The sequence below is a fragment of the Copidosoma floridanum genome, unplaced genomic scaffold (genome assembly GCF_036245765.1).
Source record: "Copidosoma floridanum isolate Cflo_tuat_1 unplaced genomic scaffold, Cflo_Japanese_pri ptg000006l, whole genome shotgun sequence".
Classification (NCBI taxonomy): Eukaryota; Metazoa; Arthropoda; class Insecta; order Hymenoptera; family Encyrtidae; genus Copidosoma; species Copidosoma floridanum.
Window position 1 is genome coordinate 28,677,004 of NW_028321883.1, and position 134,558 is coordinate 28,811,561.

The following is a 134,558-nucleotide window of genomic DNA, read 5'->3' on the forward strand; positions in this document are numbered from 1 at the left end:
TCACTTGCCAACTAGGTATACCAAGTATAAAATGAACAAAGGGTAAAGAAAAAGGTGGGTAAATAAAACAAAAGAGAGTGAATCCTGGGCATTGGGATGCGATCGGATCTAATGTGTATACAGCAAGAGTAGTCATTCGCACGCCAGGTAGTTCCTAGTTCCGATGATGCCACTCCTATACAGCTTTACCCACCGCTCGCTGGCTCTGCACGCACTTTTTCTTCTCCTCCTCTTCTCTCACTTCTTAACTCGACTCCCTTTTGCTCGGCCAAGCTCGAAACGCGCTCTACGTGAGCCAGCACGCCAAGTCGCTACCACCGCCTCTACTTACACGCTCCCTGCATGTGTCTCTCTTCTCTCTCTTTTTTTTTTTTTTTTTTTTCCACCTCCCCGTATTTTCTCTTTCTCTCATGGTCACTTCCGTCATAACAACAACAACAACAACAACAATCTTGATGATGATAAAAAAATATATAGGGTATAAGGAGCCAAATGAAACGAGCTAACAGTGCAGAAAAGAAAGAAAAAAATAGCAAGCTCTAGCATTTGTGCGTGCGTGGTTCTTTTATTTCTTTTTTAATTTTTTAATTTTCTTTTTTTTTTTCTTCCATGCTTCGTACTTACTCGGCGCATCACAGACATAACACGTGCTCTCTGGCTTTTCCCTCCCTCGTCCCTTACTCTTCCTACACCAATCAACCTAATTCCTAACTTGTAAAACACACACAAGCTATATCACAGAGGGATCGAGAGAGAGAATCCTCTAACGAGGTTATCCCTTGTTAGGCATCGAACCCTTTTCGCCTGGTACATATATATATATATATATATATATATGCATGTGGGTGTATGTCAGTCTGTTGTTGGCAAAAAGCACTCCATTCCTCACTCATCCCTGTCGTCGTCATAGTGTACATATCTGACGGCACATAGTAGCACCGGCTGACTCGATGTCCCATTGTCTGGGATTTCCGCTGACGTTAGAGAATCAGCAGTCGAAGTGGATCGATACACCATAGGTATACATGCACACCGCCATTGTATTGTCCGGCTCTGACAACACAAATTTGGCCTCATGCAGCTAGCCCAGCCTCTCTCTCTCTCTCTCCTTGTATCGCTTCATCGTCCATACCGTCATGCATGGGCACCCTCTCTGTTGCTCTCCCTCCGTTAGCTGGGATTTTAGCGAGTGAGCATCGAGAGTCGACTAATTGGGCCTCAACTTTTTAATCGGCGGCAATCACGCGACCGCGAGAAAGACCAATTACCCGGTTTGTGTGAGCAGTACCCGTGCCACTCAAAATTGCTTCGATGTACCTGTAAAGATAATACAAATTGGGTGTGCCGTGGCAGTAAATGCTGTTGGAATGGCAAATAATGTGGGTAATGATATATAAGTGTACGGCTAACCTATCGATTTCCCAACTACAATGGTGGTAAAAAAAAACAAAAAAAAAAAAAAAAAACAAGAGTTTAAGAACTGAAAGTTTAAGTATGCATAGAACAATCATCATCCAGAGACGGGCATTTTTTTGGTAAACGGTGCATTTTGGTATTTTATGCCGCAGAATGGATTTTTTGTAAATTTTCATGAAAAATTGACACAAAACCTCCTCCTTTATAGAAAAGCAATAAAAAAAGCTAACCTACTGTGAGCGCAAAGTGTTTTGCGATAATGACATCAGTCCGTTTCCAGATAAAGTTCCTTTGTAGGTAAAATCATTGTAATTTTGTCCTTCAACCTTGTCTCTTGCATTACTTGTTATCCCTTTAATCGTTTCTCTGTTCGGTTTTCCTCAATCCGGGCATATTTCGTACACCATTGTTTCTGTCACTCCAAAGTTTTTTTACTTAATCGTTGGAAGCAAAAAAAAAAAAAAAAAAAAAAATTCAACACCTCTACCTTCTTTTCCCGTATGATATTTGTGACGTAAGCCATTGTCAACGCGGTAATTCTGTGAAAGGGCAGAGCACACACTCATTGTGACGAGAGGAAAAAAAAGTATATCGATTAAACGGACAATATTGAAACATTGATCAACTTTGCCACGCCTCGGGCTCAATCTCAGCCTCGATTCTTTTATCTCTCTATTGCATTTCAATCGAAACGGTGCTTCGCTCGCACCAAGTTTCGACGCGTCGGCGGAATTTCTTTTCTCCTCCCTTCTTCGAGACAACACAGACGCCACTACAAGCCAATTGAGATAGAGAGAGAGAGAGAGAGAGAGGGAAAGCAACTCCCCTGTTTCAAGGGAGCATGAGAAAGAACGACGGCGAGAGATATGCGACGCGTGTGCCCCGTGACTTTGCTTTTTGCGCTTATCTCTCTTTCCCTGCCAAGTCGCCGCCAAGTCGTGTACCGCAAGAAAATTGCGTGAATAAGTTTTGTTGGTGCTCCCCGGGGATATGCGAGGAGAATACTCGCGAGCAAGCCGAGAAGGACAAGAGTTACGCCGCAGCATCAACGGCAATCTCGTCGTAAGCATTTCAAGAGATACAGGCTTCAACAATTACATATATATTATACGGTGCACCCTTCAAATTAAAAAGGAGAGGAAACCTCTCACCCTCGCCCCTTTATTTACAAAAGCTAACGATGTATCATCATTATTCCAATAATAACAACGAATAAATACCTTGGCAGGGGCCTAAAGAAGGGTATAGATGCAGGCTAAACCTTGGTGCGTTTATAAATATATTATTTACTCCATAATTATATTGGGTGAAAATATGTCTGGTCCAGAGTGCAGCCAGGCAAAAATTATTCGTATATTTATTATGCAATATATCCGTCCATTCGACGACGACTTAACAATTAGAGACTCTCAGGTGCAGATATAGCGTGTAATTGTACCCACTATCCGTGCGTAAATGTACTTATGTATGGGCGAGAGGGGACGAGTAAAGCCAAAGACTATCTATAGATACCACTGCTTACCTATGCCCTGTAGATGATATACATGTGTCAACGTGTGCTCGCTACTCACCGGTTATTAATACGCGTACATTCATCACCATTCACCCCTGCCCCTTTACCTACAATACCACGTCCTCCATTCAATACATATATACAGACACACACTCGTCACCGCGTACTCGCATCACCTCACGTGAGCATATAAACCTACATCACGTATGTACGTCGCTATATGCTTACATGATGTACACCCGTGGATAGCTCGACATACACTTTTTGTATTATAATGCACAACATAAATATACATGTATATACGTGTGCAGTAGTATAGACGAGGTAGGTATAGGATAAGGAAGAGGAGAAGCGACCATCCGGAAAAAGGAGGAAGCACAGGCGTGAGTATCTGCAGAGGCGCTTGGTGAAAATAAGGCGACGAATATATATATATATACCTACCATCTGTGGGGTCTCAGGTGCGTGAAATTGCATATTAAAATGGCCCCCTGACCTTGCCTGCGGGGCATGTACAATATACGTGTGTCCCATCTATTTTGGTGTAAAAGCGTGGTTCGAAGCTGTCATCCCTTTTTATTGTAAAGATGGAACCTTCAACGGAGGGGCCTTATACTTGTACATTTCGATCAAATGGCAAAAAGCTTAACCATCGTGAAGGTGATCCAAAATACATTTGACCAGCAGGCATAGCGTTTTTTCAGGCAGCTCATCAAGTAGGGTTTCAAAAGATCCTAGTTGACACTAAACTCGCGCCGCACCCGAATCACGGACAAATACAGAAAATTCGATGGATCGATCGTGCACCATCGATCCTTCCATACGCGCGGCAGTAAATAAAATGGAACCTCTCGGTGCGAGTATTTTCGAGTGCAGCAGCCGAGTGGTGGTGGTGGCGGTATCGTAAATTCGTGAAAAACGAGGCGCAGACAGCGAAATAAGTAAAGCTCGGTCTTACTTTCGGTCGACTTGTGAGTTTCCGCGCGACCCCGCACCACAACAGCCAACCATTTTCTCCTCCGTTCCCCGCACTTTGTCCTCCGATCGAACCGCGCGCAGAGGCGATAAGCCCCCTCTTTCGCGCTGCCGCAGAGCTTTTTCTCCTCTGTCCACGGCGTGCGTCTTTGCTTTGTTTTGGTGAAATGTACACCTACTTTTATTTAGCTGCACTGATAATTCTCCATCGTTAAGACAACCTCAGCTGCAGCACATTGTGCGTGGATGTACACAGATCTATAATAGATATAACAACATTTGTACATACGTACAGTTTAACATCAAAAAAAATGGTCAAACAATAATTATAAAAAAAAAGTTTGGCTCACGTCGCGTACGTATATAACTAATTATTATTGTTATCGTTGAAAATATTGTTGAGGTCTAGCAAGTGCACGCGCATGCGGAACGTGTTAATCTCCTGCTAGGGGGTATGCGCTTCCATCAACAGAGCCATTACTTATACTTTTTACAGAGGGATGAGGAGGAGGAGGGTCATGAACCCTGTTTGTAAGTCGGCGGAAGGGAAAAAAAAAAAAAGCGCACACCTGCAAGCACGTTACAAGGTATACTTTACACGAGAGATGATAACATCGCTGCTGCTTCGAGAAGCCCCCGTCTCTCGTCGTCCACGTAATACCGCGTAATACCTTACGATGTATCCATACAGGCGCAAGTGGTGCGCAACATATAGGTATATATAAATAGCATAGGCGCAAAAGCGTACCCACAACAGGCAGCAAAATATAAAGACAGCCACGGCAGTGCAGGGCTTGTACGTGCACATATATATATATAATCATGTTATGTATATATAATATTGGTGCTAGCTATATGTAGGACTACGAGCGCCAAAGGTTTAGCCATACTGTTGTTGTTTGTTGTTGATCCCTCGCTCTCGACAGATCCACCAAGCCAATAGTGTACATCTGAACTATCGACCCATAAAGTTTCGGGTAAGCGAGATAGGGTGGCTATACCAGGCATCATAAGTTGAGTGATTTTTATACATCGATCATAACTTATTCGACACACTTGTTTCGAGGAACAAAACCATCACAATACCACGACTCGCATCCAAATGTATATATACTTGGGTGTGTAATATATATATACATATACACAATACAGACAACAATAGTTTCTTACGAAAGGGAATTTACGTATGGCGAGTTACAGGTGTACTTATACCTACTATGCAGACAAGACGCGCGAGTAAGTGCTCATATGTACGAGGGGGTGTGAAGTAAGGGAGAAATAAGTCACGCGCTCACTGCAGCCCGAGCGAAGCGGGAGTCGCTGTTTTTCTTCTTTATTTCTTTTTTCCTTTCTTTTTCATTTTAAGCTTGTTGCGCCTGAAAAATGGCAAGCTGGTGCGCCCAAAAAAAATCTTGCTCTCCATTATAGCGTGAAGAGAGAGAGAGAGAGAGCGTCATTTTTTCACGTTAAACTATTTCCACTATCCACTTATTTCTTTCTTATTTATTTTGAAATAGGTGTCACTGCAGGTGCACCTCGTTTACCATACATCCTCCCTCTTTTTCTGTCCTAGCCAATGATCCATGGCACAATAGTTATATACACGGCATACCTCTTACTTGTTTCATTTCATTTTTCGCAAACGATACATTAGTATACGATACACAAGTACTTGGTGCTTGTGCGAGAATTTTCACGCGGGCGTCATGAATAAATTTCACAAATTGCACTCCATCTTCGCAGGCGTGAAAAATTCCGTACACATTAGACTGTACATAACTATGTATACACCTATCTAATGAATGTGCTCCCCCACGAACATGGTAACATACTTAAACATACGAGTTGTCGAGTATACCAGGTATTACGTAAGTAATCATAATATTGTATTACATCATGATATTATATCCGTGCGAATGAAGGGTGGCCACCTGAATGGGCCGAGTAGGTACACGATGCTGATGCAAGTAACCATCACCACTCGCGTATTCAAACGTTCGGCCACATCTGCTGCACATACGTATACATGTGATGGACATAGGGTGGATTTTGGTCGGTAGAAGCAACCGCATATACCTACAGTCTGTATAAGCCATAAACAGCAAACGAACGAGCCACAACATAGCCCCTGCGAAAGCTACGCGCAGCTGAAATCAGGTCACACGTAGCACCGCTCGGACGCGTAAAAACGCTCTCCTTCTCTCATCTGCTCTTCCTTTTTGGCTGATGCAGGTATATCATATACATATATGCTGCGAGAAACAAACACCGTAAAGCGTATACCTATGTATAGGCCACATGAATTTTAAATGGGGCCCGGCATCGGTAGGTATAGCCACTCGTTAATGAACAAACCACGACAATTGATACAGACCAAAGAGAGCCGGCCAGCCGAACGAGACCGCGAACATTGCACCATCACGGCCATGCCACGCGATCATTGTTGTTATTGCGCATATGTATAGGTACGTGCCCACGGGTCGAAAATCAATAAGAGTCGCAAGCTGGGGGCGAGCGGGTAGTGCAAAAGGTCATGTAATTTCCACTCTCGCCAAATCACGTCCCAATACCTACCGCGCCGCCAGCAGTACACCTACCTCTTTGCAATTTTTATTCACGTATATTATATGCTTCCGCCAATATTCATCGTCACTAGAGAACGTTATTTAATCGAGTACTACAAAGGTGAAAACACTTTTTTTCCCTCTCTTTTCTTTTTTTTTTTTTTTTTTTTTTTTTTTTTTCATTTCCCACAAAGACAATCGATTGTGCTCGATTAGACGAATATTGCATTTGGACTTTCGAGTACTGTGTTTGAATATTATTTCGATGATTTGATACTTCTTTTTTTTCTTTTGTATAGGTAAGTGCCTACATGCGTTGTTATATGTATATTGTATGCGACGTATGTTATAGCCAAGCCGCTGTTAAATTATTACTCGCAAATAGGACTTTGGTCCGTCAATCACCTAATTATTCACGTACCTCGATTGAAATTCAAATCAACGTTGCAAGCCCTTCTTTATTTCATGCGCGTTCATATACGTATGCACCAGTAGGTACGCGAGCTCGGTATTTTTGGAGCGGTTTTCTTCGTTTGCGTTAAACGGGAACGGTCTGGTCAGAAGCTCTTTTAAGGAAATTAGTTCGGGCTGGTTGCTTTGGTAATCAAATTAGAGTGCAAACACCAGTACTCTTACTTTGAACTGGTTGATCAAAAATTTAAGGCAACGGGGCCTCTAATGGCGCGGTTTGGCACCCAAAAGGCTCTCCTCGCTGCGATTCGGCTTAAAAAATTCATTCACTAGATACTTAATTATCATACAATTGGAAGGGAGAAAAAAAAATTGGCTTCTTACCACGTACGTTTATCGTAACAAGCGTCTGCATCGGTCGAAACAATGAAGACAAACAATATACTTTATTATTAAACAGGTAACTCAATTACCTACTGCCAGACTTTATCAGCATCAAATATAAATGATGCTTACCATAACGCATTGCGAAGACGCGGTGGCAATAACAACTGTTTTTCATGTATCATATGAAAATTATATACAGTGAAAAGTACAAGCAGAAATTTCTGACGGTACACCCAAAGCGTATAAGTTTGCCTCATTAAGCGTGGAGATATTATCTACAAGAATAAAACGTACCGATATAAATTAAATTTATTAATAAAATGCACCTACTTGCAACGAAATACAAAAATTATGTTACGACGCACATCAGGAGCATACACCCACAAGAGGGCTAGTCCAGAAGTATTCGCATCGGGTGCATCTTCTTCTTGGCTTGTCTAGCCATTGTAATAAGTTTTCGTTGTACTTAATTACATTCCACGTACTACCAAGCTTTTTACCCACCGGGCATCACCTCTATCTTATCCGATCGCTGCAATCTCGAGATGATTTAACGCAAACGAGGTCTTTGCACGAGCTCTCTCTCTCTCTCATTTTGGGTCTGGGTTTGTGGCAATACAACTGCTACACGATATAAATGAGAGCTGCTACATTGGAAAATATAATTAGTATCAAAAATTTCTGGCTTGAGCTCCATTGAGCGCTTCGTATTTTTGTGTTTTATTATTATTATTATTATTATTATTATTATTATTATTATTTTTTTTTTTTTTCCTCTTCAACACTTGTACCCGAGCCTATACCGGTACCTCATGTCTTACGCGCAAGATAAGGTGCACGTGTAATGATTTCCAATATATTCCCTTTGTTGGAGCGTAGTAAAAAGAAGGGGGGGGGACACGTGAAAATAAAGTATTTGCGTGTAGGTAAAGTGAATTTCGGTGTTTTCTCGAAACTAAATAGCACTACTTTAAAATCCATTACCGAGTTACGGAGGATGGGGGATCCCTCGCTTCAAGTAAATAAAAATAGGTACAGAGTCTCGCAACTGGGTCGCTGTTGCCTGCAAGGTCAACCCCCGCGCGCGCAACCGTGTATATACTATAGCCATATGCACCGGAAAGGTACCCGATAGGCACATTATTTTTCACCTCGTTCCCTTTGGAGTTTTCTTTACTCGAGGAGTTCGCAAACAAAGGAGCGCGACGCCTGGTAAATACATCAGCTCGGAGATGAGGGGAACACCCATGTGCTGACCTAAAGTAACATATATATTTACTGCAGCGAGAGAGCCAATGCAGGGAGGTCGGAACGAGCCAGTGTCCATGCAATCGGGTGGCCGGAGTATGTGCATTGTATTTATGCAGGGGTATACCTCCAAGTATACCTGTGCAGTCGACTTTGGGTTAAAAAAATCAAGTGGCCCGAGTGAATGTACCCACCCTATATATAGAGGCTGATGCTCTTTGGCGAATCATATACGTTATGCGGAAAGGCCAAGCGGCTGGTTGACGAGAGTCGCGGAGATTGGGCCGAGGCCAACTTAAATTGTCGAAAGAAAAAGAAGAAGAAGAAGAATACAGTTGCGTTGTCCGCAGCGAGCTGGCCGTATTTATTTATTTTTTTTTTTTTCTCTTTGTACCGTACTCGGGACTCGTGTATGTGCATGAGCTTATGCATCAGGAGAGCGGGGCAAAGAGATAAAGGGACATCCACTGCTCTCCACGAGCTCTGTAATGAGATGTAGATTGCCGACAAAATGTCAAATACCAAGCCTCTTCCGTGCATGGCACAATGTTCTTCAGCCGTGCCATCCTGCTCTCGCGGGAGATGCTGCTGGATTTAATTTCAACGGATTCAACGAGATTCCTCCAGCAGCGGGGCTACTCCTGTCTTTTTCTACTAGTGCCCCAGGCCCTTTTTAGATTATGTATACCTAATTGAAATCGAATTAATGAATTCTCGAGTTGTTTTTTTTTTTTTTTTCGTTCAACAATGAAACTCATTTTGTGTTTTTCAATCGTACTTTATGCGTACACTGATTGCTAAACCAGTGCAAGTGCACTTGAGTACAAAAATACATACTATATTGAGCTTAATTTCCCTCCCTCTCGTCACTCATTCGCTATTCATTAATCACGAGAATCGATTTCCCGTACTCGCTTCGATACATTGCACACACACACACACACACACACACACACACACACACACACACACAATATAATTATAGGTAATACTCGGCGTGTGTGCAAGTAATACGTGAAGGCCACAAAGTAACCTACGTATCGCTCTACACCAAGCAAATTCAATACACAATCCGTTGAAATTTTTACATGAAGAGGTTCGCTGTAGAAGTTTAGAGTACAGACAGAGAAAAAAGAAATTCCATCACTTGGTTTCCAACTGGAATCTTCATTTTAATGTGGCACGTTTCAGCCAAATACGAACGAAAGACATTGTAGAGAAAAATGTCTAATATATTTAGTAAAGCCATTTTGTGCTGAATATCGAATTATGAGCAGAAAATTTATGATAATGATATTTATTATTGTTATAATTAATATTGTTATAAAGACATTCAGAGGAATCAATTATCTGCAAGATAAAAATTGGGTCGGCTTCTCAAAGGTAGGGGAAAAAGGAAAGGAAAAAGAGCACCACGTAATGCGCTTGGCTTCGAAAGCAAACTCTCCGCAGGAAATTGCTCGATTCCCCGGCGTAGCCGAGAAAACGGGGGCTGTTCAATTAGCGCCGACATTTGCAACTCGAGGCAGGCGATTTCAATCATAAGCTTGCGCCAGTATATAGGTAGATCGGAGGTATCCCAACACCACAATAATGTAATACACCTGCGTAAAATTTGAAGATTCGCAAACCAAGGTAGAACCCAATAGGCTTTGCTGCTGCTGCTACTGAATCGGTCGATACCGTACAGATAATAGAGCAGTGGCCCTTCTGAAAAAAAGAGAAAACATACCCCACCCGTCTTTGTAGTTTGTAGGAAAGTAAGGCCTTAGGTTGCGTTGAAAAGCTGCTTTCGCAGTGAATCCACTGAGCACCTCAAGTAGTAGTTACAGGTACCTGTAATATTCATTGAGCCATCATTTAACTCACGAAGTGATACTACTATATATATGTATACATATATGTACTCATCAAACGTTTTACTCTTTTTCTGCAAATTTTTAATTACTGCAACCTTTCTTTTGTTTTGCAGTGTAAAGTGCAACGTGAAGAGAAATAGATAAATAAACTTACATATATATATATATACTATCAATTGATATCATTGGTGATCATCCAAAGTAATGTATCATCTTATCATCGGTTTGTAGTCAACTGTAGAAAAAAATACTCGAGTAAGCCGCTTATACATCATCTACAGAATAGAGCAATCGGAAGAATAATATCGAAAAGCAGTGGATTGAAAATCAATTGCCTCGGAAGTCAATGTATAATTATACACCTATTGTGCCATTAGGCGTAATGGGCCAACTCTATTTTCTGGCAATTTAAGGAGATAAGGGAAGCAAACAGGGCGTGGGGGGGGTAGAGAGAAAGAGAAAGGGGGTGGGCAAAGGCAGATTGACAAAACAAAGAGTCCTACTCTCGAAAGGTCTGCGGCCGGGGATACAAGGGACCAAAGAGCCACTACCTACTCGACTCGAGGCTCTATTTACGTTGGGCACTTGAGCTCTCGAGGACGGACGAGGGGCCAGTGCTCGTATACTCAACAGGGGCGTTTGAGAAAAGAAGCTCGCGGTAATCCCGTGAATTGATTTGGTTGCGGCGGTAGGTCGCTCATCGAGCGGTCGAAAGACCATTGTGTTGGCGCATGGCGCATCGCCCTCGTTCGTCGATTATTTACACACACCTCTCGATCGACAGATTTGGACAGGAAATAATCATGCCATTGCTCCGAAAAGCAGAAGCTCGTGGCAGCTAAATTATAACTAAATTACGCGGTGCATGTTATAGTTTTCCAAGTCCGTGGTGACACTCTCGTATTTTTTTTTTTTTTTTTTGCTCACTACTTATAATCGACTTTCCTCTATTAAGTGGAGTCAACCTTTTGCAGGGAAAACTTTGATGAATCAACATTATTTAGACGGACACACAACGTTTTTCTTAAAAATTGAAAAAACACAGACTGTGAAATATTTGTTTAACGCCCACAACGGCGATTGTCTCGTGCATTTAAATTCAGCAGTACCGTAAATTGCACACGTGCGAGAGATGGGCATATAGGTAAAATACGTGAAATGTCAGTGTCGCGACAGCGAATGCGGGAAAACGTCGCCGCAAAGCAGACCAAAAGTGGGCGGGCGTCACAGGGCGATTGGCTGCAAGGGCAAACAAAACATGGGGGCGCGCGCGTGTACGGTGACACACATACTTCATTCGGCCCGAGTCTTTGCGCGATGATTGCTCCCTGGTGCGCGCTCGGGATTGTCCATTAAAGTTTCGAACAAGTTCGAGCGAGCTTAACTTTGCCCCTCTTTTGCCCGCAGAGACGAGAGGTACGTAGGTATAGGTAGGTGTGTGGGGTAAGTATCTTCACTCGGCGGCAGCAAGCTGCTACTTACTTCCGCCTTCTCCTCCCCAACAACTACTTCTTCTTCCATCGTCTTATCCTCGCGGCTCTTTCTTCCGGATTTTATCTTCTTCTCTCTGCTGCTCCCCGAAGTTGGGCATTTCTTTCTTTGATTGTTTATTTTTCGGGGCCAACTCGGAATGCCCACTTGGGACTGGTGCGACGCTGTTTTCGCGTGACAATTGCCATTTAATTTTCAGAGTTGCACGTTTTTCACGAAAAATGATCCGATCGGATCAAACACCTCAAACTGACTTTCTCGTGCCGAAACGCACCCCTGGCCAGCTCTACGAGACCCAATAAAACGACAATTACTACACCACTGTATACCTATAGCTGTAGTAGCAATCGATTGGGTACTGCAGGTGCAAGTTTTTCACGAAAAATCCTCAACCTCCCTTTCAATGTTCCTCTCCCAGTATAAAATCAGTATAGACCCTGCAGTCGTAGGAGCGCCACGCTAAAACTCCGAGAGGCGACAGAATCGAGGGGGGATGGACCATGGGGTTGGGCGGGGCATTCCATGTCTGAGTAACGTTACACCTTGGAGCCCGGGGCTCCGGCGCTTCGTACCTCGTGGTGGGTGCCCCGACACGGACGAGCGACGAGAGACAGGACTCCATTTGCGGTTTAGCATAATGGTAACCCGAGGAGAAAGAGCCTCGTGCATGGCGCCCGGGGCCCAGCGGCGGCTCTCTCAACTTGTCCTCTTTTATTTTTCAGCTGAACCCACTTTCGCCGCCGTATTTTTTTTTTTTTTTTTTTTTTTACTTCTCAGACACGCGTATAAATATGTACACGCATATATACATATGTACGCGTGTAGTCCCCTACGGCGTATACTATAAATGTATAGGTGCTATCTTCTTGACGGTTCCAAAGTTGAAAACGCTGTTTCGGCGTGCGAATGTACTCCCCCCCATTTTTTTCAGCTAGGGGGTGTTTCTTGCCACCTCTTTCATCGTCTCAGGATCAAAGTTTTCACGTGCGCTCTGCTTTGGGGAAGAATCGATAAAAGCAGGGGGCTCTCGGTTACTTTTTTTTTTTGTTCTCCTTGTGTATGAATTTATTGTTAAAGTGTTAATTCGAGAGGAGTCAAGTTACCACTATCGCGTCCATCGTGCGATTGCAAAACTAAACACTTATTTGCCACACCGGGGATGAAGCGCCTCCGAACCTCGTCATTTTTACCACGGCGTTGAGGGGCAATTGGTTTTCTAGAGACCGAGTATAAGAACCGAGAAATGAGCGCTCCTCGCAGTAGACTTTCTCTTGTCGCGGCCGTTATAATATGCCTTTGCAATCAACTAGGTCTTACAGCCTCGTTAACATTTCACTCATTCTTCTTAGCACCGGAGCATCGTCTCGGTGTACAGGCGAGATAGTCGAATTAGGGCCTACCTGGGGTGGATCCCCGGATTAACGGAGGAGCCAACCATAGGAGGGCCTCGGGTGATGAAATACGCGGGACAAGAGAGAAGTGAGCCGGTGAGTGAAACGATTGAAAGCCATAGAAGGGTGTACTTTGAGATGAATATTTTCTTGCTGGCTGCACGAACGTCGGGAATGGTGTAAATTTTTTTTTTTTTTTTTTTTTTTTTTTTTTTTTTTCTTTTTTTTTTTTTAACATGGAAATTCCCCACAGGCTGCGCTGTACCCGATCGCTTTGGTTTTTAATGAGCTTATTTCTAAATGGTTCACCTGTTCATTCAGTATCGCCTCTCAATTTCATGGGCGCAGTCGCTAGCTTAAAAATTACAGGCTAAGCCAATAAGTTGGAAAATTGAAGGATTTCCTTTAAAGGCTTTGTAGTGAATATGGGTAATCATTAGGAATTCTCATGTTCTCATTTCTCTTTTTTTGCATTATTTATTTTTTAACAGCACATGATGTTCATTTACATTAAATTAAAAAAATTATCATCATCATCATCAATAAATACATATTGTCACGATTGTCTGTTGCAGGTAGATGCTGGTGATGAGGGGCGTCAGCTAGAAGAACCTTCGAGCCGTGTAGCGGAGGGACAGGAGGAGTGTCCGTAACAACGTGTGGAGGACGGAAAAATGCCGTCCGCCGGGATCGCCAGTCCGTCGGTGGTGTTGCTGCTACTGCTGATTCTAGCTGTAGTTGGTGGCAGTCGCGCTTTCAGCTCTCGCTCCCCAGGTAATTGACAACTTTTTTTTTTTTCTGTCCTCAAACCAAATATATATATATCAAATAATACATATATACACAGGTAGAATAATCCGCTCGAGGCATGTCGAGGACTTGCCTTACTTTGCAAAATAATATTCTATTTTTTAATATTTTTTTTTTCCTATGCCTGCTTTACTTTCTCCCCGTCTGATCAGCGACTGTTGAGATAAGACTGCCATGTTGCGATCGATGATGTTAAGTAGCCGTGTGTACAGGTAGCGTTTTTTACTGTAATAATGTCTTTCGGCAAGAAAACTGGGATCAGTTGGAAGAGCGCCTCAAAACACCTGCAACATTACCACTGAGGGTAGGGAGATAAAAAATTAAACCATGCCGAAAAAAAGTGTGGAGTTATCATGAAAAAATTTTTACTGTTCCTCCAATGTTGTGGTGTCAATTGAATTTGGTGTAAGTAATCCCACGAGCCATCAGGAGAGTTTGTCTCACAAATAAAATGATATAAAGCACTGGCAAAGAAAGGGATTCCTCTGACCGAAGCCCAGAACGTGGCTACTCCATGACGGAGCCCTACCTACAAGTAAACAAAATTAATCTTCCGCGGTAGTTCTATGCAATAACGTAACATAAAAATATTAAGCTTGGTCGCGGAGCAAATGAGAGCACGTACTTACCTATACCTATCTGATAGAACTTTAATGTCGAGCTCGCGTGACAGAGAGCAATGTGCTCGAGTGTGACTGACTTGACCCCTTGCACGTACCCACGTGTATGTATATATATATATATACACATATGTATCCATGCCTACTACACCAGCGCGCAAGTGGGTGTTTTTGCGAAGGGGATGAGACGCGGCCGTGGCGGTGATATGCATGGTACTTATCGCTACCGCGTGTCAAATTCATTGTTTGGAGTCTTGCGCACAACAGTCCTCGTGTACCTACGTACTTGAATCGGCTCAACAGATGCCCCGCGGCAGCTTTTGATCGGCGGAAGCCTCTGGCGATTCTTATTGAAGAAGACTAAGCATCGGGTTCGGGAGCTCCTCTCTTTGCAGCTCTTGCCTGTTTCAACCGTCATAAAAAGTCACTGTAAAACACAGAACGAGAACCCAAAGTTGTTCTTATTCCTCGTTTCATAGTAAAACATGACCATATAGTTATATATACGTACAAGTTAATACAATGAGATAATTATAAACATAATGATAATAAACCATGTGATATTTTTTTGGTGGCAATATCAATACTTCAACTATCTTAAGCTTGTTATTTGTCTCATTCTCTCAACATAATGGGTGGTACCATCAAATTGTATATATATATGTATGACTATATTTATATAGTATGTGTGTACGTGTATGATAGACAAATCGCTGCCCACAAGAACATTATGCATTCATATAATATGTGTCTGAGTGTATACGTGTAAGTTAAAATTTTTTCGTTTAATACGCACATCCTCTTATTTCTTTGTGCACCGGCTTACACGAACATCTTTTGTTCGAGATTTATATCAATTTAAATTCTTTCTTTCAAAGCTCTTTTAAATGGATGCGTCATTTTGAGTCATTAAATTCTATCGCCGTAGACATTGTGCGATAAAAAAAATAATACACTTGTCATCATTTTTATGAAACTAATAATAATAATTTTACTAAGTTTTTTTTTTTCGCACAAATTAAAAACATCAACAGCAATAATAAACCTGATTTTCCATTACACATTAAAATAGCAAAAATATCCTGAGAGAGTCATATTACGCGATTATAACATAACTTACTTATCGTGCTCAGGTGCAGGTACTTGAAAGGATTTCCAGCTCTCAATTCGAACATTCTAAAGTTAGAGAGCATCTAATAATACCAGTGTATAAAAAAAAGATTATTAAGTAAACTTTATCGTCCGCCTTGAGGGAATTCTTACGGAGCAATCTAATATGGCTCGTTTTATAAGAAATTTGCTTTCTTACCTAACAAAACTGCAACCTATTGCTAGAATAAATATAACACCTATACTATATTTGTATACTCGTTGTGGAGGCATACAGCAGATCTACATCTTGATGCTAAAAGAATGAAGTTTCAAAACGTGTTCTCTACATTTCGAGTTCCCTGTATTTCCTGCAAATACAAAGTATTGTTTGAAATGGGATGAAGACAAAAGAAACTTTGAGAAAAAATTAAAAGGAAATCGACGAAAAATATCGAACGGAAAATAATGGTTTGAGAAAGAAAATAACGAGAGGGAGGAGAAATGCACTTGTGACGAGACAGATGCTGGGATAACAGATAAAGTCAGTGTAAATAAAAGAAGATGCGGCTCTCGGTACAGTGTGGTATCTACTGATAATCACAAACAAGTAATTCTCGATATCGATGTTGGCGAGGGCAAAAAAAAAAGATCCTTCGCTTGTGGATGTGCTTCCCAAGTAAACTATTGGAAAAGCAGTGTTTGTAGAAACGAGTTACTTTTTGTCTTTCTTTCTTTCTTTCTTTCTTTGTTCAGCTAAACGGTGTAAGGAACCTAGTGATGACATTATTCAACTATTGGTTGAGAATAATAATCAGTTTTAAAAATTCCTCTCATGAATAAATTGAGATTTACGCTGTACCGAAACAGAGTACTAAAGTTAACTGGCAAAGAAGAAAAAACCACTTGAAATGTTTATTCAACGAATGCTATGGTTCGATTTCGAAGCAGAGCTCGGGGTAGGGTGTTTTTCTTGAAATTTTATAATTTTAGCTCTGCATTTTTATTTTTATCAGCAAAATAAACTCAATGTATTATTTTTGCTCCACCAGTAAGAATCACGCTTAATTAGCACGACGAAAACACTCCGAGATGGCATATTTTTCTCAGACACTGTACGTGAATTTATTATTATTTTTTTTTTTTAATGAAAATCTCAACCTGTTTGTCCATGATTAGTGGTACGCCAGAGATTTTCGACTAGCTTAGTTTTCATCTCAAGCAAATTGCCCAATGCTCAAGAAAAAAACCAATAACTTCTTTGGGTCCTATCAATTAGCAGATTGTCAATAGTTTGGTTACAGGCGAAGACGGAACATGAAAAGCACAGGACAGCTGTAAGTGATAAGTAAAAAGAATTATATTTATTATTCACAGTAATCAGAAGTTATGGTGAGAGCTATCATCGGGATCATTCGAAGTCGAGGTCACCCGGTACAGGTACACCAGGTGCAAGGAGAACAAAGGGTCGACTTCCTTCTCCTTCACTCGAGCCCCTTCTGGTATCTAACCAGCAAGAGCAGACAAACGCGAGTTGCGCATAGTTAGCGCTGGCGCGGTGGTTGCAGTTAGCCCGGGCATTCCCATGAGCGACGGATGTAATTAATCTGTTTTTCTTTCCCAATGTTTGGAGGTCCAGGTACCACCACCACCACCGCGACCACCACCGCTGCAGCACCAAAATAATATTGCTAACGTTATAGGTGCTCATTGAACTCTGTTCGCCAGAAGCTTGCTCGTGAAAGCACCGCGAGTCCATTCCTTTAATTTAGCCCATGGCCGCACGGTTTGCACCCCGACACGATGTGAATTATTGTTGGACGTGGCTGCAAGCACGACGTATATATACAGATCATATCCGTTAAGTTTAACTTGCTCGAGCTTATTGTTTTTCAACGCGCCCAACCAACGACTAATCTTGGCGTCGAAGATGCAGCAAAAAAAAGTGTTCCTCGAGATTAATCGAGTACTTCTTTTCTCGACGGGTCGGGAGGCTTTCCAAAAATGTGGGCCAACGCCACACAGAAATAGACACCCGACAGATTCGAGCCAATAAGCCAGTCTCCCCGCGCGCATCCTTAAAAGAGGCGTTCATACGTATATACCGAATGATGGGCAGTATACTTATTATGTACCTACGTGTGTTTAGGTATATACAATAAAGTCTCGAATAAACCTGCGAGAACATAAATTTATATATATTATATAGTTACGTGCGTACTCTGCGGGTGTTTCTAAAATGAGCAGTGCCGAGGTCGAAAACGGGGGATACGTTGCGGTAGGGGAGGGCGAGAAGAGGGGAAAAAGAAATGGAAAGTTAATCCGAAAGGATTAGGCAACTTTTAGCGTCATAAGGCTGGAATTAAAAGTTAAAAATATTCATCCTCCGGGATTAAAAGCAGGCCGACGTTCGTTGTCGGGAAAAACAAAGCAGTAGCAGCTGCCAACTGATGTACACGTATATATGTATAAATGCGATGAGCTCATCAATTATCGAGACTATTTTTACAATAACGAATCGTCTGGATTAAATTAAATTTCGGTGACGTGCATGCGTTTTGTACAATTGTACACCTATGCACGTTGTATGACTCTGAAATGGGTTTTTCTATAATTAGTACAACATCAATATTGAAATGACGGTGATTAGTTTATTGGTCCCGTTGAATTGTACCGCGACGAGTATACTTATTCGGGATGTAATTTTCAACAAAGCATTTCAATTCGATGAGATTTTTCGTTTCAATTGTTATTTTTAACAAAGATTAGAGCAGTGAGGGGCCATTTTTTCCGCTGCAATTAAAGGGAAATCGGTGAAAGGTACTCCCAAAGAGCACTGGTTTCCAAAGAGTGGAGAGAGAGGGGGGGGGGTCGAAGTAGTTGCGAGTCAAATTCCGTTTGCGGAATGACGGTCGAATGGAAAGCTTTGCCCGTCGGGTCCGTGACTGTATATATACGTGGCCTCTACGGTCGGGGGAGCCGAACGGAGAGACAAATGGTCTCGCATACTTAGCGAGTACTTGACTGTAACAAACTGCAGTCCCGATGGCTCGCCTCCCCCGAAGCAGAGGCCCGCCCCGACTATAGCTGTCCCGCTTCTACCCTCACTCTCTCTCTCTCTCATGCTTTTCGCGAAAAATAGGACGTCCAAGGAGCAGAGAGAAAAGAAAGAAATGGAGTAGATGCTGGTTGGAATTTGGACCTTCTCCGGAAAGGAGATTTAAATCCACTGGAACGAAGAGGTTGCGACTCGTGCGTATACAATTTGAGGAACGAATTCGAATAGTGTTGGTAGCGTTTTCATGATGATTTATCGTGATGACTCCATAAAGAGGAGGGTAGGCATCTAATCGAGAAAAAGTTTCGGTCCGTCTAATTCACTACGTGTTGGAGGCGCGTCAACTGTACTATAGGTAAAACTCTTTGTGTCTCCCTCCCTCCTACACACACGTATAGAGACGACGTTTTGATCTGTAGAATATACATTTTACCTGGAAAGAGAATGACGCGATATACCCACTTGCGAGGGCACCTTGAATACTTTAATTAATAAAATTTTTCATTCGCGATGAAAAGACCAACGTGTAGGTACCTATAGCTCGTCGGAGCTTTTTTTCCCCTGTAAGTGAATTAAAAAGCCGAGGAAAAACTTTGGCCGGCTCGTAATGAAAGAGACTCGGCGTTATGAGGAATCCGGCTCTGCAGAGTTTTTGCAGCGGGGCAAACAGGGCAAAGAAGAAGAAGAAGAAGAAGAAGAAGAGGAGGGGCAGAGGAACGAGAAAAAGGGAGGGAAGAAACGTAAGCGCGAACTCGGGGAAAATATTTTAAAGAGCTCCTCCGCGGTGGCGCGAGCACTTGTTATTTCGCTCCGTCACGGTTATTTTGTTTGTTTTTCCCTCTCGTTCGGTTTCCGCTCTCGCCGGGGAGGATTAGGGGCCTAACTAATCACCTCAGCAGCGGTGGCGGCTTCGACGGCGCGAGGGGGCCGCTAATTTTTCTTCCGCCCAAACTCGGCACAGTGGCGCGTGATAAGTTCGACGGCGGCGAGCGACGACGAGAGGGGGCGGGCCGCCGACTCCGAGGCAGAATTCGCTGAGCTGTTTGAGGAATCGAGGATGGGATTGCGGGGAGACGAAAACAAATTAGAGCGCTGGCTGGAGTGGTTCCATTTCGTCACGTACTTGCATTTTCAATTTTTCACGCGTAGGTGAACGATGGAGGAACACAATAGTCATCATCCTTACGCGTGCCCCTTTAAATTGGAAAACGCAGATTTTCCTCTACGGCTGCTCATGTTCATGGTTCATGGCCTTAGACGACGTTTTAGGGGTGTGAAAAACACGAGTGGAGCTTACACACAAATATTCCCATACTATTTTTGGCCGGCCAGGCGAAAAGGATTATTACAGGACGCAGCGTATCCCTGTCGCTCGGTGGAAGGGGGGGGGGGAGAGAAAAAGCACGCCCGCGAGCAACTTTCCCTCGAGGCACCAGAGCTGTAGCGCATAGCGCGGCAGTACAAAGAGGAGAAGAAGAAAGTGGCGCTGGAGAACAAGTGAAAGGAAAAAAAGGAGGAGGAGAAGAAAACGTGCAGTCGATGCAAGTGATTCGAGTCGAGGTCGAGTCCGACGATGTTTCGCTTTCAAGGAAGCAAAGAAGCAGGGGATTGGTGTGTTCTCTCGCCCTTCTCGTGTAATGTGGCGTAGCACCTGCATGCTAACTCGATATTTATTATACTGCACGCGTTGTACAACCTCACTAGCTCCTCAACTTTCCTCAATTGTTTTTGTTGAAGATAAAATCACCGCGTACTTAAATTTGTATAAACGTATCCATCTCCATCTCGTTCAACGAATCAATTGATCGAAACTTAACTTCTGTTTAAGTAGTTAGAAGCAACATTACGAACGATACTTTGTGTAGTTTCTTGCGGTGCTCATGATAATAAAAAGTGCGAGGACAAAAAAATATACTTCTATTTGGATCCTCGGTTGGCCTTTTACTTACAGTTGCGAGAGTTGCCGTTGCTTCAATTGAATAATTAGCAACTTTAATCAATTTTCCGCAGCTGCAGAGACAGCTCTTGCTCTCCCATTTACACGAAAAAGTAAAAGCGCATGCAGTTGTTGGCAATTGGCCAAAAAGAGAGGCACTAATTTCCCCCGTCCCAGAACCACGTTGGGGAGTAATAAAAACTGCTACTGTGTTAAGAGGGGGAAGGATTCGTAGCTCATAGGCAAGTAAGTACGTACCCATATGTTATATACATAGGTATTAGATGCCTCCGTCTTTTTCACTGTGGAGCGATGAAAACACCAAATTCCCCCTCTCTCTCTCGAGTCACCTTTTTTTCTCTCAATGCGAATCTTTGGCGCTGTATCTCACGACATGGTAGTTACCTATACTGCACAAAAAATATACGGGAGTGAAACACCGTGGAAAAAAGTTGCTGGAAAAACGTCGGAACAGTGCCATGTCGTCGTGCAACGAGAGGTGGATAACGACACGACACGACGCGACCGACGGGAGCGTTTTGTCTGTGCACTTGACCCAGATCCCGCGTGCAAACGCGCAAAAGCTCCTCGTTGTGCAGACGATGATCCGTATGTACCTACACATGTGTAAATATACACGTAGCGATGAATAGCGCAAATCTCTTTAAAAGAGAAAAATCAAGTGACACCACCGCCACTGCTAGCTACCACCGCTGTCGCGGTTACCCGTACGATCTGATTTTTCCGTACAGGTGCCTTTGCTGCTAGTTCTCCGATGTCTTGCTTGACGCGAGCCAATTGATCCGGAGTTTGCGGATACATGTGCCCAAATATCCACGTGCACGAGCGCTTGAAAAGCTGCTGTTGGACCGTTCCTGAACCAACCCTGATTTGTGCATGATTATGAATACGCGTAGACCGTGTGACTTTGCGCGCTAGAACAATTTAACAAGTACATCGTCATCACTATAATTCTATGGACATAATACATGAACAACGGTCCATCGATGTAACCAACAGCGATGGCCGGGACAAACTCGATTTTTACGAGCAAGCATGCTTCCGTTGTAAGTTTAGCTCGGTTTAGCTGATGATTATTGAACAAAAGGAAAATAGGAAAAGCGTTGCCTGTCAAGGACCGTTTATAATACCTGCAGAATCGATTAACATTGCAATTTGTAGCTGCCACTTCGGTAGTATACATAATATTGCTATATATGAGCGAGAGTGGCCGAGGCAAAGGCAGCTGTACGAGTGCACTAATAGTACACCGTAAGGAGTTACGTGCTAAATAAGCTACCGGTGTATATTGTTATTGTTATCATTATAATGTTACTACGTTAGGTACCTGCAGTAGAAGCCGGCAAAGCCGAAATTTCTCGATGGAAGCCAAACAAGGGAAACAGCTTCAACCAATCAACGCTGCTGTGCTCCTGCACGGGTCATTATATGTGAATATAATATGTATTACGTAGGTATACATATATATATAATGTATGTGTACGGAAATTATAGAGGTGGGCCTGTGCCAGGGGTTGTGTATAGGAGACACGTCACCTCAGGGAAGAAACAATAGCACGTACTGCACGAGTTCCAAGCGGAGTCTCGCGTCTCAGCTCCGCTAACGTCCGTGAAAATTATACGCGCCCTCATCCCGAGTCCCTTTCGCCCCACCTTTCGAGAGAGTAAGTACCTACCCCTACAGGCGTAACATATACATATACATATATATTATATACAACAGTATATATACTTACACTACTTGCTTACCCTAGGCGTATACGTTTACCTAAACCTTGAATCACCACCTGCACCACACGTTGTACGAGGCGAGAGCGACACCTTCGTCAAGTTAACCCTCACATTTACAATACCTATATACACACCCATGGCACCTATACATTATTTTGACACAGTGCACGCACACGGAGAGCTAAGCCGGCGCCACCCACGACCGCTGCCTGATCCTCCTTGGCGCGTATCCTCGCTCGATATTCCTAACACGGCTCGCCCCTTTGCGCGGAAGGGTAGTGCACATATTATACGTATATATTGTATAGGTGTACCTTGATACACAAGCCTGGGCCACGAGGTGGAGCGCGTAAGTACAAACACCACCTTGGTCCGGTCAGAGAACGACGAGAGAGGCATGCACATATATACATATATGTGTATATATTATGCACCAAATACGCATGTATATATATACTGTAGAGCGCGCGGTGGCTCGGTCGACTAGGTCGTGGATTGGCACGCGGGAGACCGTGGTTCAATTCCCGGCCAGTGCCACTTTTTCGGGCAAGTGTACCTCTGTGATTTTTCACCACGCAATGCTCCTCGAGGAGGGTTTATAGAGGCGACCTTCTCGCAGCAAAAATTGCCTAATTTCCCTCAGTAATGGGGGGCCTCCCATCCCTTTCCCAAGTGCCAAGTGCCCATAGTAGTGCCCTTACTAAAGGAGCCGGACGTAGAGCACTATAATATAAAAAAAAAAAAATTTATATGTACTGTAGGGTACATTACAATTATGCGGAGATACGTTTTTGGCTCTGCCTGCATATCAGCTGCATGCTTTCTTTTCGACCTCTCTGGCCCTCATCTGTTGGTCTCGATATATTACCGTGTATGTGTATTATTCCGGTTCATCCCCCCTTTGCCAACCAACTCCAGCTGCTCGTCAAACACACGAGAGCCAAGGGTTTAACATCATCCGTCAAATCCATCATCAATTCGGTACCAGTGGAGGTGGTGGACGTGCATACATACACATACAGTTGTACATGTATGTGGTGGCACTGGTACTCGCGTAGGTATATAGAATTATTTGGTGGGCCATTAACGCAACATCATCATCATAGCAAGCATAGTGAGACGACCCATACAATATTATATATACCACTCATGGGTTTTCCGAAGCACATGGCACTAATGAGCCCGCGCGTCGCTCGTATACCTACTCAGCTCTCAAAACTGTTATTCTCGTTATTTATTTTTTCCTATTTTTTCAGTCTCGTATTCCCGCCCGTCTCGCCGACACCCTTTATCGTTGTAAACCTCGTCGATTCATCCTTGTCAAACTGTACCAAATGCCAACTGATATATTCCGCGAGCCCACCGATGGCTGCACAGCTCAACTAATCAGATGACACTTTTTTTCTCTCATCGCATAATGTACACGGAGCTTTTCAGTCGCAAAATTTTTCGAGTCATCGTGATGGATCGATCAGATTTTTGTGGCCAAATCCGGGCAATAACAGCCAAAAGGGTAAAACTCGGAGGCATCAATTTTACGCCGTATTACTTTTCATTACCAAAAGAGCGATGCCTCGTTTTCCTCCTCCTCTTCATGGATAGATAGATACATGGTCGTGAAAGCCCATCGATCTTGGGTACGGGAAGGAAAGCCGATCCAGTCCTCTGGGGTATCACGAAGCTTGCCCCGAACGGCAGATTGATATTCGTCGTCCGAGGAAAAGACTTATTTAACTATTAAGTAGTTGGTAAGTGACACGCTCAAAGTGTTAAGTATATGCCTGCTGGTTAAATATTTTCACTCCGACTGTTGGAATAATGAGACCGCGAGACAACTACTGATGAGTTATCCGTCTCCATGCGTATATAACCCTTGTATTTGACGAGTTCCGCCCATGTGCGGATGAAAAAAAAAAAAAAAAAAAACCTTTATCGTCAAAGAAATATCGTACACGGTTAATGTAAAAAGCCGAGAGGGAGCATGAGAAACAGACGGACGCTCGCCATCGGCTGATGGCAACGGAGGAGGAGTCTCCAGGAGATCATCACCTTCTCTGTCACGGTGGCCCCTGCGCTCAGCTATTATTAGCCCTAATAGACCATATGTTATCTCGGAGCGCGTGCTCGCGACACGCTTGGCTGGCTGGCTGAATCCGTGACACCCACCCTCCTTCTCTCTCCCTGCGTCTGTGGCATTTTTCGTTTTTTCGTCTCCTCTCGCTAGATATATTATCTATTAGTCGCCGTCGTAAGTGGCAGCAGTGCTATGCATTATATCGATATACTACGCGAGCGAGCGAACAAATGCGTGTCCCACGTGAGTCACGAAGCAAGGATCGAGTATGGATACGTGTCCAGAGCCTCTCGCTATGTAGAGAACAGATAATCACAACGCGATGTACCTACATATATATTTTTTGTCATCAATTTACTGGACTGATGGATCGTTAGTTGCAGTAGAGACAGATAAAAGTAAAAATCACTCAAAGTCACATCAAATAAAAAGTCATTTTTAAACGTGAAACAGCACAAGTGCAGTGAAAAAATACAAAAAAATGAAAAGGAGTTTGTAGTAAGAAGGAGCGACGGCTAAAAATGAAAAAGCAGCTAACGAGAGGATGGCAGAGGAAGCCGAGATTCGAAACTCTTTGAGCTTGTGTAGGTCGGAAACGCAGAGCGCAAAAAAAGTGACACTCGCGTAAAAAACATGAAAAACGAGAGGATGCTCTAGATGTGGAAAAAAAAAACTTTAGAAACGTAGAAACATGGCCCGCTCGAGCATTGTAGAGGAGCGAGAGCAAAAAATGTTTTTGAAATTAATTCCAGCGGATCGATCGACGAAGTAAATACCCCCGGCGCAACTTGATTTGTTTCTCGTTATTAACATACACAGTGGGGATAAAAAAGAAAAATCCTCGATATGTACAGGCACGCGGGCAAGGGGGGGGGGGGGGAAGGTAGGTAGTATTTACGTCGAAAACGAAATCTCTAATTTACAGCCCAATAAAATGCAGAGTGAGAGGTCGAGGGTGGGGGACAAGGTGCGCGTGCTGCGCTGGCAATTGAATTTGTAAGCGCAATTGCGTAGTTTAGCTTAAAACAGTCGAGAATTGCGATTAAAGAGGAGGCACGGGAGGAAAGAGGGGTACGAGAGGCACGATCGTAAAAAAATAATGAGGCCTGGCTCCTGTGCCCCCCCCCCCCTCTTTCCCTGCGGACGATTTAGACAAAAATGTCTTGGCTTTAAAAGTTAAACCTGACCTTTTGATCTGCAACAACAATATTGCACCTAGGAGTTGTTCTTCTTTAAAATTGAGTACGGTAACTCGTTTTGTTATTTTGTTATTGTTATTATTTTTTTTTTTGTGGAATAAACAAAGTTACAAAAAAAAAACGATTAAATTAAAAAAAAGTTTGTGCTTTCCAGGGACATGTCGAGTGGAAAAAACATTATTTCAGTACTCACAGTCAGCACTAAATTATTCGGTGAAAAAGATCTCACGCATGTATACCATTTTTCCACATAGCGACAAAAGAGAGAGAGAGGAAAAGTCTCAATTACCCAAAAGTCATTTACACAACTCGCGAGCCCGTCGTCACGTATACCCTGCGTCCACACACCCCCGTCGTGTCGCAGTGTAGTCGCTGTAACGATAACGCAATATAAGCAGCGGCAGTTTAACAGCAAAATTTCGCAGGGCCCGTGTTCAGCACACATTATTGTTGTTATCATCATCATCATTATTATTGTTTTAAAGCGATTCATGTATACCAATAACCCGCCCATACAAGGTACCTGTGCACGCCTACGTACACGCCATTCTTGGGTAGCTGGCCGACCAACTATGTATACAAACCTACTCGTTGGTTCCCTGATTTTACACTGACCGCAAAAACGCTAATGCAAATAATAATAATAATAATAATAATAATAATAATAATAATAATAATAACAATAATAATAAAGCATACATATATATGTACATACCCGTGTGCATACGACATGACCAGCTCGTGGCAAGCCCCGCGGACAAGCTCCATAATAAGCATTAATTCACGTGATGCGTGCTCGGTGAGCCCTCCCTTGGCGAATCGCACGCGTATATATACCTATAAATGTACCAACCTACCCTAAATTAATATACCTATGTATTAATTACGGATGCATGGTAAAATGTGTAAAGTGCAAAATTGGCTGCAACTGCGCCCCACCAGCGGGTCCCCCTCCTCGGAAAAAGAGGACCGAGGGAGAGGGGCAATTTTACTTCTCGTCGTGCACTTGCAGCTCGTTAGCTCGAGGCAGATTATATAACGAACCACCTCGTAAATCTCGCTGTTGATAATCATCGCCCACCACCCCTCCCCTCCCCCTAGCGCTCCTCATCAATCTGACTTTTCTTTGATTCCGGTTGGCGGCCACGCATCGGATCTGCCGGGGCTTAATCGTTTTGTGTGTGACGGTTATCCACTACTATACAAGGATATTGAAATCTAGCGCAGACGTTGCGTCGCTCGTTTTTCACTTGGCTCTTGCGCCTTTTCTCTCTCTCTCGCTTCTTTTCTATTTTCATGCGCCCGCGCTATAAAGAAATGGACCGAGGCGTCGACAAGATCGAGTGCCTACCTCTTGAAATTAACTCATCTGACCTCACTTCTCTCACGCGGGATCCGTCATTTCCATGAACATGCATTGCAAACAACAACAATAATAATGATAATAATAATGATAATAGTAATAATATAGGATTCTGTAGTGGTGCTGGTGAAACGCTCGAGAGACCAGCACTTGGGCTGCCCCAAAAACAGTACGGCTGATTGCACTCGATTCGCTCCATCCATCCATCTATTTCCCTCTCCACCCCTCGTTGTGCTGTGCATCTTTATCGCGGTACAGCCCAGCCACAGGCGTGTTCGGACCGCTCGTGGATTACATTTTATTAGAGGCCGTACTTACGTGCCAGCGAGCGATAAATAATCAGATTAATGAAAAATATCCACTGAGCGGGCGTGCAAGGCTTATACACATATATATGGATGCGTATACGTCGAGGAGCAACTATACGGTAGGTATAAAAGCTGTACAAGCTATGTCTAATCGTACCTATATATGCACACACTCGCTCGCGCGGATGTCGGAGGAAATGGAGAAACTAAGAGCACACATGTGTTCGCAGCTGTAGGGATGGGGGCGTCCGGACCGATCGTCGTCCTCGTCGTCGGCGTCGTTGGTGGTGGTGGGGAGTTATAGGTGAGCACTTGTGCAGCCGCGGCTGGATTAATGCGCCCCGGCGAGCTCCGATGAAATTTCAAGGGGCGATGGATTTACGAGACGCAGAACAAGAAGGGGAGCCCTGCAGAAGCGAGGGAGGACGATGTAAAAAATTCGTATCGGACTAAAAGATTTGGCCGGGGATTACGAGGATAGGCTGCTGTTTCTTTTTTTTTTTTTTTTTTTTTTCTCCCCAACCCGTCACTCGAATAAGCTTTTCCTTGATCCCTTTTTGTTTTAAATCTTGGTGCATTTGCGGTAGTGTTACTTGCAACGTTTTTGTACTGCCTCAAATATCCGAAGCCCGCTCTGAAGAAGCTCATTTTTCCCCGACAGGTATTTCCAGTAAATTGGAAGATTCGATTCAAAGTATGCAACGGATTTACACGAGTCGAGGGATTATCATAAGTATTTGGCCATGTTTTTGTGGCAAAGCGATCGATGCCAGCAGCAACAAAGGAAGAGCCGAGTTTGAAAGGGCAGAGTGTGACGTGCGACTTAATTGGAAAGAGCCGAGAGCTGGTCCATCTCCCTGCACTACGTTTAATTGTCTCCTCCTCCTCCTCCTATGGATGTATATATTTTCAACTACATGTGGATACAGAGTGTCCCTTTCCCTCGAACGCCACGCGCTTGTTTGTTTACTCCGAGTTGAAAGAGGATAGGAGGGGAGTAGACGAGACGTTAAATTCAACGTCTCACCGCTTGATAAAAGAGCTGTTTTTGGTTGATTTTTTAACGAGCTCGACTCCACTTTTTTTTTGTTTTTGCGCAGAATAGCGTGCGTAATGGGACTATTATGCGCGACGCGTAAATCCGTCACTCCGAACAGTGCAGCGGTGCATAACAATATTGTGCACCTGCAAGTGCTGTCAGGCAATCTGGCATTTTCCATTCGCCCACTGAGTCTGTCTCGTCTTCTATTTGCACTAGTTTTTTTTTTGTTTTTGTTTTTTTTCTCGTGTAAAACATAATGAATCGCGGAAAACGTTAATTACAGTTAGATTTTTCGTCCATTAGAGTTTTGAGAGACGTACTTGTTTCTTCAATTTCCCCCCCACCTCCCTTGGAATTAGTTTTACGCTGCTTCGTGACTCGAACTTGCGTGTGGTGGACTCTCACGAAATCGTGCGACCTATTTCAGAACCTTAAATTCACCGAAACGAAAAAAAAAAAAAAAAAATCATAAAGCAGCACGAACGAGAAACAAGTACTAAAGTAAGAGAGCTCGTCGAATTAATGGCAGCAGACAGGTATATTTGATACCGCACGTACGTCCACCAAGTATTGATTTTCAGTTCGGAGGGATTTGAGAAAAAAAAAAAAAAAAAATTTGGTAAGGCGACGCGAAAGTCTGTAGGTATATATCTATACCTACAACACACACGCGTACATGTATATATGTAGGAAAAAGCGGAGAAATAATATATTTTTTGCGGTAAATAATCTAAAGAACTGGGAAGTTTTAAAGTTGTCGATAAGCGGATGGAGGTCCCAAAGTTTAAAAAGTTTTAAACTTTTATGCGAACAGATCGACGTTTATGTATACTTCCCCTTCTTCGGCTTCTTCTTTGCTATCCCCTTACGCTCTTCATCTCATTATCTCGAGGACTCGAAATTCACTTTTTCAAAATAAAATTCATCGCCAAGATCCGCTCTGTCAACTTTTTGCAAACTTGGAAAATTAAATATCATCAAGCCTCGGTACCCTTTCCGACTCACTTCTATTATACCTATAACTTGCATCATGTTGTATGATAGTGTTAATTCCAATGAAATAAACGAAAATATAATTAGCCAAATGGACGCTTGAATGGAATGACGAGCAAAGCCATGATGTGCGATCGACGACGAGCGCAGGTGAAACTATCCCACTCTTGTGCTCGTATAAGTTATAGTGGGTGCAAAATAAAAAAATATCAGGCACACTCGTGCCGCAACTTTTCCTTCATGCACTCAAAAGAGGGAATGCAGGGAGAGGGAGTGTTGGTGTATGTGTATAAAACCAATGTTATTTATTTTCTCCGACACTGCGCGTTGGGAGGTATAGGGAGCAGTATTTCCGTAGCTACATCCATCGTGGCCGGGTGCGTTCGCTGCTGGACGCCAGCAGTTTTTCCGGCTCTAGGGGGGTGAAAGGCCGGGTTTGGGGGTGGGAGGGGGGGTATGGCAGAGGCGAGAAACGTACATCTCCGCAAGTACGTATACATGTAGGTACAGGGGCAGCGGCGGAACTGGTTGGAGGTATAGGGAAATAAAATATTGGAATTCGTTTGGCCATTTATCGCTTTTTTTTCTCTCTCTCTCCCCGAGCACCTCTTACTCCCGGCTCGCACTTGATTCATCTTTCCTGCTTTGCAGCGGGTTCCACGGGTATGGGTACACCTACCTACCTACCTACCTACAGCGAGACCTACAGTCCGCATGGATATTGATACTGCAATATTTTCAACATCGCGCAGGAGTTTTTCGATACCCGAAAGGGTCGGCCAGATCAATATTGGATAAAAGCGAGCAAACGCCGTGACGAGCGCTTACCTATCCTATATATCACAAACGGTAAAGGTATTGGCTGATCCGGAACCAGAGACATCGTCACAATGCAGTTAGTCCGCGCAGTCACTCACCAGCGTGGCAATGGGCAAAAATCGGCAAAAATCTGCTAGGACATCAACAGAAGGAGAAAGTGAGGGAGATAGCAGATGTGCAAACGAAAGATCATGCATATAATATCATGCCTAGAGCCACCGCACAAGTATACCGGCCCTGCAAATTTGTCGATGCTGAAGTGCACAACCGTATACATAGTACACATGGTAATATACGTACATGTAATATTATGGCCTCGTGTGCAGTTATGCCATAGGTACCAATATATTTATACATGGCAAGTGGTGGTAGTACCATATATATTGTATACAGACATAGTGTCAGTTATGCCCGTGCTCGCGTTGGCGTAGATCGATCGAGCCCTTGGGAGAATATTGCGGCGCACGTCGACGATGTGACGATGAGTATCGCATGACACGCGCGCCCTCCTACCCCCGACAGCTCCCAACTCCCTGGGGAAGAAAGGAGGAGGTTAAAACTCTTTAAAAGCTCCTAAAAGCCTTTTAACGTAGCTCCTTGAAAACTTCGTTAGAGGCGGACGCTGTAACTGCTACTGTACGCTATACACTTTGCTCCTTCTCCGGCGACTCCCTTCTCTTTTTTCCGAATCCCCATACTGGACGAGCTCTCTCATTGACTCGCGTTTACCGTACACTTGCCATTTCAGCCGAGCTACGGATTTTCGCACTCCTGCGTGCTTCCGTGTAAATCCTTTCGGTGCCTTTTTTTCTCTTCACTCTTGGCCGTTATCAATTTGCGTATGATTTTAATCCCTTTTTCGAAAAACACTTTTTTTTTCATTGTTTTTTCTTGACTTACGAGTACGGCATGACGATAACAATCAATGTCTTTGCAGCAGCAAAATATTCCTAAGCGATTCATTTTTTACTCAATCGATTACTCGAATTTCGTACTTAACGGATTGTTATGCGTAAAGTATAGTAGCTAATTGTTTAAAATTTATAGCATCAATAATTAATCACGCACTCTTGAGGTCAACACACATATATTTTTGCATAAACAATAAGCTGAGTTTACAATTTTATCGATATTTTGTAGGTCGACAGACACACGACATTATATTATTACTTCAATTGTGAGCGTCAATTGTTTGCACGTGTATTTATTACGTATGGGTGAAATGTGATGGCGTCAAAGCCATTCGAACCGAGTCAATTTAATATAACTATAAAGGTGTCAGCAATCGTAAGCAATTTAATTGCACGAAATGGCAAAGGTAACACGGCAATTTTTTATTTTGCGGGAAAGCTCTACCAAAAAAAAGCAGTAAAATAAAAAGAATATCACTGTCGTCAATGCTGACCCCATTGATTGGTTAATCACGTTATGAGCGGCGCTCGTCGCGGCTTTTCAATAATTCAGAGCAATAAACTGACAGCTACAGATGATGCTGATTGTGCAGCTGATGCTTTCACTAATTATAGTGATGGCGATAATAGTAATAATAATAGTAACGTAGATGGCTCTAACGAAGGGTAGGCACTTTTGTCGGGGCATCAATTATTCAGGAGATGTTCTAGGGCAACTCTCGCTCCTGTTGCTGTTGTCCCTGTCATTGGCCTGTCATGTCGGCCTTTTTTTTCATTCACCCCGTCTCTCTATTTTTTGACACATTACTTAGATTTTCCATAAGTTTGCTGCGAGACTTGATCGGAAATAAGCGACACCTTAAATTTATTGCGAGAGAAACGGTAGCTTGAATAATTTGTGAAAAATTAAAAAACAAAGTGGCGTGCAACATGACATGATACACCGAGGGCAGGATGAATTGTCTTAAGAATTACTCTTGTTGGATCCCAAGTACGAAAAAGAGCACCAACTACGGGAGTAATTAAACCTGCAAGAATAAAAAAGGAAAAAATAACGAGTAAAACAAAAACTTTGTTCCTTCCACGGGGCGAAGCACGTATAAATAAATATAACATAATTTCATGCTCAAAGGAGGAAGTCACTGCTGCCCGAGGAGAAATCATGTCCCAGAGCAATTGATAAGTAATCCCGCGGTCTCTTTGTCTCTTTCCATGTAGGTATTATCCACACGTATAGGTATAACGGACTGGGCTTTGTATTGAATTGAAATAATCCGAAACGTGACAATCAAAAGAGTAATTTTTCTCACCGTCCCAATATACATTGATATAGCTAACTCTTAGCTCAAGGTTCAAAGGCTTTTGACGCGATACGTTGGCCTGATGGCCGTACATATTATATGGTGATACTAAAAAATGTATGTAAGCCTTAAAAGCACAAACGACGGCTAACACGGTTGTTAGGTGATGTACTTATCAATATTCATCTGTCATTGTATATATATATATACTTAAAGCTGTTCTAGCTCCTCGTACTCACCAACAGGTTTTCACAACCATCGATCGCGTTAACGATTCATCAGTTCAAATTTTCTTTCAAAAAAGCAAAACAAAAACACTCGCGCTCGCCCACACTTACCCGTGGCCCCCGACCCACTCGTCTGCTGTTGAGCTAAAGCGTGCACTTTGCTATCTCCCGCGCGTATGCAAAGCGGCTTTGGCCCTGATGGCGAGCGTCGATTCGTCATTAAGCGATAGGCGCAGCTACAGAGAGCGACTTGGCTCTCTCTCTCTCTCTACCTATCCTTCTTTCCACTTTATAGATATACATGTATCAACACGTACACATACGGCTCGTGCGAGGTTGTACCCAGACCTTAAGCGCAGAATGACGAGCCGGTCGAAAGCTTTTCGCCCGGATTGTGGTTTCGGGCTTGTTTCTCACCCCTTCCCCCCTCTCGTGCCGCCTTCTCTGGGGACTCCGATCGGGTGAGGCTGTGTCCCTCTGCTCGGACGTGGGTGCCTATATACGGGCACTTGCATCGAGCGTATAAGGGGGGTCTTACAGGTAACGCAAGTGGCATTTATTTGTTCGTGCGTGTCAAAGTAAAAGTTTGCAGCTGGATCCACGGGGTGCCGTTTCATTTGGTAATCATTGGGCCAGAAGAGTTTTGCGTGCGTTTTAAGTATTTCCAACGTAGTCGCAAAAGTTACAACACTCGTGCTCTGCTCGTTTCATCAAATAAATTCATTCACGAGCAGAACATCTCGGAATTGGCGAGTATATGTAGTGGAGTCAGGTTTTATCAGAGCAAGAGAGAGAGAGATAATCCATACCGGAGCGTCGTACTTCCATCGATGAATCGAAAACAGCAAAGCTTTTTTATTGTTAGTAACTATAGGTGATCCAAAGCATCAAATGCCAAAACTTTTCGGGAAAAATTAGTCAAAAGTTGTCACGTCGGAGGTTCTTCCCGCTCGTATCAACTCAAGCCTGTGGCTATAGGCAGTGGCGTAGGTGCATGATCCATGGCACGCGCACGATGTTTTCACGGGTTGGCGCGTCTGCCGGCCAAGATATATGGGCAGCGGAAGCGGTGGCAATGCTCCTAACCCCATATAAATCAAAAAGGAGGCTTCGACACCTACCTACTCTTTGGAAAATGGGTCAACGGTCGGGGCGTAGTTGTCTTCCGTTCAAACTCGAGCGAATGAGGAAAAGGAACAAAAGCCTCGCCCCTTTTCTCACACGCGCGCATTCGCTCTCTCGTGGGACTTTCTGGGACTCCTCGCCACGGACACATACATGTGGATACATAGACGAATGACTCGTGATTGGAGTGACGCAGCCAGCAGGGAATTCCCAAAAACGAAGACGACCCGCGGGACGACAGTGGTAGGGAGTGGCGAAATTTTCTACCGTCGCCGTCCCTATCGTCATTTACTTTTTTTACACATACCCACATGCGAAATAAATAATACATAGGTACCCGTAGTATTGTACGAAGCCAAGAAAGCAAATACTCGGAGTGAAAACACTAAAGCCGCCAGCACTCCCGTCGTCCCTATGCACCGAGAGTGAAGACTCTTGCCACTGCTGTCCCCGAAGAGTAGAGGTGATGTGCGCTAATCGCAAAGTGACAAGTGATATCTGAAACCATTTAACGACCTAAACGGAGACATTAGACTTTTTTTTTTTTTCGGTGGATAAGCGTGTTACGTATAAATCCGATCCAATAAACGCTTGTTGACAGTTCTTTACGTGCACGTTAAGCCGAATATTTCATGACCGCTTATTTTTAGCAGCGTCAATGTATTTACAATAAATATAAACGAATATTCAATTGCTTCAAGTAGACAAATCACGTAGTATCAGAAAAATAATTTTTTTTTTTCAGTGATCACAGAATATCGTTCTTTTTGCGATATCTGCGTTATTTACGGAGATATAGCGATTTTAAGATTTGGATCATTTTTAGTTCAAAATTTATGAATTTAGAGGACGGCCAGTATTTTCTTGGGCTCCATGTGGTGTAATCAGCTATCCTGAATAATATTCAACATAAATATAAACGAATCTTCAATTGCTTAAAGTAGATAAATCACGAAGCTTTAGAAAAAAAATTTCTTTTTTTTTTAGTGATCACAGAATATCGTTCTTTTCGCGATATCTGCGTTATTTACGGAGATATAGCGATTTTAAGATTTAGATCATTTTTAGTTCAAAAATTATGAATTTAGAGGACGGCCAGTATTTTTTAGGACTCTGTGTGGTGTAATTAGCCTACCTAAATAAAATTTAACATAAATATGAACGAGTATTGTATCGCTTTGCAAATATAAAACATGTGGCTCCAAAAAAAAAAATTTTTTTTTTTCAGTGATTACAGAATATCGTCCTTTTTTCGATATCTGCGTTATTTACGGAGATATAGCGATTTTAAGATTTGGATCATTTTTAGTTCAAAAATTATGAATTTAGAGGACGGCCAGTATTTTCTTGGGCTCCATGTGGTGTAATCAGCTATCCTGAATAATATTTAACATAAATATAAACGAATATTCAATTGCTAAAAGTAGATAAATCACGAAGCTTTAGAAAAAAAATTTCTTTTTTTTTTAGTGATCACAGAATATCGTTCTTTTCGCGATATCTGCGTTATTTACGGAGATATAGCGATTTTAAGATTTGGATAATTTTCAGTTCAAAAATTATAAATTCTGATGACGGACAGTATTTTTTAGGACTCTGTGTGGTGTAATTAGCTTCCCTAAATAAAATTTAACATAAATATGAACGAGTATTGTATCGCTTTGCAAATATAAAACATGTGGCTCCAAAAAAAAAAATTTTTTTTTTTCAGTGATTACAGAATATCGTCCTTTTTTCGATATCTGCGTTATTTACGGAGATATAGCGATTTTAAGATTTGGATCATTTTTAGTTCAAAAATTATCAATTCTGATGACGGACAGTATTTTTTAGGACTCTGTGTGGTGTAATTAGCTTCTCTAAATAAAATTTAACATAAATATGAACGAGTATTGTATCGCTTTGCAAGGATAAAACATGTGGCTCCAAAAAAAAAATTCTTTTTTTTTCAATGATTACAGAATATCGTTCTTTTCGCGATATCTGCGTTATTTACGGAGATATAGCGATTTTAAGATTTGGATAATTTTCAGTTCAAAAATTATAAATTCTGATGACGGACAGTATTTTTTAGGACTCTGTGTGGTGTAATTAGCTTCCCTAAATAAAATTTAACATAAATATGAACGAGTATTGTATCGCTTTGCAAATATAAAACATGTGGCTCCAAAAAAAAAAATTTTTTTTTTTCAGTGATTACAGAATATCGTTCTTTTTGCGATATCTGCGTTATTTACGGAGATATAGCGATTTTAAGATTTGGATAATTTTCAGTTCAAAAGTTCTGAATTTAGAGGACGGCCAGTATTTTTCAGGACTTTGTTAGGTGTAATAAGCTATCCTACATAGAATTTAACTTAAATATCAACGAATATTGTATCGATATTGTAAAAAAGACAAATCATGTGGTTTTAGAAAAAAATTTTTTTTTTTTTTTCAGTGATCACAGAATATCGTTCTTTTTGCGATATCTGCGTTATTTACGGAGATATAGCGATTTTAAGATTTGGATGATTTTTAGTTCAAAAATTATCAATTCTGATGACGGACAGTATTTTTTAGGACTCTGTGTGGTGTAATTAGCTTCTCTAAATAAAATTTAACATAAATATGAACGAGTATTGTATCGCTTTGCAAGGATAAAACATGTGGCTCCAAAAAAAAAATTTTTTTTTTTTCAATGATTACAGAATATCGTTCTTTTTGCGATATCTGCGTTATTTACGGAGATATAGCGATTTTAAGATTTGGATCATTTTCAGTTCAAAAGTTCTGAATTGAGAGGACGGCCAGTATTTTTCAGGACTTTGTTAGGTGTAATAAGCTATCCTACATAGAATTTAACTTAAATATCAACGAATATTGTATCGATATTGTAAAAAAGACAAATCATGTGGTTTTAGAAAAAAATTTTTTTTTTTTTTTCAGTGATCACAGAATATCGTTCTTTTTGCGATATCTGCGTTATTTACGGAGATATAGCGATTTTAAGATTTGGATGATTTTTAGTTCAAAAATTATCAATTCTGATGACGGACAGTATTTTTTAGGACTCTGTGTGGTGTAATTAGCTTCTCTCAATAAAATTTAACATAAATATGAACGAGTATTGTATCGCTTTGCAAGGATAAAACATGTGGCTCCAAAAAAAAAATTTTTTTTTTTTCAATGATTACAGAATATCGTTCTTTTTGCGATATCTGCGTTATTTACGGAGATATAGCGATTTTAGGATTTGGATCATTTTTAGTTTAAAAATTATAAATTCTGATGACGGCCAGTATTTTTTAGGACTCTGTGTGGTGTAATTAGCCTACCTAAATAAAACTTAACATAAATATGAACGAGTATTGTATTGCTTTAGAAGGATAAATCATGTGGCTTAATAAAAAAAAATTTATATATTTTCAGTGATCACAGAATATCGCTCTTTTTGCGATATCTGCGTTATTTACGGAGATATAGCGATTTTAAGATTTGGATCATTTTTAGTTCAAAAATTATGAATTTAGAGGACGGCCAGTATTTTCTTGGGCTCCATGTGGTGTAATCAGCTATCCTGAATAATATTTAACATAAATATAAACGAATATTCAATTGCTAAAAGTAGATAAATCACGAAGCTTCAGAAAAAAAAATTTCTTTTTTTTTCAGTGATCACGAAATATCGTTCTTTTCGCGATATCTGCGTTATTTACGGAGATATAGCGATTTTAAGATTTGGATAATTTTCAGTTCAAAAGTTCTGAATTTAGAGGACGGCCAGTATTTTTCAGGACTTTGTTAGGTGTAATAAGCTATCCTACATAGAATTTAACTGAAATATCAACGAATATTGTATCGATATTGTAAAAAAGACAAATCATGTGGTTTTAGAAAAAAATTTTTTTTTTTTTTTCAGTGATCACAGAATATCGTTCTTTTTGCGATATCTGCGTTATTTACGGAGATATAGCGATTTTAAGATTTGGATCATTTTTAGTTCAATAATTATAAATTCTGATAACGGACAGTATTTTTTAGGACTCTGTGTGGTGTAATTAGCTTCCCTAAATAAAATTTAACATAAATATGAAAGAGTATTGTATCGCTTTGCAAGGATAAAACATGTGGCTCCAAAAAAAAATTTTTTTTTTTAAGTGATTACAGATTATTGTTGTTTTTGCGATATTTGCGTTATTTACGGAGATATAGCGATTTTTAGATTTGAATAATTTTCAGTTTAAAAATTAACAATTTAGAGGACGGCCAGTATTTTCTCGGGCTCCATGTGGTGTAATCCGCTGACCTGAATAATATTTAAAATGAATATAAACGAATATTCGATTGCTTTAAGAAGATAAATCACGTAGTTTCAGAAAAAATTTTTTTTTTTTTTTCAGTGATCACGAAATATCGTTCTTTTCGCGATATCTGCGTTATTTACAGAGATATAGCGACTTTTAGATTTCGATAATTTTCAGTTCAAAAGTTCTGAATTTAGAGGACGGCCAGTATTTTTCAGGACTCTGTTAGGTGTAATAAGCTATCCTACATAGAATTTAACTTAAATATCAACGAATATTGTATCGATATTGTAAAAAAGACAAATCATGTGGTTTTAGAAAAAAAAAATTTTTTTTTTTCAGTGATCACAGAATATCGTTTTTTTTGCGATATCTGCGTTATTTACGGAGATATAGCGATTTTAAGATTTGGATGATTTTTAGTTCAAAAATTATCAATTCTGATGACGGCCAATATTTTTTAGGACTCCGTGTGGTGTAATGAGCTGTCCTAAATAAAATTTGACATAAATATGAACAAATCTTGCAGTCTGAACACATAGTAGCCTGAACTGATGGTATATATTTAATTTAAAAAATCTTTTATTTTTCTGATCCATCACCACTTGTATTAATCTTATGTTAAGTAACTTTTAATAATCTGACTTGTGCTCGAAAATAAAACTCTGATGTAACAATAGTAGTATGAATAAACGACAGCTCTATACTTAACCGTAATCGTCTCGCTACGTGGCCGTAACTATGCTTCCGTGGACAGAGAATCAGAGGATGGCGAAAGAAGTAGGCAAGTAACAGCAGTCAGATTGTTCAAAGTAAAAAATTTCATCAAGAAAGAGAGCTTAAAAAACAATTGGCTCTACATTTGGGGGAATCGGAGGACGGCATGACTAATTTCGATGGGACTGTGCACTTTGTGAGAGTTAATTGTCGTCATCGTGCAAATGGAGATTGAGATGAAAAGCGAGTTTGATGAATAGTAGAGGAAATAATTATAGAAGACGGTCACAGGCTACTGCCTACTAGCGAATTACTCGGGCGAGTTTGTAATTAAGAAAGATGCTTTCGCTTGATGTAATGATGCGCTACGAAAGTGCATGGGTTCGTCCTTCATCACCTAAAGCTTGGCACACGCACACACATGCGTACACCTACTGCATTATCATACGCTAATAACATATTTGAAGGCTTTATTGCTCCGAATAAATGTTATTCTCATTCTCTCGTAGTCATGAAATCTGTACGGTTAGGGGAGGTGATAACAAAAAGGTTACGCTCGACTTATTTTAAAAGGAGTTTTGGTAAATTGTTTGAAAAATGAGGGAAAGATGTAACGTGCATGGCACGCCCTGTAAATGGATATTTTTAATGTGTCGTACCTATTATCGCTACAGCTATCGGCTGCATTGAACGAGTAACAAAACAAGCAGTTCATGTGTTTTTTTGCTCTCGCAATTCCTTCGCTGCAAATTTTTACTGTAAGAGGAGAATTAGAGTGCTCGTACACTTGATGATTCAATGTAGGTGTAGGTGGCGATGAATAATTTAGGTTTGAAGTTTAAGGACATTATCAGTCAGTCAAAAAAATACACTTTACAAGTTTCAATTCTACCAAGGGCTTTAAACTTTTGGAAATAATTCACGCAAGGAAAAAGTTTTAAGAATTCAAAATTTACATAGGGTCTGGTCGGCGTGTACCTATACTTATGAGATCAATAAGAGTTTTTAGTTTTGCTAGGCTCTTGCTGTAAATGTTTTCATCTCGTTAAATATGATTAACTCGGTTATTTTTAAAGCATATTTTTCTCAACACACATTAATAAACAAATAATTTTGTAACGTTACGTGGTAATATGTTATATACATCACGTGTTTCTGTACTTACGGGAATTCTTAGGGGGATATTAGTTGAAGTGGGGTATCTACACCTCACCTGTAACAGAAACAAACAAAAAAATGCCGTTATTAGTAAATAAGTATGAAAACATATAATTAGTAATAGTAAAAAATAATGCGACTAATAGTCACGCAACATTGTATCTGCATCTTTGACTATAACTTAATCATTTTTAAATTTTGAAAAAATTTCAGATCCCCAAATGTGACTTGCAATTAAATTCACCTGTGGTGGACACTTGGGTAGATTATACAATAGGTATCGTGTGATCCAACTGCGTAGCATCAGATCTGTGCCGGGCACGTATGTACAGCTGAAGTCCAGCTTTCACACCAACTGTGTACGCGTGTAGCGGCAAAATTAGTCGTCTCAGCGCGCGACCCGAATTCCGACAATAAACAATCCTGGTATTTATGTACGTGAGCCGCACCACGGAGCTAATTGTAGCACACACACCCGCGCGCGCGCGCGCGCGTATTTATGTGTATGCAAATCCAGTCGCGTGAGCGCGCATACGTGCAATTATCGTTATTTCCTTCAATCCTAGGAGGAGTGTGGGGGAGGTAAGCATCTTTTTCGGGCTTTGGGTTAATCTAGCCGCGCGCTTTAATTACGCGACTCCCCCCCACTACTACAATTACTGCTCCGCTAGCCGAAGAACGAGGACCCCTCCCTCTCCTTTTTCCACCCCGGGAGCAGTGGGTGCAACTCTGGCGTCGTCGTCGTCATTGCCGTTGTAGTCGCGCTAAGCGGTAGCTGCTGTCTACTCGTTCTCCCGCAGCAGTTCCCTCCTCTTCCAGAGACCTTCTTCTTTCGCTCCTGTAGCTTGTACGACCGCGATTCTATCTGCTCTGTCGCCGTATAATTAGCTTTCTTGCGGTCGCTTCCTCCTACCCCGCACCCCCCCCCAACCACCATCCACCACTTTTTTTCCACCTCCCCCCCTTTGCTCCTGATCTTTTTCCCTTGTTCTCTTCACTTCTTTTCTCCCAGTTCCATTTTTATTGTTACTCGGTACTGCTTTTATTGTAGTTGTTGTTGTGGTATTTTCCTTTTTGTTGTATCCTCTTTTCTCGTACCGGTAGAGTCGTACCCATACAGTGGTAAACCGTGAAATGCGGCACGAGTGTTCGTCTCGTTGTCGAAAGTAGCATTGAGCCCGTTGCCCAGGGATTTAAATTGCAGACTCGCTGCTCCCCGCGCGCTAAGAGTATCGACCCGACCACTGGGCCGTACGTGAAACTCTCGCTGGTGCATACACATTTTTATTTTTTTTTTTCTCTCTTTCTCCCCTGTATAGTTTTCTTCTCTCCCCCTCCCCCTCCCAACGCCAACATTCGAGGTATTGCTAACGAAACGGGGTATCCGCCCGTATTTCGATGCAACGGACCTGTGCCCTGTACCATCGCCGAGTGGAAGTAGATATATGGTATACATACATCCGCAGAACGCACGGGGTCGGATGGGGGAGAAAAAAACAAAGGACAAAAATGACTGGTTGTTTCATTTCCTACCCGAGAGCCGGAGGGGAGTGATGACGAACAACCTTAGCTGTACCCACCTCTAGAGCGATATATCATGCCCTGCACCGTGAACGAACATCCGAATCAAAATCAGACGTCAAACAGCATCTGCAAAAGAGTTTGCCTCTATTTGAAAATCACACGGCTTAGTCGAGGATGATCTTGGATCATTTTCTTCACTGACCCGCGCGCAATACGCGGTATCTCTTCGGGTTCGATTAATCAAAGGGATAGCCCAAGGGTTGCGGTTACGTGTCGGAGGCGTGGGGGAGGAAGAAAAGCCAGCGGTCGCATCGAAATGCAAATAAACCATAACGGCTCCTCGGAGATGGCGAAGCGCTTCACATAATAAATATTCATTCGCACGCGCTCTTTTCGAGAAATTTTTTTTTTGTCGAGCCCCGTGGGCCCGGAGGGTACGGCAAAAGGTGACTGGTTGCCTGCCCGGGAAAATTGCGCTCTCTCTCTCCCCGGGGGGGGGGATGCGCACCCACTATGAGTTGTGGCTCGGGCGGGACTCGTGGGACCAACTCTGCCAGGCTGCAACGCCGATCGGACAGCTTTGTCATTGAATTTATTATTTACACCGCCATCAGCGATTATACCTACACTCGTTGTCACTTGACAATGGCATGGTCATTGCAAAGTATGATCATTTACGATGACCTATGTGTGTGTATGTATATATATGATTGAAAAAAAATAAACTACTTTTTTCGTTTTTATTTTCACGAGGAGCAATTTCAGCCATGGAATCTGAAAATGTGTTTGCCAACGAAAAATTTTCATGAGTCCCATTTGCTCCAACTAACAAAATAATTAATTTCCAGCGGCTGTAATAATTGTAAGAACGTGTAGATACAAATTTTCACGTTTTCAATACGAATTTAATCTCCGAAAGGAAACACGTGACTCTTGCATATACATATTACTCTGTTTTCCCTGCGTACCTGTTCGTGGCTCCACTTCTTTAAAATAAAAATTCGCCAGTGGACGCCGGGCAGTACCTATACCTACCGACTGGAACTTGGGGATGAATTAATTTCGCGCTCGAGTCTCGAATCCATCCAGAACTTTTGACGAAGCGCTTCCCTTATTAATTTCATGCGGGGCAAAATTAAGGGGGAGGAGAACACGAGAAGCACTGCAGCTAGCTTCACGAGTTTGCGACGAGATTATCGGTGAATTTCGAAATACAGTGGTCGATAACAAAAAGCCATCTCGTTACGCGAAAGTGCTGCAAGGGCGAGTTCGACTACTCGGATAAATACAATCCCAAGAAAGTTGAGGGCAGTTCCAGCGGCGGCTTAGGGAATGATGGGGAGGTACGGCAGACGACATCAGCCAAAGCAAAGCTTGGCCCGTGGAGTCACTTCCCCCTCGTCCGCCTCATTATCATACACAGTACACGAAACAACTGGAAAACGCAGAAAATCCCATAATTGCAGTAGCGCACAAACGCAATCTTGTTACCTTGTATGGTTCATACATATTTTATGCCGTTCGGACATGAAAAATTTTTCCACATAGAAAAAAAAAACAAACATTTTATTTACCACTGACAGCGCAAGGGTGCATTGGGTAAAATTAGCTTTTTCACATAACTGTTGAAAAAAATGATTTGATGTAGAATTAAAAAAAGTTTTTAATTGTTGCGTATTAATATGAGGACATTCAATTTAATAGTGATCCTACAATGCATGGATCCAAGTATAGAATGATGTACACATTGTCTTTCAGAGCAATTGCGAGGACGTTAATCAAGACGTTGGCGACAGAGCTGATGAAAGAGCAGAGACATCGGAATGCCCGGACAAACCTAGATCGAAAAAAAGGAAATAGAAGCGAAACAAGAAAATCCAGCCCTGAGAGAAAAAAAAAAAAAAAAAAAAAAACAAGGGGCGTCTTGGGGCAGCAAGGAGAAGCAGCGAGAAGAGAAAAACCTTGGTATTCCGGCTTCGGGGAGCCGTACACGAAAGGAAAACGCGTGCCTCGCCCGCATGTACCAATACGTATATACGTACAGGCAGAGAGAGAGAGAGACCAGCCCTCTCCCTTTGTCATTCTTTCACCGCCCGACCCTTTTATTTTTTCCACCTCGGACAACTTGCTGTCTTTCTCTTCTTGAATCTATCCGAGGAGAGAAGCCCAAGGGAGGAGGGCAATCGCAAAGATGCTACAAAAAATCTGCGGGGCTGATGAGGGGCCTTTTTTATTCATCTCCACCGTCCCCTCGTTGCTGTTGTTGGTACCGGGCATCGTCCCAATGCTCTTGTGATTTCTCAATGATGCATCAATAATCACAGTAAACGTATATTATAACTAGATAGTGAGCGAGTACATGTAATAATGGATAGATCTCGAGAGCAGAGAGCCAGCTCTGTAAGCCCGAAAAGCTGGGTCGAAGAATCGAAGTAGGTTTCTCCTTCCCTTTGCTTTTAAAAAGCACCTTTCCCCGCGTATGGTTTGGGACATTGGGAATTCATCGTCGGCAATATTGTAGCGCGTGATCCCGACGAGCGCGGAGAGAAAGGAGACGGTCGATAAAAGAAGTATCACGCGAAGGAAAGTCAAAGAAGGGTAGGATAGACGGGAAAGGAAAAAAGTGAAGAGTTTGCACGCAACTTTTGGGAGAGCCGGGGGCAATGTGGAGCGAGCGAGGTCCGCGGAAGCGGATTAGGCTAACCCGAAATGAGATTACGTCGAGTCCTAAGCTGACTTTTACATTCCACTCGATTGGTTTCGGAAGCGCGCGGGACTGACTAGTGCGAGGGGAGAAAAGAGCTACACCGGTGACTGCACCGCTGTCGAAGAGAAAGACGAAAAAGTATAAGAAGTCGAAGGAGCCCTTGTCCGCAGATTTTGCAGGGAACTTTGCAGACCGATCCATACGCTCTTTCCTCGTGCTTTTCGGCGGTGACCGGGGCCCCTCTCGTGAGGAGAGGGGGGGGGGGAGATCCCGGAGGTAAACGGAAAGTTTTAGATCGAGGAGGCTAGATTATCCGGAGATAGACGGACCTTGGTTTGTGCTGCATAAGTGTATTTTGACGGTAAAAAGAAGAGGTTTTTTTCAGCTCACCTGAAAACTTTAACTTTGATATCATTACCTCAACCGCCACCGCAATTGCCATATGGACACATGTCATGTACACATTTTTCAACTTAATTTATTTGCAGAAATTTAATCAACGCGAATTTACCGTGTGGGTTAGTAGATATACTGAACCAATTATTTGAGCCGAAGTTTGGGATGGCAGTATGGCGTGGTATAAATAGCTAAAAATATAATTATACGTGTGCCGACCTGTACGTAAAATAAAAAAATAAAAAATACAAGAAAGTTTGTTCAAATCGAAAGGAATCTACCTACTTTAATAAAAAAGGCTCAACTGTATGACAAGGAAATCGAAAAATGCCTATGAATGGAAATACCGTACACGCTATACAGAGACGCGTAAACTTACATTCATTGATCATCATCATCACGGGCGCGTCTCTTTGTACAGGCACCTCATTACCGATCGAAATGGCTCCTCTGCGATCCCATCAGTACTGGCACGTAATGGTGTAGGTGTGGGTATAGTACGGATACGTCTCGTTATTGAAACGGGCGAAAGCGCGATCAATTATCGCGGCCTCTGTACAAACGCAGCTGGTTCATTCGATGAGGATCGACGGGCGATGCGCGGTTTAATAAGGATACAAATTATATATATGTATATGCTTTGCAGAGCGACAGAGACACCGGATGGAGGATTGCTTTTGAGCTTGACTGGCAGTGCTTGATTATTATCATTGGCTTTACAGTTTACACTGGCAGTGCTTTTTCAGCGAAATTCGAGGTAGACGGGTAATCGATGCCCCCCGCGTATTTGAGATTTCCAATATCATCGACAACTTGGGTTAAAAGATTTTTTTTTTTTTTTTTTCGTGTAAGTAGGTACCGGCTCTGCGTGCTCGCTCAACACAACCATTCGGCATAGATTGAAGAAGTTACGAAATTAAAGCTACCTTCCCATCTTCTTGTAGCGCCATTAAAAAAAAAAAATAGTCTCGTTTTTCCATCCCAATTCAATCATAATTTTAAAAAAGTTCACAATTCTGTCCGGGCGTCGATGAGTATAATCAGACTCGAAATTAGAAAATTTGGGATCTCTGAAAATACACAGCGGACATTGTTCATACGCGTATAATCAGGACCATCCCAAACTCATCGGGAAGAGAAAAAAAAATGTTAAAACTCCAGGAAAGTGCAATTTTCCCGCAAAGATAGGTACTTCCCCAGTCCTGGCTCGAGCTCTTTTTTAACAGTACCTCCCTGTTTTACCTTACGGCAGGAGGGGGGGGGAGAGAGAAGGGATTCCCTGTGGCAGCGCTAATGCGTACGCGGGGTGCTGTAAAACCATCGCCGACCAAATGGATCCACCCATTTGTCCGAAACGAGAAATACTTACGTCTCCGATCGTACCTACTCTCTTTCCACAGCTCTGTTGTAAGTTAAGTTAGGTTTGGTTGGTTACACCGAGCATAGTCGCACGCAAAGGTGACTTTTCCCAATGCGAGTCTACCAAAAGTTTATTGCCTGCAATTCGATCCCTCCATCTCTTTTCTTCCTTTCTGTTTAGCACTCCGTCCCTCGTGTCTTTTTTACCACTCGCACGGGATAGAAATAGTTGTAAAAATAGTCCCAGGCAATGAGTCGTCTTGAAAATCCTTCACATTTCCAAAAGATGATTCAAGTGCATGATTTTTTGATTGCTTCCTAAAACTGAGCCACCGCGGCGTTTTTTCCCACCAGGGGTCTGTATATTGGTGGGCATGGTCTTTTATAATTTTTTTTTTCAGAAAACTACGAAAATTCCTTGGAAAATTCACATCTCGTTCCGATCAATGGAGTTTTTGGGCTTGCAGCTGTCTTTTCATTCACCCGGATTGACTACTCTGCACTAGTACTTTTTATTCATCGTGAAATGTGTTTTGAAATGAAAAAAAAGCTGATGTCCCTCGTTTCCACCCGGTAAGCTTACCTTCTCGGACACTGCACGGATTCAAAAACTCAAACTTGAAAGCCTTTACCTTGCCCGCGACCTAAGCTCTTCGTAAAAAGGGGGGGGGAGCATCAGGTAGCGCAGTTGTCCCCGCTTCTCCCACGCGTGGGAGGGAAAGACAATGAAAGTTCTTTTCTCTGTCTCTCATGAGTAATTCATCCGCGCGAGCGCGAAATCGCGGTCACCTTTGAGCCGAGAGAGAAGAGGTAAGTGGGGGGGTCGGGGGGAAGGATATCCTAGCGGCGGGAATCAGCGTGAAATCCGTTCAAGTCTCCGCTGTCGCGGGAGGAGACGCTGCACTATTCATGAACTCTTTGCACTCGCGTCTCCTGATTTATTCCACTTGAGCGCTAGCGAGAGAAATCCAACAACAATACCCTCCCACGTGGTAGAGTACAGCTTTTAAAAAATGCACACCACCGAACGGAGCTGCCCACTCAACCTGTAGTTTTCTGGAAAAATTAAGTTAGTCCCGCGTACTTTGAAAAAAATCAACGCAGCATCTGTCGTATACCTGTAGGGTGGATGAATCGTTGAATGAAAAAAAAAAAAAAAATTATCGGGTATGGACATTACGTTGAAAAAGTGTGGGAGGGGGGAAAGATATATTGTATTATCCATCTACCTGGTGGTGAAAAGTTTTCGTGGAAAATAATATATTTCACGAATTTATCCTCAGACAACTGGAAGGGGTGAATTTTGCGTCCGTTACCGGTGGAAAAAACTTTTGTCGCATGTATAAAACTTGCCTGCGTCCGACGTATATAGAGGCCTCGGGTGGCAATGCGAGCAGACTCAACTCGTACGAGCAGTCAAAGGCGAGAAAAGAAAAAAACGAAAAAAGAAAAGCTTGCTCGAAAGTTTTTGGGCGATAGCAATAGCAGCTCTGCCACACAAGACTTTATACAATAATGCACAGAGGGGCGAGAATAAAGAGATACTATTCGGAAAACAAGCTCAAAACGTGAGCTGACTTCTCATGCTGTGCTGCCGTATTTATTATACAGCCTCCCCCGTCCACTCGCGCACATACGTGTATACGGGTATACAGGTGACAATTACTCAATAGAATGTACTTTTACCTAAAGTGCTCACTGGACGGGAGGGGGTGGGAGAGGCGCGACAATAATCGCAGGGAAAGTTATTCACCCCTAGATCGAATCATCAATTTGTAGTACTCGAGAAGGGCGTGAGAGATTACAGAGCTATCTAATGCCGCGCGTGATTGCGAGTGCACATGTACGCATCAGGAAGCGGTAGAGTCTGCACATGTATACAATGTATATGCATTCGCATCGGAACACGATCCTGATGTAGACAACTTGCTGATATTCTCTGCGGTGAGTGGCGAGTACCGAGAGGCCTGCAGTGGCGGGGTCTCACTGCCTGACCGATTTGATTCAAGGGGCATCGTTTGAGACAAGTGCAATTGGCTCAATCTGTGGCTACGACTGGCGACGCTTTGTAATATCGTCGAACCCTTCCACGGAGCCAATCACAATCACATCACAGTAGCAAAATTATCACATTACGCGTACCAGTTGGAACGTACTACATTTAAATGCGTATTTTGAATACTTTTTTTTTTTTAATTGGGCGGATATATGCCTATTGGTGAGTGTACATATTATACTTGTAACAGAGCCCCTTATTTTTTTTTTCTCAAAATTATACAAATTATTATTGACCATTGAATTGTGTAGTTGAGTAGTGTTTCTTGAATATCATTCGAACAAGGAGAGACAACGTTCAAGGGATTCAAAAGTATACTTAAAGTAGAAAAAATAAAAATGAAGGTTTACTTAAGAAAAATAACCATTTGACGTGGCAAAATTCTTTAAAGTGCAAGTAAATCCCGATTTTCATAAATAAAATGACCGAAATGTCGGGTATACATGAAAATCACCGACGACTACATTTTTGCGTGCATTGGTGTATATATACATACATGTCGTACATTAGAATTTTTTTTACAATTGTTATTATTATTATTCAACCTGATGAACACGAGCGGCTGTAGAAAAAAAAAGAAAGTTACGAGGCAAATAATTTCTACGATAGTTATTAATCTTTTTCTGTTAAATTTTTCTCGTCCTCCTATCATTAAGCAAGTCGCATATTTTTACGATTGGTGAAACTTATTGTTTGTATTATACGAAATATTTTTCTGATGAAAGCAAGATGCTGCTATTTCAAGGAAACGATGACAATGAGTTGTTGCCCTGCGGATACCCATTTCACAGGGAGATTATATATATATATATAGGTAACAGCCATGGGATGAATCTCCAAGTCCAACGCGGGCAGATTGTAACGTGGTATCGTTGCAAAGGCAGTAAAGGCACTAATAGCAAAGAAAAAGAGAGCTGCGAGCTGAAACGCTGCTTGATCGTAATTACAGGTAACATTCCTCCTCTGTAGCGGCATCGGAGCAGTAGCTATCCATCTTTCTTCCTCGTTCAGGTGCGCTGCATCCTCATCTCACCCCTTGGCGAGGGAATCCGATATCGGGCTCTGTTGCCGGCTACTTTTAGCCGCTCATCTCAGGGACAGAGTGCCGTATCGTGGCACCTGTTGGGATCCATCCATATCTATATTTAATACCTACGCGATTTATATATATATATATATATATATATATATGGAGCTAGGTGTCGGATTATTATTATTATTATTTCCTCCACGGTCAGATAGCTTTGTGCGGCTCTCTTTTGAGCACCCAATCAATTAAGTATGCCACTCAGGAGAGAGTAAAAAAAGAAAAAAAATCCGCATACCCATGTATACACAGACGGAAGCGTGCAATTCGCTTGCGGGTTCTCTGGAAAAATGAAGAGAAAGAAGAACAGTTCTCGCGCACGTACCTACTCGAGAGGATAAAAGAAAAAAAAAGAAAAAAAAAAGTCCCGCCATTGCATGCATGATTCTATATGGATAGGTATATGAAATCAATATAGGTAGTACGTATATATAGATATATTTTATTCTCGTGCATCTATTACCCTGCACTATTGCACGGATCGATGCAGGGAAAAGGCAAATTTTAGATGATACCCATATAGCTGTTGAGTAAAGTTTGCAGTGGAAGCTCCATCAATCTTTGAATATGGTTGAAAGTACATTTTTTAACAAAATTAGAGTGACAACCACAAAAAATTAAGTGTTTTGTATGCGAAAAAATCAGAAGATCATTGCGACGATAGCAAACTCTTAGATACAAGTTGACGAAAAAAAAAGAGAGAGAGAAAAAAAGTTTGAGTTAGAGGAGCGAAACGTACGTCATGTTTATTGGTAGTGGTAGTTTACGTTCAGGTCCAGGTGACAGCTAAAGGATATACAGAGGAGGGATAAACATCTCCCAGGGGAGCTCCCCGGCAGTTTTACGCCCCATTTCAGTCCGTAACGTCGTTGTCATCATCGATGGGGCTTGAAAGTCGGTGCGAGGCTGTTCAGCCGTCCAGCAGACGATACTAATCGCCACCTAGACTCTGCTACTTTAGCTTTTCCTCCCTCTCCGCGACGGACGAGTGTAGCTGTTTATTTATTTTTTTTTTTTTCTCTCCATGTCATTTGCTGTGAACCGATGAAAAATGTACACACCGTCGAGTCGTATGGAGCTAAAAAATCATTCACGTAGAAAAATCGACGTGTTATTCCACCATCGGAATAAGTAAGAGTCGAGTAAGAGGTAAAATGAATGACATGTACCTATTCGCAACGAATACAATTAAATACAAGGCGATACGGTGTCGTTTGGTCGGAGAAGAAAAATAATACAAACGGATGCCTCCTGGATCTGGGAGCTCGATTCTATTAACGACGGGTGATGGCCAAATTATTGGAAATACATGTCCAAACGACAGAGTTTTTCATTCACGTGGAGTAACCGAACGCCAACTCCGACACGCGTGACAGGATTCAGAGAGAGAGAAAAAAAAAAAAAAAAAAAAAAAGTAATGCCCCATTTTCATTCAACTCCTATGTAATATATATATATATATATATATACATATGATACACGGGACCGAGTGTCAGTCACGGGTTGACACCTGGATTTGTATGTACTTATGCATTTTCTCTCGGTACAGTCAATAGCTCCGACGACTCGGTGTTTTTCCGTTCAGCTGGCGAGTACGAAATGTATAGGTACCTTGTGGCGCCGCGCACACATCGCGAAACAAATTACCCACATCTGTGACTATGCGAACTCTACTCTTTTATTTCCATCTCGCGTTTGATATGGTTAATCCACAACTGGCTCTCTGTCTGCTCGCGCGGTATCGACAGGCTTTGAAAAACATTTTCAATGAAACACGCCCAGCTAAATATTCCTCTGTTTTCCCGGTGGCGTGTGGGCGCCCGATTTATTCAATCAACCGTAACGTATCAAACCACTGTTGTATATATACATAACTTTGAAACAACCGCAGAGAGAGAGAGAGAGATAAATGTCACGGGCGCTCATCAATAACGGCAATAATTCTCGCTCGGAGCATGACCATCGTGCCACCCGGCAGAGCTAAAAGCAACTTTCGATAAATTACAGATCGAGGAGGAAGGGGGGGGGGGCGCCGCTCGAGAAAAGTCACATGGAATTCGACTTAGAGGATCGTTTGTCAGCAAAAAGATTGGCCGGCAATCATCCAGCATCCAAAAGCTTCTGCTCAACAGCTTTCCACGACTCTAGGCGTGCTCGCCAAAAGCTCCGTAAGCTTCATTTTTTTTTCCTCGTCTCGGAGGCAAGATTTTTCACCGATGGCTATCGCTGCCCGTGTGTCCTTCGAGTCCAACTATGGACCGTACGCCGGAGTTTTTGCGAGCAGTCCCCATCGCTCCTCCGTCCTCCGAGTAAGTGTGACTCTAATCGTGCATCATCCGTCGATCCTATGCTCTCTCACGATTGATCTTCGTTTGAAAATGTTTCTCCTGCTCTCTGGAACATCAAGGACATGCAACTAGATTTTCGACTATTACGAGCTGGTAAGTAATGCATGGTAATGATATTTTCATCGCCGCACAACATGTACCTACAATTCTTTTCTTGCCCTGCCTCCCTTTCCGCAAAAAAAGAATCATAAGAAGAGCGAATCATTGAATCTTGAAAATTTTTGCCAGTCAGCATTAACTTTTGCTTGTTTGCTTTGCGGCCATCCATAAGGAGTCGGCATGAAAAAAAGTGGTCGCACATAAATTTTCGAGCTGAAAGGATATTCTTGCCCATTCACCTACTCCGTTATCTCTGCTCTGCTCTCTCTTTTTCCCTGCGCTCGCTATTTATCTGTTTCTCGACTTTTCCATCTGTCCGACTGCGTCGGCTTCCTTCCTCCTCGCCGGCTTTCTTTTTACACTCGCCCCTTCCGACAAACAGTTCGAGGTTTCCAATGGCAGCCTCCTCCGAGTGTTTTACAAAAACTCCCGGGATTCGTATCTGCGGGTACGGGCAACTACGGGTGGGCACTCTCAACTCGGTGCTCCCGGAAATTGCTGAGATTTTCTTGAGTGGCGTGCCGGAAATGTCCCAGCAAGTGCAGCGGAGCTCCCAAAAAGGCGGCGTACCTAATCGCCGAGTTGAAAATGTTTTCATCGACAAAAATGAAAGATACCGAGTGACCCAACTCCCGCAAAAAATGAACATCAAGTAATGATAAGACCAAAAAAAGGTGAGCGATGTCTCAGGCGCCAGCCACCGCGTGAAATTCAACTTAATGAAAGCAAACGTCTCCATCTGCCGGGCCACCATATATCATTTCGGCACCCAACCGGATATGTGTGCTCTCGACTCCACGGAGGGAAGATATGATATAAATGTATACCTGAGTAGGTGTGCGTCAATACTCGCGGTAATTCAGTTTTTTGATTTATTCACTCGAGAGGCCCCGGGACTCCACAAGCACAATCGAATTACGTATCTCTGCGAGTTTTCCAGGGAAGGGGTTGGAAGGGGGGGGGTGGGGGAGGGAGAGAAATCGCTGCGTGCCAAAGCGAGGAGGAGGAAGATAGGGAGCGAGCCAAGCGAGCGAAAACTCGGGAGTAAGCGACTTTTTTTCACACAACCACCGAGCAGCCACGCGCGCTGCCAGCGAAAACATTTGGCGCGACTTATGCACCGAGTTTTTGAGAAGAACAACAACTAACAATCTTCGAGCTCCACTGTGTCGGACAACCGGACGAATTATTTCCGGCGATGTAACGTGGAAGTGTAAAAAAAAAAAAAAAAACGGAATCGATGAAAAAATTGAGCCCTGGAAGTTTGCGAAGCGAGCAAGGCTCCCTATATACATACACTTGGTTCTAAATCAAGAGGTACAGCGGAAATAGGTGATGGGTATGGGTACTATATGTATGGTATATATATGTCATGTACCTGTAGGCGAGCTGCTGAGCCGCTGGCGCAGCGATATTAGCTTTCGGCTGGAACTTTCAGCCTCTCGACGTAACGAGGCGTGTGCATGCGCCAGCAGCAGCAGAGAACTGACAGCTGTCAGCGAGTCTAGGGCAAATTGCGGTGGAGGAACACGAAGAGAGCCGGTGCAGCTACCGTTCGCGCATCGACTGTCAAAGTGTCCCGTCTGGGTACACTACACTATACTACCTATACACGTGCACGCTCGCAACACCTCTTCCCGTTCCCTTTTTCCATACCTGCTGTGCTTTTGTAAATCCTCCATCCCACCGAGTATATGTATATATAATATACGTGCGCCCGTGTGGGTAAGCATATTTCTGGACCTTTTTTGTTTTCCCTTTGTTTTTCCTCAGAGTTCTTTTGACTGTGTGCTTTTTCTTTGTCAGAGGGTTGTTTGAGCGTGATTCTGGGCCCCCGAATCACAAACGTAAGTACATCAGCGCTTCGTGTGCTTTCATGCTTGGCCTCGATGTCTGCGCCCATCGATTTGGGTTTCTCTTTCTATTTTTTAAGCGCGACAAATGCACACCTCCAGTGTTATTTCCTCCTTTTCCCTGGTCTGCACACCAACGCGAAAAAACGCGAAAAAACGAGTCAGGCACCGGAGTCCCGTAAATGTTTTTAAACTCGATTTTTCTTCAAAATGTCTATATTATAGTTCACGACTGCACTCTACCTTACGGTTATTACAATACGAAATGGCTACACAACCGTACTGTATTCAAATAATCTCAGGATCAGGTGCACTTCTTCAAGCTACCATCTTACCCATTAGTCAGTAATAACTTGAAAATATTTTTCACCAAAACGTACGTGGGATACAATAAAATTATTACACGTATGGGTACGGAAGAAAAAAATAATATAATAAATGACATTATTTTGTGAATAAGGCAGCATGTAAAAATCAATATCCTTAAAAAGTAAATTCATGCGATCTCAAAATAATAAAAATTGTTAATATTAGGCGCACAGTGAGTATACCCTTGTACTATATTGCGCTCGTGTAGATAAAAACAGCAATCGGATGCAGATGTAGCGGGAACGTTCGGACTCAAGCATACAGGCATGAATTGTAATACGGGGGAAGGTGTAGGAAGGAAAGGGTAAACGATTCGAAATTGCTGCAGCTACAATTTCCAAGAGAGTAGTATCAGGGTGAATGTAGTTTGATTGCCGGAGAAGTTCGAGGCAGCTTCATTGAAGTAAAGTGGCGTATTCCTATTCAATGTAATGCTCCTTATGAATGTACATGTGCTCCGCTGATGACTCGATACTGCGATACTGTATAGCTATAAAACGCGTGTAACAAAATAACGAGTACGAATTAACACCCAACGGGTGAAAATTTTGTTTTCCCCCTCTCACATACTGTGTATCATAGGTACGATGGTACTACTATTTTCTTTAGGCAAAAATCAGTAGTAGGTAGATAATAATATACGTGGGCTCGTAAAAGTACATTTTAATTATGAAAACAAACTCATGTGCTTTTAATACGAGCTACCACTCGTATTATCATTGTCATTTGTTCAATCCGGTATGGGGTTTCCGCTCAAAAGCCATACAAATTTTTGGTAATGCATATATAAATATACTGTCGGGAATTTTTTTTCTTTCGTACCGCAACTACACAGAGATTGGTATTCACTGGACAAACAGAAATAAAAATCGTTAACAAAAAGGCTCAGATCTTTCAAAATGCAGGACAGAGAAGCATACAAACACTGCTGTACAATGATAAGTGTACGTTATCATTCCAAAACTCATTTATAGAAGCACAAAATCAATAACCATGCGATGTACTTGTGTATATATGAATTTCTCTTGGTAATGTCTATTACTTCCTCGGCTGCAGCAATAATGCCTTCTACACCCACACGGTATGTACGCACAAAAATATACAGGTAATCGGATGATCCGGCCCGACATGGGTACACGCGGGGTTTACCGAAATTCGATTGCACTTTGATGTGTATAACAATGCGCGATAGCGTCGGATGAGATTACCGTGGAACGCGCACGATACTTTCTCGATTCGTTTGCTCCAGGAAGGAAGAGGAGGCGTGGGGGTAGGCAAGGCTAAGTAGTTCTCCGCGTATGCAAGAATCTAATCGGTCCTCTCGCGGAATCTCGCAATAACGTGGGCTGTGTGCGCGTAACGTACACTTTCCGCTGTTATCCGTCGCGAGAAGACAAGGGGCGAAGGAGGAGACGGGAGAAATCAAATCCCAAAGACGAATGGATGCGCCCCCGACAATGTGATTCGCATTAGACGTCGCTCCGCCCCGACGACGACACGGCTTAGCTCTTAACGCTCATTTCATTATACATTTAACTCGATTCGGTATGTACCTACGTACTTACGTGCACATGTATTGTATCCATCTATATACCATACATACAGATGTATACTCGGTTCGACGCAACTATATACCTATACGTGTGCGCGTTAGTGCACGAGCGCTGATTATAGAGTACCTAAAATGAGAAAAACGAGGCTCGGGAGTCGGACGGTCTTTCGGGTCCTCTAGCTACGTGATGGTTACACTGTTTCACGGGGCAAAGGAAAACTAATCAAATGTGCCCGGTTACTCTGGTATATGCACATGTATACCCACTGTCGAGAACTACAGACCTATACACTGGTTTTACGAAAACGCAACGAGGTAAGCTGTTAATAATTCATACACCTACAACAAAGTTGTTCAACCTCTGAATTTGCTGTCCCTCGGCTGAAAAATCCCAAATTCAACATGCAGCTGTACTTGTAACACCAACCAAATGTGCATTATACTTTGACTCGAGAGTGCAGTGATTGTTTGAAAAAAAAAAAAAAAAAAAAAAAAAAAAAAAAAAAAACAGCCAACCTGCCGTAAGTTATACGTATCCATACATGTATATGTGCGTTCTGCATGGATACGGAAAACAATTGAAATTTCACTCGAAGCGTATATTGCGCGTTTATATAGGTACCCTATCTATATATATGTACTTGGCTTTGGATGAATCGGAATTTCGCGTACCAGTGAGTCCCCGGCGGCCTTTTATTTCGAGTGTGTCTGTAGTACATACACGTGAACCACTACCTACCCACGTATACAATAATATCACTGCACCAGTGTGCGCTTGGAATTCGAATGCCATTGGTATTATATAGGTATGTATATGTACACGTATAGGTAGTGGTACGCGTGTATGTACCGAGAGTAATCTCTTTTGACGTTATATAGCAATATAGCCGACGGGATATCGAAAATGACCGAAAGTATCGAAAGTACGAGGTGTACCTACATTGGCGCGTTATGTACAACAGGTGGGTGGTGGATAGGTTTTACGTTTTTCGTTTATCGCACCGTCGGCCCTGCCGAATATTTCGTGCGAAAACTCGGAAAGCATCACGCGAATTTCCGAGCAATCCCCCGCGCTCTGCAGCAATTTACCCGTGACTCCTCGACGCGTTCCATCGGCTCGACTCCGGAGGGAGAACGGGGAAAAAAACGCGCGAAATCCCACAGCCGCGAAATTGTTTTGCCGTGTCGTGGTGTACGATATCATCCGGATTCGCGATATAAAGTCAGCAGCCCCGAGACCACACAAACGCGTATTGGTAATATATATTGTAACAATTCTCCTGGTAATACCTATACATACACAACCTACCGTTCACCCACGTATAGTCATAACTATACTGCTCGATCCAATGCACCATCTCAACGAGAGAGTTGATTTGCTTTGAGATTATGGTATAAAAGAGAAAAAAAAATCACATTCTCTTATGAGGATAAAAAAATATATATATATCAGATGTTTGTCGGTCGGAGTTTTAACGGAGCGATATCATGTGGATTTTAATAATAAAAGTCTGTTTGCCCCAATAAAGTGCGAAATTGGATGAAAAAAGAGACGTTCAAGTTATTCAAATCAAACGTAATAAACGCCACGTGGCCCATGACGAACTTCATCGTGGACCTATAAATCGGAGGGACGGGGGTGTGGTGAAAGAGCAGAAGCGGAGCTTAGAGCGATGGCTGAGGAAGCTCGAGCGCGTTATTACTGCGAGCCCCGGTGTGACAGTGAAAAATGGCACGTGGTCCCGTCTCTGTTGGTACAAGGTAGTGTATATATATATATAATACTACTACTACGTACCACCCGAGCGATCATCGTGTATACCTAGCGTCTTAATCAAGAAATTTTGGCGTCACTTGGACTGACTTTGCTGCTGCGAGGGTACGGGCTGCTGAATTACGGGAGTTTTGCGGCAGTCGCCTACTCATACCCTATACGCCCTCCCGCCTGCCTACTTGTCTGCTGTCGAAAAGAATATAAGTAACTTTTATGCAGAAACAGAGCCAAATGAAAGGAAAGGCGAAGGACCTCCCCTTTCGAAAGCGCTCGTTTTCTCTCTCTTGGGTTTTTTCGAGCTCGAGGGTGACGCTTTTGGGAATCAAAAAATCTGCCATCAGAAATTAACCAGATATCAGTAAACTGCACAAATACTGACAACGAAATTTCACTCCCGTGACGTTGAAACAATTTCGACCTTATAGCAATACCTTGTACATAGCACGGAAAAGTGATCGATAGGTAATAAGCCCGAATGCTTACGGTTGTTGCTGGTTTTTTTTTTTTTTTTGTTTCTGGATAATATTGTAGCGATAAAAAAAAAAAAAAAGAAAAAGAAAAAAAAAACTATAGATAAAGGCGTAAAAACGTGGACGATAACACGGAGAACAAACAAGAGTTAAGGGGGGGAGGTCGAAGTTTTACACCCCTGTATAATAGGAACGAGAGCCAACCGGGCAGCAGCAGAATAACGTTCCTTAAATTTGCCCGAGTTTACGAGGTAGGTAGGTAGGTAGGTAGGTAGGTAGGTAAGGCTGCAAGCCAGTATAAGTACAGGGTGTATATGCTATACGAATGTACGTGGAGCTACCATTCAGCCTGCACATTCACCCCCGCCCCCTCCCTCCATCTCGACGGGCTATCTCTCTGGCTTGCTACCCGCTGAACTTAATTGCACGCGCCTTTCTTTTTTTTCTCCCGCGTGCAGCCTCTGCTCCAACGGCGGGAGAGGAGGTGGCCCCTGCGCGAGGGACTTTACGGCTAGAGGCTGGGCGATGATAACTGGCGTCGAGGCGCGGAAAACTTGCTTCCCCCCCCCCGTCCTCCGCTCTTTAGTTTTCCCGGCTCTTTCTTTCTTTCTTTGCTTCTTCTGTCCTTTTTATTTACTGGAAGAGTTTGGACGGAACGCCCGAGCGAATAAAAATATTTTTTGAAACTCTGACAGAAATTTATGGGTACCCACCTTGTCCGCCTTGTCCTCGTCGTCAATAAACAAACTTTGTTCCCCTCCCTTTTTCCCCGTCTCCTTCTTCTTTCGGCTCACGTCCCTTCGTTTCCGATTCGCAGATTTCCGCGGAACTGCTCATTTAGAATTGAAAATACGTACTGGGTCCAATCGAGTTTACCTCCACGCGTTTGCGGTGGAAACTTTCCGAGTATAAGAGTAAAAAAGTTGGTTCTCACACGACCTGTGTTCAGAAAATTGAAAAAAAACTCTTTCCTCAACAAAACAAAAAAAGTATTTTACTAAGCAGTTGTGGATATTAAATACACGATTCCAGACACGTGACTCAATAAATTCATGCTGCTGGTGGATGAAAAAAAAAAAAAAAAAAAAAAAAAAAAGAGAGAGAGAAAAAGAAGGAGGCGACGCACGAAGAGCACGGGCAATCAAAATAATTACCCGAAATTTGTGAACATCATAAATCCATTGTAATTAACGTTGTACCCTTTAAAAAAGGCATTGCACGTGCGCGCCGTAGCAGTAGAGCGCAAAAAGTAATTCCCGCGCTTCGCCCTTTGTGCGCTGGTTTTAAAAGCTCGTATAGTTCCTCTTCCCTTTTCCTCCACCTCAGCTCCAACCCCGCATTTATTTATCTCTCTCTCTGCTCCGCGATTTCCAGCAGGCGGACGTGTAGTAAGTACGTTTTATGCCCAACTCGGCAATGTGCTGCCGAAACTCTCGCACCTCCCTCCTTGTAATTCCTGCCGGCAGCTTAACGAATTGACCCCCCCCCCTTGCTGGGGCACTATAGTGTCTCACTCGAAACGCCCGCCTAAAAAAGCGAAAAGCTCACGCCTCCGCGGATCACTCAATTACTTCCTCAAGTCGTCGCAACTATTGCTAGTTTTACTCATGGTTGGTCAAAGTATGTTTTTTTTTTTTTTTTTCAAACGAGTCGACGAGTAACATATCCATGGTATAACAAAGATCACCAACACTCATGTTGATGTATGTGCACGCGCGAGGGCGTGCGCGGGTCACCCAATACTTAAGGGCATCTATATACCCATAGAGTCGCTGTAAAAGTTACGACGAGAGATGCAGAGAGCAAGAGAAATAGCTAGAAAAAGAGACGTGGAGCTTGGCCCTTACACAGAGGAATTGCCGAGGGCGATTTGCAAAACGAAACACCAAAACAGTATAGGTACGCGGTATTGATTTTGTGCTCCCTCTACCTCCCTCCGCAGCCGGCGGACCAAATGCTGCCTAGTTCCCTTCCTCCCGTCCCTTTTCCTCGGAAATAATGCCCCTGAGGTCGGAGCTATAGGGTTGGCTCTGTACACGTGTATTAGTTCTGCCCTGTTGGCCATGCACAAATTGCCAATGAGACTTTTAGCTGACGAAAAATTGCAACTCATCGACTCTGCGATAACAAAAAAAATTAAAAAATAAATACTCAGTTTGGGTAGAGAAGGATGTTTCAATCCCTCGTTTCGGTGCGAAGTGTATACAATATGCCATTAACTTTAATATCGCAAACTAGGTAACTGTGCACGGAAAACGTTTATTTGTTATTTAACACTCTTAAAAAATGCAAAGACATTTTCATTGGCATACGTACCGAAAATGGAGGGCAATCGAGCCCAGGTCTTTTAATCCTTTTGTCTATTTCCTTCGGACGGTAAGCGTGATTGGAATTGGACTCATTGGAAACTTTTTCTTTCTTTGAAAGTAAGGTAAATGGTGTCTATTACTCATGAAATTTTGAGAATGCAAATGGAGATACGGAATTGACAAAAATTTATGGGGAAAGACAGCCCTCGATGAGAATTCATAAAATGAACTCGCCCGAGTGGACAATAATACAATTTACAATTTTCATCTCCTACTACCAGCGAGGTATTATTTTTCTTCGATTTCGTAAATAAAACACGCTGCTATGCGGACGAAAAAGTTTAATTAAAAAACAACCAAAGCCAATGAAAATTCCTCGGTGCGCACGAACACACAGGGCGATACCAAAAGGTCAGACGGCGAGCCAATATTGAGGACAGATGTTTCGCATCGCATGCAGGACTTGATAAATAAACAATGTGATACGTAGAGTTGTATTTTTGATGAAAATAATAATTATGATTTTGCAAAGAAATATATATTATATACATACTCGAACCCATTAATCTATAGATAATGGTCTCCCGTTAATCATAATAAAATATTTATGAGTTTCGATTTCTCTGACAAGTTTATTCGTGTACTCCTCATGAATGCTTAATCCATCGCTGTTCGATGTTTAATGTTTCAGAATGTTCGTTTCCATCGCGATGGGAGGGCACGTGGTTTCAAAGCGGCGTCCGCCAATCGATTCTCATATCAAAGAACATCCTCTCCAGCAAAGGAACCTGCCTCCACAACGAGGGCGACAAGTTTCTCCTGGTCGACGAGTAAGTACTACTCAAGTATATTATCATCTATATAATATGTATCTCATTTACGGACCTCGTGCCAAACCCACGCTCAAATGATAACAGCCGGCCAAGCTTTTAACATTAAATAGTACAAACGTAATGGCTATATATTAACCTTTTTTTTTCCCGTAACTCAAGTGCACGCACATTACAAAAAACTCGTTGATTTTCTCCATCAAAATGCAATACGGAAATAATACAAAAATGTATGGTTTATCGTATAAACACGTCACGTGCCATGCAGCGGCATGCACCACTTGGTCCATAAGTTGCAGTTACCTCCTCGAACACGTCAGCCTCGACGCTGCATCCACACCTTATCTCTGAAACTTTGATCCCCCGCGGCTATAACAACGTGCAGCAAGTCATCAGAAGCCTCGGAGCGGCATTAGCAGCAGCAACGTATGAGTCTCGCCGCTATATGCTGTTGCGCTGTTCTTCGTTTCCCCATAAGGCAGGGCGAGCAATGATCGCCGACACGTGCGCTTATATACCTAATATCAGTGTGTAGGTCTGAGGCACGGGTTTTTAGGCGCAAAGAGGAGTAATCGACTCCTCCTTATACCCCGAGGATCGCGCCTGATTGGTCCATTGAATATATGACCAATTTTTCGACGTTGCGTATTGTTTTTCCCAAGGAGCATCACGTAATAGACAAAAAGCGATACCATTTCAAGGAGCCATGAAGTTATTTTTAAAACCTGTGACGTAGCTGGTAAAGGAAAGGAAAAAACGATAGCATATGGGAGCAACGAAGCTTCGAGAATACCTGACGAAGAAGAAGCAACAACAGCTGTAGATCCAATCGATCGATTATTCGTCCGATAACCGGCAACAGATGGCCGTCTGTTAACTCGACGCGTGAAAATACTGATTGTTCCCTCCAAAAGCGCAGTCACGTTCGATTCGCCTCCTCATACCTCATGATACAGGTGTGTGTGTGCGTGTGTACGCAAGCTCTGACTTTGTCCTCCTCCTACACGTGTGCGCGCGCGAGCAAGAGGAAAGCGGAGAAAGAGAACGAGCGGCTCATCGGGGCGTTGAACCTCCCCTTGCTCCCCAACCCTCCTCCTTCGATCGCCAGTGTTCTCGTGGCCTGGAAGTGCCGATAGAAGGAGCGATCGAACTCGGATTTTCACTCGAGTGGGAGAGAGAAAGAGGACGAATGCCTCGAGCGATTCATTCGCCAGAGCAGTGGACTCTAATTAAAAACGGAAACCAGCCATTGGGCTTCTGCATACATGTATGCATGCACACATATACTACGTACATGCAGCCTGTCTCCCTATTTCTTCGTTCGTCTGACCGGACGCTGACTCGATCTACTATTCCGACTCTTTTTGTGTGGATTTTGTTTTTCCTCTGGCCAAAATACCCTTGACAATTGTCCCAAAATTTCGGTCGATAATTCTTATGCTGTATCATACGATATCTTTTGATCGGGATATTTTTGCAACGTGACTGCAGAAATCATACGTTACAGAGTGTCATTCGATTGAATGGGCTTGTGCCGCTGAGCTTTGTTTTTCAATCAATAATACATCGGGGGACAAATTTGCGGACAAAACTAAAAGAGTTAAATGACTAAATAAAACTAATAACTGGTAGCTTTACTGTAAATTATACTCACTCGGTATGTTTAACAGTACACAAACCTATATGTGTGAAAAACAAAAAAAGAGAGAGAGACTGTCTGCTGAGGAGTCGATTGGATCCCTCTGGTGGGGTTGTTTGTGGTACCGGGTGATGAAGTGCTGCCACAGCTGCTCTTTCGCGTTTTTCCTCCTCACACGCATCGGTACGCTCGAGTCGTCGCGGACGCACCAAACGCTGGATAAACAGAGAGAAATCCTCGATCGGAGCGGGTTCAACAGCAACAACCCACCTACATGTTGATCCGAATAATTGATTCCGGCCTGCTACGAGCGAGGGGAAAGGAGAAAGATTAACGCGGCTGGAGCACCTCTCATTGTACTATACGCGTCTATAGATAACCCCGTGCAGGCGTCACTTTGCGCCAGGATTTCATTATCCGTCGAGGGTCCTTGCATCATCCTCCACCTGCGCCACCGTCGCCTCCCTTTACTCTGATGCCACTGCTGTCTACGTTCCGCCTATCCGTGGGGGGGGGATACTACTGTACATCTGAACGTACTGCATGCAGGGTAGCTGCTGCTGCGTGCACGGTCGTGTTGTGCCTGCACAATCTCCGAGGATCCCAAGACGCGAGACAATGCTCTGCTCTCCATCCGTGACTGCGAGGGAAGCAAAGAGTGCGTGACAGCGCTGGTGCTGATGGAGTCGAACCGAGGGCAGGTTTACCCACGTATGCCCATGTGAAACATTTTGTCAGAACCCCCACGCTGCTGCGCACTATGATGCATTGCAGCAGTCTGTCGTCGTGCTGCGCGCACCCGCGACAATGTATTTACGTTTGGTTGAGCTGTGTGCAACGTGACATACTTATTACAACGTGCATGGGTGAGTGATTTCGTGCGCGATTGCTTTTTCCGGCGTTAGAAGGCGTATGGAGCCAGCGAGTTGACAAGTTCAGCTCAGAGGCCGCTAGAGAGAAGAGGTTTGCAATAGCTTGCCGGCTCGCTAGCCCCATTATAGAGGGCGATGCTTTGAAATGGATGAAAAAATTTAAAAAATAACAAATTTACTCCAGGCGAAAGGGCACGGCAAAGAATTTTTCCAATTCAAAAGAAAGTTATCGAGCGGAGCGTGACGATTGAAAAACAGACGAATGATGGAAAAGTATATAGGTAAGCGACGTACGTGCGGGTGTACGAGGAAGGAACGGACTAATGGAGGGGGGGGGCGTTGATTTTGTTTTAGCGGGCAGTGAAAATTCATTCCCCGAAATAATAATAAATCGAGAGGAGGAAAAGACCGACTTTACGTTTTCATCGCAACGAGAAACGCAAATACTTGGGAATGGAAAAGGCCGTTTGTTTATGTGGAGTTTCGGAGAGCTCTTTCGCGACCCACTTTCATCTTCGATTTTAATTTCCCTGCCTTTCCTCTGCTATACAATTGGTAGCCGTTTGTTCGATGAAAACCAATACCGTGTATACGCCCACGCGGTTCCATTAACGAAATTGTATTTTATAGTTTTTACAAAAATACCAACGTTCGCGTACAACTGGTACAAATTAATTGCCTGCACTACACTACCCGGCCAACCAATCCTTGAACGAAACATTACGAAAATTTGAAAAGTCCATTAAAAGCCCTGTCCTCTGTTTCAGGAAATCCTGCTACCGGTGCGTCGTCATTCACGAGAAGCACCCCAATGTTCTGCAGTACAAAGAAAGTGAGTATCCATGTACTTATAACTTCTTTCTTTTTTTTTTTTTTTTTTTTTTTTTTTAATTTATAATCTTTCATCCAACCTCAATCTCTCAATCTTGTTCGATGATAACTCATTGCATCATTAGCTCCACGGGTCAAGTGAAATAAAATTTTTATCGAGTACAGACACTCAAACGCCAATGGTCCAAGAAGTACACTTATCAATTGAATGTTCCTCGAGGCCGATGCCAGAGTAAGACTAATAGGGGGTGGAAAAAAAATCCATACACGCTTACGAAAGATTTCACAAAGTTGTCGTCCATAAAGTACTAGAGGTAAAAGGAAAACGTTTGTGGCCTACGAATATTTTCTCGGTTAGAGAGCGATCGCATCGCTAATTAAAAGCTCGGGCAGATGAGCTTTTGCCGTGGTCGCCGTGAACGTAAAATTTCGCCATGCCTTCTTTGACTTGCTAATGAGCTCGGTGGTGTGGGTCACATTGACAAAGTTGGCCCTCGAGTTTGTCCATTAGCTCGAGCAACTCTGTCAACGACTCTGGCCCGACCGACCCAGAGCTTTTTATTGAATCAGCAGGATACAATCGGAGAGGGGAAAGGCGAGAGGAATGGCTACATCGATTTTGTAATTTTGAGTCCCAACGTGAATTATCGGATTCCCGGCGTTTAGCCTTATCGACGCTGATGATTCGTTAATTAGCCGCTCAGCTCATAGAATAGCCAACGGTTATAAATAATAATAATAATAATAACAACAAAGCCAAAAGTGGAGCGAGTGCGGGGCGAAAGTAGAATCGAGCTCAATGTATTAAAAAAGACACGATCGCGTAAGAAGTAATGGTAATGAATGGGGAAGGAAGCCGTGGAGGCGCACAGATTGAAGTAAAAAGGAAAAAAAAAAAAAAAAAAAAAAAAAAAGTCGGGGCAGCGCTCGTGTAGCTCTAAGCTCCGTACAGTATACGCTAAAACGAGGTCAAAACTAGTAGGAATAGCAAAGGGATGCCGAGCAGCACGGAATAAAAGGAGGAGGCAGAGAGAGAGAGAGAGAGAGAGAGAGAAACGAAACGGGGGAGGATAAACGGAGGCTCTAAAGGAGGGTTATTATAAAAGGCGAGGGCATCGTAAGGCCATTTCGCGGAGATAAAAACATCATTACGACGCTTGCGTTTTTAAATTAACTTTGCAAATGCGGTGTTGGTTCTCGGGCTAGCTTTCTCTATCTCGTTTTTTTTTTTTTTTTTTTTTTTTTTTTTTCTTATTTCTTCTTGTTCTTTGTTTTCTCGCGCGATATCGGCTAGCTTGTACCTACCCTTTTTCCCCCTCTGACTTTTGTATACGCTTTTTACGCGGACGCGGCCAGTATAGGCGAGGCGTACCAGGTGGTGGTAGCAGCAGTTGTGCTTTTTATTCATCGCGGAAATGGAATTTAAATGGTTATGCATTATAGCACTGTTTAATGCATACAGGAAGAAGACGATAAACCTAGGGCTGAGCGAACGACCATTCATCAGACACGCGATACATTGCACGCTGGTGGTACTACCACCGCCTCGGATAACTTATTTCCACCACTATTTCTGGGCTAAATTCATAACCAGCGAACGAAACATTTAATTTAGTCTCGTGCGATGGATAATCTTCAATATGCCGTTCCCTATATTAAAAAATGTGCATGGATATCGACCAACAAATTGGCCCAACACTGATCGTTTTGTATTCAATTGCATCCGTTCAACTATCCGTTATCATCTCACCGATGCTCACTGATCGCTTTCCTGCAAGGGGCGAGGATTACTTGTATCCTATGTACTTTTGTGGTGCACGCACAATGATGATTGAAGGGGGGGGGGGAGGGTTAGACGTCAGTGGTTAAAACCTTAAAGACAACGCAGGGGTATCCCGATAGAAAGAAAAAGGTGCCCTCTATAGAGGAGCTGCTAGTAAAATATCGAATGCACTCGCGTGCACCAGTATACGTATGTATGCATTGTAAGTATTATATTATTCAAGCGCGTTCATCAATTCACCAAGCGCCACGCAACAGGACTTTCCCATCGAACTCGGCTTGCCGTCCGCCATTACGGACTGATTTATTAAAATTCCCCTTTCCCTTCCTTCCTCCTCCGGCTTCTCATACATAAATAATCCCGGATCCTTATTTATTCCCGGAAAATTCGTAAAACTCGCTCCAGCCCCGTGGCTATACCGCGAAATAATTCAGCGGCGCATCCGCGACCTCCTTTTTTTTCTCCTCCTCCCTCACTTTTTGCGCCTGGCGCGCGAAAACGCAAAACCACTGCCCTCCCCAGCATACATGTATAAACCATACACACATCCTCCGCCCTAGCATCGACTCTCTTTTTCTCTCTAGGTTACTAGATGGCCGAGAGGTGGGTATGGGATATGTATGTATACACGCATGAGCGTGCACGGGGCTTAAATTCTCAGAGCCCGGTGGATGAGAATTTTGAATATTCCGGAAAAATGCCTTGGATAAACTCCTCCCGTCTCTTGCTCCTCTTTTGGCGCACGAAGGCGCCAAACTTTGTAAATCTTCATAGGAGTATGTGCCGCGGGCGAAAAATCGAGCTGGGAGAACTTGTTTTTTTTTTTTTTTCTATCTTTTTTTTGCTCAAGGGAATTGTTGTGGCTAAAGTACTCGTAATATCATTTTTTTCAAATTGATTTCACTCCACGCGTTTGTTAAACTATTGTGAATTTTTTTTTTTTTCAACAGAAAATCATCGTTTCCTTGTTCGTAAAACAATTACGTACACCACTGAACCTGAGCCTGAATGGTACAATTTTGTATGAAAAATTTCGAGAATAAACGGTGCAATCAATCTACATTTAAAAAAATGACAATGTATACAAAAAATACTCGCGTTATTTTTGATTGAATAATTACAGAAGAATTATTGTACACAACTATTAGTTACTAGCTGCTAGTGTTGATCTAAAAAAAAAATGATCACGAGAAGTTTATTACACCGGGCACTGCGATGTGAAGTAATTTTAAATAAAAAAACTCGCGGCCTAAAGCAGTTGGACGATTTTACCAAGCAATACCAATAGTTTGTCTAGACGATTGAGAGTACGTGTCTATAACGTAAAAATTGTCATCTTCAAAATAAACGAACGTGTATCTACGTCTGAATCATAGGTGTACAGGTAAGAATAACAAATGACCGACGCCCTGTGGTCTGACGCGAGAATCAGCTTTCTCTTTCTCTCTCTGTATTTGGCCCACAAACTAGAGCCAGTAGTAGCATTGCTGTAATACGTAAAGCCAAGCAAAAAGCGATATAGAGCTACTCCAGGACGATTTGTCAAAGTCCGTGCTTGACGTCGCGCCGCTCCTTCATATCTCTACGCCTCCGGTCTCTTTCGCCCCGCATTTTTTTGTCGACTTTTTAATCTGCCTGGCGTCATACCGCAGACATCCATCCCCCAACGCCGCAGAGACTACGAGCCGCGGGCAAACAAAAGGAGAGGAGCGACAGCTGCTGCCGCGTCGCCCGCGCCGGAGAGGAAGAGTGGCGGGAAACACAACATTGCACTTTTTCGAGCTTTCCATCCCGTGCGGTTTTTTTTAAATTGCGCGCGTGACCGGGAATACGAATCTTGGCCGGATCGAGGGGAGAAATAAGGCGAAATAGGGAAAAAAGAGAAAAAGAGGTGAACAACGCATCGACCGAAGTGTATTGAAAGATTTAAGGGAAGGGGGTTGCGTTACCCTCGAGCTGAGCCTGTTTCATCGTATCTTTTGCTTTGTTTGCAATAATTGAGTCGAAAAAAAAAAAAAAAAAAAAAAAAAAAGCTTTTTTGTATTTTGTCGAAGAACGAATGATGGAAGTTGATCTCGCGGACGAGTTGAAAAAAACCAAGGGCAGAGAGGAAGTTGAATGACACGAGTAATTGTAGGGGACAAGTGCTGCTTCCGATTGCTTCGAGAATGACGATTCACTTGAGCGTGATTAACGATGATGGTGCGGCGGGGTGTATCGAGTTTCATGATTAAGTGATTAAAAACCCGTCACCGGGGCACATTTGCTTCGTTTCTCTCTGGTGTGTGATTTATCATGGCTTTTTCCATCGACGTAACTACGAAAGGCGTGCACCGAAAGCCCTCGCGAACGTTTTAGAGCTAGGTGCAATAGCCCTGGAAATATTGCGCACCTCCCTTTGAATTGCAAACTCGAGTTCGGGTAAGTAGGTGCAGTCTCAGTAGTAAAAATTTAAAATAGTCAGACGATGAATATAGTATTTGGACGGATGGAAAATGTTTGGGGGGAAAAAATTAATACAAATAGGTCGATCAAAGAATCAATTAGCAAAGCAATGAATAAGTACTGGCAAGTGTATCGAAATATGGGGGGTCGAGGAGAGAGGCACGATGTTATTTAAGCACTGTCTGATTGCAGCATACTGTCACGGTCGAAGCAGCCTGTCGTCGCTGTGCTCTTACATAACTGGCGACGCCCTGCTCTTTTCGATGTTTCGGGAGGAGGCTACCTCAGTTGCGTGTCCCTTTCACGGGCCCATGACCTTCACGTACAACCGTGGACATGGAAGGTGCTCGACCCCCGTGAGCAACGTCGACGCCTGCACAGACGAGAGCCGGCTGCTCTTTAGGTACCAGGCCTGCCCCGACGTCTACGCATCCGAGAGCACAGGTGAGTTTTTTTTTTTTCTTTACTCCCCCCCTCCCAAAATCACCACATTTATACATTATTCACCCAAATATATATGTATTAAGAAGAGCCATCAAAGAGCTAGATGCGGTGCATCTCATTCGAGAGTGAACCACAAAACTCTTTGATGGCAGGCAGCAGCAGTTTCTGGAAAATAGACGAGCGCCTCGGGAATTCGATTAACAAATCACGCAGTGCAGAGAAGGAAAGGACGGGGCGGGATCGACAGCCGCTAAATACTTGTTTAATCGACCGGGTGGCGCGCGAGCTCGTAGTGTATATTTATGTATACACACACGTAGGTATACCCGCCGCCACATAACTTTTGCACGTACCCACCACCTCCAGTTTCTATTTCTGTCCCTCCATCTCTCCGCTCCTTGTGTTCCTCCGGCTGCACACACATTTATTTACGTGCCTCTCTATTTGTATACATACATGCGGTCTCTCTACTAACTCTGGTCGTCCGCGTCGTCGCGAGTCCTCGATATCACTTTTGCTCGCGCAGTTTAACTCACTTTGTCAGTTTGCGAGCTCGCTCCGTTTGCTCTCGACTGATTTTCGGACGATCGTTCGTGTGCCCGCAAATTAGCTATCACGAATGTCGAGTGCGATGTTCCCCCCGTTCGAAACGATTTATGGAACTCGCTCCATAAATCTATAATCGTGACGAAAGCTGCTACGCCCCCTTTTTTTTATTTTTTCTACATGGCCCAATAGCCCGGTTAAATGTCGCGGGGGTACAGGTGGGGGACCCCGCGGAACTATGGAGGGATGGTGGGGGAGGTTCACGATGTTTTTAGATGCTTAAAATAATATAGGCAAAACAAATAAAATTATTGTTCTCTTATTTGGTGGGGGGCTGTCGAGAAGTGGAGCGGATCATTACATAATATAGAAAGGTATAGTCATACATCCCATGGCCCTTTTGCATCCCAAAAGCACGATGGCAGCTATTTTGGAACGACGATGACGAATGGCGAAACTGTTTCATCGTGGCTTTTAAAATCACCCGACCACCACGACGAGGCGAATATTTAACATAAATGACTTATTCATTGCAGCCCCACGATGACGGGATAGCTACGGGCGGTAACAGTGGGGTCGTAATTTATGAATATTTTATTAACAAGGTCCACTTTGAATAGTCCGGCCGTTATGCAAAAAGTCGGCACACTTATTCGCGACCCGCGAAACCACCGTGATGGATATACTTTTAACGATACTGTCAATACATTTTTGAGAAAATTAACGGTTTTTAGAACTAAGCCCTTAAAAAGCAGTGATGTATTAATTAATTGGACAAAAATACTGCTAATAATGACGACGATGAATGAATAAGAAGTTGAGAAAAAAAAAAAAAAAAAAAAAAAAAAAGTAACTTTGGAACTGAAAGGTATGAGCCATTACGGATTCACCTTCGGAAAAGTCCTCAATTAACTAGCGGAAAAGACTCTCGTCGAGGGGCGCCAAAAAAAGTCCAAGCCGCGTATAGAGTGTCACGACGACGACGACACGAGGCCGCTCGTTCGCCAGAGCAAATGAGGGAAAAAATTTTTTGCGGGCCGCGAGGGGAGAAAAAGAGCGTCTGGAAAGCGTTTCCGCCCGAAAGAGTCGATGGGCTTTCGCGAACTCGCCGTCACGTTTTTCGCTCTCTCGCAAATTGCTGGACTCGCAAGCGAGAGTTGCCGGGGTAAGGGTAGAGAGGGAGAGAGAGAGGAGTCTCGAGCGGCAAAGAAGTGCGCAGCTCCTATATACTTATACCAGGCTCGGGGAACTTTTTCGCGAGATGTAATTTAGATATCAACGAGTGGGTGTGCGCGCGTGTTGATGAAAAGTTGAGCCGTCAAGTGAGGGAGCATGTGTGCGACGCTTGAGCCAAGTAGGTTGTACCGGCACATATATACATATCTACAATTTGAGGGTCTAATTGGGTTATGCTCATTACGGTAAAACTATATATTTCTTGAAATTGGATAACAATGACCTCTTGGGGTAAGATTTCGTAATATCATGTGGATAGTTTTACATAACGCGTCCACTTAACGAAACATTGGCCGTGTTTGAGACTTACGCAATGGTATATGTTTTTTATTTATTTTTTTTTTTTATTTTCTTTCAGTTTCAGAGTTGTAATTAATCAAGTGCGCAACAGTAAGTACTGTTGAAAAAAATCGCAGTCGCCTTTTAAAGAGTTAGCTTTGTTGTAGATCATAAATAAAGTTTCCAAATGTAGGTACAGCGGAAAAGAAAGAAAAGAAAAAATAAAAAAAAAGCAATCGGAATAAGGTAAGACGAAAACTTTCTCAGCCCCTGCGCGGGCGCAAGAAAGTTGGGAGAGTCTGTTTCATCTCCGAGCGCGATAATCGTTAGCCGACCGCTGGCAAATCGGCTGGCCGGTCCAAGCTCGATTTTTTTATCCTGCGAGAGAGCGCGTACGAGTTATTTTGCTAATTGGACCGAGCCCCGGGGCTCCCTTTAAGTTGTACTTTCCCCTTTCAACTGGGGTCTGACCGGGGCATTCGATATCTCGCTCAAGTAAGCAGTTTTTTCGATAATCCCTATAAAATAACCAAAAATAACGATAATGCGCATGCGTAGTTTAGGGATTATCGAAAAAACTGCTTACTTGAGCGAGATATCGAATGCCCCGGTCAGACCCTTCTGTGTGTAGCTTCTTCAACCCAAACAGCTCGAGCGATGCTGTATACAGTTAATCTTCGATCGGACTAAACAGGAATTTTCTGTACACCTACACTCGGAGAACCTGACAGTACAAAGTCCCTAACCATTATATATATTTATTTTTTTCAACTGCGATCGAGCGTTTCCGAGGGAATAAAAATGTATTGCCCGCGGCTGACGTGCTGTTTTTCCGGGAGCAGCTACTCCGAGGAGTAAGTATACAGATACGGTGTGTGCGAGAGCAGAGACAGGTTAAGTATATGTTGTACATCCTCCGTTTCCGCGAGAACAGCCTGCAGTGGCGGTAATACACGAGCTTTTGTGAAATTTATGTATAATGCCCTCACCGAATGCATCGTGACGATGTTTCTCTCGGTGCTCCCGACGAAACTCTTTACTCGTGCGTTACTTATCGTCACACGCGAAAATTTCAACACAGCTCGTTGCTCGCGTACTCCCTGCAGTAGGGCACGCCCATCGGGTGAATTTGTTAACGTTTTACGGTAACTTTAGTATTTTACAAAACATTAAAAGCGTAGGAATACATGAACGCCTACTAAGTAGTCACGACCAACAATGTCGGTATATATCTACACTGTGATCTTTGGTAGATCATTATCAGTTTAAAACCAACAATAGCTGTGAAGTTAGGGTTATTGGATTATTGGGTTGTGGTAGACATATATCGTGTATATTATAATCATGTAGCGTATAGAAGGGTAAAAAAATGGGGGGGGGGAGACCAGTAGGAGAAGTAACGGAGATAATTTAAGGGGAGAACATCAGAGAGAAACTGCTGCTGCTGTGGATGCCCTACCTTTTTCAAGTTAAATAGATCTCTCGAAAAACACTCCGTCATGCCCGGTAAATTTTTCCCCGGTAGGTATACTTGTGAACTAAGCCGATCGATACCTCACCATCCAGTCGAACCCATCTGATACATAGAAAATGAGCATAAAAGAGCGTGTCGGCTATTTTTTTCTTTTTTTTTCCGATTGTTATCGTCAGTGAGGACGTGGGGTGACTCTGACGCACCTATTTTTTCCTATAGGATCTTGATTACTTTTGTTCGGAGCCATAGTCCATGCACGCGATAAGCTCGAGCCCTATACGGATGAGAGAATAAAAAACACGCGGAGTAGTACCTCGTACAGGCCAAAGTTAAAGAGGGATGGACGCTGCCGCCCCTTTGGCTTCTTTGTTCTCGTGTCCTTGTTCCTCTCCTGGTCCACAGTTGGGCATACTTTTAAACTACAACGAGGGCCCACAGCGGACGAGACTCGAGTTTTAAACAATAAAAAAAAAATTTTTTTTTAACAATTTGCGCACGACAAGTATAAAATAATAAATTGAATATACTTATGATTAACCAGTCGAGGAGCTCGAGTGCCTGGCGACGTGGAAAGAGGGGAGCAATCGCTACCTGGTCGGCCGGCTGCACAACGGCCACTCCCTGAGCAACGAGGAGCGCTACAGGTGCTTCGTGTACGAACGGGCTGGGCAGAGCGTCGCTGGTCCCAACAGGGCAGCCGCCGCGGCCCTTGGCATAGCCACCGTTCTCGACCACGAGATCTTGGCCTCGGCCCCCGCTCGGCCCGTCCCCGAGGGCACGCCCGAGCTCTACAAGGTCGCCCAGAGCGGCGACGCCACCTGCAACGGGCTCTTCAGTCCCCTCGAGGGCTCTAGAACCATGACCCTCACCAAGGGTAAGTGTATATACCATTATTATTATTTATTTTATGTATTTTTTTTTTTTTTTTTTTTTTTTTTTCCCCTCGGCACGAGGCTTCCTCACCGGACTGACTCTTTGATTGGCACGTGATTTACGAAGCGTGACTCTTGGAGCATTTCGTTCGTTATGGAGAGGGCGAGAACCATACAGACGCGACAGAGTATCAATATATTGTAGTACTTTACGACCTCATCGCCGGCATTACAGCCGAAATTAGCGCCATCGCGATTTTTACGAGCCTCGGAACTTGTATCATTCACCCCGTCTCGTGGTTTGTCTCCCCCTTTTTTTTTTTTTTTTTTTTTTTCACACGCCATTCGTCTCTCCCGGCTCAACTTATCGAGCGCCGAACCATTTCCTCGCTTCTTTTCTGGCAACGACTCGGTAACAATGCTTTTACGTCCCATAAAGCGCAACAACATCGTCGTCCTCCTCTGCTCCTTGTACCTTATATAATACGAGTAGGTATACTACTGTTGGCGTACCTACCGCTTGTATAAATGTACGAGGGCAATTTTTGTTTTGTTTTGCTGTCTCGCGATGCTGTACTACTATATAACATACAGGGGAGGATGAGGAGACACAGTCGTGATGACTTTCGAGTTGCCTGCAAGTCTAAAGAATTCCTTTGATTGTGTCCCACCGGCTGAAGGTAGCTCAATCACTTGACATAACGCAAAGTTACTGGTTTATTCATACTACATACGATGTAGAGCGTCTTGATGATGGGACTATCAAGGGACAAGGAGCAATATCCAATCGCTCCAATGCATGGTGCGCACGGAATGGTGAGGCCAATCGTATAGGGTGTCGAGTGAAACTTTGATGAGCATTTTTTTTTTTTTTTTTCCTATCGTTCCTCATATTTACTGGAATGGCCCTTCGTTCGCGATAAGACGCTCCGAGGAGAGAATAGAATGGGACGGTTGTCTCGAGGCATGAAATTCAAGTATTTACCTATACGCAAGGATCTTAGAAAGAGGCGGACGAATGACACGGGGCCTCGTCGAGATAAACGGTGCCATATAGCCAAAATACCCTTACACTCGATACCTGCTGCTCTCCACAATTGTATTTGTTGGTCCATGAACTGCGTCACAAAGTTGGAAGATGGAAAAATTGATGATGCAATAATATTTTAATATCAATTAAAAATACATCACATTTGACTATAGTTAATTGTAGGTACATATTGGTATTGTTGTTATTATTATTATTTTGATAATAGATGATGTACCCATTTCTTTGCCTTTCTTTCTTTTCAAATCATTTTACTCACGAGATATCGATAGAATAGCTCGACCGCGCTTATACGTCTTTAATCGTATACTCCTGCTTTTAGCGTCATTGAAAATAACAGCCGAAAAGAGGACTCTGCTCGATGCACTCTCTTCTTATTATGCGACACCCTCGATCTTTTGTACTCGTGCAGAGCGACTACGAGGATAGGGGAATGGTAGCTCGGAGAGTTATAGAGAGCAGGTCAGGGATGACGGGCGCGATAAGCGATTCATGGCTCTCAAACTTCTCGTGGAGGGGCCCACCGGCGCCGTAGGCGAGCCACTATTGAAATCTCGTAGTGTGTCCATACTATCTATTATAATGTACTATATGAGGGGCTGGGGCTCGAAAGTACTTGGGTACTCTAACGACGCAATAATGGATGCTGGGAGCTCTGCCGCGTTTCTTTAGCCTCGAGGCATATATATACGTCGATCTGAATGACCTTGCCGGCGCGTCGCCAAAGAACACTTATAATTATATTCTCCCTGGACTCTTTTGCGTGCACATATTTATAGGTGTAGCTCATTTATTATTTGTTTACGTTCTCGATTATAGAATTGTATATATTATGTTGTAACCAAAAACTTGTTGGTATGTATATGTATATGTATATTTACATTTGCTCATTTAGTCTCGTCTCCCGGCAAATGTTGGTTCCCCACGTGGCTGACGGGCAAAACGAGCCTGACCTGGCACACGCTGGACCTAACGCGCTCCTACACCTTTCACATGAGCAACGCGTCCCTTCAGACCGCGAGGTCCAACGGGAGCGCGAGGAGCTCGGAGAACCCGGACTTTTTGAACTTGCCCGGCCAGGAGGAGCACAGCGTCAAGATACTCTGCAACAGCGTCAAGGTGGCCAACGTCGAGCAAAACATCTTCATGATTGTCGCCCACTTCACGGTCGGCTGGTGAGTCCTTATCATTTGATTGCATCATTTGTGCTACACCTATACCTCGTATACTTATGGCTCGTGGATAAAATACAATAATAACCCTTGCCGTATGCATACAATTTATTTTCCATCTTGTTCGTATGAGGTAATAAAAATATCTGCAAGAAGCATAACAAGAATATTGTTATATATATATATATGTGTGTGTGTGGTCTCGTATCGCGATTTACAATAATTTTAACATGTATGAATTGCGGAAAAAGGGTGTCACCCTCACCGAAGCCCGTGTTCAAAAAAAAAATTTTTTTTTCCTCACAGTACATGACGTTACGAGAAAAATCAGTCCTATTTCGAAGGTGTGCCTAAAAAAAATGTTTGTTATTAAATTGTAAGTAGGGGATGAAACGAGATTTTTTGTGTGGATTTTCTCATATATATCTGGCTTGCACTTGCATCCATCCCCTGTGTGCCATCATCAATTGAATTTTTTCCATTAAGATTTACTTACTCAGCTCGTAGTACAGTAGAAAATCATTATCGTCGTCGTGGTCGTGCCATCGACAAACTCGTTCTCCACTCACAGGCACAGATGTGACGGCCCCGCGCCCCATGCCGCGATCGATATATAAATTGGGGCTGGATGCCCGGCTCCATTGTACATGTAAGTATACGAGACACACGATTGGTTAGATATTGGATCCCGAAAGCATAAGTACTGATTTCAAGCTCATGAGCGGCTCTTCCGATGATGGGTTATCGTTGCATTCAATGCCGCCCCTTTCTAATAGAAATTGAGTTTTGGAGATCTAGAGAATCGGCCGCGTGGATGAATACTACACATACTCGTACCCATTTGTACAACTTAATAGATAATATCTCATTACGTGTATATATGTACTACTATTATGACATTATTCCCGATTTGCTGTAACATGCAACAACTCAGTATCGACACAAATGTACAGGTATGACGTGTATATAATATATATTTATACTGTCGTATCGGTTACCTGAGAGTATGTATATACGTATAATATTAATTATACGCATGTGCGCAGATAGAGGGATATAATATGAGCATGTTGGGTGGATCCGAAAAGTTGGGAATTATGTTTTCTTATTTTTTTCGAAAAAATATGTACCTTCTTTCAAAGGGGGTTGGAAAAAAAGTTGGTATATGATGAATTAACTAACCTTTTTAACGCCTTTGAATCAAAAGATGATAATAATTTGCACTGGTTGTCCGATTGACCGACAGCCAAAGCGGCTACATGTGCATGGCCTTTTACAAGAGGGACGGCCACGTGGTCGAGCTGCAAACAGGAAGCACCGTGTCCAGGGCAGAAGAGGCCTGTAGCCCGCCCCACTACCAGCAGCACAGCGTGCCCTACGTCACCCTCGTCAGTAAGTACTTGCATATTGCACACTTTTTTTCTCAGTTTTCATTTTTCTCTGCGCTTTTAACCACAGCTATACATATAGGTGGCATACGCTGCAATATTCTCATATCTGCGACACGAAAGAGTTTCGACGTTTTTTTTTTTTTTGTTTTTTTTTTCAGTGATGAACCATGCGCGGGTATGCTCCGAAATACATGTATAAACTACGGGCACGCATATGACCATACCCAAGTAAAGAGAAAAACAGGATCGATAGTATAAATATACTTTTTCCATAGTACGACCGATGCTGTGTCCTGTATGTTTGTTTAAGGGTATGATACGCGACAGAGTCGTACATCAGTGTTTGCACCCATACTAGATGAATCACAGTGACAAGGATATACTTAATGCCAGCTGAGTGCATAGATACGCTTGGGAGCCATTTTTTTTTTTTTTTTTTTTTTTTTTCCTCAAGGACCGGAGCTTCTTACCAATTTTTGTTAAAAGTTAGCTCGAATTGTTTTTGAAATCATAAATGTAATTGTACGTGGCGTACGTAAATAATTTGTGTCCGGAATTTGGACACAAATTATACTCACTTATTTACCAAAAATAGATCCAAGGACTTGTTATCGAGGTGGAGGGGGGGGAGGTGAGAATCCCATATGGCTGTAGCTACAATTGGCTGGCGTCGGATTGTCTTGCGTCGCCGCTACATCAATAAGCTAGTAATAAAATTAGTCGGTAGCAGTTAGAGTTAGGTTAAAATTAACCACCAAATTGCTGTACGTAGCTGTCTAGCTTCAGCTGTCGATTACACCTACTAACTCAATGTAGATCTTGCTTCGAGTCAATAAATGTACCCGCACACAAATAGCCTGCAACGAAAGAGGTATATTTATGTATAAAGAGAGACGTTTCATTCGTTAATTTATTTTTGACTGCGAAACTCCCTTGACACGAGCTTCGACGGCAACTCGCAAACACACCCAAAGCCCGACGAAATGTTCAATTCAGTCCATCATCACTATATTATATTCTTTTATTTTTCAACTAGTTGTAGGTATATTACCTATACTCTGAAAAACTGAGGGCCAGTGCAATTGTATTTTTTTTAGTTTTAGAAGCATATATTTATCTCGCATCGATTCATGTTCTATTTGCTCGGAGCACTGACTTGGGAGGGGGGGGGGAAAGCTATCCGTGGAAAAATCAGCGCGAGACGTAAGAAATTCAACATTGAAAAATAGGACTGTGGATTCTCGAGGTAAGGTAACGGAGATGTAGCGCTTGGCAGCCGTGTTATATCCATTCAACTTACCAATTTCGGGATGCAGTATAAAATGCTCCAAATACAACGTACACTATATATTATTATTATGCTGGCGCATAAAATATATTTACCCATGCGAGACAAATATAGATTCCGCGAGACGAAATGCAGTATATCATGTGTACCTATAAGGGAAGCGTAAGTGACGCGAGTGTGTTTGAGTGATCATACACATATATGTATATATATACGTAGCTAGCGACGGCATGAAGAAATCATGGGGGTTTGTAGTTTGTACAAAATGACGATAATTAATAAATAATGAAGCGGTGGTACCTATATGGAGCAACGGTTCGGTATTGTCCACTGGCAGGACGCCATGTGCCCGTGATTGGCGAAATCCACGACTCGCCGGAAACACGGACGAAGACATCCCGGCTTCCCCCCCCCCCCCCCAAGGAGCGAAGAAGCAGTCTCGTTACGTAACTCGCTTATCGCCGAGATCTTCCTCTGTATTCACTTATCCGCTTTTTTCCTTCGTTTTTCATCTTTGGGGAGGTACGGGGGGAGGGCGCTCGAGCGTGCGGCTCCGAATTCGATTCGCGGCGGTGGTGCTCCTCTAATCTCTTTGAAAATTATATTGGGTTCGAGTGGAGCGCGCCTGCATGCCGGAAAACGCTCGTTTCCGCTCTTGCCCCGAAATATCGCGAGGAAAAAAACTCCGCTCCAAGTAGGTCGCTCCATCCTATCTTCTCTCCTCTGGCTTTCTCGATATTATTCCGTCTCGCTTCCGCACTTCTCGGCTTTCCCTCCTCGCGGACATGATACTTTTGCGGAATTTCAGCTTCCGTACCTACTTGTATGCCGAAACTTACGAGTTTCCTCTACATCATTGAGGATATACGCTTCACTCAAATGCACCCTTTCTTTCTCTTCATTTTTTTTCTCCCTCTTTTCTTTTTGAAATAAACTTGTTTGCTAGACAAACGCCATTTTCCCCCTTTTTTGTTATTTTTTATTTATTTTTTTTTTTCTCGATTGACAAATTCGCGCGAACGAGACAATGGCAATGCTTCTGTACTTGAAATAATCGGGCGGAAGTAGAGAAGGGGGGGGGGAGGCAAATGGCGATGGGCAACGAGTATCAAAAATGTTTAAAAAGTCTCGTTTCAGCGTATAATCGTTTGAGGGCTTAAGATTTTATCTGATCAATTTGCCACAAAATGTTATGTAGAGAACGTTTTTTTTTAATACATAACTTTCAGTTGCGCGTGGATGCTCAAAGGTATAAAATTTGTAAAACTCTGTTCAATGAAATATTTTATTCCTCCCACACATGTACACCCATACGAGATTTTAAAACTTTGTATGGTCAGCCTGTCATCAAATGTGCAAAAAACAAATTTTTCAAGCGTTAATCATGTACAAAAATATGGGGGGGATGGGGGAAGAGCAGCAAAGATATATACATAGATTTTTTTGAAACTATCCATCTTTGATGGAAAAATTTGCTGCTATCACCACTTTCACGGAATACACTTCATTTTGTGGCAAAATATTAATACGGAGAAACGCTGAAACGGGCTATTATGCATAACCCTTTGCCAACAGCGGGGCGCATATGAGGAAGAGATAGAGAGAGAGGCTCGTTGCATCGTGTATCCCTTGAAAACAATCGTGCAGCACGTGTAGATAAGCTTGCGCCAGCGACGGGGCCAAAAGTGGGACGTGACTCTCGGAGAGCAGCATCTGCAGAAAAATCTGCGCATAGCCCCGACGACAATAGACCGAAAGCCAGAGAAAAACCCCTGCAGTCGGGCGGGCAGAATATAGTCACACCCGAGAGTAGTCGTTCTCTCTCGGCTCGCTTCTTTTCACATTACTCTCCTATAGGTAGGTACCTACTCATACGAACCCTAATCATCATAATATACACCAGCACGGTACGTTATACGCACTGCACTTTCGTCCGCCTCTTTGCCATTTTGTCAGTTTCCTACTCGACGGTGTTATACTTAAGCTGCTGTAGGTATAAGTATATGTAAGCTTATACCTGTCCTTATCGTGCATGTATAGAATTGTAGGTGTGCAGTAGGAAAAATATAAAAATATATATAGTTCAAGTTTAAGTGTAAGTATGCACATTGCTCTCATCCACAACAACCTCGCTGGTGCAGTGACGCACAGCAGATATTGATTATTTTTCGATACAGTAAAGTTTTACTTGATTTTATGCAGAAGAAGAAAATATGACATGGGAATGGCTCTGGGCTCCCCTGAGTAATTAAGCTGGACCGCTTTTCCCTTACCATAGATAGTGTGTAACACGCCTCGCGGCTAACACCACACTTTGCCGAGTCTTCTCATTTCCAGCTTTCATTTTTCTCTTTCTCTCGGAGCTCGTTCCTATTATGCGAATGTACCCCGTAGGCAACTCACAGAGCGTATCCTTTACTTTGCTCGTCGTTGCAGCCGCCCGAGGATCATCGGTATGTGGGTCGAGATCAGTACACCTATAATAATACAGTTGTTGCTCCGTATATAAATAATGTGTACACCTTGCATGGCTGCGCGGAACAGCTTTTTGGCTATGAATGTTTTGATCGCGTAAAAATTTTTTTGGCTCTTCTCTTTCCATTGCCGGAGCTATGGTCCCGGGTCGTGTCAAAATTTTACTACGCTGTACTGCAGCAGATTTCACGTTTTTAACGAATCAACGGCACATAGGTGTATCGATTGAGTGTATGTTTTTAACAAATTTGTCCACTTTGTGCTTCACTTCGATATACCTTGCACTTACACCGAATAATTGAATTTTCAATTTGAATTCGCAATAGCTGTATTCTCGCTCGACAAAAAATTTTCATTATTCATGGACCGAATTTATATATTCTGGAATTAATATATATCCTAGTCCGCTGCAATTTCGAATTGACATGAATAATTACAAAAAGAAATTCACGTGGACTCGAGTGAGGATCAGGCCGTGTTGTATTATATTATTAAGCTTTTAGTATTGGTGGAAATAATTAACTATTTCTACATCACGTATTACTATTATTATTGTGATTATTATTATTATTTACATTATTATTATGATTATTACAAGACCCATCAATTTTAGAGTTTGAAACACAACAACTGGCATTGTTTAATAACACAGCATCATTAAAACTTCAGTCAAATTTAACTATGACTAGCTTTAATAAAATATTAAAATCGAATTACGAGCTCAAATGGGAAAAAAATAAAACTTTTTTTTGCGTAAAAATACGCGAATATTCGAGCTTTACGGCAAATTCATCATGTTAAAAAATTCATTAATTAGGTATTCCATAATTTTTTTAATCCATCCACAAAATTTATATTAAACAGCAGCTTAATCTAAAATCAACACTGGATCAAGTCTAGCTTCCATCATTTTTACAAATGGCATTAAAAAAGAAAAAAAAAATTTTTAGTACAAATAACACGTTCAGTGTGGTAAAACTCAAAAAATTTGCTAAGGGGTAAGATCCTTTTTACTAAAAGATTACTTTTTTCATTTGGTACAGTATCCCAGGATTGAATATTTCAATAATATATATAAGAGCTGAAACGAAGCGCCAAACAACAAAGAGACGAAGAAAAAAAAAAACTACAGAGACGTGCACACAAAGGGAACGGGGCAACATTTCGCCATCATAAATTTTAACTGAAAATACAAAAACGAGCCCTCTATTCAGTTCAAAGCACCATTCCGCCTCGTGAAACTTTGCATGGCGAAATCTCCTCGTCCTTTGCTTGCTCTTACTATTATTTCATTTGCGCAGACTCTAGGTTAAAAAAAAAAGGAAAAATGACAAAGAAAGCTATAATATACCCTGCCTCATCAGACGTAAATATATCTACGTGGTTATAACATCATTTTTTTTACCCCAACACAGACACTAGTACCTACACAGGAAAAGGTTGAACACAAATGTAAAAATGAAACGAAAAATAGCTGGTTTTAATGTACAAAAACGCCTTTTCTTGTTGCCCCCTTCCTCACTATTTTTCACTGAATTGTCGAATGGGATCGGAAAACTCTAAAAAATTCTAAGATCTCAAGTAGTCATTGATTGTAGAGGCAGGCGCCAATTTTCGGTATCTCGCGATAGCTAGGGTTCACCGTGTGAGTTGAAAAGACCATTTTTATAAAAACCTGGAAATACCGAGCGAAGAAGTCTGGAGGCACCAGTAGATACATTTATACATCACCAGTAGATAGATATAGTCACACCTGCAGCGTATATGCACGTACCTACTCTCATTTCGTCCGTTACTTCAGTTGTAAAAAAAAAAAAAAAAAAAAAAAACTTGAAATATCTCCCGTGATTGTTGCTTCAAGTGCAGGTACTCAAGTCCCTGTAAGCTGATAGGGGCGTGTTTGGCATTTTGCTTACAGGTGAATTAACAAGTATAGGTGCAGGTAGCGTTTGCCGATGAAATTCCTGTCGCCTCTTTACACGTACATACTATAAGTATATAATTATAGGCACTCCTCGGATAGATTTGTACGGAACAATGAATTGAGATACCACACCCCGAAGATACTTTTGTAAACGCCCATCGTACAGCGTGAAATATAACTTTGCCGAAAATTTTGGGTCTCACTCCCTTCCTTATACCCTAGATTTAACCATATGCACGCACCGCGATAGAACACATATTTGTACGTCGTGGTCACATCTGCATTATACTTGCCGCACCACGAAATGAGCCATAAAAATAAGGAGTGGGCAAGAGAGAGAGAGAGAGAGCGACCGCGCACTCGATACGGCCGGCAACGAAGATTAGAGCGCATGTACGCCACGGAGCCGTACTCGTACGGGCCAGTATAGCGTATGTAACACTGCAGGTATTCTTTGTAAGTCTCCATCACGGATTTTGCGCTCTGGGACCGGTGTCAAAATAAAAATGACCGGAAAAGAAAAAATTTATGGGGATCGAGTGTTGCAAATTGGTCGTCGCGAACGTTGTTTTATATTTGGAGTATGACCTTCATTTGTTTAGTACTTTTCACGCCGATGCAATATATTATAGTCTTTCGGAACTTTCTTGGGATTTGAAAATGTACGCGGATTGATAGTTAGAGCAATGATGCGTAATTATAGCATCAGCAAAATAACCGGATGACACTTGGTAAAATTGCAGTAGGAGCGATTTCCAACCTTTCGTCCATTTAAACTAATGCTCCCCATTCATCGAGAACCGAGATATGGGGCGATGAAAAAAATTTTTTTTGCTTGTTAACCGAACCAAACTATAGTTAACAGAAAGGTTACACCTAACGTATATTACACAATTTGTGCCAGCCGAAACGTATTGGCTGACTTGAAACACGGAATTTTTTTTTTTTTTTTTTTTTTTTTTTTTCATCGCCCCATATCTCGGTTCTCGGTCAATGGGGAGCATTAGTTTAAATGGACAAAAGGTTGGAAATCGCTCCTACTGCAATTTTACCAAGTGTCATCCGGTTATTTTGCTGATGCTATAATTACGCATCATTGCTCTAACTATGAGCCATACTTTTAAGACTCCTTTTTTTTCATTTTTTAAGGTAATTGTTACTTTCGAGTACCCATGACTTCTCGCGAATCAAATAAAACGCAAAACTATGTATTACAAGCCTCAGACTCCCATTTCGAGCCTTCATAAGTACCGCTTGATAGTGACGATGTGATCTACGCAGATCAACCCTGAATGGGGTTGAGTTATCACTTGATGTAGAGCACAATAAAACGTAATAAGTCGTACAACAGGCCAGGGTACAAGATCTTTTTTTTTCTTTTTTTCTTTTTTTTTTTTTACCCCTTTTACTTCTTGATCAAAGCCATTAAAAACGCGTCTCGACTGTGCGCTCGCTGATTAATCGCGAAAAGACGAGGCTTTCGTATATTTTACGCTGGATTATACCCCCACGTACGCTTGAAACTTCCCATGCACCTCTTGCCCCCCATCCCTTCAACTTTCAGCCCCTCTCTCTCTAAACACTCTTTGGATTTTCATTTTACCACCATGCACACAGGCGCAAAGTGAGATGTATCAAAATATAGATGGCAGCCACAGGCGCAATTAACATTAGGACCTATTCCATATCCATGCATGCACGTATGTATGCGAAAGGCGTCACAAAATACATTTTACATAAATATGCTCTAAACGTATTATAATACACATCGTGCCTGCGCATTAATTGTGCAATTACTGCGAGCTCCTTATACATCCTATACGTGCTTACTTATCGGGCTATCTATAATTTTGATGTTAAACGATCGAAAAATTTTGAAATGTCGAGTATAGGTATGTATAGGCTGCTTACCTAACGATTGCAGTGCCGCGGGCGGTGACATCACTCATAAGTGCAGGGCTGGATCTGGACTTTATCTGGCTCGTGGTGCTCCCAAGGGAATTCAAACGAGCGCGGAGACGCCTCCGCCTCCAGTCTCTCGTCCCACCTCGTCTCTTCGCATGTAGATTACCTCCGTCTTACTCCCTCTGCTCTTTCTTACGGGCTCGAGGTTTATCGAAGGTTACGTGGCTGTAAACCTGTACACCAAACACGCCAACAATGGTTAAAACTGTTGATTTTGAAATTAAAAAAATTTTTAGCATTATTTTGGCATTAGAAGAAATTTTTTATTTGTATGAACGAGAAGGCAGGCAACATCAATGTAAGCGGGATGAGAGAAATCAATAAATAAAGAAAGAGTCTCTCTCCTTGAAAGCAAGTAAGTATTTATCTCTTGAGAGTTCCGAGCATAGAGATATTATAGATAGAGTAGGCAAGCCTGGAGGTGCAAGCGTTGACACGTTAAAAAGAGATGCAACATCGAGCTACCTTTCTATCTCTCTCTGTGGTCGCTACTGATTGCCTATGCCCACATATACGTAAAACATCAGCCAATCAGCAGCGAGCACAGAGAGAGATAGAAAGGTAACTCAATGTTACATCTCTTTTTATTGTGTTAACGCTGCCACTTACAGAAGAATCGGTGGCTTGCCTACTCTATCTATAATATCTCTATGGTTCCGAGTGATCGACAAATTATAAATCTGGTACTTCCTACGACGGACGTGTAGAGGTATGCATGCATACACACCTACATTATGTATAACATTGACGCGAAAGTTTCGCCACTTTATCGCACGATTAATTCTTCAAGCCATAAGCCGATGAGAAGGGTTTATTAGTTCAGCGGGGAAAGGTTTAGCTATAAAAATGAAAACTCGGTATAAATAAACTTAATCGGTATACCGTAGATGGAAACTTTGATTTATTTTTTATATGTATAACGACCCTTAAACAAATTATTATTATTATTATTTTTTTTTTTTTATTTGGTCTCTTGTTAATCCACGAAAGTTGTTGTATTCGCCGTGAAATGTTTCAATTGATCAACATGCCACAAAAATCAAGAGCTACGCTTTCTCAAGTAAAAAAAAAAGAAAAAAAGAAAACCATTCTTAAACAACACTACTAATTGGCTCGATTTTGTACAAACTTTTTTAATCAAACAAGCTTTTCTCCCATCAGTGACTACATGCCATGCGTTTTCAATAAAGTTTACCAGACCCTAGCTCTCTTCTCAATTAATGCCGAGCTAAAGTTATAGAGAACAAAAAAAAAAAGGAAAAGGAAGCGGCCCAAAGTGCAAACGCGCCCTCCCCAATTAAGCTATCCTACGCGAGAGTACACAAGTATGTATACGTATCGTATAGGTATATTATAGGTATAGGTACTCCAGACTCCCTATATACTCATTTTTCACCCGTGCAAGTTTAGAGGGTGAGCCGAGCTTCGGTGCAATTTAAATTTCGTCCACATCAGCCTCCCTCCTCCTCGACGTGCCTTTAGCTGTTGAACGCAGGGTAACGTATGGTATATACATAGGTAAGCTACGAAAAATATAGACGCGATGACAATTGATTATTCACTTGGGATGCCTTCAATATTCATATATTTTATGTAAGAATAATAATAATAATAATAATAATAATAATGATAATATCGAGTCAATAAAGGGGTGGGGTAAACAAGGCAGTTTACTTTGACTTTCTTCTTATACTGCTTCGTGATTGGCTGTCGAAATACTGAACAATCGCTGCACTGAGCTATCGTTGTCGTCGGAATACACGTCGCTGAAATGAACATTCATAGTTTTACTGCAAAATTGAAGTGAACTGTCGTTATTTCGGACCCCACCCCAATAAAGCCATTATATCCAAAAATATATGTACATATATTTTTTTTTTCGGGTACAAGTGATGAATGGCGTTTGCACTCGGTAAAAGCGCCAGATGCGTATACTCAAACTTATTGGAATATTTTTATTTTAATTGCAATGTATTGAGAAATTGCTATTTTCTCCTAAGTACATGTTCGCTCTATTCAATCTACTGTACGTATATTCCATGCACATATACCATATGTTAACTGAGACAGTTATAAGTGTAGAAAAATTTACGTTGTACGTGATACACCATCAGTCGGTTTTTTGTTGACTTTTTTCTTTGGCTAATATAACTGGCGATAAAGGTATGTGCTGTAAACTCCCTCTTCTTAATTCTTACCCTGCTCCCGCAGAGTAAATTAATAATTGGAAGGGAGAGACATTTTGTTGTCGTTATCTCTTATTGTGTAGGAATGTTGAGTGTATGTGTACGAGTACGAGAATTTCTTTTGCAACCCTCACTTTGACAGTGAGTTCCGAGATTGCCATTCAAGGCTACGAAATCGCGATATTTTTAAATTTTTTTTTCACATCGTGATAAACGAATCATTTGCACATTTGTTACGTATAAGTACTACCGCATCAACCGGCATGCATATATATATACACCTGCACCCTACGCAAAAATGTAATTTCACCCCTCGGAGGGATATTTGGTGCGTGTCGATGGTATAATAATTATGTGCACGTGGGCAAAGGGCTGTAAGTGTATTGGGGCCGACTCGAGACAAATTGAACGCGGTTTCCTCCCGGATCTCGAGATGTTTACTTATATAATAGTTTCGTTAGTTTTTAACTCAACGAAATATCTGCTAAATTTGATGTAACTTTTGCCCATATACGAGGAGTCTCTGCCGTGGTGATGATGAATTTCGTCGGTCACCTAACTTTTTTTCAAATACCTGACTGACTTTAAATAGGCACACATAAACATACGGTCCGAGGTAGGAGAGCAAGTGCATATATTATATACATTATATGTATCCCTATTGGATTCCTTACCCTTCACTTGCGGACAGGATCGATCAACAAAACGACCTAGCTATACGTATAACGTATAATACAATACAGATCACATTGTGCTCGATTTATTTATTTATTATGATATACATCCAAAGCAATATGAAATTGATTTGAGGAACCAACTTTTCGTCGAAAGTACAGGGATCCTGGATATTATCGATTGTATGGTACAAAAGCCACTCTGTTAAATGAAATTACTCAGCGACCCGCTTGAAATTTTTCCCAGAAGTACATACCGATGCACATAAAGAATGGTAACGAGGTGGGCACATACCTGTGCACATAAACGTGAAACGGGTCGACTTTGAAATTTCGGGCGTGATAGCGGAGATGGAAAAAGAAAGATCGGCCGATGAATATGTTTATATAGGGGAGAACGCAAAACTCCCAAAAAATCTCTCCACCGCCCATCACGAACCACAGCGCAACTCGAATTCGATCAAAGGGGTCTCTCGAAGTTGCAGCCCCACCCACCGAAACTCCCTCCCCCTTCCCGTACAACGATGCGGAAAAAAGCGCGCGGTTGCATGTAGGATCCGATTTTGTATGGATAGGTCGTGGAGTAGGTGTATGCCTACGAGCGCGAGCCGGGGAGCCTTTTGACGTAACGTCGATAGCCTGGATTTTCTATTCAAAAGTATAGTTGCACGGGACATACAGGATGTATGGGTGAAAAGCCGCGAGCTGCAGCCCTGACTAATACCGTGATTATCAAGCCACCCGATCGACTTGTCACCATTCCAACGCCTCGTCTTTTTTCATTTTCTCTCTCTCTCTCTCTCTCTCTCTCTCTTGTAATATTCCTCAACTCCTCTGTCTCTCTCACCCTCTGTCATGTAAGGAGGCAGCGGTGATTGCAATGCCAACTCTCGTTGTTTAATTGGGCAAGACACACGCCAAGCATTGTTGCGCAAGTCGACCGCTGCTGCACTAATCATAATATCCCTTGCGCCGTGCATGCATGCATGCATAGGCAAACAACTGCGATTACATTCAGTACGTAAGTAAGAGACAATATAATTATATTGTCCAGTCTATTTCGATCAATTGCACGATTGTCACGCAATAATGCATTATTCTGTTATACCACGTGGAGCTATTTCAATGTATATTATACATTATTTCCTCGGTACCTATACGGTGAATTTCATGTGTTACGTTAGGTAAATACATGTATGTATATGACAGGAAATTGAATTACTTTTCTTATTTCGTGGCAATGCGCCATGCATATCCGATATATATATATGTATGTATATAGTATATAGAGCGCCACTGGATCCCATTAGGTATATTAATCCAAGCGAGACTGTTACTGTTGATGCTGGTTGGCTAGCTATTATTTGTGCCTCCCGGTTGATCAATAGTGTCCCTCGGCTAGCTCTACAAATGTGTCGCAGGTATACACACTTACTTGCTTTCCCGGCCCTCACACTCCTCACAGTGGACAAAATAATTGAGACGAGGGGTTGCGCAAGCTCAACGAGAATCAGAGGGAAAAAAGGCGCACAAAGTATTCAAACTCGAGAAAAATAACAACGACTGACGTTCATGATAATAATTCTCACTTGACGTGTCTGCCTGATCCACCTAGCGATTTATTATTATTATTATTATTATTATTATTATTATTGTCATCATAAGATAATTTGTGTAGATATTAAACCAACTATATCCGATGAGCGCATGTGACATGCCTATATACAAGTTTGCTTTTCCCAACTAACATTGACCAAAAAGCTCAGACGCCGCAGTACGTGTGTGTGTGCGTGTGTGTGTTTGTAGTGCAATGCGCGCTCCTCGTCGTCGCGTCGGCTGGTGCAAAGGGGCCTGCTCGGCCGATTGCCAAAGAGGATCTCCCAGTCCTTCCGGTCCTCCCCGGCATGGCTGGCCGAACGAGAAAATTTCGATAAATCGCATTGTCGCTTGGCCCATCGAAGCGTGGACAACGGAAAAAAAAAAAAAAAAAAAAAAAAAAAAAAAAAAAAAAAAAAGTGCTATCGCCTGCGATGCATGGGTCCGGGTGTCGCAAAAAAAACGAGACGACGGCAGGGTGCCGGAGAAAATTTGCTCGGCCACTTTTCTCTCTGAATGACTACGTCGTTAGACGTGTATACGCGTGTATACGTGACCGGTAACGCCACGCTCTTGAGACGACTTTTTTCCCCTTTCTCCCTGCCACTTCTTCAATTCAAGCTGCCGATTCATTTATATTTTTAACTATACTTATCTATTATGTACACATTTTATCTTTTCCTTCATTTTTTACTTTTTTTTTTTTTCTCCTCTCCTTCATAGGGCTAGGGTTTTCAAAATAAAAGGTAAAAAATGTGGCCGACCAATGGCCGATTCAACAACAACGGGGCAACTATTGCTGTCGTTTATCAATAATTATTCACACACACACACACACACACACACACACACACACACACACACACAAAAAAAACACCAACATGGTATACACATAATATAATTAAAACTAAAAGGAAATTCGCGAATCGTCGATGGCGAGGGTAACTCATTCGGGCAAACTCTCTGATATTCCAACCACAAAAAGGGGGGCCGCGCAATCGCCTACCCTACCCCCGCCTCAATTGCAAAATAACAAAGGGAAAACCGAAATTTCGACAGTCGTGTACATACACTGTATTATGTATAACCAGTAATACTAATACACATATACATATATGTGGGTATAGGAGCAGATGATGTATGGTATAACGTATGTATGCATCTATACGTACGTATATTTCATACACCACACAATACAGAGAGCACAGCACGGGCACGCGAGGAAGAGAGAGAGAGAGAGAGAGCAGAAACCGTCAATTGCCTCTTCTCCACTTCTTTGCGTATAGGTACCTACCTCTATACACACATGCATTTGTGTGCATACGGGTCTGTAACTCTGTACACCATTAGCACTACGTGTGGCTGTGAGTGTGAATACTACCCCTACTCGGTGCGGGCGCTTCCCAGAGAAATTTGCAAACAAATTGCCAATTCCCGCGAGGAGTCGGAAATTCGCGAAGCTTTCTCCCTCTCTCTCTCTCACTCACACACATTGTACAGCTACCTTGTGTGTGCGCGCAACGTGTGCATGCAAAGTTGAAAGAGAGCGAGAAACGATTGCGATGGGAGGGAAAGAAGCAGGAGGAGGAGTATTACCTAGATACATACGCAATGCAAAGGCTTTTTCGAGCTGCGGGAAGAAATTCCATCACAGAGCAGGTTTGACGATTTCGCGCTAGGTATACAACATGTGTGTACTTACACGGTGTTGTATATATAGGTACACATCTACGCACTTATATAGTATACTCTCTTCAACTCGCACCGCCCGATCGTCGTAATACATCACCTAATATATTTTAATTATAGAGTATTTTATTTGCCAATATGATCGTTGTATTGTACTTACGTCGTAGAACTGCGAGCTCTCAAAGCTCCATGCAAGCAGTATTTGCTTTGCGTACCACGATTGCGCGTCAACCGGCACTTTCTTTCGTCAAATCACTCGGTTATTGAGTTTTGGGCTATTGGTTTTTTTTTTTTTTTTTTTTTTTTTTTTTCATTAGATTTCAAGTTGTTTTTATTTTTTGAGCTTTCCTCGAATAACCTAGAAACTATCCACAGCCCGTTGATCCAAAACCATTGAATCTCGTAGCTATATAGGTATAGTAATGTCAAAAAGTACACTTTCAATTCGAGGGCTAGAGCTTTTTCACTATAAGTACTACCGACAGACTTGGTTGGCTTTTAATTCCGCTCTTCTCGGCGCGTTCGCGAAAGGCAAAGGCCGAATGGCTGGTACACGAGGCAAGACAAGGATTATAGGTATAGAAGGAATCTCTGTGCTGCTGACGCGGCCGTCGACTTGAAATCGAGCTTGCTTGCTTGTCTTGCACTTTGTTTGTCTTCTTCTTTATTTTTATTTTTCTTTTTTTCTTTTTTTTTCCCCCTCTGTAACTCTGAAGTGAGCTGAGCTAAGCTGAAAGAAACGTCGGTCTCTCCCCCTTCCTCGGTCTGCAGATAGAAAAAGTTTCTCGCGCATTCGTGTAGGTGCACGATTGTTGCAAGATTCCGTGTCTCGCGACTTGGCTTGCCCATCAAATTCCGACGAAAATGAAGGAAGGAGCTCAACCTGCGGTAGTACGCGTCGCATACTATACCTACATCGCGTATTATACGTCCAACGACATGATGAAATGACGGAAGCAACCCGATTGTTTTATTTATATATATTATGTGTGTGTACCTATATAGTAACGAGAATGATGGCACGAAACGAAAAAGAAGCAGCAATTTGATGAAATTTAAGTATGGCCATCTCTCTACTGGGTACTTTTACAATGAAACCTGGTTAAAATTAGCCGAAAAGCAATAAAAAGCACACTCGAAACAAGCTTCAATTATTCAAGCTCTCGTGCTCGAGCCAAAACTATTAATCAGGTCAATAGTTACAGCAGCTAGGCGTTTAAATTTCAAACCGCCCATCGAGTGGATTACGTAATATTTCCATTCATTTTAAAACTTCCAAACGAATTTTAATTGCCCGTAACTTTAGATCTAAATATCTGGTCAACAATGCTCATATGCAAGCACATCGGGGCTCCTTTGATTACTTGTCGTACGAGCAAATTAACACTGGTACTCGTACCTAGTACGTACTCATCATTAAACTGCGACGCATTTGGGGAAAAATGGGAGCCACAAATTTTCAATTTTTTACCACGACAAAGATAAACAGAAAACTAAAAATTATTGATGTGCATTTCGAAGATGTATATATATATATATATACCTATAACAGCAGAAAAGTGCGTTTTCAATATTGGTCGTAATCCATCTCGTAATTTCGACATACGTATAGGCGTTGACGCTAGGCGCATACGCGGCGCACGTCTATTCGAGCAAAAAAAAAAAAAAAAAAAAATTGGTTAAACTCACAGTACTTTTGAACAACAGATATGGAATTATTCGATAAGCACCAAGGTGTTGAAAGGTGTTTTTTGCACAAAAAGTATTACCTGTACTTATTACTGAGGCCACGGGTAAATTATGTGTGCCATTATAACCTATACCTATATATACCTGCGTATAGGCCAAAATAACAAATAAATCAACGTATAGGCATACCACCGAGACGGGAGAGCAGCAAAAGTCACGGAGGAGACGTTTGAGGAGGAGAAGCGCGTCTTCTTTCTTTCAAAGTTACATAATAGGCGCCCTAATGCTTGCGCACCCGAGCTCCGAAATAAAAGATGGGCGTGTGCGACGAAAGAAAGAAAGCGTCGCCGTTGCGAAATGAAAGAACCAGCTGGGAGACGGAGTGAAAGGAACAAGGGAGGAGAATCGAGCGTGGGCGTGCACGTGCATGTACGTGTGATGTGTGGAGGGAGAAGGGCCCGACTCGGTGGTTGAGATATAGAGTAAACGAGCAGGAGCGAAAAAGTCGCCAGCAGCGTTGCACCAGAGTAGGTAAAGAAAAAAAAAAAGTGGAGGGGAGCTCTTGTAAATAGGAATCTTTTGGCAAAGAGAGAGAGAGAGTGTATACGGGCATTTCATTAGGGGTGGGTGCTACGGAACGGCGCATTTTTAATAAGACTCTCTTGGTCTTTTTCCTCTCGTTATACCTACCTCTCGTACGCATTGCACGCGAGGGCCAAGCAAAAAAGTGAGACAGGGGTGAAAAAAGGACGCGCGCCCCCGCGTATATTAATATGTGTGCCTATACTTGTATGAGGTGTGCAGCGCCCAGTTTACGGGGGAACGACGATGCACAAAGTGGAGCTGTTTGCGAGTGCTCATAATACTTACAGTACGGCGAAATTGCTTTCGTTGTGTTTCAGCTCGTCGTTCAATTTTTTCCATGCATTTTCGAGAACGGCTGCGCGAGATACTTACGTTTACAGAGGCGCTTGTACTCCAAACAACAAACACACCTACAATTGTTGAACGTAGTATAATGATAATAATAATAATAATAATAATAATAATATGTGTAGATAAGCATTGCAATCATCTGAGACTGACGTGAACTAAATAAGTTGCGCTATTGTATTAACTCGTAGTAGATGTATATACCCATACCTACGGCCAAGTTGCAAGCCGCGCGAAGGCACGAGCATAACAGATATATGTTGATCGAAAGCAAGCCGCGACAATTGCAGTGGGCGCTATTGCTTTGGAAACCATTCAAGGCTTCTCAGATACAGCTCTTACGATTGGTAAATTGTTCTTATTTTTTTTTTTTTAATTAATTTTTTTTTTTTTTTTGAACTAATAGGTACGTATGACATATATCTACGGATTTCGTTATTAACGCAATCGTATCGATTGGACGTCAAAGGAGCACCTATAAGCGCCAGAGATGATGCTTTCCATGTGATTGTTAAGATCAGATTCGCGCGTTGTCAAAAACATACCTACCATGTGGCACCGTAACGCAGGTACTTACGGTCGTTTCAATTGGCGATAATGTAATTTTTAGCCGAGGAAAGACCACCGCGCGCACGCTTATACATGTATACAGTGGTAGACTATCGGTTGACTCCGATAACTTTTGAGCTATTCAACGAAACTTTGGGAAGCGATAACAATAAATTTCTCATCGAAAAAGTTGAAGACTGTAGTAGCAACAGCGGCAGCTCCAATCACGCGGTTCTTCCATCCCCTCGCAGATTAAGCTCCCGTTAGCTGTCGATCTCCGCAGTAACCAACCTAATTTTCCCTCGCGCCCATCATCCACCGCGCTTGCTTTTTCTTTCCTTATTCCTTTCTTTCTTTCTTTCTTCTTAAATACTTTAATGCAGTTTATCCGAGGGGGAGAGAGCGAGAAAGACACAAGGCAGCGGGAAGGAGAAGAAAAAAAGCGAGGGAGAAAGTTTTACAGCAAGCTCCGCGCTCCGCTAGACCGTCTAATCGAAAGTCTCTCTTCCTTTGCCGGGCGGTAAAAAATAAAACGAGGGATAGATAGAGAAGCCGGCATACGTGTTTTTATACCTATAGGGTGTGGTGGTGAGCCAGGCGAAAGCTGAGGGAAGCAATTCGATTTTTCGTGATTTTTCTTTACCGAATTTCCGTAACTTTGAACGAGGGATCGGTGGTGGTAATCCCTGCATTCAAGGCACGATGATGCCTCGTACCTATGCGTCTTATTGTTTTTGTTATTATTTATTTGCTTCCTAGATTTTAATTAACGACATAGTACAAGGAATACGAAACTTGCGGTATCATATATATATATATCATATATATATATATATATATATAGAAATGACCAATTTTGGCACTGTAAATGCGCGTTAAATAACGCATGTTTGTGGACACGTACGCTATTAAGGGGAATACTTAACTCGACCAAATCAAAAAGTCATTTACGCGCGTCAGGCTTCTTTCTCCTTACGGGGGTACACGTATTCTCGTACTTCCTTTTTTCCTATTTCTGGGTAAGTATGAGGTATTCTCGTATTCCCGTGGAGCTCGCGAGAGAAAGACGCGATCTGAAATCGAAATCGATTAGCCCCGCAGATCCGCGAAAAATCGTAAAAGACGCGACGAGGATGCCACTCGTACACCGACTTACCTACATCGAGTGCACGGAACACTAGAGAAGAGAATAGGTGCCGAGGAAAAAAAAAAAAAAAAAAAAAAAAAAAAAAAAAAAAAAAAAGTGGAATTTCACCTCCAGCGCCAATAGCCGAGCGAAAGTGTGATAGGTTTTGCCCGACTCTTCTTTCTCGACTGTAGTCCCGATGCCTGCAGCAGTGCGCCTATGATGCATCTCTCTCTCTCTCTCTCCTAACTCACTCGGTGTGTTTGAGGATTTTTCGATGTTGAAAAGGAAAGAGGAGGAGAAAAGTCACGTCTCTCGCCAAGAGAGATGGAGCGAAGGAATCACCGTAGCGCTGTTTCGTCTTGGGTTTTATCTCCCTCCCTCCTCTTTTTCTTGGCTTCATTTTCCTCTCTTTTTTTCCCGCTACCTCTGTTTTCTATATGTACATTCTCCGAGCAAACAGCGGCTCACTGTGTCGGACCCGCGGGCGAACCACTCCTCCTTTTATTGCCCTCGTCCTTGTTTTTTGAATTCTAATTTTCTCCGTAGGTGCCCTCGGCTGCAAACATGTTCAAGCTTTGATTTCTCCGCATCTTTTTTCTTCTGCTTTTTCCTCTTGACTCAGTTTTTATATTTTTCCATTCACACACTTTTTCTCATCCCCGTATCCCGTACCTCGTTCTTATTTTAGCTTTTTCCTTGTGATCACGCGATTCGAGTTTGATCGGAAAGGAGGAATTCTCACAAGTTTCTGTATACAGTATAATTATACCTTCTGCTGGCTTCCAACGTAGAGCAACGGTTCATCATAAGACATTTAAAATAAATATTGTACGAATTTATTAATATGTACACTTGTACATGCACGGATGTTGCATTAAAGTGGAGATGAGCTTGAATTTTGCAAATAATTTTTCTCATCGGAGAATCATCTCGAGTAATCTCGTCGTCGTAATTGTATCAAATTTTAAATTCCTATCAGTCCTTCTCGGTAAGCTCAAACATTTGCTACTCATCTCTCTTTTTTTTTCTTTTCTTCTGTCACGATGATAAGGTCATTAGGGGATCGTATATTCAGATGGTCCCGACAGAAGGAATATCAAAGCCACCTGGTGGCCGCGACAAGCCCAGCAGGGACGAAGATGGGTTTAATCCCTCCCCGAGAAAAAGAGATTAGCTTATCATTGGTGCCAAGCCCGAGCAGGTACCCAAATATCCCGACGCTGGTTTTCAGATTTCGAGGCTTCAGCAAATCGATGGGCAGAAGCTTCGTTGAAACGTTGATCCCGTCCTGAGCTACTTGAGCAATCCTGGCATCGGACATCTTTGTTTTTGGCTGTATAGATAGTTGTTTTGCTCACTAACCCATCCGTGTGCCTTCCACATTAAATAAGCAATGTACAAACGAATCGGAAATGGGAAACGAAAACTTATGAAGTGTTCAACGCAAACTGTACGAGCGAAGAAAGAAAAAAAGGGTTACTTCAGTAAACTTATTTTTACATTGTTGTTACGAGGAAAAAGAAAATTGTGAGCTACAAAACGATCAAGTGCCGTAAACGAAGTACAAACAGGCATCTTGTGTGCAATTTTTAAGGCAGCATCAGCATCTGCCGAGAATTGTCTTAATGACGAAGTAGGTAGCGGGTCACCGAGCAGCAGCTTTTAATACAAAGTGAATGTCGCATTCTCTCGCTATTTTACTGTAGTTTTTTTTTTTTTTCTTTATTAAATGCGGCACCGATAAACTCGTTTCTTATCATTATGTATATATCAATATATAAACATCGAGAAGAAACATTCACTGAAATCTCGAGTTGTTCCTCTAGACGAAATTAATTGCAATCTAAATTTAATGCGATGCCTCTTAATTACGTTCCGCATCGTAATACCAAGAATATCAATATCAATTTCGCAATGTAATTGTTTTAAGGTAGTAGGATTCATTAAGAATTTATATGGCAAAAAATACGTGAGGTGCCTGTAGTGTTGTGCTGCTGCTATTGTTGCCTACTAATATGTTATTAATATTTATCTGTGATTTGTAAATTGTAAGAGCTAAAACCCTTAGAAAAACGATGTCAATCAAGAATGACAATTTGATCGTTTATACGCTCGCGACAATAATCATGTCTCATCTGAGTTCTGGTTAAATAAAAATAAAATCGATACTAGCCCCTGCTCTGATATCAGCCGTGTGTTGTTTTACTCCACGGAAACGAATGGAGTCGAATAATCATGACATTTGTTTGTTCGGCAACCAGACGCGGAGCTTTATTCCGAAAGAAAAAACTTTGCTTCTCGCGGAGTAATCGAGAGTCCGGCCCTCTCGTTTTGATTTACGGGAACATGATCCACTTTAATTCCAGTTGAGCAGAGGGAGACGTGATTTTTATTTTGCGATATTTTGCGTGTTAAACTCTGGTTGTGTGGAGTGAAGTGAAAAAATGTACGGCGCACAGGGAAGATACCGAGCCCATTGTAAAAGACAGAGGGAGGGCTAGTGAAACGAAGGAAAAGTTGAGTCGACGTCCCGGAGATTCGAGCTACACCCGAACTTCGCTTTCCGGATGATTTGCGAGTTCACGTCAGTTTGATCTCGAGGGGCGGACTTTGGAGTAAGGTATATACCCATGCTTACTGCGCTCATTCGTTAACAAAGTTTTGAGTAACAAGACTTGAGAAAAAAAAAAATTTGAATGTCAATGCACCGGAGATCCACTGTCGCAAAGTTAATGGGAAGCATTTTCGCCAAAAACTCGGAGCATGATGATTAAAAATTCGAGAACCCGATTTTGGGGGCATGGAATAACTTTTGGGTCAACTCGTCTTTGTAAAAAAGTTGTGCTCGAAAAAAAGAAAAAAACAGTCGTAGGAGAGAGAGAAAGAGAGAGGTAGCGGAACAGGAGACAACGGACAACCTGGAACTTGAAAAACTTGCGGAAGCAGGGGGGGGGGCGAGAATTCGAGAGAGAGGGCCAAGAGGACGGCGAACGGGATCCCAGAAGCCGCGGAGGAAGCAAAGCGCCTTTGAACTTGACGGGGGGTCAGGTTGCACCGAAAGGATTTTTTTTTTTTTTTCTTTTACCTTCTTGTACTCTGTGTCCGTGAGCCCAGTGGTGGCGTTGGTACATTGTAACCTTGATCCCCGAGATGCGGACTTTTGAAGTGGATGACGGATCAAGATAAATCTCTTCTCCGCGTACCTACTTGCACTCTCTTTTCAAAGGGCTCAGCTATTACAACTGTATAGAATACAACTGGCCGAGGAGTGAAAACCCCGTCGTGTTAAGTATTCAATTTCCATTTCCGCGCCAGTATATGATTTTTTTCATAGGCAAAAAAGTCATTTTATTTAACAAAACATCGGTTGGTGGTGGTACGGCGACGACCCGCTCCGCATCAGATTAAAGCCCGCGAAACTGAGGCACCGCTCGTCATTTCGCCGGTGATCATTACGTACTTCGCAATATAGCCATTGTATGGCCCCATGCAGCACCAAAGCCTCTTTCTCTCGAAACGTACGGCAAGAGAGAGAAAGAAAAGGCCAGAGAGTATTCGAAACGGGGCGGAAGCGATTCGACGAGAAACGAAGAATAGCCCGAGTTGAAGCACAGCGGACGGTCGAGTGGATGGGGGGGGGGGGCGAACTTTCGTCGCGAAGGAGAAAACGAAATTGAAGGAAAATGGCACAGAGAGATTGCTCGAATGGAATACTTTCCGATTAATTAAAACTCATTTCGGTTCGACGAGGATTTGGGTATACACAATAGGCTATAGGTTTGATGTGCGCTTGGCACGAGAGAGTGCGATAGAAATGGCTTTTTCTACCTGAAATTATATAATTATGCCAAGTCGACTTTCCATCAGCTTCAACTCCACGAAAGACAAATAGTCCCGTACCCACAATGGAGTACCATTTTACCTATACGTATACGACTCACACACACACACACACACACACAGAGGTACAACCATACAGGTGGATACAGATGGAGAAAGAGAAAAGATGCACGTCCTGACTATGTCTTCACTCATCTTCTCGTAGAAATTCCATGGGTAATATACAGTATATAGGTATGTAGGAGATAATGCAACACACAGGAGGTACCATTGAATATATCTACCAGCCAACTTTTGCACAAGTTATACTTTCTTGCTCCACCAGTGACTTGGTTTCTTTTCGTTTGTTTTTTCAACCGCGACGCATACGAAAAGTTGGGTGCATTTGGCGCTCGCTGTTTGCAATGCCTGGCTGGAAAATTTACTTCTCCCCGCAGAGGAGCTTTCCGAACGGGAAAATGTCCGATGTCAGTGCTAAAAGATGGATCGTCCAGAAACCAAAGATAAATTCGTCAATTTATTTTTGTCCCGTAACAATACTTGTGCAGCATGGGTCCAAGGGTATAGGAATGAATAAAGTAGAAACAGACAAGTCTCGTCAGACAACTACTATTACCTTTTTTTTCTTTTTCCCACTATCGAGTTTCACCAACTTTTAATCTTTGTGCCAGTGGGTATAATATATGTGTATACACCCGTTTCAACGACACCTCTAATTAAAAGCACCAAAAAAAATTCTTTACATAATAATGAAATCGATGTCTCGGCCCCCCCGGTTCATTCGGAGGATAGTTATAATTATCTAGTAACAGCTATGTGACGGAATTTTCAATTTTCACCGAGTATATTAGAGCAACACACGAGGATTGAAAAATGTGCATGTGCCAAGCAGGATTGAGATAAAGGAGGAGCATGAAAATAACAACAATTTATGGCTCACAATGGAGGACTAAATTTTTTTCTTTTTCTTTGTTTAAGGGCACCATGAAAATACTAAGTTTACCTAAAACAAATAAAAATACCTGTATGAATTCAGTAGGTACAATATATCTTTTTCCCCTTTGCATTTGTACAGTTGAGTAATTACTATAAAGTTTCCTCGATAGACGTTATCAGATATAGGTGGGGCAAGTTGTAGCTAGCTATACGTACATGCAAATATCGATTTAAAATCAATCCACTTTGATGATTTTTCTTTTCCGTCGTGCCTGCAAAGAGAAAAATTCACCCCACAGTTGATACACAGTGTAAGCTCGTGCAGAGGCCAAGAGTACGTCATCGTCGTCAGTCGTTGTCAGTGGTAAAGGGAACCGATGGGAGATAAAAAGAAATCACATTGGTATAGTATTACACATAACATCGCTGGCGTATCTATACACACACCTATCATACAAGTACACCTATGCCTCAACGCACAAGTATTTGATCGAGCTAAAAGTGAAGCAATTTTTCTCAATGCCTCGAGCAAAGGGAGGAGGAGCGACCCACCACTTGTAGAATCGAATAATAATGAACGAGTCATCTCCGCCCGAGGAGGATGGATGTACTATGGGGATACACATAGATAGACATACATGAGGGGAGAGCCGTCCCTCGTTATGTATGTATATATATATATATATATAAGCGAATCACTTTAGCGACTCCCCGTCCGAATGTAATGCCTGTGGCGGTATATGTATACTTATAGGTGTACGCGAGCAAAAAGTGTAAGGAAAGGGCGAAAAGTTATATAGGTACATAACGACGGGTGCCGCGGTAAATCAGAAGGAGGGGACTGCTTTCTCTCTTATCGCCCTCGTGCGTGTGAGAAAGAGTAAGAGAAAAATTGCGGGGTTATTGCAAGGCCAGCTGAGGAGATCAACGACAACCATCACCGCGAGTTGTTTATCTGCTCTCCCAGTCGTTTCTCTTTTTCCTCATAAGTGTATTCACGAGCAGTTTAAAAAGTCACGAGCAACAAAAATCAACTTGCCTGCCTACCCGTGCGTTGCACAATACTACCCATTATTGGCCGCGAAATTGAGTCCAAAACTGTATGGCAGTCGTCGTTTCATTTATTCCGGCTTGAGTGACTAGTGATCTTTTTTCTTTAAAAAGAGGGGGGGAAAGGCTAAGATGAGTGATGATTCCCCCTATTTATTATACTATTATTATTATTATTATTATTATAAGATATACATCTGTTTATGTGCATGTATATCGCGTTGCGAATAATATGTCTCCATGGAATAAGTATAGTATGCGCGATATCGTGTACATGTTACTTATGTATACTAGCGAGTCTGGGGTGAGGGTAAGTCGAAAACTCGTCGCCCCGGACGCGAACGCGCGAAATTAGTACTAATCTCCCGCAATTTTGTGAGGCGGCGGCAGCAGCAGCTTCTGCTAACAGACTCCGACAAACTTCGGAATTGTCGGAACTCGGAGCCGAAAGCCCGAGAAGCTGAACAACGGTGAGTAACCAACCTTGGCAAATTCCGAGCTCGGAAATACGGGAACGTCTCCACCTCCTTTTGAACTGAGGGGGAGGGGGAAGTAGCAAAGATGAGGACGACGGTCAGCCAAAGTGGGCGCTATGTATATAATAGCACCAGAGAAATCCTGGGAAACATATTATATACCGTGCGTGCGGGCAGCTGCTTCGGAAATCGCCTAATGAGCTGGAAAAATCAAGTCGTCGCAGCCCTCCGCACCCTATACGACTGCGCATTGTATATGGTGTACCTATATTATATCCCTTACTCTTACTCGACGCGCGCAACGCAAGTCTTTGGGGAGTTTCGGGGCGCAGAGCCATCCACCACCTAGCCAGTCGATCCCTTTTCTTTTTTATTCAGCCAACGACGACGACGACGACAAGTTCCTTTGGAGCGCCTAATTAACCATAAAAATAACGAGATTTCTGGGGTCCACCCGGGCTAACCTGCCGATACTGCATCATACGGGGTGTGTGTGTGTGTGTGTGTACAGCGCCAAGCCGGGCCCTCTTCCAAGAGCTGGCGCGGAAGATCGATATTTTATATAATATACGCGAGGGAGCTCGTCTGTGCTGCTGGTTGGCTGTTGGTGCGCAAGCGCCCCCCGATCTTCCCGATGTGTATGTGGCGCGTAAGCGAGGCGAGGGCACATTATAGGGATGCATGTATACCTTATATATCTTTTTTCCTTCCTCTCTTTTTTTGCATTTGGCTTCGACTTTTTTCACCCCGTGAATTATTTTACCACCGCGGTAAATGTTTGATGCCTCGGGAGGAAGGACTTTCAAAGTAATTCAAGGGGTTAACACGATACGAGTGATTTCTTGCCTCTTGGTTTTCCATTGGACTACGGGACATTGAATTAGTTGAAACTCATTCAAACTAACGGCCCCTCGGCCGACTGTTGTCAATTTTTGTACATAAATCCCTCGGCGCGTACGTCCGCCCCGTTGGAGCAATCGGATACTTTGCTATATTATATTATGATGTTATCAAGCGATAGGCGCAATTTCGATGCCACTAATTCGACTTGAAGAACTTTTTTCCTCATTTTTATTTTTACGGTAGAAATGAATGACGGTTGTTGGTTAATTTATTTATCGTTAATCGTGGCTTTGATGAAAAATGAGTAGGTACGCGAATCGTAACAGTAAAGGTGATAGGTACAAGTGTGGGGTTGATTCTTCATTTTTTATTTATTTATTTATTTTATTTTATTTTTTTGATAGGGGAGATAAGCCGACGTTGGCAAGAGCTATTACATGTATGTATAGGTTGTGTACACGTAGAGGTCCTTAGAGGAAGAAAGAGAAAAGGTGTAGAGAGTAAGGAAAAAAGAGGAGGGAGGGCAACCGTACGTATACACGGCGCGACGCCTGGGCTCGTTTCGTACTTTCAAAAGCGAAAGCTCATGGCATCAGCAGCAGCGGCGTATGGAGGGTTACCTACGTGCCCGGCTGCTGGCGCCTTCCACAGATTCGTCTCGTTACAGTTTGCATTGTGTCACTCCCCTGCGCGCGTGTGTACTTGTACGCCTAAAGCTCCGCTGATGCCGATTCACATTTCTCTCATCTCCACGCACGTGCCTTCTCTCCCCTCTTTCATTCTCCTCGATCCTCGTTTTCCCTTTTTTTTTTCTCTTTTTTTTTTTTTTTTTTTTTTTTTCACTCGAAGAGGACCTTTTGACTCTCTTCGCCAGCGTTTTTTTTTCTTCTTGCTCTCTCGACTGCGTGCGCTAAATTAGAATGCCGAGAGAGAAGAAAATAAAGGAGAAGGGAGCGGAGAAAAAAAATATGCGGTTGGAAGCTCGCTCTTTTCTTTCCTTTCTACCTCAGTTCGATGGAGCGGAGCGCTACTGTATCTCCCCTCCCCCGTCGCTGCAGCCCCTCTCTCTCTCTCTATATATATATAATATAGCCTCGCTCTCTCGGTGGAGTCTATTTGCGGAGGAGAAATATTGTAATCCGGACACTTGTCGTTGTTGTCGAGGGTTTTTGCTCGGCTGCGTTTGCCCACAGCCACGGAGAGAAAGGGCAATGCAAATGAATCATTGATTGCACTGCCGTTGCTTGGCTTATGCGACTTTGGTTCGGTTGATCATTTCGAAACTAAATCACGAACAATTCTTTATAAAGGGGAAAAAACAAGCAACTTACCCCAGCAAAAGAAGAATCTGCCTTTTGCCTTTTTTTCTGCCTTAATTGATACAGTCCGCCGATTACGCAAGAAACTTCGTGGACCAACTCATCGTCAAACAAATCCACACAACTTTTTTTTTTTTTTTTTTTTTTTTCATCCACTGACCTTTCGGGGGGGGGGATGCCCTCATAGCGGCAGCTTTTAGTCTTTATTAACAAATCCATCGACGAAGAAGACACGATTTCAATGACAAAGCATTAATCTTTCAACTAAAACAGATAGTCATAATCAGAGACTTTCTCTACACACTACTTTTAGTAGTCAAATATTTATCGTAATGTCAGTAAGCAGTAAAAACGATGTATCTCAACCAAGAAGTAAATAGTTATTAAAAAAAAAAAAAAAGTTGGGGTCACCGAATGATTAAAGTTACATTACATGTGGTAACTTGCCTCGCTCACCTTCGTAGATCGTGTCACATTCATAGTGACTCTTTGAAGCCCCGCGCGATTCATCGCTCTCGACAAACGAAAGGAGACACCGGAAATCGCCTTGATGGCAACGCCATGGATTGAAGTAGATAGGATTAGCAAAAGTTGGCAAAGAGAGGGGAGGGAAGGGGGGATCGATGCATTAGAAAATGAATATGTGAATTCAAGATGAAATGCTAATGACATCGTCCGATACCTACGTGGTCTTACGTTAGCGCACGCGGAGGAAGGATAGATTTGCTTTCGGCAAATAGTGGTCGCATCTGTAAAAACAGAGTTGAATCCGTTGGCGTGGCCACCCACCGAGCTTATCCATTAACTCGACAAACGTTTACCTACTTGCAACGAACGATCGCAAACGATGCCGAAAGCCAATAGTTGGCCGTGCATGGGAGCTTTTGTTGAGCTCGCACTGACGCACCGATCGAACGTACAATATGATACCCAATAACCCCAAAACCCCTTAAAATTAAAAACAACGATCCAAACTTACGTATGGGTTACACTATTAATTTTCACTTGATTAACAAACAACAAAGCAATGCAAAGGGTTTGAAATCACATTGAAACCTCGGACGCTTTGAGTTTTCGACTATCATTGTCACTTTGTTCCGAAAACTGGGGTAAAAAAAACTATACGGCACAATTGCAACTGATTTTCTTTTTCAAGATTATACCATGTTGAATATAACAGTGGTAGCTATGGTATCGCTTGTGTACATAATATAAATATATACTCATGAATTGCATGGACTTTTGTTTTTACAGCTAGCGCACCGGAGACGCGCCAGTGTCCCTACCTCGGGAAATTCACTGTAACCGGCGTAAACCGAAACAACAACGACGAAGACGCAGGCAGGGCGGCAAAGGGCCGCGGTGCCGACAGACAGGCCGCGGGAGACCGGCACGGCCAAGAGCGAGGTAGAATCGAGTTCGACGTGGAAAAGCGTCGGGGCAGCGTCCGGTACTTTGTGCACGAGCAGCAGGGTCGCAGAGCTAGGTCCGAGGTAGCCGAGCAGCGGCGCAACCAGGACGATCCCGAGGAAGATCGGCTGATGCTGCTGCGCCGTACCGGTGAGTCCCCGACATTAAGTATATCCGCTCCTCATTTACAAATTGCAACTTACGCGTAGATTCCGTGGAGGACCGGTCGCGTCGACACGCGTCGCCGGAATTAGAATTACCGAGCGGCAGAGGAGGACCGGAGGCGACACCGGAAAAACCCACGAACGAGAGGGACTTGCCTGCAGCGGAGCCACCCCGGAGGAGGCGCTCCCATTACGAATCCTCCAGGTTGCTCGGCTTTCGAGATCTGGTGCGCCTCGATCGACAACTGCCAGATGAGGAGGTCGACGGCGACGACGAGGAGGAGGAGGGTGATGATTATCTGGTGTACGACGAGGGCGACCGGAGGAGGAGAAGGAAAAAGCGGGACGGGGGACCCGAGCAGCCGACCGGCAGCTGCGACTCTGAGATAACGACGCTGACCGTCGGCTGCTCGACTGCCGATCGAATGGAGTTTCAGAGCGACTGCGTTGACGAGGAATTCGTCACAGGTACCTACATTGATTGTGTACATAATTATAAGCTCGTCTTTCTCCCGTGTGTTGCATCATTTTTATAAATCGGAAGGTATAGGTAGGTATTATAAATATATAGTCGTAATCGAATCGAGCAGGCATCAATTAATCTTGGAAGTGGTTTTATCAGAGGGGCTGTGCAGTCATTAAAAAAAACTTCATAAGTCATTCCAAGTCTTTCAAAGATTTCAGAAGTCTCCAAAAGACTTCAGAGTGCGCAGCCCCTCGGGTGTTTATTGAGTATATATAGTTGTTACTCTTTGAATGTCAATTGAGTCAATTAGTGTTGCAGCCCTTGTGGCCAATAATCTAACTTCCGTACGTGCCTCTATACTCGTATATACCCATCAATACTTATCGCGTCCCTTTTCGCGAAAAGAAGACAACATCAGGAGTACAGCGGCTAGCTGAACTATCCGGGTAATTGGAAATTCGAAGCTAATCAACGGATGTTCCGAATAACTCAAGTTGCGCGTGCCAGACCCGCCTCCATGGCTCCGTTATTAATACGCGATGCTTCGCCAACTCTTGCGAATATCATTCCGCCCTTCACCGCTGCACCATGGGTATATGTATAATATATGGTACACACACACACACACATATATATATATACGCGTATGTACCGCTGTATACTTATTATGTCTGTTGTATGTACATAAATACATAAGCAGATATACCTCACTGTTCTCATAAACATTCATAAACAAGTGCGTGTGTGTGCGTGTGTGGTTATAAATGCATGATACTTGATCGCAGCTGCCATCGATTGCACCTTTTCGAATAATTCGCCTGCATCGACTGCGTTCCGGGGAAAACCTCAAGCGACAAACACGTCGATCGGAATCCTTATAGCAATTTACCCGATGATGAATCAATTCGTACCCAATAACCCAATAAATGATATACCGCGTATACGTAAGTCAAAAATCCCAATTTGGCTTGACCTCCGGTACATTACATCTCCCTCTGGCCGCCTTATCTTGATATATTATATATTGCGATTACATTACTCTTTCTGAATTTGCAGCTTACTCGTGCCACGGGCGCTGGTTCGATGCCGAGGGTACACAGTTTGTGATAGCGACGCCACTGGCGCGTCGCGGCAGCCAGTCATCATCGTCCACATGGAGCGGCCCCGATGGCTCGAGGGCCCAGCCCTACAGGAACAGTCGCAGGCTATGCTTCATGTACCGCGAGAACGGGGGTGTCGTCAGTCTCACGGCCAGCCCGATAGCCTGTCAGAGGGGCGTCCCGCTCCCACCGCCTCTCCTCGCCTTCAACGCGACGAGTATCGGTTCGTTCTCTATATATAAGTATAAGTCGTTGTCATTCACTACGTGGATCAGGCTCAATTGTGTTTGCATTTTTACCACATAATCATAATGTATAATGTTATTATGATGCGTGACGACGATTGCCCTGATCTGCGGAAACCCAATTTATGATGGTTGGTTTATCTGTTTGGTGGCCTTGAAGCAAAATCAAAAACTCCATCTTTATCGTGAAAAATCACTGCTCGTCATTTTAATATAATCATAGCTTGGAACAGTGACGAAAGAGAGTTTAATAGAGATGGCTGCACTAGAGTCTCGATTATTATAATCATACTAATAATAATAATAATAATCATAAATGGTAATGATAACAATTATTTGTAACTTTTGATTATTCCCCGGCTGCCGAGCGGAGCTCATTTGAGACTAAAAATCAAACGGTGCTACCAAAAGTTTTGCAAAATCCGTACTTGTACCACGGGCTTTTTATAATTATATGTATGGTTAAAAATTAGCTCTGACTTTGTCCACCAATGGGCTTTTTTGACCACCCGTAAGGAAGTCGATTTATGCGGTGGTCAAATACAATAAGTAACAGAGAGACGCGCCACGGTTGGCTAACTGTTGCAGGCCAGTGCATGGACGCCGCGAGTAGTCTGGACAACGGCCCGTTTCGACTGATCCTGCCGGCGATGCTGCTACTGCTACTAGCCGCAACGAGGTGATTCTAAATCCGCGGACAGGGCCGACGTTTCATGGCTGCCCCCGATGTGCACGAGAGAGGACACCTCGGGCGCTGTCCGGGAGGAGGAATAACTGCTTGCGATGGTTATTACGCGCGGGTAAGTTGCACCAGCGGCTCTGAGGTCTTTATAATGTATTTTAACGTTGTAACGTGACAAAACCAACGAACGAGCGCTAGGCAATAAGTATACGTCCACATCCGAGCTCGGAGGTGTGTCATGTAACTATATAGGTATGGATAGATTAGCCGTATCGTCGTCTCACAGCCTGCTGGGGTGGGGCATGATAATTTAAAAAAAGGTTCGTACAGCAGTGCAGAGGAGGGCTTGTAAGAAAAAAAGAAAAAAGAAAATCGAGGTGAAATTGAAAAAAAGAAGAAACAAAACATGCAGGGTGATGGGGAAGACGGGATGAGCTAGCAGTGCGAGAAAGTATAGAGGTGGGAACCTTGATTTATTGTGTGTGTATGTGTGTGTGCTTCGGGCCGAACTTGGAAGGAGGTGGAGAAGAAGCGATGAGTTATGCCCTTAATCTGCGGCTGCGAGTTTTCTTGCCTCCATCAGGCTGCTGAGACTCGAGGCGAATCTATATTATATATATACACCTATATGAGGCAAGTGCACGGGCGCGAGAGGAAATAGTACCTACGAGATAATCTCGTTACGATAACGATATTGGAAAAGTGATACCCAACCGATGATGCAGTACATTCGTGACGTATAAACGCAAGTCTAGGCCAGTCGTCCCTTTTTGGCCCCCTGTACGTTCTAATGGGCACTTTGGAGAAAAAAACGTCGACGCGATACCTGCACCCCCCATTCGACAATATTGATCCATCTTTGCTCGAAAAAAAGCGATGCGTCTTCCGCTCCTCTTGTCCACTCAATTTATGCAATTTCGCAAAGACAGGTGTCCCCCCTTCCTTTGAAACTATAAGTAATTGGTTCCGGCGATGAAATTTGCGACGCCTTCCCTTTGCCTCGTTGCACTCCTGTTTTCTTTTTTTCTCATTTTCACGAAGCTTTTAACCAGCATTACTTGCCGAAAGGAAAATCAATAACTGGGTCACTGGCCCGTTGCAGCCCCACAGGCACGCGTGCGTACGTATAATACGCGATTCTAATCAAACTTGTTATCCCGCGTCTTCCAATAATTACGCTTTAAATATCTCCTCCTCGAGCCTTCGAGCCCCGCGGCACTTTGGCTTCCAACCAGTACCTAATTGCTCAAAACCGCACTCGCTGGTGGTAACTGCTGCTTACGGATCCCGATACCGCGAAGGGGGGTGGACGAAAAAAAAAAAAAAAAAAAAAAAAAAAAAAAAAAAAAAAAAAAAAACACGACTGTGCGAAACATTGTAATGGAAATCTATCGTCATCGGTCGGTTACCTATACAAGTTGAGACCCAACAACAATGTACCCCCGTCTTCCTCCTCCTGTGTACTCACCAATTACTTGGATGGGACGGGGGCAGTCAAAGGGCTCCGGAGCTTCAAAGTGTCCATTAGATTTTTGAGACGGGCTGGGATGAGAAAAAAAACAGAGAGAGAGAGAGAGAGAGAGAACTAGCTCTCCCCCTGTTTTCTTGCACCTCCGGACAATGAGCGCGATGTGTAAATTGCTGTGACTGTGATTAATTTAGAGCTGCAGCGTTAGGTAGGTACCTGTACTCCAGTATCGGACAGTACTTGGTCGTCTCGATTATTTTTTATCTGTCGCTGCGATCTACGCGTAATACCTAACAATAATAATAATAATAATAATAATATTATTATTATTATTATTATAGGCGTAAAGTAGGCACCGCCGGAATATTGGGAAAATCAGTTAGAAAATTGCAAGCTGATTAATTTTATTACGCGCCTATATATTATATATATATTAATTGTAATTCGACGCAAAGCAAGCAATAAGCAATAACCGAGCGAGCAGGGATTATTATTGTAATCATACGATTGTATTATAATGTATACGTCACTTGTACGTTTTGTACATTGTTCATTGTCGCACGGTGCATGGAGATGGAAAAATACATAACAAGCTCCGCCGGGACGATTATCTTTATTCTAAAAGAATGGGCCCGATGTGTATGCATGGATGGAGTGGTTGAATTTTCGATACATCATTGTTTCTTTTTTTCTTTATTTTTTAACAATTACAACAAAACTATTTGGATGGGCGAGAATTCAGTGATGGCAAAAGGCACGATATTATGTATTACGTCGAATGCTGCAGAGAAAAATTGTATAATAGTAAGATAAGCATTAATTAAATTTGTACCTAATAATAAGCGTGTAGAAAGTGAATAACTATTGAAAGTTAAGTGATAAGTTTTATGAAACGAGACATACTTATTTGATAGAACCGAGCACAGGCATCATGAAGAAAAAATAAAATAAAATAAAAAAAGATAGAAAAAGAAAAAAAATTAATGAAATTCCATGTAAGTAATACAACGCTCTGTTTTCTCATCACGAGTAAGGTTCAATTATAATTAAATAGTTGAATACAAAGTAGAAAAAATATTATTGTCCAAATCTTTTTTTTTCTCTCTAAATACATATTTATTGAAATGATAACAATCATGAGAATAAAGAAAAAGATTATCACAAATAAAATTCTTATTGTAGTACATGAAAAAAAAAAAAAAAAAAAAAAAAAAAAAAAAAAAAAATGTAAAATAATGAAAAATAATGAAAAAATTTTTGTACGAAACGAAAAGAAGAATAAAAGATGGGTATTGCTCAAGAAAGCCAACATTACTGCTATTTTGGCCACATCGTACGTAACATGAAGCAATCGCTATTAGAGCATTATAATAATATAATATAGAAAAAAAAAGTCTTTACTTGACGCCCCTATTGTATAGAGCCAATGATAATTATGCATCATCTCCCAATGCTTTGTTTATATTCTCCCGGTTGTACGGCCGTGCGTATGGACCGATTATAAGATGTAGGGTAAGTGCTTCGTTCACCGACGTGCTCACTTGTTTGTCAGATTTTTTCTCATTATTGAATTCGTATGATTTTTTTTTTTTAACCTTCTCACATCGAGGCAAGGACTCGCGAATAACACAAGTATAACTTGCCACAATTAAAATAGTTTGATTATTAATGAGAAATAAACCTAAAAATAACTATGGGAGATACCGTGCCTGATACGATCATTAACACCACCGTTTCTTCCAGCACTGATGAAACACGCGTACTTTACTCTTACAGCTGAAATATGTGAAAAGTATTCTAATGTAGTTGAGAAACGCGCCGGATTCATTTGAATATAGGTAATGAGATGAAAATGTATTCCTATCCTTGGGCGAACACACGCTGGCACACGGAGGCTGAGGCAAAAAAATAAAATTAGAAAGAAAAAAAAAGCATTGCACACACGCGAATGCACAGAGAACAGAACAAATCGTTCAGTCGTTTTGAAACACGCGCGCTTTGACTTGATTATTATATATACTACGAAAGAAGAGCCAAACAAATTTCTCTCTCGATCGCAGCAGGGAGGGAAAGAGGGGCAGGGCGACATGCGCGGAATAGGTAATAATGCGCGGAGCAACAAGAGAATTAAATCTTGAGCATTTGATGCGCATGCAAAGGAGCAGAGGGAGGGAGGGGGGGCAAGGGAGGAGACTTGCGACACAAAAGAGATGCGCGTGCATATAAATATATGGGTAGAAGCTCACTCGAAACATTTAAATTTAAAGAGTCGGGATGCGTGTGTTTGATGTACAGTACCTATCCCCTGTTGACTTGAAAATGGAAAAATCAGGCCTCGGGATTAAGAGTTTTGGCTCGTAGACAGAGATCGATCGGCTGCTGCTGTTCGCGACGACAACGACGCGTGATCTTTACACATCGGTATTAATTCGGAACTACGTATGTATACCGTTTTATATATGATATTGGAAATGGAACAAAAATTGTTCAAGTACCACCTTATCCATCGGTAAGGTGACAATTGAAACGAAAAAACTCTAAAAAATACATGCAATGTGAACCCACACGATTATACTGTTCAATACATTTAACACCAGTAAATACTATTATTCCAATGATTATACGTAAGTAGGTAATGATTAGTTGTGATGCATGCTATCAGGTGCAATATATGAGGAAATCCACAAAAAAAATCTCGTTTCATCCCCTACTTACAATTTAATAACAAACATTTTTTTTAGACACACCTTCGAAATAGGACTGATTTTTCTCGTAACGTCATGTACTGTGAGGAAAAAAAAATTTTTTTTTTGAACACGGGTTTCGGTGAGGGTGACACCCTTTTTCCGCAATTCATACATGTTAAAATTATATCCATAAGTATCATCTATAGATACAAACACCAATAGAATTATGTACAAGTATTATAAAAATGCGGAGGTGGGTACTTACACAGCTACTGACTCTCCTCAATAACCGGTCTACCCTCTGAGAACCAAATCAAATATTTATCCCGTGGCGCGTGTAGCCCCCAACAACCAAATGCAAAACAATAACAAGCGAAATTTCTATTTTCTGCAGCATTATTCCGCCACGTCATATCTCGTCAAAATCTCAACGCGTCCGCACGTAGCATTTAATAAGCGCGACGGGCACCCAGAGAGGAAAAACACATATGTATATATTATAGCAGCAGAACCACCACCGTATCCCGAAACCAGCCCTCCTCCCACCCTACCCGCATAGCGCACTACTATACTCGGTATAGTATATGTTGGTACAAACCTACCTATGCATAGGATATATATATATATATATATATATATATATATGAAGAGGAGGTGCAGGAGCGCAGTAGTTCCAAAGGTAGAAGAAGATGTATACATATATTGTATAGATAGAGGGAATGTGAGAATTGCAGCGGCACCACCTCCACGACAAATCTTCATTATCACGACGCACGCGTGCGAAATAGCATCAACGTACCCGCACGAGCCTGTATCTGCGTATATGCATATACTTATACATGCGTGTGAACGCGCGAGCTCGTACGTGTATACATGGACTGCACCAACGGCCGGACCGTCTCTTAATTGCTAATAATTACGAGTGCGCCGCGACTGCCAAAATCCAGGGGCTCATAAAAGAGAAGCTGGGTCCCGCAAACGCTGCGTGCATATATTAGGTAGAACCATGTCCCCTTCCCTCGTCAATGAGCGCGAGATTGATGCAATCGTCCAGCGTAATCCCGGCAATTTGGCTCGGCTGCGCTATGCGCGACACAATGGCCTCCACGTAGATTATACACAACATATAGTATAAGCATCGAGGGGCCATTGATATCGGGCACCCTACGTGTGTACATATATGTATGCTTACAGTGCAATTTGTACGAGGGAAACCTTCCTAATAGATATAACACCGGGATTATGATGAGTTGTTTTTCTTTTTTTGAAGAATCGTAATTGATATATTATACACCCATCTATGGATTCGATTTCGAGAATATTCGGGATTATTGGACGATGTAATTTTTTATACCTACGACAAATCGGTCATTAATATTTACGCTAATATTTATATTAAAATCGCTCAAATGGCCAATCATAATTTCGGAGCAGGAAAACAAATACACCTGCCATCTTCCATGTGTCGTTTTTTACACTTGAGTGCATCACTTAGTTTATTAATTTCACTTTTCTCTGGTTGGGTACACAAAGAAAAATTTTTTTATTCCAGAAGAAGGAAGGGAGCTGATTTTGTTGTTGTTGTTGTTGTTGTGCTTACGTATAAATGAAATGTATAACCATCAACATGTACATCACATATATATATATATATATATATATATATACACGCAGTAGCAAAACGATAGGCCGTACTCGAATGTCAGGGACCGTATTTTTTATGAATATATATTATAGCCGCGGCATCTGATCCTTCTCTTCCTCGCGAGGTCGCGTTTTTGTGACGATGGTGCAGTCCTTATACGTAGGATACATATACCTACACACGAGCAAATGAGAAAGAGAGAGAACAGCAGCAGCCAATGGAAAATACATAGGTATAGTTATGGCATTTCGGAACGAGGCAATTTTCTAAATTACTGCGGCTGTTGGCGGGCATTAATCATAATTTCGAACCAGGGCCTCCAACGAATACTCACACGGCTGCGGTAAGCGTATATTATAAGTATAGGTGCACGAGCCCTTGTTTTATTTCCGTTGGTCGCCCGAGTATAATCACGTGGGCAAATAAAATTCCAGCGTTAATCTGGAAATGAGCAACAAATTTCACTCGCCCCTCGTGTGTGTTTTCCGCACGACCGTTACTTATATAGTTATGCGAATAACACTTTTACTCCCAACAATATTAACACCGTATACATATGTACATTCGTATGAGGTATTGCGTTCTTTATCATTCATACGTCATTTAGGTACTTACACCCCGCGTACCTATCCGGCTGCATCATCAGGTCTTATTTATAAATGTGATGTTTATTAATTACGGCGGCCATGATAATGAAGAAGCGACGGGCCAAAGGCTTACCGTACGATCATCACTAGAGTCAAGTTCGAAGAAGTACTCGCTTAAACGGGTAGGCACCTAATTATTGATACGATGAGCGCAACGAGCTTGGGTATTACTGATTTACCTATATACTCTGGTGCCACTGTCGCTACTCTATACGTGCGTGTCTATACGTGCTCATTATGATCGAGTTACGTATACCTATGTTACGTTGATGCTACAGATTTTGTAAAATCTATCGTGAGATTTGTTGCATGAGTTTTCGTCATCTCGAAATTACATGTCTCTTCTCTCTTTTGTCATTTGACATACGTCAATACAAATTACTTGCTTTAACGTCATTCTGCAGGAATTGTCTATTTTATACGTACCTCCGCCAATAAGGTAAAAAAAAAATATGCCAGCTAGTAAACATGCAGTAGTCCCTGAAGTTACGCTATCGGTATTTCATATACATTGTTGTAATGATTTTGCAGAAAAAAAAAAAAAATTGTTTGTTATTTGTATTAAATTTATTTTATTGCTTTCAAATGAGCAAATTGTTCTAAAACAATGGGAATAAATACAAAAATAACAAATGTTTCGAATCGTAATAGGTGGTGGTGAAACGATCTTAAAATTGGTATAGGTATACACTGAATCGCGCGTACGTATGTTTAAATTTAAATTAGTACATCCTTTATTCATCATAATTTGAGTTTAAAAAAAAAAAACGTTGTATTCATCGACTGAAGATCGCATGATTTTTAAGGACCAAATCGCGTGTACTTTTGCATGAATAAAAGAAAAAAAAAAAAAAAAAATGGTGTGCGAAAAATTTCTTATAATATTAGCTGATGGAAACTTTGTCTCTATGACAAATAATCCCAAGACGTTACCAAAAAAATTATAACTTTCCCTCGGCCATTACACAAGTAGTGCAATTTGATCGATCAGGTATAGGTGATACCGGATACACCATATTATTATACCTCATTTTCTCTGTCCCCGGTGATAATTGGTTATACGTATTGATAATACATTATACGCCAACACCGGAGATTCTCACGCTGCAAGACGTTCATGGATATACCGTTATTGACAGCTGCTTTGCTGCCTTGTTCACTTGAACGGGAGGTCAAAGGCACGCCCTCGATCTAAAGGCTATTGAGAGTATAAAACTGCTGCAGGTGCATTCAAGTGGAGGAAAAAAAAAAAAAAAAAAACCCGATCTTCCTTTTACTGATGAAACCGTGTCAGCCTCGTCGCTTCCAGTTAGGTCGCTTCTTCGTGCCTTCTCTTTGCCATACTTATTACCTACACCTACGTACACTCCGTTTGACGCCCCTAAACGTCATTGCGTTTTCCCAAAAAATCGACAGATAGTAATCCATTACATTACCTGCACAAGAGCTTCTGTGGTTTATTGGGATAAGCTGTAGGGCGCACGTCACGAGCTTTGTACGTGTAATTTTAAAAAATGTACCATTCTCCCTCTCTCTCTCTCTCCTTTGATTGCTTTTATTATATTAGGCTCAATACTAGAGGGATTACTCAAAGACTTTAAAAAACTCGTCGTCGTTAATTAGCTCATCGTTAATGAATTTCTTCATTGGGAGGGATAAAATTGTCAGTGAGTTATACATTTTTAAACGTACGAAACCTTCTTTCGGAAATATTTACGCTCACAAGAATTTCTACTTAAACGTGTCCATGGGATGATAAAAACTTTGAGGACCGATACGTCATGTACCCCTACTTGTTGTTTTATGTTTGCAAACGATACTTGCAGACGCTTGTCACTTGAAAAGTAAATACATAGGGTTACTGATCTAAAACCCGGAAATTGAACTGCCATACTTGAGTTTATCTAAATACTTATGTATAGGTATTTTTCTGTTTCACAAGTAAGTATCTTCCCATTGCAGGTAAAATTCAATTTTTACCTTTTTGTCCTACCTTTCTTTCCATTTTTCGAATCAATACTGTGATTTTGTTTACGAAACGCAAGTTTTTTTTTTTTTTACTTTATAAATTAAAAGTGAGCACTGCGGTCGAAGAAACTTAGAATTAAACATGCATAAAGTGACAAACTTTTGTAATGTATATTAAAACGAAAATTCTTATTGTGATGATGATGACTGCCTGCGCAAATAAATACAATTATATATAAATAAATAAAGAGGAATGAAGAAATAGTGAATGCCAGTGAGACGAAAAAACTAGTTGAAGTAGTACATAAAAGTAGGTAAAAAAAAAAAATCAATAAAAAGAGTGAGAAAAAAGCATAATGTTATATACAAACATCTCACTTGGATAACATGTAAAAAGCAATAGTCATGCATGAGTCGGTGAGTCTTGCAGAGCGATAAGACGATGAAATATGTGTGTAAGCTACCTGTGCCTTGTAAAAAAAAAAAAAAAACTATATAAATAATATATATATATATATACAAAGATTATATGCTTGTGTAGTTATTATAACCTATCCCTATTTTTCCTCCAAAACTTCAAAAAATAACATTAATCCATGAAATTTAACAAAATTCTTTGACAATACCTAATTATCTGGTGATTTGAGTAATTATTTAACCAATAAATTTTATACTCCATCAATTCAATTGTTTATTTTTATCATTACGTTTTCGTTTTGTGAATGTTAAACCCGATGTAACGAAATGTGTTTGAAGATTGCACTGCAAAAAAAAAGGCCGATCTATTCAATCGTTTTACAAAACTTGAACATTGTCGGCGGAAAATCCAGCTCGATGCCCAACAACTTTGAACATGCTGAATCGGATTTATTCGACTCTGATGACATGGCAGCGAATTCAGGTTACACATGATTTTAAACACAGGTAAGTGGTACTTGTTACCGACGCGGCGGCATTTTGCAAAACAATGATTCGGTGACAAGTGTTGTGAGCGGGATTCGCAAAAAGTTCCTCGTAAGTGATGGTAATTGCTTTTTGAGGAAATCGTATATTACGTAAGGGAGACCGGGGTAGTCTGGCCACCCTAACTTTATCACGTTGTTATGAACGACTACTTGATTGTAGAATAATTTAAAAAACGCAAATAAAAGGGGCCGGATGTGTAGAAATAGTATCCAATTTCTTGAGTTATTTATTTATAATAGATGTAGTTTAAATATGAAAAAGTGAATGCGTCTCAAACTGGCCATTTTACCCAGGGCCGGGGTAGAGGTGGCCATACCCCGGGGTACAGTGGCCATCGATTTAAAAGGTTGTTATTTTAAATGTTGCTACTAAACTTACGTCTAAAAATTGAAAATTTATGTAAATTAATAATTACTCACATAACAGATTGATAAATAAATATGTATATCGACATAAATATTTTTCTGTCAGTATACACATAGAATAAAGAGAAATATATATTTTTCGGTATATCGTAACTGCAATTGGAATTCATTCCAGCCTTTATCCACAGTTTTTCTCTTATACTTACGCACCATGACTTATTTTTATTGCACCTTTAATACCGAATTGACTTAAAATATGACTAATTACTTAAGTACTACATAACTTTCACCTGACACTGTTTGTTTTGTTTTGGCTATAAGTACGATTAAAAAGTTTAGGTTAGGATCCGCAGATTAGCAGACTGACTCAGTATTGACGTAAACAACAAACTCGATGGCCACTGTACCCCGGAGAGATGGCCACCACACCCCAAAATAGGACTATTTTAAATTGCTTATAATTATATTTCTAAATAATATTTGGTAAAATAAAAAAAAGCAGATTGTAGATTGAGGTTCAAACTTTCAATTTGTATCAATTTTGAATCGATTTGATGTATTTTCCGCTTCAGGCAAGTTTAATAATGTAGCTGTTCCTCCAAATTTTTTAACTATCAAATTTAATTATTTAAAAATTTAACAAAAAGTAATTCTATGGTTTTATTTTATTGACGGCATGTAAGTAGAGATATATTTCAATAAAAAAAAAAATATATTACATTTTTATCTCAATTAAATGGTTGAATATATCCAGTGGCCTGTTTACCCAGGTGGCCACGATTACCCCGGTCTCCCTTACGAGTTGGCAAAGGTTTCGATTTACGAACCGAGAGGTTTACGAGAGGCCGTAACGAGGTTCATAAAGAAGCCTTTTCGAACAAGTTTTGTATACTAATATTTTTCCGCCTGAGAACCAAAATCAAGTGGCGAAGGTGCTATTTTGAGGTTAGAAGGCGGAAAAAATTATTATCATCTGCATTAATCCATGACTCACACATGTAAATGTTTTGCTCGTTTCTGAGAACGCTTTCCGATTTTTTGACTGCAAGGAAACATGGAAAAGCCAAGCTACTTGATTTGTAAAAAAGTACGATTAGCGATTACCGACGTGTAGGTGCATATATAATATAATAATTTACAGCGTATATATATATATATATACATCAAAGCAAGTACAAAACAGCATGCAGCGAGCACTGAAAAAAGTAATTGTTAGAAGATTAACTATCGACCGGCAGTTTCAGCTCGATAATATAATTTTTTACGATGACTGATAGCTTGCAAGTGCACGCGCTACTCTTGTACAACATTGTGCGCCTGATGGTTATATTTATCGGAGTATGTGATTATTCACCCGGTCAGAACCGCGTATTGTGTTACTGTTTGGTACATTTGTTACGATACTTGTACCCGTGCTTATTGCATACGTGCGAGGATTGCAATAAGCGGGTGACTTGTAGTTTTTGTTTTTTTATTCATCATCTGTATACTTGGATATCAATAACCCAAGCGTATTGTACATAAAATGCATACCATGTATTCGCATATTAATATTCATAAAATACGTATCTATGCGCATACGGAGTCAAGTATAATTAAATTGCAAAATAGCGTTTATTTATTTCTTTTTATTGTTAGCACAGCATGGAATGTAAACTGGAATGAAAATAAAATGAAATAAAATGAAAATTTTCGAAGCATCTTACGCAATCGAGATTGGTTTGATAAATATTATAGGTATGCGCATGTGGTACTTTTTCAATAATAAAATTATTTTTTTTTCGAGATAAATTCCCGCCGCATCGCAAAAAAGAATTGCATACGTAGATGTACTTGGATCAAAAGGAATCAAAACATCATTGCCAGCTGTTATACCTGTAAGCATAAAGGAGTCCCTGCACCATCTAAACACATGATACATGCCAGTGCTCCTGCTCCCGTGCGCTTGTAGAGTAGTGGGAGGGGGACGTGCGGGGAGGGAGGGGGGAGCTACCGCGGTAACGAGTGCGGAATAATTTATAAAAGTCGACCGGCTTGGCGACGCTCTGGTCATTACCGCGATTGTCGCGTCCGTGCGAGCAAGACTCCCGTTCCGAAGAATACGAAGAAGATAGTGAAATATTATTATTTGTTTTTTTTTTTTTTTTTTTTCCTCATTCATACATTCATTCATTCATTAATATTTTCCAGTCATAAGAGACTCGCGATCTCACAAAACACAGAAAAATTTGGCACTTAAGTTTATTGAATTGTTATCTTCTTGTCAGTCTGTGAAGTGAATTATCAAGATCAAGGTCATTGTCGTGATATACCTATATAGGGTTAAAGATAATTAGTTTGACGTGTACTTAATTCATACCGCATCTACAGGCTTCGTCAGCTGTGTGTTATCGGTATCATCCGAATCGGTACATCATATATTATTATTATTATTTATCATTGTTATTGTTACCATACATACACACTTGGGTTTTTTTTATTAATCACTCGAATGGTATGAAATATAAAAGTAACTTGGTAACATACCTACACAGAAAATTGAGTTCGTAACATCATCAATGTTGAAGTACTTAAGGCCAGACCGGAGAGGAATAGAAGAAGGGACCGCGGCAGTTGCGGTGGCAATAACATTCAAACCAAATAGACGTGGACCTACGCACCTGCAGCAAACTTCTGACTGACGCGGCTCAGTCTACAAAGATTTTTTTTTTCATTATTTTTGCAGACCCTTTTCACTACTCCACCAGAAAAAATTGTCAGCTCAAGCCCGAAGTCACTCGATCAAAGAACAGGTGTGTGTATGTGTATGTATGTAAATGTCCGATGTGGGAGTGACACGAAAAAAAAAAAAAAAAAAAAAAAAACTGTGAAACAAAGTGAATTTTAGGTGAGCCTCATTGGTAACCAGTATATCTTTGAGTCGTACTATCGATGCATCAAATGTTATAAAAAAAAAAAAAAAAAAAAAAAAAAATTCGAGAGTTTTCAATGTCTATTTTTACGGTTTGTAAACACCTCCATCCGTTTACTGTTATGACACTTTGACGTTTAAAATAAAATATTCGAGTGTATATTTATAAGTCGTGGGTAACTGTATAAAAGCGAATTTTACTACCGTTGATTGACAGATCCTGCGAGACGTTTGTCGATTTTTTGACCGAAAAGAAAATTGAACGGATCTACAGCGATAAGAAAGCGATCCCGATGTTTTCTAAAGCGTAATCTCAGTTGGTAGTGCATCCCATACCAGCGGCGCACATAATATTAGTGAACGCCGGTGACGCGCCATCCACTTGAGTAAGTACTTATTAGACAAATGAATTAAAAGTATAAGGCGGCTACTACGGCCCATGGGCTTTGCTCGTGTGACCCGCGACCCTGTACCACGTTAATGTTATAATATATGTGGGCCAAGGTGTACGAGTCCGTAGGTCGACAGACCAATGTATAATATGTTACGTACCTGATACCCATTACGCGTCACTGCACGAATCATTTAATCGCGTTTAATAATACTGACGAGATGACGTGACGGACGATGAACGCGCAACCAAGCAGTTGGTCATAATCTCCAGTGCAGGAGTAAAAAGAAAAAAAAGGAAAAAAAAAAGACAAAGTACTCGATCCAACTATTTGATGTTATCTGTTTTATCGCGCGGTAATAGATAAACAAAATCAATCTCGTTGTTAACGAGGATAAAAGGTAATCGTTGTCACGGATCGCGCATATGTTATTGCTACAGATAATCATGAGCTGGCTCATACAGGCTGTACATCAAAATATTATTTATTGTTTACTTTGTTCGATTCCGTACACGATACTTTACCTTAAACACCTCGTATCTCGTATTAACTGATAACGCGCCCCATTTGGTATAGGAAAAATTTTACTACATCTCGTCGGAATGTTTTTGCGACAGCTGGCTTAAAAAATCTGTTCATGCCGAGATTGCCGATTAAGTATCTGCGTCACTTATCGCTTTTACGATTTTTGAGGGTGATACGGTGATTAAATCGTTGAAATTCTCGTCCCAATACGGGCTTTCATCAACTTTACATCTACACTACTTATCGAGCGAAGCTAGCGTTATTTGGCAAGAAAGTCATCTTGAAAAATTAATCCCAAGGTAACCGATATAAATGACTTGTACTTATCGTGGAAAATTTCAACACAAGATTAAAAATTACTTTTTCGAGATAATTTCGTCCCAGCTGGACCCAACACAATACGTTTCGCACCACCCCTATGCATCAAATGAGAATACTTATACCATTTGCACAACGCGTACTTGTATATACAGCATCCGATCAGAAACGAGGGAAATGAGGATTGGGCGCGATAATTGAATCATTCGAAACCTCGCGCGATTCCCGTGGCATCGTTCCGTATATATGGGTGTGTGTATAAGCGATAACGACCGAGAAATGCGCTCGCTTCCCTTTCCACCTCGTGCGCGTCACACGGCAGGCACTCCCCCTCCGAACATGGTGTGTATATATCACGCATAAGTTATTGCGGACCTCGAGAGAGAGAGAGAGAGAGAGAGAAGCCCCATCTGATTTTCCTGCGCGTAATTATGAAGCCGGCAAGCGTAAAAAATCACTGCCCCCTTGCCACCCGGGGAGAATTAACTTGGCTCGTTGGAGTTTCGGAGTAGTACCTTTAGGGGCTACGCTGTACGCGCTGTAGGGGCTACGAAAATCAAGTTCGAGCGTGCGTTGCTTCGCGTAATTAATAACAGCTACACCTATATATTATAATTATACACCCCTACGTGACGTTTTTAATTCTGGACTCGGAGTTTAGGTATAAATTTTATTCACATAGTATCGACCAACATAATGTTACATCAGCGCGGGGATTTTTTTTACATACGTTCCAGCGGTCCGCGATACCCGCGGTGTCGATTATGTAATAAGCAAGTGCTGTATCACTCTGGCATTGAATTTCCCCAAAGTGAATACTTACCTACGCAGACATTAATCATGAATTTCCCCTGCAGCATAGCTGCTGAACAGAGCCGGCCGACGTGACGCCAGAGTCGTTAGCCCCCGCATTAGCGCCAGCTCTCTCTCTCTCTCTCTCTCTTTAAATACCTTATTGCTGCTGCATGCGGCTGCTTCTCGCAAAATATATATTTGTGGATCTCGATGTCAGGCACAGCCGCGTGAATAATATGTTTGTATTTTTGCCTACACCTCTACATACGCTCACACCTATACGGATATAAATATATACAAACGAGCGCTATGCGGTAAATATTTATACGTGGTACATTATAGCCCGAGCATCGCATAAATAATCCGTGGGGAGCTGATGCTGGGGGGGGGGGCAGGGAGGAAAAAAAACGACGCAATCTCGGAAGTGAGAAAAATTTTCAGCGCGACCAGGCAGCGCTTAATCAGGTGCTGGTAGACATCACGGGAAACGCGTGGATTTATTTCGTACTCAACCCTCTCTTTTTTTTTTTTTTTTTTTTTTTTTTCTTCCCATCGCGAGCAAAGGAAGCCATCGGCTAGGTGATCATGAATCAAGCTTGCTTGACACCACTTGGCTACCCCTGTCGTGCTTACTTCTCATCTGTTACAGCAATGAAGTGCATTAGTCGAAAGCACTTGTTCATCTCTGCGAAAGAAAGTTTTTTTTTGTTTCACAACTCAGGAAAACAAGCGCGATAAGTAGTCTTTCCGCCCGTGTATGTATGGTTAACGAGCATTGGATAGGGAAAATTCAAGAATTGTTCTTTACAAAGATTATGGACTCAGCGTCTATAGGCAATGTTGCACTCTCGAGACTGAAAAAAAAAAAAAAAAAAAATTGATGAACAATTTGAATGCGAGATTTAATTTCAGTGCCTCAAACTAATAAAGAGTGCATTTTCGCTGATGAATCTTTCATACTTTTTTTTCTTTTAATTTTTTTTGTGTATATTCGAGACTACCTTTTTTTTTTTTTTTTTTCTTCTTAGTAGTGAAATAAACATTGTATATCACGCACCTAGTGAGCGAGGTTAAGAATGTCGCAGATTTCAGGTAAATAACGCGAAATACTTATAGGACATTTCTTAACCTCCGAACGTGGTGCGTACACGATTTTACGCGTTCTGGTGTCCGGTATAGGTACAAGTCAATATTGCCGTTCGCGCGGCCTTCAATTCCGAATGTTCACTTTCCGAGCACCAGCCACGTAAAATTATTTCACGACGTAAGGAGATAGGTTTTTGCTTTGCTAATTGTTCAAAAATTAATTTTAAAAAATACGTAAATTATTTTTAAAGTTTTAAAATTCTTTAACAATGGCTGTATAATAAGTAGCTATTATTGTTGTTATATTCAATTTACAGCCATTACAGTCTATACGTCCATAGTGATGACTCATTATGTAGTTGATGCACACGACAGCAAATCAATTTTATGCGTATTTAAAATATATCTTATGTACTCCAATATGTAATCAATTATGGATACATACTACATACGTCAGATGCCATATCGACTATCGAATGAGTAGTAAAATAAATATAACCAGGGGCAGGGACACCTAAACCACGGACACCAATAACCCTTAAGTATTATTTACACTCTTAGCAAACATTGTCGCAAAAATCGTTGGTAGTACTTGTAGCTTGTCAGGACAAAAATTGGTCTAGGACATCTTGTCTGCTGTACTTGTAAACAAGTATATATAGCAACTGGCGACAAAAACAAGACTATATATACGTACATACACACACATCACATTACAAATGTACTTCTATTGTCTTGTCTAATCACAGTGTAGATCTCGAGTAAATTTGATGTAATGTGTCCCTATATATATATATAGAAGTATACTCATTCTAAAGTGGTAAACATAAACATAACATACCTCACACGTACGTTGTCTGACGATCAGTATATATGTACACTCGCGCGCGTGCGCAAAACCACACACACTACACACACACACACAGAAAGAGAGAGAGAGAGAGAGAGAGATGTCCCATGTCCCAGCCCGCGCTGTACTTATACGGAGTACGGCTGAAAATTAATAAGTATACGAGTTACTTATTACTTACGCAAATGATGGGATGAATCATCAAAATTGCGGTCCCGGAAGAGGTACACGTGATACAGACAGACAATATAAGTAGATACAATATTCCGCACTAACGCGTGGTCATACAAAAGATAAGAAACTTCAGTGACAGGCAACTGTGTCAAGTGCACGATGCGTTTGGAGACTCTCGTTGAGGTTAGTTTGTTTTATGTCTGCGGGAGCTCATTTGTTTTTAATTAATATCACCAAGTACCCTGCACTCGTTTTCTGGAAACAATATCTGAAAACCATTAGTAATGCAATAAAACTAAAATTTCGGCTCACTCTAAAAGAGCTGACATCTCGTGTCATGCAGCTTTCCGATTTTCTCGCTGTCTCGATTGTTATTGTCCCTTAGTCTGTACAATCTATTTTTTTCCCCCTTTTTCCTATAACTTCATTTCGAAAATTCATTGTCTTGCAACAGTAGCCCTGTACAGACGAAAGTATAGCTGCAGCAGGTTATCAACATTGACATGAACGTATTTATTGCTACTGACATGTCTGACACACATTGACAATGTACATGCAGTTGGCTTATCTCTGTCAGACACGTGGGTGGCTCTGTTTCCTCTTCAAATTTGTCAGTCGATTTTTTTTCATTTTTTTTTAGGTGCATGAAAAATTAAAGTCATTCGTTGAATAGAATACAATCTTCTTTGTAAATATTAAAATTTTTTTACATAATAAAAACTATGAAACTTTCCTTAAATCATACTCTTTGTGATATAATCTAAATTATATTATAGATTTAATAAATTTGTCCTTAAAGGTTTCAGGCTATTTAATGAAATGGGCTATTTTGGACTGGTAGTTTTGATCCTGGTGCTTGTAGGTAAAAAGTGCATATTTAACAAGATTTAATTAATATATTAATAAATTTCAATTGAATCGAAAAAAAAAAACAATTGCCTTGTCTTTTCCACAGTTACTGACAGCAGAGCAGAGTTTAGAGTATCACCACACGATTTAAGAGTAGTTATCAATGGCTCAAACTCATTTTTGCTGTATTCAACGTAAGTTGCAGTCGTGATAAGCGCATTGATAAATAACCCTACAAGTTGGACATTGTTTATAAAATTTTCAACATTTTTCATGTCCTTTTACGATGCGCAGTTCAATAAAATAAAAATTTGCTTACTTAAATTGCAGAGAAAAAAATAGAACACAAGACAGCAAAGTGGTTTTTCAACCAGAGCATGTTGATCTAGCCAGAACCGAACCAGATGGTTTCTTCATAAAAAACGATGAATACAATTGGACCATCAAAGTTATAGGACTCGAGCCCGGTCATGTTCTAATAAATGTAAATATTTCAGATGCTCATCCATCAGAGTAAGTGTTTTTTACGTCACGACACTTTTTTTGTAAAAGTTTCCTTGGTAACGTGGATATCTGTATGTTACAAATGAAGTTCACATCAGATCCACTTGATTTTTTTTCTATCCGTAAATCAATTCGATCTCAGGCACTCATTTTGAATTTGATTTATAACAAACGTCGAATCAAAATTGACGGCGTGCGCACTCTGCTTCGTGAAATCTCACGAACGGCACGTGCGACATTCATATCTAAATATTTTGAAATAATTGTGCGCCAACATGATAATCCCTATCTTGCTTCTTGACGAAAGACCCCTGTAGTACAAAGAAGCTCACGCGACTATGACTCATGGCTCAAATGAACGGATCTACACGCGATTGGCCGCTCTTGGGGCACTGACACTTATTTTTTTCTTCAAAGAATTAACGCTAAATTATTACAAAGACGCGCGCAAATGATTCGTACAATCGGCTGACACAGAAAATTACGGCTGCCAAATAAAATTTGAAAATATACCTTCTAACGAGCTGCTTCGGGGTGGTGGAGATGGGAGCTGCCCTATACTCCCACCGCATGGCCGGTAGATTACCTATTTGTTGTAATAACGCTATTCCGCTATTGCCAATCAAAGCTACCGATAAGCCTGGCGGAGATAGGCACGCCGACCTCTGACCGGCTCATTTTACTCGCGCGGATGCTTCAAAATATAGTGACAAAGCCGACAGTCGTGCCTCCTCAGTGCGCGTCGAGACGATCTCATTTTCACAATACTTTCCCAACATAATTTACATTTATTTTATTTTTTTTTTTTTTTTTCGAGCTTACGGTACTATTTGCTAAGTAACAAATCAGCCCAACGCTATGCCTGTTTACAAAATTATTATTATACCTCGTGATCAGCTAGACTCTCTAAAAGATTTGAAGTAAGTTTTCATTTTGAATATGAAAAAAAGCTGTCGTCCCATTGTCTTGAGAGATAATCTTTGAAATAATAAAAATCAAAATAATTATTTTTCAAAGTGTAAGTGACAAACACCACAATATTTACAATTAAGGAGATGACATTTGTGCATTTCAGCATCTCAGAAGCATTTGTGCGGGTTACAGTGGAGAGGTCGGAAGCTTTGTACCATATCAGCTCAATCGTCGGTTGGGTCTACTTCTTTGCATGGAGCATAAGTTTTTACCCTCAAATATGGAGCAATTACAAAAGGAAAAGCGTCGTAGGGCTGAATTTCGACTATCTATCTCTGAACGTGGTTGGCTTTATTATGTACTCGTTGTTTAATTGCGGATTGTATTGGATACCAGAGATAGAGGTGCGTAAAATGCTCTTGAGTAGCCATTCGAATCACATAAAATTTTCAAAGCATCTACGTGCTTTTCATAAATCATTTCTCAAATCTCAATGCATTGACATTAGAATACGATATGAAAACAAATGATTCTGTGGAATGGCATTATTTATGAATATATATATATATATATATTTGTTTACTTTTCAGCAACAATACTTTAGCTCACATGAAAAAGGTCTGAATCCAGTTCAGCCAAACGATATTTTTTTCTCGTTGCACGCGGTCGTTGCAACCCTAGTAACAGTATTCCAGTGCTTTATTTACGAGGTGTGATTGAAATTTGTTATTTCTGTGCGTGCCTGCAAAATATTTTGCTTCATCGTTAATGAAAAATAATGTGATTATAGACAGGTAACCAGAAATTGTCAGTGACAGCTCTGATAATTCATGGCATTTTTGTCAGTTTTGTCACAACGTCATTGATATTCGCTCTGCTGCGTGCCCTTCAGTGGCTGGAGTTTCTTTATTACTGCAGCTACGTCAAACTCGTGATAACGCTAATTAAATATATACCTCAAGCATTTTACAATTATAAAAGGAAATCAACCATTGGCTGGAGCATAGGAAATATATTTTTAGATTTCACCGGTGGTGTATTGTCCATGCTTCAGATGATTTTGAATGCCCACAACTATGGTAATATTTCATTTGGATGGATACTGAATGGGCCGTGTATTATAAAACATAACTTTATTTATTTATACCATTTTTAGACGACTGGAAAAGCATTTATGGAGATCCAACCAAATTTGGCCTGGGATTTTTTTCGGTTGCATTTGATGTATTTTTTATTGTCCAACACTATGTGCTATACAGGTATGTTAAAATAACTGGAATCAAAATGGTTTAAGGGTTCAAAAATCGTTGTAGGATATTGCTTTTGCAGCATATGATAATATGATAATAATAACTTTGTAAATGATTTGAATGTTTGTTGGTGCATAGGTATTACTTAAAGTTGCATGCTTAAATTTTTGTACTTAATGGATAATTGAAGGTAACTACTGCCAATGCATTAACGTTCAAGCAATTTTTTTCACCGACTAAGTAAATACGTTTAATACCTGTATCCTGTAATAATACAAGATTATTATTTTTTTTTTTTTTTAGTCTTTGATGTCTGTTATCACTGAACCATATTATTTTCTATTTAAACAAATTGTTTATTTATATTTATGTGTCTAATTTTTTTGAATTAAAAGTACCATACATTTTTTGTTAGTATATAATTCGCTTTGTGCATGTAAACGGTATTGATCTAGTTTAATTGGGCGCTTTGATTTTTTTCTCTCTCTCTCTCTCTCGACACTGTTTGTATGAACGAGTTCTTAAAATTAATTGAATTCTTAGGCATGCAAACAAATATGCTTAAAAATGCTTTCATAGATAATTTCGATGGCCTAATTAAAAGTATAACGCGCATGTTATGCATGTCACTTGTAATTGTGCTATAACAAGAATATTCTGAGCCGCCGTTCTTCACCCTAAAATGCTTACAATATGCCATGTAATTGCAGTTGTAAGGTAGAGTTCGAATTTTCAATTTACAGAAATGTGAACGAAAAGCTGGTAGATTTCAATGGCCAAATCTAGCGAACACCTCTAGCTAAATATTATAATCATCTTTAGTGGTGATGCAGTGCTTTGACGTAGCATCAGCTTTGTTTGTGTTGAAGACAATTTTTCAGTTTTTAATAGTTGAAATGAAAATAAAGCAAAGTTGTTACCATAGTAGCTGATATACATATCATCACCAGACACTGTAAATAAATGATTAGTTTGTTAAGTTAAATTATTCAGTCTTGATTAGACTTTTACAATATTTTATAGTAACGGTTGATACTGCCCAAGATCCAATAATACAAAATACATTTTTTAAACGCATAAAAAAGTGAACTTTTATAATTAGGCTGTGTAATATACAATATTACTTTTTATAATTAAAATTTTTAACAATTCATTGGAATGGATAATTTATTATTATTTATTATTTATAAAGTAAGTTTAAATAAAGTGATCTCTTGCAATCCTTTCCTAATTAAAACATCCTTTTATTTTTTTAAATATAAAATGAAATCGTTTGAAAATTTTTTCCAATTTTCGTCTATTCTTAGCTAGTAATAGTTAGCCTATCACCAAGTGACACATAATTTTCATCTCAACAATACAAAAGCAATCGTTTTATTTCGCACGTTGCATGTGATGGAAAAATTAGTTTAGACAATCTGTAATTCCAATTGTAGTAAATAAAAAAAAGCCCTACGTCTTTTGACATATGGACAACTTCCTTAGCTTGCATGGTAAAGAAGGAGTCCTTATATCAAATAATAATTAAAAACAAAAATGGATAAAAGTGTTTTCTATTTAAAACAATGAAAGTTCAGTAGTGCTGAAGCTAAGTAGCCACTATTTCAGTGTTTTTATAATGGCGTTTGATTACTGAGTTATTTTTTAATACTAATGATTTTGATCTATGAATAAAATAATTATGCAAGCAACGGAAGCCAATATTAATGTCATTTTCACAGAGACCGAAATGACTACTCCATCATTCCAGGACATTGTCAAGAAAATCGTGAAGATGAAGCATCCAGCTGTTATGTATGATAGAATGCCATCTTGTTACAGTGGAATTTCCATCTTTATCATAAGATTATTTACGCTCTCAGAAAACTATGTATAACTTTTATAAAATATATATTTTTTTACAAAAAATTTCATACTATACGTATACATGTTTGGGAAATAGTTTTGTTAAATATACAAATCTTTTCACTAATTCTTTTATTAAAACCATAGTTTCAGGCTAAATATCATTTGAAACTGTTCGTACGAATCTATAGATAAAGGTAAGTTCTGTTTTATTTTTCCCGCAAGAAACAATAATTTTTTCAATATTCGCGCCGTTAATATATCGATCGATATAAGCTCATACTCGATAACTCGATTGATGCACGCTCGAGCTCGAGAGAGTGTTTTGAAATTTGCACATAATATAGTCATATACGTATAGTGTATGTATATATCTCAGATTTATGTGTGAGCACATCACGAAAAGTGACACTGTCGTCGTTTTGTTATTTTCTCCATTTCGTTTTATTTGAATCTATAAAGTGAGTTTCAATTCAGGATTTGCCATTCAGATAGCAAAGTACTTGGCAATACACAATTCGTGATTTTAACGAGCACTTCTGCTTAGGTCGGTTGTGATAGCTACTATTACATAACCTTGAATTTTTTTTTTTTTTCAATTTAATTTTACTGTATTTGTAGTAAATCAGATTCTGATTTTAGAAATAGTTGAAAATTAACAGCCCTCAAGATTAATTAAATTATAATTTGAGAAATAACTTCAAGTATCAGCTTCAGGAAACGTTTTTATTTCTTACAGAATGTCTTCCAAGGTTTCATTACTTTTAAAACCTGTTAAGGTATTTGTGCAATCTTCAAGAAACATCAATTGCTGGATAGCTGCAATCACACGACCTCATAGAAAAATTTACCTCAACACATACCCAACAATAATGCAACTTCCAGATGGTAGCACGATAAATATACCATACCATTGTCCTATTGGAGTCATTAAGCTGCCACTGGACCTGTCAACTTTGACAGAAGAACAGAAAAAAGCGAGATTGATGAAAAGAATACCTAAAACCACAGTTAAAATTCAAGAGGACATTGAAGATGACTTCGATAGTAGTCGTTATGTCAAATATACCAAAAAAAAATAAATTCTCTAGATGTGTTACCATTGTTGCATGAATGCAATAGAGAAACACTTATAAAAAACATCTCGCCAGTAAGTGAACAAACAATTAATTTTTGTAAATACGCTTCACACAATTGTAGTTGAAATCATAAGGTTTCTACTCGTGGGTTATATTCTAAGTATAGTTATCAGGTATTTCAACAGCTGTGAATTGTGATGTAGTCAATAATTAAAACCTCTTGATGAAGATTCTTTATGTTTGAGAAATTTACCACTCCAATTTTTACATAAATGTGAATTAGTGATTAAAAAAAATTAAGATGAACTTGAAAAATTGAATTAATCGTAAAACTGTTATAAAATTCAATACTAGGCGACAACGAGTATGCTAAATCTAAAACGACCTTGACATTGTTCAACCGCAGCTTCGAGAGAAGAAAGTCTCTTTTTTTCTCACTCCGCGCGCTTGGACCGAAAATTATTGGACCACTTTCGCGGGCTCTCGTCCTTTTGACTTGAGCGCCCCGGAAACAGGATCCGCGCTGTCATCGTGCACAATCTGTTTTAGGCAAATTAGTCTTTAAAGAAAAAGAATCGACCCCTTAACGATGACAAATTTAAGTTATACGTCAATAAGTTGTAAGCAAAAATACAGTTTTTTGCGTTACACATTTTATATGACAGAATTTAAAATAAATACTTTATATTATAAAGACAAAGAAAAATTTTTTTAAATGGTTGCTTGTTATTTTTTCGTTATTTCAATGTTATTTTCACGCATAATATAGCATAATAGCACAAACCTACGAGTAAAAAGAAAAAAAAAAAAAAAAAAAAAAACTGAACATGCTGATTGTCGGCAACTAAAATCTTCTCACTTTCCAAGTGTTAAAAGAAAATATTTTGATTATTATGACTTTGGCAGTAAAAAAAAATGGCTACAAATGAATAATTGACGAATGAAGCCATCGTCGCTGATGTGAAAGTTAAACAAACAAAAAACATCTTCCTCGGTTGTAACGTTGGTGCAAGTCATTTTATAATTTAAAGCTCACCCCGTGCCACGTTTTCTGAGGTACGGAGCAGTGTAGGATTTCGTATTACAGTAAGTATACGGGCGACAATTTTTAGATTTTTATAGATGCAACAGTAAGTGTGCCATAAAATTTCGAATAAACTTGTAAAAGCTAGCTTCGGTATGTTGATGAAAAAAAAAAAAAAAAAAGGAGGAAATATCATGCTGAACAGTTACCTACTGGACTGAAATCACTGTACTTAAATGAAAGGAAAGTTCAAAGAATGACATAATTATCGCCCATGGGTAAAGAATTTTCTCAATTTTTCCTGATATTATGCAAACAAAAGCATGTCCACCGCAGACAAACTTCCTTACGGCAATTTTGGAAAGTAATATGTTTTTAATTTTTTCAAAGATTTCCCTTTTTCCAGATGATTCCTCGAGTGATTTTTACAATGTCCCTGAAAAAAAAAAAAAAAAAAAAAGACGACGAAACAAAGTGGCAAACACACTTTCACCGATTTTTGTATCGAGGAGCGAGAGAACAACGACGCGCGTCGCGCTACTGGTAATTGCGCGTCGCCGAGCGAAAATACACCGGATAAACTTTCACACGCACTCTATTCCTCCTTCTCCTTATCGTCGTCTTGTCGAAAGTCAGTCGCCAAGAAAGAGCGTATACCTATGTATGAATGACAGCAGTGCAGGCAGCGAAAGTCTGAAGGGTCCGATGCGTCGTCTTCGTAATAATGTGTAATAGCATAAGTAAGTATTTGCAATTACTCTCGCGCTCATTTTATTGTCACACGGAAACGGAAGCTGCTGCACGTGCCATGGATTTCGCTCGCTCGAGCTCTCCTTTTTACCACTCTTGTATCATATGCCATTAATTTTTATTTGACGACTTGAATACGCGCTTCGAGGTGCAAGTACAATAATACAATTAAATTTTACGTATAAGGAAGCGTTGGTGTCATATCTTATCATACATTTATTTTATATTCATGTAGATGTAAGCCTTTCTAAAACTTGTTATTGCACCTACCGCGGCGTCGAGCGGAAATTACTATTGTCACGAGGACACGGATGTTGTGTGTACTGTACATACCCTATATTGTTATGGTGCCTCAATTACAAGCGTAGGTATATTGTAATATATATAAGTATATGCTGGCGTGAAATTACCGCAGGCAAGGGGCACGAGATACAAAGTTGGTCGCAATTTTCACGAAACACGTTATACCATAATTGATCACCTACGGTGCCAGGGATAAAGGTAAATCAGTTGTTGGTTTTTATTTTTTTTTTTTTGTTTGGAAAAATCCCAGTTACCCAATTGGCCCAGTAGGTAAGTATCGCCGACTCGGGGTTTCGTAATATACGTATACAATATATATATTATATATATATATATATATATACATATATATGTGCATACATGTCATGTACGCGGACATACTCGCAATTAAAACACTGTAGGGTATTTAGTAGGTAGTTGACAATTGGCCCGTTACTTTCCATTTCCCATCACCGGCCTCTCATTGGCTGCAGACCGAAAATGCTTAGTGAAAAAATCACACCTCTATATTTACATGTACGATGATCTGCGCCAACCGAATTGGGAATACACTGTAATCTGTAATACCTATGCACCAATACACCTCTTTGTGTACAAATATAAATATACGTATGCCTATAATATATTATACACTAGCCATGACTGACGATAAAAACGCGCGAAAGTTGCATTTGTTTTTGTTGTGCAACCATTTGCGATGCGACATTTCTTTTTACGTGCAAAGTGTATACGGTATAAAGGTACGGCCATCGAAAGATGTGTTGTACATAAATATAAAACTTAAAACTTAAAACCTTGCGAAATCTCATCGGCAATAAGCACACCACTACCTACTTGTTCTTTTGCAATACGAGCCCCCCTCTTTCGTTTTTGCTCGTTTTTCCTTGCATCGACGGACTTCCTGCATGTAGGTATATATATTATTAAGAAATACCTTCAAGATTTACTATTCACCTCTCGGGTTAAAGAGCGCTCGGGCATAATATATCAGACAACAGCCACTTTATTTGCTGTATAGGTATACCTACATAATATTATATCGTACCTGCATGTTGACATTCAATATCGGTGAAATCTTGATTGCGACAGCTCTCTGTCGGCCCTTGCGTGCTCTGGAAAAATCCGTGGCCAGAGGGGGAGGCGTCGATTTCGTATTTTTCGCGCTGTTCTCATTATACCTACCCTGCATGTACCTATAAGGATATATTCTATTTCCCATGCACAGGTGTGCTATATCGTCAACAACTACTCGTGTCCACACCCACTCTCAATGACATCAAGTCGGGTGCTTTCGATTATTATTAATTATAACGTGTAGAGCTGGCAAGTATGCACAAACCTATCTATACGTGGGAATGAAATAGTATAACTATTAAGTACGCACTTAGTGTGAGTGAGGTTGAGAATGTCGCAGATTTCACGTGAATAAACGCCCGAGGCGTGGTAATCGTCAAATCTAATGCATTTCTTAACCACCGAACGTGCTGTGTAGGTACAGGTTACCTATACTTATTCTTTTTTTTTGCACCAATGCTGCACCGAGATTCTACTTTTGGCGCAGTATATGGTGAAAAAGTAATTTGATTGTAAGCAATAAATACTCGGGTGGATTAGATAATTATACATAGCGAATTAACAATAGACCCGAATCTTTTTTTTTTTTTTTTTTTTTTTTTTTCCTCGTTCGTATAGCTGCTAGTAGCTCGTCAAAAGTAACTGACGATCGTTTTTTTTCAACCAAGTAGCCCACAAAATTTGAAATGCCACGTGACTTTGCCGTGTGATCTACCGACGATGGTAACCGTTAGA

At 41.5% G+C, this 134,558-nt stretch overlaps 3 protein-coding genes across 7 annotated transcripts; all 3 read left to right on the top strand.

Annotated features, from left to right (window-relative positions):
- The first annotated feature begins 13,929 nt into the window (after positions 1–13,929).
- LOC106640014 (uncharacterized) lies at positions 13,930–107,530 on the top strand. The gene is given in 11 exon segments (XM_089598855.1): positions 13,930–14,029; positions 60,638–60,776; positions 64,055–64,119; positions 68,539–68,790; positions 72,867–73,199; positions 75,141–75,420; positions 76,664–76,809; positions 104,624–104,934; positions 104,937–105,411; positions 106,466–106,732; positions 107,343–107,530. Coding segments are annotated over 11 exon segments (2,463 nt in total). The 3' UTR covers positions 107,438–107,530.
- Positions 107,531–119,253: 11,723 nt separating this feature from the next.
- On the top strand, positions 119,254–129,609 carry Ctns (lysosomal cystine transporter cystinosin). 5 transcript variants are annotated; one of them, XM_014354045.3, is made up of 10 exons: positions 119,254–119,590; positions 119,717–119,974; positions 125,033–125,095; positions 125,189–125,276; positions 125,413–125,595; positions 126,662–126,902; positions 127,089–127,208; positions 127,289–127,577; positions 127,655–127,757; positions 129,470–129,609. In XM_014354045.3, exons 3-10 carry the CDS (start codon positions 125,053–125,055, stop codon positions 129,546–129,548), a joined length of 1,146 nt encoding a protein of 381 aa, XP_014209531.2. In that variant the 5' UTR covers positions 119,254–119,590; positions 119,717–119,974; positions 125,033–125,052; the 3' UTR covers positions 129,549–129,609. The 5 variants fall into 5 exon arrangements, with proteins under 5 accessions (XP_014209531.2, XP_014209532.2, XP_014209535.1 ...); XM_014354046.3 differs by having other exon boundaries at positions 119,750–119,974; XM_014354049.2 differs by lacking the exon at positions 129,470–129,609 and adding an exon at positions 128,492–128,899.
- A 364-nt stretch (positions 129,610–129,973) lies between these two features.
- Positions 129,974–131,213, top strand: mRpL55 (mitochondrial ribosomal protein L55). The gene is made up of 2 exons (XM_014353998.2): positions 129,974–130,140; positions 130,333–131,213. The coding sequence occupies exon 2, from the start codon at positions 130,334–130,336 to the stop codon at positions 130,673–130,675; it is 342 nt and encodes a 113-aa protein (XP_014209484.1). The 5' UTR covers positions 129,974–130,140; position 130,333; the 3' UTR covers positions 130,676–131,213.
- Positions 131,214–134,558: the final 3,345 nt, after the last annotated feature.

Excerpts from the sequence above, each read along its gene's own strand:
- Ctns (XM_014354045.3), top strand. The coding sequence starts at position 125,053 with ATGGGCTATTTTGGACTGGTAGTTTTGATCCTGGTGCTTGTAG. Across the intron at positions 125,096-125,188 it reads TTTGATCCTGGTGCTTGTAG|TTACTGACAGCAGAGCAGAG; the intron begins GTAAAAAGTGCA and ends TCTTTTCCACAG. Across the intron at positions 126,903-127,088 it reads ATTGGATACCAGAGATAGAG|CAACAATACTTTAGCTCACA; the intron begins GTGCGTAAAATG and ends TTTACTTTTCAG.
- mRpL55 (XM_014353998.2), top strand. The coding sequence starts at position 130,334 with ATGTCTTCCAAGGTTTCATTACTTTTAAAACCTGTTAAGGTATTTGTG.